Genomic DNA, 139553 nt, shown 5'->3' on the forward strand with positions numbered 1-139553 from the left:
CCTCCCTGCCGCCGTTAATCGCCGCCGTTAATCGCCCGTAAGGCGATTGCCGCCACTCATTCTTATGGCCCCCCTGCCGCCGTTAATCGCCCGTAAGGCGATTGCCGCCACTCATTCTTATGGCCCCCCTGCCGCCGTTTATCTTTTTCTCGCGATGATCCGAGAACTTGAGCTCGTTGTCAACAAGTACACCCAGGTTCTTTTCACATTTGGTCTCAGTTAACGATGCTTCTTCGTCCAGTTGGGACATGATAGTGATGGTGCGACCTACTGTAGGTGCATTCTCTTACATTTTGTGATGTTGAATCGTAACAGCCATTCCCTTTTGACCATTCCTAAAGCTAATAAAGATTATCCTGTAACGCTTCACAGTCTATTTGGGTTTTAATTTCCCTAAATAATTTACCTATCATTTATGGAACAAACGAACAGCAACGGACCCAGCGCATTGCCACTGGTTTCCCAAACTATCTCGTGCTACCGTTCACCAAGCCACACTCTTTATAAGGCTTCTTGAGTAAACCAAAGAGGCAGTGGAACTTAAAAGGGCATGTGATCTCTCTCCTTGACACTCAGCAACTATAGCTAACGAAGGTCTTCTCTCTTCCATCTCTTCTGTTCGTCCACATCTCTCTTCGTCAGCCGAGCTACAAAAGCCCATAAACTTGTTGCATACTGTAGGTGAGTAATCCGACCTACAGCTCTATATAGTCAACCCAGCGAGGAGTCTGGTGGAGGGATGTGGGAAGAGAATTGTAGAGCATTATAAGTGTAACGGGAGATAAACGGTGTTGGTGGTGGCCGTAATACAGGGTGGGGAGCGGAAGTTAATTTGAGCCTTTTTATTCAATGTCACGCAAACTCCATCCGTAATCATTTGTGCTCTGATTCTTCTCTCCGATACTCTTGTATTATATTAGCTTGAGTTATTGTATATAATATTAGGTCGAGCCCCTAACAACTGGTTGAGGATGTTGTTAATTAAAACATCCTGTGGACATCCCAAGTGTAATCACAGATGTCATTGTCTGATAAGAGTTTCTCACAGTTTATCAACTTACAATTGCCAGATATTAATTCCATAATTATTTTAATTTTAATTTGTATGTCGTATTAAATGGATTCTTTCTTTAGATTCATCTTTTCTATTTTCTTTTGTATTTCTCCATTTGTGTTACTGCTATTTCGAAAAGTTTTAATTAGTGTGTTTGTAGTTTATATCGATGGTTGTCTTAATAATTTTTATTTACCTCATCTCTTCCTTGAATTTAAATCATCCATATATAATAAACGCCAGTTGATAATTAACTAATAAAGTTTAAGAGCGTATTGTAGATAGTAGGCAGCTACCAAACAGGGAGGTACTACCGCCAGGGAAGATATTGGAGGCATAATGTGTTGTCTAATGGTAGACCCTGCTGCCATATGTGACCAAGTCCCAGGTTGATGATCTGACTTTCTGCCTCATTTACACACAATTGCAGGGTCTCAATTGTTTCTCTTACTATTCACAACCCGGGTGGGCTAATCCCCGTAAAAAACAAAATATTAATATCAAGGGCAAATTAATATTAGAATTATTATTACTAAACACAAAGACAAGGAAACATTTGTGGTGTTTATATTATATTTGTTATCTCCTGATATCTACCCACAAATATCGGTCTGTGAATGTCATTTTATCTGATATTTTGAAGGACAAAAAAGGTATAATTTTATATTATATATGAGGCTTTGTTGGGTAAATCAACTCACGCGGTATTGTGTTTGTGTACTGCACTGGGCCGGGAAGTGCTGACTTAACGCGTAGTATAACTAAAATAGGTCAAGTTATATTAGGTGAATTGTTCCGACTACTTTAAAGGTTCAAAGTAGCCGAGAAAAATATTAAAATTAACAACACCGAGTCGTGCATATTACTTTGATTTCAGTTTACAAAGGTACGTGGGCGCTAATGGCTACACTGGCACCAACAACCACCACCATACAGCTGTCAGTAATGGCCAGATACCGACCGGATGTTACAGTCTGTCGTCCAGGGGTGATTGAAGCTCTGGGTCACCATAGTTCACAACGTATTCATTTACAAGGGCCACAGTAACAGTAACCCGCGAAATACCTCTTGCAAAAAAAGTCTTACCAATCTGAAAAGATGAATCAGAATGGGAAACTATATATTACGTTGAAATGCATGACATAACAATCCAAGTTCTTTTATTTAAAAAATTTTCTGTCTTATTTTGCACTTGAAACTTATTATGATATAATTAGGTCATGTGACATCTTACGATCCAGCCTGCTATTGTAGATTTAAGGACATTTTTAAGCATATCACACACGTGTAAATACAAAGAGATGCCCAGGGAGGAAGTTGTTAGGTGTATCAGCGTTAAACTCAATATTTTTTCACGGTGACATAAATTTCAATAGTCACATCCCTCCCAGAGCGTGTTTCTGCTTCCGTACCGTATATGACCAGGGCAAGAATTACAGTAATGCAGCCATAACCGTCTGAAAGTAACAACACAAGTATTACAAGAAATCAGTTTATTGTGTACACCTAAAGAAATTGCAATGCAGATCTACACCAAACTGACGACGTTTAAGGATATACTTAATCTAAATACAATATAACCCAATATGCCGCTGCTGTATCTAAAGTTACCTAGTTTCATTTAATTTTATCAATAGTAGCATTATTAAATCTCCTTATCTCGTTGCCTCCCCTTTGTATTGTTTTCTGTATAATTGAATAAATAGTTTAGTGTCTGCGTTATGACCATCACAGATACGACTGGTAAAATCATCTGCCAGTGTTTACGAGTCATCTGGTCTCCCGTTTCACTCGTAGTTTAGCTCGTCTGTGATGTACCGTACGTTTTTTAGATATCTTTTCCATCCAACGCCCTCATTATCGGTTGACCCAAGGACTAAAAACTCTTGAGGCCATTAAAAAAATTACGTAACGCAGAGGGGGGGGTGTCATGCCAGGTGTTGCAGTGTGTTACAGGGGTGGGGGTGTCATGCGAGGTGTTACAGTGTGTTACAGGGGTGGGGGGTGTCATGCCAGGTGTTACAGTGTGTTACAGGGGTGGGGTGTCATGCCAGGTGTTACAGTGTGTTACAGGGGTGGGGGTGTCATGCCAGGTGTTACAGTGTGTTACAGGGGGGGGGGTGTCATGTCAGGTGTTACAGTGTGTTTACAGGGGTGGGTGTCATGCCAGGTGTTACAGTGTGTTACAGGGGGTGGGGGTGTCATGCCAGGTGTTACAGTGTGTTACAAGCCAGGTGTTACAGTGTGTTACAGGGGGTGGGGGTGTCATGTCAGGTGTTACAGTGTGTTACAGGGGGTGGGGGTGTCATGCCAGGTGCTACAGTGTGTTACAGGGGTGGGGTGTCATGTCAGGTGTTACAGTGTGTTACAGGGGTGGGGGGTGTCAAGCCAGGTGTTACAGTGTGTTACAGGGGTGGGGGTGTCATGCCAGGTGTGTCACCAGGTGTTACAGTGTGTTACAGGGGTGGGGGTGTCATGCCAGGTGTTACAGTGTGTTACAGGGGTGGGGTGTCATGCCAGGTGTTACAGTGTGTTACAGGGGTGGGGGTGTCATGCCAGGTGCTACAGTGTGTTACAGGGGGTGGGGGGTGTCATGCCAGGTGTTACAGTGTGTTACAGGGGGTGGGGGGTGTCAGGAGAAGTGTTATGTCACAGTTAAAAATAAAATAAACCTAAATAATACAGATGTAATCTTTGAAAGTCTTTAATGCTAAAAGTGGATTAAGAATTACAAAGAAAATATATTGTACTGAGGTCTTTCTATACCTTGTCAAATGCATGGATATTTTTCTTCAAATAATGAAAGCAAATATATTCCAGGTACTTTATTCCTGATATATTGTTTGCATGTCAAAAAAAAAACAATATATTTCTGAAAACTCAGTTGTGAGTGTAAATATTTAAATGTCCGTGGCCAGGAGTGGTTCGTGTGTGTTGACCCAGATCTAAAGCTTCCTGTCACACTGGTTCTCTACTTTGTACAGTCATGATTGGTGTTCCTTTGTTAGCCCTGATTTCAGTTGGCATTTCAAGTCCATCAGTATCTAATTCTTCCTCCATGTGCCTCTCACACTCCAGGTACTTGACAACACACATGAATTCCCTTTGTCTCTTGGCAGCTAGTCTTTAAGGTCGCAGCCTTTCTGTTGGAGCACTCACACAAGAGTGGCTACTGCGACTCGAGCACTGTTTCGTAATGTGCCAAATCATATAATAGGCCATTTGGAAAGTTTTTAACTGTCCGAGCTGGTAGCACAGATTTGTCCAGTGCTAGATTGACAAAGAGTGGTGGATATTTGGCACTCAAATCATCAAGACAACATAATAAGCCATCTGCTGTCTGTACAAGGGGAAGAATCTGTTGGTAATAACTGAAGAGTAAGAACTTCTTGGTACATTACAGCAAGCTGCATCTTGGTAATTGATGACCTGTAGAAAATACTGACTCTCTTGCACATGTTTTGCGGACCAGGAAGGAATCTTTTCAAGGATTTCTGATTCATTTCCTTCCTGTGGATCAACATATTCAGCAACTGTTGGGTAGCCATCAATAACAGTAGCTGACCAAATGTCTGCGAAAATTTTCCCTGCCTGGGCAAAATTTTGCTCTTCCAATTCTTCATCCACAGTTTCTCCAATAGAATTTAGATGGCTTCCAAAATGATCCTGAGGTAAGATGACTCCAGCTAGATCATGGCTACTGCGTACTCTGTTAAATGCACTTCGACCTGTTGCATTTGTTGTAATGAGAGCTTCTAGATCATACATGCAGAAGTAATCAGCAGCACACGTGATGGTTTTTTCATACCTAGGGTTTACATCAGGACCACCATCTACTGTTACAATCATGACTGACTGTGGCATACCATCAGGAGTAGACATCTGTTCATTAAACTGTGGTAAGGAACACATTCTCTTCATATCTCTCAGATGTCCCATTGCAGTTGAAGATGTGTGCTCTTCGTATGGCTATATGTGTTGGACCAAAATAGGTGACCCCTTGTTCTCCAATACAGTTCTCCTTTATTGAAATAGCAGCTATTACTGGTGGTATTAGTTTGAGTTTAGGGGCAGCAACAAAATCATGGTCACTAAGAATGACTATATTCCATATGCACAATCAGAGGAGCCCGTTTGTTTGCAGAGGTAATGCCCATTGGGACTCTTGCCTTGTCATCTTGTGAATGGAATGTGACTTCATGTGGTCCAAGTAGAGAAGTTATCTCTTCCAGATAAGAAATATATGTTCCAGTCAATAAGGTATCTGGAAATCTAGAATGTGCACTATTTTCAGACCTCAGTAGTTTAAGAGGAACTGTTTTCACGTCTCGTTTTCCCTTTCCAGTTGAGGAATTTCTAGGCAGTAGTCGCAAATAAACTGGGCTCCGTGATAATTGAAACCTCTTTGTATGTAAAGCAGCTGTAAGTCACCCAGAGTCTTGACAGTTCTGATTGGTGTGATCTGGAGCAGTGTTGGGGGGGAGGGGTGTTGAGGGTTGTGTTACGTAATATCTTAGGGGGGTTGGTTACAGGGGGGGGTATAAATTTGGGTGGAAAAAAGCGTTACGTAATTTTTGAATGGCCCCTTATCCCTGGGTTGACCTACTTTATGTTAGAGCATAATGATTAGTGTAACTATGTAAAAAAAAAATATTATTTGCAAAACGGTTTATTTTTTATATACATAAACACAGCGTATTTAGTAATGTACATTTTGTAATATACACAATTACACATATGTCCCCAACCCACAAGAATTTGTTTATTCATTTAATTTTACTTATCTTAATTATTATTATTATTATTATTATTATTATTATTATTATTATTATTATTATTATTATTATTACCCCCAGGCCCCGATGTGGGTCAGTGACCTGTGCCCGGGTGGGCTAATCCCCGGAAAAAAAAATAAAAAAATAATTGTGGCAGGGGTTACTCTCAGTTAACTAGAATTGTTTGGCGTTAACCAGAATATAAAGTAAGTCGGTTTAGCGGTTCGTTGATATTTGGGTCACACACACACACACACTTCAATATTGAGTCATGACCTCTATCAATAAGTTTCTTGAAACTTGATGGCTCGACTCAAAACGTAGTGGGACGTCGAAAAAAATTACTTAGTGTGTAGAGTTAATTTATCCCACTTTAATTTTAAAACAATGAGGTTTATGAATATTTATATGATGTAATGAGTTAACTAGGAGAAGGACAAATATTTGCCATACACGTCAAGGAGCAAATAATGATCACGTAATCTTACGTGCTCAAGACAAATTAAATGGTTCTAGCATAATGATGAAACTTAGAAGACACAAGGCTTCAAGCTTCCTTTATAAGGAGCAATCCAAGGTTAGTGAAGCGCAGAGTGATAACATATTAACACGTGTGGCTCCACGCTCTAGCTAGCGTCATAACGTGATAAGCATCCAGGATTTCCCGTGTTATGACTTCACCCCCACATCATTTGTCATAAGCACACACCATGATAGTTTGATTACTTCTCTAGAAAGATTCTTTATGGGAGAGAGTGGGAAAGCTCAACTAAGTTAAATATAGGGTAGACCTTACCATCAGTACTTTGGAGTTAGTTCTCCAGTAAGTTCATGTACTAAGCATTGAGGCTACGCAAGACCACTGTGAAGGCCAACAACTTGACTGCTGCACTATAAACATGAGTAATACTTCTTTAGTCACACACGTGGTCTGACCATCTGGAAATTTATGAGAAACATCGAGAAATAAGAATTTTTCTTTGAAAAACACGTGGCTTGGCAAGGTTTCAATCTGGCCAAGTATCCATGCTGACGATTACTTCCTTACAAAAATCATGTTCAGCCACACTGCTCGATGGATCCATTATAAAAAAAAAAGGCGATATAATGCGCATATCAGCCAAACTAATCATATATTTAAAACAACAACTGTTAAATAGTTTCGGGTATATCGATTTTATTCGAGTGTTACGTAAGACCTTTAAGTCTGGAGACAGAACACAACCATTATATCCATGTGAACTTTACAACAGCTAAGAATTTACCTTAACGCCTCACTGACGTTGTCCTCAAACATAAGCTTCATATTCTTCGCCAAATGGGAATACAATATTGTTCTTCTCATATTGGCCACCATCAGCCCGTATAGATGTAATTCACTTTGTATTTTCGTAATTTTACCTTTTCATACACTTAAAGATATTGTTATCCCGAGGCATAATTTGGTATTATAATGTTTGTAAACTAGGTGTTTTGAATTATTTTCTATCCCAAGTAGCAGTTATTTTGGCACGTTTAGGGAGATTTTCTTGTATATATTGATGTATTACATATGTAAGAACTTTTCTAGAATGTATTGCATCATTTTTGTTATGATTTACTTCTTATTGTAAGCTTCGATCAGAGTAGATCAGACTCGAGTAATGAGAATGATCACAAATTCAGTTTATAAATAAAGAGACTAAGGAAGAAGAGATGATTCCACCACTACACAAGTTTGACGCCAAAGCTACCTTAGGAGCATCACTGGGAAGCCTTTTCAGTGATAAGACCAGAGTTCTTAGGTGCTCACTGCTTCCCGGACCAATACCAGTTAACCATACGTAGCCAACCTAACTTAACCTAAACTAGCTATAACTCATGATTTACGGTTACCCTAATCTAGTCAATTCCTAATCTACACTTCACCTATACCTAACCTAATCGACCCTTAACCTACACATAAACAAGGGCGAATCCAGGGGGATCCTAGGGGTCCGGACCCCCTTTCACCAGAAAATGTCAATACTTTTTATTTAATGCAGTACTGTATTCAGGCATTTTTGTATAGTAAAAAGTATTTACTATTGATTTCAGAATATCCCCTAATAGCAAGTACGCATGGCTTCAAAATGGCCATGGTATTGGTCAGATTTAAAAAAATCGAGGGGTGGTCTACAGCACACGCCCCAGCTAAGTGGGCTCGCTGCGCTTGCCATATTCCACCACCCACAACTTCTTGGACTCCCCCCCACCCCACCCCTTTTGACATTCCAGGATCCACCCCTGATAAAACTCCTCATTGACTCTTGAGGTGAGGTCCATTCCTTGCATATATAGAGCAAACGCAACCAGCTACTAAAACAACTAAGTGTAAAATCCTAGATGCGTCGGGACTCGGGAAGGGAAGGCGGGTAGATGATGATAATTCCTGTAGTAAATAAATAATAATAGGATTAAACTAAGTACAAAATAGTGAAAACAAAGAATAATGAAATCAATAAAAAACATCTTGTTGAAATACTGTACTATAATGATAATACTTGTAAACATTGAACTAATGTACTTTAAATAAATCATGAGTTATTGTTCTTTCAATAAACAGTTGCTTATTATTTTTATTATTACCGTGGAGACGTTAGTGTGTGTGTGTGTGTGTGTGTGTGAGAGAGAGAGAGACTCGGTGGTCCCTGGGGAAAATCCTCTACGCAGGAAATTATAAGAATTGGGCTATTTGTTTAATATATTAATAAGATATTTTTGTTGGATGGGGCTGATGGACTTTTTTAATTACCGCTGTAGGCTATACTCTGTAGTACCTATCTGATTACTGTATCTTTTTTTGGTTTTAAGTTTACTTCTCGTTTCATTTTTTCTCTTCTTCACCTCATTTTTCTTCTCTTTGCCTCCTTACCCCGCATCTTTCTCCCGTCCCTCGTCTCCGGTGCATGCCCAGTACTTGCCAACAGTGCGTAAGAGACGTGACCTATCGCCCAAGCGGCTAACGATATGTACCCACACCCTCAGTCTACTTCACTTGTATGGATAAGCTTTCAGTGCACGTCATAACTATTGTTTCCGAGCTGCAGAGTACAGACGCTGTTCAGAATTGTAGGTATGAATTAGCAAATATTATCTACTGTACTTTAATATTTTCACTTAACTCGAGAAATCACCTGGAGATCCCCCCCCCCCCTCCCAGCTTATTTCACCTAAAGATTAACCACCCTAACTTAACCTAACCTCACATTTTTTGAGATGAGGTTATATCAGGTTAGGGTTAGGGTGGTTAATCTTTAGGTACAGTCCCCTTCACTAGTGCCCTTACAGGGGCTCGTCATATAAACATTCCACAAATCATTATTTTGAGATATTTGTTTTAATATTGTTTTAATCTGATTCCATAATGTTTACTATTGCGAGTTTCCTTCTGTCGAATGTAAACAAACAGAACTGCCACACTGCACAAAATTTGAGGGGCCCCTGTAAACACACTAGTGAAGGGGCCCCTGTAAACACACTAGTGAAGGGGCCCCTGTAAACACACTAGTGAAGGGGCCTGTACCTTTCAATACTGTAATTAATTAATATTAAGTCAACATTAAGAATGGGCTACATTAAACGACACTTCCACTTATGCTTTGGTTCCTACTTTTGAAGTGGCGATAATACGTATTTTATAATTTCTAAGTGGTTAAGTAGGAAAATGTGGCATTCTTGTTAAAAAAAAAAATCTAATACGAATGTCGTGCATCACAGACTCAAAGATAAATAATTGTAAACTGTCCACATCCTGACAAACTTACGATAACTTATCTTGTTGTTAGGGCAACTATCCTGGGATATCATTTTGCTTCGTCCTGCATGTCAGTGAACAGTGACGTCACCCACATGACTCTGACCTATATATACTGTTAATGAATGTGATGTATTTCTTTGTGTATGAACCTCTGTCCTGCGTGGCAGTGAACAGTGACATCACCCACATGACTCTGACCTATATATACTGTTAATGAATATGATGTATTTCTTTGTGTATGAACCTCAGTCCTGCGTGGCAGTGAACAGTGACATCACCCACATGAATCTGACCTGTAAATACTGTTAATGAATATGATGTATTTCTTTGTGTATGAACCTCTGTCCTGCGTGGCAGTGAGAAGTGATACCACCCTCAGTGTCAAGACCTGACTGAATTACTCAGAATAGGCAAACTGTACTCCAAGCTTTGTCAATCAATTTGTTAAACTAAAAAAAAACTGCTTTAGGACATAGCGCGCCCAAAAGTTATAAACTTCTGAAACATTTAGACATCCCTATTCTGAGCATTTTGAACCCCATTTATACCATTCGGAAATGGAAAATAGCGACACAGTTGAATTTAATTGATTTTACGCACTTTTCAGTCTTTGTCTGTGAGGAGGTGTTATCGGCGTGACACAGTTGGGCCCTGTATGTGTGGGTGTATACAGATATTATGTTTCCACGTCCACAAGAATCAGAATTATGATACAAGATCGTGGAAAAGTGAGTGTTCTGTACTGTACAGGGAGGGTGACATGAACGAGCCTGGCGTCTGAACTTAGTATGTACAGTGTACCGAGATGAAGCGCTGTGAATCAATGTGGTGTTAAGATTCACTTTATATGCAAGCTGAGAATAAACACATTTATGTATGAACTATGTTACCTGTTATCTTAAGTATTTCCTGTCGCTTTCTATGGCTACAAGAGTGAAGATAATATAACACATGAAGAGTATGCAAGAAATTAAGGGATTTTACTTTATTCTCTTTGTCAATGATAAAGCGGCTCGTTAGCCGCTTGGCCGGTCGGTCACGTCTCTGTTACGCACTGTTGGCAAGAACTGGGCATGCACTGACTTCAGTATGTTTCTGTACCTGCGCCAGTGTTGATCAAGTCTGGTCTTGAATGAGCTGACGCTCGGTGCCGTCACAACATTCTCTATGGCACAACTCCCACTCCACGAAAGTTTGTCCTGGCAATTTTCTGAACTTGTAGCTTCTTCAGCTGTGACCCCTAGTGGGGCGGGCATTCGCAAATTCCATGTTTGAACATTCGACTGAGTAGTGTCCTCTGAGGTGTTTATACACTTATATTAAGTCAACCCTTCAGTATAAGAACTGCAGGCGTTCTAATCACCTTGGGTAACTGAGGTGCCGTAGTTCGAGGGCCAGTCTGGACATTTTCAATCAACTGGCAGTCTCTAGCATATCTCAGGGACCAGAAGGTATAGCAGTACTCCAAACGGGGAAGTATTTCAGTTTTGAAGAACGTATGGACACCCTTACACAACTTATTGCTTGAGTTAACTACCTTTTCACAATGGTCCGAGAACTTCAGTTTTTTGTCAACATACACACCCAGGTCCTTTTCACATTTGAATTTCAGATAATAACGTTTCTTCGTCCCGATGGGACATTTGATACTCCTACTTACCTTTGGTACGACCCAGGGGAATCCCTTTGGGGAAATGTCCGAGTGTAGATAGAAGACTTTCTACATGACTGCAAGCAATGTGTGGTGATTAATGGCACGAAATCATCATCTGTACCTGTTACAATCGGGGTACCACAGGGCAGTGTATTGAGCCCGCTGTTGTTTGTTTGTTTCATAATTGACATGCCTGACGTTGTACACTCCTCCATACAAATATTTGCCAAAAACGCCAAGTTATTTCGGGAACCAAGAACCAAGCGGACTGTGAAGAGCTCCAGAAGGATCTCTGTGGGCTCCAAGGTCAAAGAAGTAAGTGGCTGCTGAGATTCAGTAAGGAGGCGTATCATATGTCCCAACGGGATGAAAAAACTGCTCTATTTGAGACTGAATGTGAGAAGGACCGAGGTGTGTATGTTGACAATGAGCTGAAGTTCTCGCGCCATTGCGAGAAGAAGGTAAATCAGGCAAATAAATTATTGGGTCTTATAAGAAGGTCGTTCAGATATCTACACGGTCCGTCCCTCGTAACAATGATCAAGAGTGAAGTGCTTCCCCGTCTGGAGTACTGTCACCCCGTCTGGTCCCCGAGATATGCTAGGGACTGTCAGTTGGTTGAAAATGTTCAAAGGAGGGCCACCAGACTGGTGCCTGCACTACGGCACCTCAGCTACCCTGAGAGATTGGAGAGCCTGAACTTGCCTAGCTTATACTACAGACGGGCAAGGGGCGACCTAATTGAGGTGTAGAAGCATCTCAAAGGGCACTACTCAGTCGAGTGTCCTTACCTGGAGCTGGCGGACGCTCGCCCCACACTGGGTCACAGCTCAAGATTGAAGAAGCCGCAAGTCCAGAAAACTGTGAGGGCAAACTTTTTCGGAGTGAAAGTTGTGAACTCTCGGAACAATCTGCCAGAAAGTGTTGTGTCGGCACCAAGTGTGCGCGCTTTCAAGACCAGATTTGACCAACACTGGAGCGGGTTCAGGTACATTCAGGAGCCGGTGCATGCCCAGTACTTGCCAACAGTGTGTAACAGAGACGTGATCGATCGCTCAAGCGGCTAACGTGCCGATCATTTGGTGAAGAGGATAAAAGAAAAGAAGTCTGGCCTTGAATGAGCTCACACTCGGTGCCGTCACCACTTTCTGGTAGATTGTTCCAAGAGTTCACAACTCTCTCTCCGAAAAAGTTACCCCTCACAGTTTTCTGGACTTGCGGCTTCTTCAACCTTGAGCTGTGACCCCTTGTGGGGCGAGCGTCCGCCAGCTCCAGGTAAGGACGCTCGACTGAGTAGTGCCCCCTGAGATGCTTATACACCACAATTAGGTCCCCCTTGCCCGTCTGTATTATAAGCTAGGCAAGTTCAGGCTCTCCAATCTCTCAGGGTAGCTGACGTGCCGTAGTGCAGGCACCAGTCTGGTAGCCCTCCTTTGGACATTTTCAATGAACTGACAGTCCCTAAATGTACACCGTCCACTCCTGGGGCTTTGAATTCTTCCAAGATAGCAATTTTCCTTTTGATAATATCTTCTGTAGTTGCTATCTCTCGTAATTCATGTTCCCTGAGGTATACATTCTTTTGAGGTACTGGCGTATTATTTCCTTTGTCTCTTGTGTGAATACTGGTGTTAAGTAGTTATTTAGGGCTTCATCTGTCTGCCTGTCTGTCATCCTCTACGGCCACGTTGTTTTCGCCCTTCAGAGAGTCAACAGTATCCTTGGTTTTCATTTTACTCTTGGCACACACATAAAAGGACTTGGGCTCTTTCTTAATATTCCCGGCTAGTTTCATCTACAAGCCTTTTTTTTTTCTCTAACAAAAGCATAAGGGTAAACTTCACCGATTTATGACTATTTAGTGCAGGTTTATATTTAGTTTCATCTTCTCTGCTTCATGTATTGGTGTTATTATATATATCTTCATTACATCAGGAACTTCCCCTTCATCAAGTGTCGAGTTTCACCTTATGCAGTTAACAGGATTGTTGGCATTCTTTCTGCCTAACAGAGACGTGAACGACCGCCCACGTGGCTAACGACCTTATCAATGATGAAATTAGACGATAAATTAAACTAAACATATAATTATCAATATTTTGGCCATTACACTCCAGAATCCAACTCCCATTGTGCTTCCGGCTGCCTCCTATACCAATACAGGATAATGAAGGCCGTAACTAAAAACAAACCAACTACCAAAACATTTAGGAAGTTAAAAAATAGTGAAATAATAAACCAAAATTAAACTAAAAGTTAATAGAAGCCCAAAACCGAAGTATCAGACAAGTGGAAGTATTGACTCAGGGATTGGGACTCAGTGTTTACATGTCTGTCTTGTACACTTGTAGGATTTTTACCCCAATTTCTCTCGTTCCTTTTAATTTATCTTCTTAATTCGAATGTATTTGTTCTTCGACACTTCTGCTGACTAAATGTGCTGATCAAGAATGGATATAGGGACCTTCTTGTTTGTGATTATCCTTATCCATGCATCATTTTACTTCACAGACCAGTTCTTGAAGGTAACACACACTTGTCTACTAATATTTCCTCTTTTAATTGAAATCTGTGATATGTTTGCATAACTACTACACTGAATGCAAAAGAGGAAAAATTAAATAAAACGAGAGTGAACTTTTAAGACACATGAAACCCCATAGGTGTAAGGATTGTAGTCTAATCAGCTACTGTGGTAATACTTGACTAACGTGGCTCGCCCTTAGCACCGACTTTAGGAAATATCTCAATAGAATATTAAAGTTTTCTTACCTCGTGAAACTGACAAAAAGTGGCCAAGGAACATGTTTTGCGTAATATCACTTAGGTTTGAAATCTGCAGGGGTGGTCTAAAAAATGGCAACTGAAATTCAACACCAGCAAGTGCAGCGTACTTAATATTGGAAGAACAAATACTGATAATGTATACAGCCTTAACAACATCAACCTAGAGAAGTCGACTTGTGAAAGAGACTTAGGGGTACTTGTAAGCCCGGACCTATGGCCTAGAAAACAGTGTGTTAATGTTCGAAATAATGCAAACAGAGTATTGGGTTTTATATCTAGAAGTGTAAGTAACAAGAGTGCAGAGGTCTTATTGCAACTATATCTTGCGCTAGTTAGGCCGCACCTCGATTATGCGGTTCAGTTCTGGTGCCCTTATTATAGAATGGATATAAATTCACTAGAGTCGGTGCAGCGAAGAATGACAAAAATGATTCCGGGACTTAGAAACCTTCCATATCAGGATAGGTTAAAGAAACTTAACTTGCATTCCCTAGAAAGACGAAGAGTGCGGGGAGATATGATAGAAGTATTTAAGTGGGTGAAAGGAATCAATAAAGGGGATATAGATAAAGTTCTTATAATATCCGAGCAGGATAGGACTCAGAGCAACGGATTTAAGTTGGATAAGTTTAGGTTTAGGAGGGAGATAGGAAGAAACTGGTTCACAAATAGGGTGGTGGACGAGTGGAACAAGCTTAGCAACTTTGTAGTAAGTGCGGGAACTGGAAAGTTTCAAAAGGAGGCTGGATAGATTCATGGATGATAGAGAGTGGTAGTAACTCTCGACAGGAGCTGCCATGCACAGGCCAACCTGCCTATTGCAGACTCCTTATTTTCTTATGTTCTTATGTTTAGACTGTAGGAATGGTTGTTTTTTATTTTGTAAGATTAAAATACAATATAATTGTTAGGTTAGCTGAAGTTAGTTTAGTAAATTTGGTTAATTTTATGATTGATAAATGATAGAATGTAGCAGTATGTGGTACTGTACTTGTGTTAGCAGTTGCCATATATTTCTGAGGTGGGCTGTCTGTCTGTCTGTCTCATAGCATTTTTTTATACAAACGATAAAAATGAATCAAACTGAACCTATTTAACTCACTCAAATACCCTAACCTAACTTAATATAATGTTTTCTTGTATTTTATCTAGTAGTACTCCAAACAACTTGTGCTCCTTAACATAAATGTTTCTTTCTTCGTGAACTGTCAAACAATTCACTAGCAATATGTTTTATGTAAATGACTCTTAAGTTTTTTTACATCTTTCATTTACATAGCTCTTCAAAATCCAGCTGCTGTGTTCATCAAATATCTTGGCGTTGGTTCTTTTCATAGAAAGTTTTGTTTATATTAAATACAATATAACTGTAGTGTTTTTGGTAAGGTTAGGTTAGGTTTCATGTGTAAAGTTTGGTAAGGTATTTTTGTTTGATTTATTTTATTAACGTTAAATTATCGATGCTCCCTCTACGACACTTGGCGATTCCTAACATTCGTGAAGTACAAGACCAAAACAAATTTATAGGAACAGAATTTTGTTTGTTTCATGTACCTTATGCACACGTGATCATCGAGAAGACAATGCATCAGGTGTCAGGTTACAGCACTGCTTGTATCTGTTAATGAAGCCAAAAGGCATCATAAAACTTATGTCACACAAAATGTATTGATCGTGTATTTTTTTTTTCAATATCATTAGGTTAGAAAGCATTTATGTTTTATAGTGAAATGCCCTCGCACTGTCTGGGTGACTCAGAGAAACTAAACATCGTAGAGGCAGCTCCTCCACACATGGAAAACATATAACATCGTAAGAATGATTTAGCACAAAACATATTCCTCGTTCATTTCGTGTCAGTTTCACGAGCTAAGAAAGCTTTATTGTTCCCTGGAGAAATTCCCTAAAACTGATGCTAAGGACTCAACCGTCGAGTACATATATTACCGAATAATATGGCAGCAGACAATATGCCCCAACTTAATCTAACGGTCATGAATTTGGTTTAGCCAGCACCAGTTGGTTTGAATCATTTACTGTTATATTGTGCAGCACCTTACTATCTCTTGCTCTCAATGTTAACAAGACTGCAACTCTTTCTTTGGCGATGTAAAATGAGTCATGTTTTATTTTTTATATTGTGGTGTTTTAGGTTTACCATATTAATTGTTTTCTTCAGGAATTTTTTTATTTATTTATTTTTGTAATCCATCTGGTTATCACATTACTGATCTTGTGCAACTGAACTAGATACAGTATTTCAAAATTTTTATATTGAGAAAAAGTTTTGATCCATACCTTAAGAATACCTTGTATCTGCTCTAGGAATTTAATTACCTACTTTGGTTATTCTGTCGGTTTTATCCTGAGAAATGTAAAGTTAACTCGAATATTGTGTGAGTTAATGTAATATTTATGGTAACGAAGAGGCTATTTGTTCGGTCAACAGACATATATTTACTTACTTTTCTATTTGTCCAGCATTGGTTCTGATTGGTCAAGGATGATCAAGATTTCATTATTCACTCACAAACGTGCTTGGCATGGATTAGGTTAGGTTAGGTTTGATTTGATTTGATTTGGTTTGGTTTGTAAGTGACTGAATTCTGTGATCCAGGAGTCTTCAGCCCCAGTCAGAATAAATATACTGGATAAGTAGCGGGTCTAAGTAGAGGCCCGCCACTGGACAAATAACCAATACCTTAAAGTACATTCAGGAAGATGATGTTGGAATTTTGAATCTTTTTAGTTACTTTTATAAATATTTCATAATTTTACGTGCATTTTTCTTTGTATAAACTCTTAAATGTTGATTATTTGTGAACTGCTTGATAATACTGTACCATGAACTTTACGAATATTATTATTTATACTTGGTATCTCTTTCAGTCATGCATGAATGTCCCATATTTGTGCTTCTTGGAGAACGTTGGGTTAACGGTGAAGCCACTCCAGCTACACTGGTTTACCACTGTTTTTAACCGATCAGTAACAAAGTGGGCGCTGTGGAGGCCCAAGTTCTTCAAAGTATGGTTCACGTGAGTTAATACAGTAGCTAATGTTGAAGAGAGAGAGAAGCATGATTAGTAGAAGTTTGTACAGTAATTCAACTAATACTGTATAGTACTCTAATAGAATCCATTTTAACATATAAGACAAATTATGAGAAACTTTCTTTACAGACTTGGTGTGGTAGTGGTTGGTATTCTCTTGATTCCTGCAGTATGCCTTTTGATAAGTGAGCTTGTAAACCATTTACGACCATTACAAGAGCAGACAGTACAAGCGCTGCAGCCCATGGTAAGATGATTCACCTGATGATTATGAGTACACTACTGAAGATATGTGATGATTGTGTGTACTTTATGCTATATAGTAAAGAGGAACAGGATTTTAATTTTTACCACGTTGTACAATATGATGGAAATTACTGTATGCTAATTTAATTTCTCTACTCCACTTACTGCATTACTGTGTTATTAATTTTAAGACTATTTTTGTTTTGATTGTCAGTTTTACTTAAAGTACGTGTATACTATATGTCACATAAAGCCACATCAGGTTTCTTGTGTATCCCTCAGAATATCAGTGTTGCATTTTCTTGGGAAATTATTCACCTACATCTGAAATATTTATTGCTCTCTATTTCTCTAAACTATTTCCTGCGGTCATGTTATTTTCCTCGTTAAATTCTTTCTCTGTTAATTTCTCATTACGTATCTTGGAAGTGTTCTTCATTTTCTCTTGCAGGTACCAGGTATTAATTTACCTGTAAAGGAGTTACCATACTACTTTTTCACACTGCTAATTGCATCTGTCATCCACGAGGCTGGGCATGCCATTGCAGCCGTGAAGTAAGTTTGTATTTACTGTACAAAAAAAGGGTATAGGAGGGGTACTTAAGCTCAGATCTAATGTTCTGTTCTGTGTTTACTTTTGGGTAACTCTAATGATGCTGCTTGAGTTTATATGTTTGTTTTTTCTACTACAAACAATAAACAAGGATGAAGGAAGATCTGTGGTGACTGCTTGAGAGGTCGCTGGTTTATATTGTATGAATATAAAGAAGTGGGAAAGATCAGGAAACATCAATCATTGGTCAGTGTTTTAGATTGGGATGGAAGAGAATTCAGCAGGTAAAAATGTAAGCAGACATAATGAGCATGAAAGAGGTTGCTAGATAATTGGGAGGGGGGGGGGAACTTGTATAACACAGCAGAAAATCAATTTGGATAGGTCTAATTCTCACAGAAACAAATTTTTTTCCCTCTCTAAGCTTAGTAAAAATGGTAAGGGAGTTTTTCCAGACAGGAGGACCAGAGTTTGGTGTGTTGAGGGAATAAGAAGTAAAAGATAAAAGAATGAAGGAAACATAGAGAATGATTGGTCTGATGAAAACTGGCAGAGTGATGGCAAAGTTCACATACTGTACAGGAAATAGTGCACTGATAAAGGATGCTAACCAATACAGTGAAGGCATTGAGAGGCCTTGGATGACAGGAGGAGCTTGATTGGGGGAATATATGGGTGAGAGGAATGTATGTTGGGTTGATTGTGCAGTTTTGTGAAGTGATTTGATTATGTAGAGGAAGTATTGCATGGAACATTCTCTGTATGAGTTGTAATTATAGCAAATTGTGTTACCTATGTTTAATTTACTTGAAAGTTAGCCAGTGTCTAGAACCTTCCTGTTATTGTATTTATATGTTGTGTTATTAAGTTTCTACTGTATTAGAAGACTGTGGCTCTTGAAAATTCCTCCTCAGGTCAAGGCATAATTTACTTCAATCCTTTTTCGTATATCTACCTCCCATACAGCCTGAAGCCTTAAGAATTATTACAGTACTGTACTATATACCCTACTGTATCTTATACTGTAATATCAGTTTTTAGTCCTTGCTGGAACCTTATGTCTTAACAATAATCAAAGAGCTTTAATCCTGCAGTACAGGTATTTGTATTTATAAAAGTCTTAATTTTCAGAGAAGATGTTCACGTGAACGGTTTTGGCTTCCTTCTAATGTTTGTATTGCCTGGAGCGTACGTGGATGTACCAACAGAAGAAATTCGAACCCTCACGCCATTCAGACAGTTAAAGGTAAGTTGCCTTTTTGATGACTACTTTATTGTTTTCTCACACCACAGGTTTTACTGGTTGCATTTTTTTTACATATCTTAGAATTTATTCAATTTCTATGTATAATTTTTATGGTCTGCAACATGGTAGTACTGTACCACCTTATCAGGCGCCCAACGTACAGTCATGATGCCGAGCTATAGCTGTCTTTCCGATCATACCTCAGTCAGGGTTTTCAGAGGGTAGAAAACAGCTCTCCAGGTATCACCAGCCTCCAGGACTCATAATGCCAGGTTGTCACTGTGGGAAGGTCATACATGTATTATCCTGTCTTTGACTCTCATTACCTCCAGAATTTAGATCAATTTCACCTTACATCATTCAGTTGTTTTCACAGGTTATATCAGTGGCAGCCATACAAGTATCTGAATATTACAAAGACATTATTAATGAAACAAAGCAGTTGATGACTTTGTTGTCTTCCACGGGAATTCTCTCTTAACTGCAGATTATGGAGTTGCTTTACTTCCAATGTACCTGAGTAATGTGTAAGGTTTCTGGCAGGATCTGAGACCTACAAGCAAGTTAAGGGTCAAACTTGGAACAGATGAGCCTTTGTGTAAGATTATCCTTAGGAGGGATTTGGTTACTCATTATACAGTATTTCAAAATACAAGATTCTGGAAATCTATTACGAGATGCCTGGTCATTAAGAAAATTGTCTCTTCAAATTGTCACAATGCCATCACAGTTCATCCTAAATATTTGCTGACAGGACAAGACTTTTTGCATTAGCTATCAATTTTAGACACATACTTTTAGAGGGAGTACATTATCGTATTAAGAAGGAATACGCAGCGGCTTATTTTGTACCAGAAAAAGATGAGCTTTTTTGTAAACCTGCTGAAGTTCTCGCTAACTCCAAGTCAAATACATTATTGGATTTTGTCTTGAGTGGTACTTGAGGGAAATAACGTTTAATCTACTCTGGTAGTGTGATAGAGGAGGACCATCGTGCTGAGTCACTATAACTGTCTATCGAGGGGCATCGTATGTATCCCCCCATCATGTATACTACAGTACCTCTCATGCATTATCTGTCATGTATTCAAATTTGTTATTTAATATTTTACTTAAAACAACTGTAGAGAATATTGTGGGTAGTGGTAAGAGGAGGGAGAGGAGTGAAGAATCATTTATGAGAACTTTGGTTGAGAATGTTTCTGAGACAGAGGCTCTTGGTGTCTCAAGTATTGGCCTAAAGAGGTTAGTGGAAAGAGTCAATTTGGGAGTTTTTTTTTTTTTCTTCTGTGACCATATTAAAGTGTAAAGAGAAATAGGAGAAAATGTCAAAATTTGAATCCTAAAATCTGGGTGATGAATTATTGAGACTTTCAGGAATGATGGCCACTGTGTATTTTTTTTAAATTTGTTTTCAGAAAACTGATCTCAAAGACCTGCTGAGCTGTTGGCTCTACATGTACAGTACAGTACTTGTTTTATTGTCATTATGTACATCAACAATATTTTGCTTGTCACAGTACTGTACATCTCTTAACATTTTTAACATAAAGCTCCGCTTGCTGATTGAATAGTTTTGATGGAAGATATTTATTAGTAATAAAAACACAATGTTGATGACTTAAATATTATTCCATATACAAGTACAGTCAATTATTTTATTGTACTGTACTAGTGAGCCATGAAGCAGTACAGTCAGTAGTAATTATTGTACTGTATTTAAAAGACTACTGATTTTATGAGTTTTTTCATGATATATTATTATACAAGAGAAATTTAATCGTATTTATTATTAATTTCAGATCTTATGTGCAGGAGTTTGGCACAATATTGTTCTGGTATTGCTGGCACTTGGCATAGGCCTGTCCACACCATTCATCCTCCAGCCACTCTACGTCCATGGTCGTGGCCTGACTGTCATGAAACTATCACAGGTTAAATTAAACTCATTATTGTACAGTATATTAATTTGTTGTGTTTATGCTGACATTTTTATTACAGTGATAGAATGGTAATATTTGCGATCAATATACTTCTTCTCTATTTAACTTAGGATCTAGCCGTCAATATTTATGTTTTTAATTTACTTAGGTGACTCTTATGTGCCTTTGATGTGTATGAAACATTTAGTGATGTAATAATTTGTGTCATATTCCTCTTGGTGGAGTTAGGAAAATTTAACTGAATAAATTGTTGGAACAAAAAGCACACAACATGCTTACTTTACCATCCAGTCATTTAAGTTGTTTTAAAGAACAATTGTGGCCATTATTTCCCCAAGTTACTTTAGGAAATACTGCTTTGTTGCACTAGTGGTTACATATTATACATAATTACTTTACATACTTGAATAATGATAAAGTTGTTGTTTGCTGTATTTGATTTATATTTTTTTGTACACTCTTACAAACCTTTTCTCACAATGATACAGACCAAAGACTATATAAGAAAGACGGGAAAGCGAGGCAAAAACCGCATAAGCCACATAGGATATATTTGGCCGCCGGATCAACAGATGGCGTTAGTGTGCAAGGCGCTGGTCATCTGTTTGTTTACCACAGACAAGCTCTTCCCTTTCTTCTGGGACTTTACACTACTGCTGTGTATTACTCTTTGATGGTTTAATGTATAAGTAATTGTTGACACTCATTTATTTTAATTATAGGACTCCCCTGCAAAAGGCCCCACAGGTCTAGAAGTTGGGGATGTGATCACTGCAGTCAACAGACAGACAGTTGTTAGTGTTCATGAGTGGCTACAGTGTCTTGTGTCCAGCGTCACCTCTGACCAGATGGGTTTTTGTGTCCCAGAATCTGTCGTACATACATATGATGAAACTATTCATCACGGTAAGTTCGAGTCTAATGGTGTGGTTCTTTGGAATGCCATTGAATTGAATTTATGTTCATTATTTTATTATGGATGAAATTAGTTGAGTTGGAAGATAAAGTAGAAATGCTTTGATGGGATACACACCATAAAATAGTAATAAGAAAATACTTAACTTTTAAACCCAAGTAAGATATGAGTTGGGACAAGTAACTGGGGGGGGGGGGGAGTGTTGGGTTACTGTACTGTATATTTACTGTGGTGTGTACAGTACAGTATAATGCTGCTCCCTATCATGTCAAGGCCAAGGACTAAGTTGACATAAAGGTGGCATAAATGTTAGCTTTTTATAATACAGTATATCTTGTTTATTTATCCTGGAAAAAATAAAGACGCTGCCATTTCTTTCTCTGATAATTATTTCTGAGACCACATTTACACTAAGTCCCTTGTTTATGGTTTGTTCGGCCTTTTCAAGAGACATTGTTGAGAATTATGATTAATTTTGTTATTTTTCCTGTAAGGTCATGATAAACAGTATACAGTACAGGATTCTAGAACACTGAGAGGTTTGTGTGTGTGATAGTTTATCTGGTCATTTGATTTTAATAACTAGTATAGGTTGGTGGTGTATTATCAGGTAAAACCCCACACAAACTTTCCTATGTGTTTGAGTCTTGGGTACTAAATCATGTTCTCCAATGAAAAAATCAACAACAGCTTCCCTTAAAGTATTATTTCCTCACTGATTTTTAATTTCCATTTTCTTTTTTGTTTTCCCTCTAATTATATATTTCTTGCCTTCTTAATTTGATTTTTTTTAATTGTTTCTCCTACTTACACTTTTTTTGCCATTAATTCCTTCCCTATGTTATATCACAATCCTATTCAATCCTAAACATAGAGTAAGCAAGTGGCATATACTTGACTTTTGTTATAGCCTCATAAGGATCTGAAACCCTTCAACAATGTATTTTTTTTTTTGTCACATTGAGTGAACAGTACCTCCGATGGCCTCTGATGGAGAGTTGTTGGGGGGAGGATAAGAGGGCAGCTGATGAATAACAGACATACAATAATATTTAAATACTGTAGATGTTTTTCTTTGGACTCTGTAATGCATACTGTACTGGACTGTAATCCCTTTTAAGTGTGTTAATAATTCATAAATATTCGATAAATTCATTTGGACCAAACTTCAAATAAATATGAGGGTATTAGAAAGGCTTGTGCAAATCTCACAAGCAAAACAGAAAGTTGGGTAGAATGTTCTGGCAGCCATTTTGGATGTGCTCACCCGCTGTCACCACACACTATAATTTTCTTGATGTGTCCTGTGCAGCCATCTTATGATGCTACTGCTAACTAGAAAACAAAAATAATTTTCTTGATGTGTCCTGTGCAGCCATCTTATGATGCTACTGCTAAAAAAACAAAAATATTATCTTCTTAAAATTAAGATAGAAATCTATCTGTCCATGATTAGCTGGTGGCCAGGAGGTAGGAGCAGTGTTAGTTGCCACATGTTTCACAATGCCAGGACTGTGTTACTGTGCTCTATACCATCTTTGAGTAGGCCAGTAATTCAGTGTGTATTATAGTGGCTCTCAAGTACACTGTCCTAGTCTCTGGTGATGCTGCAGCAGCTAGTAAGGAACTTATTACAGTGGTCCCTCGGTTAACGAACGCCTCGGTTAACGAAATTCTTACATGTCAACATGTTTTGGCTTGCCCACCAGCTGGAAGATTAGTCCGCCAATACAGTAATCGGTTCTAGGGCTTATATTCGTTTCCATTGGAGTAAATATCAAGAAGGTTGTGTTATTCAATATTTTTCCAAGTTTTATATTAAAATTATTAGTCATTTTAACACTTATTCAACATAATTGCAGTACAGGGAACTAGTTTTTGGTGCGCCCATCAGCCACTTCGCTCACCCACCAAGGCGTCAGTTTGTGTCTCTGTTCAGTGGAGGAAACATCTTGCTTGTGGGTCTCTTGAACATAAACTATTTTTACATTTTTACAGTACAATTATTGGTCATTCTGAAATTTACTTAACATATTGAAAATATATTGTGCAGTGCAGTGTTGATTTAAAGAAAATAATCTTGAATTACACCTAGTGAACTTAAAATTTTATTGGTGAAATGACGGCATCAAGCATGGGGTGATTTCTCCTCCATCCCCACTTCCTTCTCTTCTCCCTTCTCCTCCACTTCCACTTCTAATTCCCATCATCATCAACCAGGAGCCTTCTACATACACACCTCAAAGTAAGTGTACTTTACTGCATGTTTTTTTTACTTTGTGGGTATTTTTCTGTGAGCTGGAACCAATTACTTAAAATCCCATTGAAACGATGGATTCGGTTAACAAAATTTTCAGTTAACGAACGACCTTCTGGAACGCATTGTGTTCGTTAACCGAGGGACCACTGTATTGACTATTGTTCCAATCATTGAATGGTTCAGGCCAAACATGCGGCCAGTTGCTTTTAGTTATGCTTATGGTGGATTATAATGAAAATTATTTTAGGAATTGAAAAGGGAAAATCTTCAAAATGTAGAACACCGTATTGTTGAGGGTTTAGTTAACTGTTGTATTATGGTACTGTACTGTACCCCGTATACCACCACAAACATAACACATGAAACTATTTTTTTATATAATTGAAGATATAAAATTTAGCAGCCATAAAAAACATAAAAACTCTGTACTCATCATGGGTGGTGAGTCATGAGTCTGTAAAGTGAAGCAGAGAGTTATTGGTAACTGTTGAGTGCTGGTTGTTGTGGTGCAAGAAGTGGTTGTGATTGTGCAGCGGTGGTGTTTTTGTGATGCAAAGTGGGTGGTGAGGTTACATAGGTGGTGAGTCAGGCTGTGGTGTCATAGGTGAGGGGCCACTGAAGACAGGAGGAAGAGGGTGATGAGGTGTAAATAATTCAGAGATGATGACAGCAAGTTGATGTGAGGCTCCACCAGCCTTTGTGTCTCATCCTAGAGTGTCTACCAATCATCAGCTTTCCATTCTTAATATGAATATTGGTGCACAGCTTTAAAGTCATGGCACCAAATGTCAGTTGTCTTAAGATGGCGATGGTTTGATTTGGGTGAATCATACGGACGATGGTAGCAGTTAAAGGGTTATGTGAGGTGACTTGAGAGACTTCAGATACATTATAGTTTTTTTTTAAATAGCTGTACTTGTACAGTATACCATAAAGGGAGCTCAACTTAATGAAATCAAAAGAAATACAGAAGCTTATAATAACACTAGAAAAGGGACTATTAGAATTCAAACAGTTTCATGAAGTTCACAAAATGTTTAAAGTTAAAAATAAAGTTTACTTGGACAGATTATTGGTTGTTTAAATAAAAAGTAAGTATTCTAGATAACATATACTGTATGTATACCTGTGTATCATTAGTGGTCAGAATTGTCAGTTATATCAAGATTAATAATAATAACAAAACAATGGTGACAATAATACAAGAGTAAACAAGGGTGGAGGAGCAGGACTCACACAGGGAACACACAAGTGAGGTTTCTCCAACAAGACATTAATCAAGGTCCTGTTGTTCTCCACCATGCTGGGGGCTGCCTTGTATGTATTAGCCATGCATGTGTGCAGCTTCATCCATCCCTGCTTATGCCTTTCCATCTGGCCTTATATCTAGGAGTGATAATCTGTTGATTTTACAGAATACAGTACTGTAATTTGGTTGTAAATAAGCTCATACAAGTGTGTAGTTGTGTTTGTGAAATTATATCTTGGCCATAGATGAAGCTTGATTTGTTTTGCTCTGCTAGCAGGATCAAAGTTCTTCCAACTCTCCTTGGCACTACTGTACAGTACTTCCCTGTCTTAAGGAACACATTTAAAGGGGTTTGTTAAATGTACTGTATATAGTACAATACTTAATATCTTCTTGATTCAGTTTACCTATTTGTGCAACACTTAGAATGAATTGTTTAAGTTATGTTGCAGAATTAAGGTAAATATTTTATGTTAATAGAGTTCTTGGTCTTCATGATCTTAAAACTACCTGTACTGTCCACTCTTTTATAATTTTTATTTTTTAAGTTATGTTCACTTGTGTTTCTTCATTAAGATTAGTCTGTTGTTGCAGAGGCAGCTTCCGATTTCTTCTTTGGTCACTTAACCAAGTTGTATTCTAGAAGTAAAGGTAAGACAAGATGGAAAAATAACAAGATTCTCACTTGACTCAGACAATGCTAAATTAACATTTGGCCTTTGGTAACACAATGGTAAAATTGCAAGTGCGAGAACCAGGATGGGGTCGATGCAACTTCAGTTGACTGTACGTACATTAGAGTAGATACAGTTATAGAATGAGCCATATATATTAGTGACATGTTGTAAATTGAAAATATTTCAGTGTGGACTAGCAAATTTATGATAACTGTCGTGATATCTTCAAGGACTCCTGATTCAATGTACTGTAACCTAGCCCAACCCAACCCCTATAACTCAGCACATACGGGGCTGAGGCCTTGCCTAGTAATCAAATTTGCCGATTTTTTTTTTTTTTACGGGGATTAACCCACTCGGGCACAGGTCACTGACCCACATCGGAGCCTGGGGGGCGAAAATGTAATGATAATAATAAATAATAATAATAATAATAATAATAATAATAATAATAATAATAATAATAATTCATAGTAAATAAAATTTATAATAAAAAATAAAATAATAATAATAATAAAGAACCATATATACAAAAAAAAAAGATCAAAAGTGAGAAACAATATTTATGTTGTGTTGTCAATATTAGGAGAAATGATTGAGACCCTGCAATTGTGTGTAAATGAGGCACAAAGTCAGATCAGCAACCTGGGTCTTGGTCACAATTTTTGTGATGCCATATGGCAGCAGGGTCTACCATTAGACAACACATTATGCTTCCAATATCTTCCCAGGTGGTAGTACCTCCCTGTCTTAAGACAAACCTGAAAAAGTGCCAAATCAACCCCCTCACCTGGGAGACGATCATTCCACACCGTAATGCTTGGAGGAGCACCACACGAGAAGGTGTCAATACTTTAGAGTTAGCCCGACTGCAAACCGAGTCAGACAAACGCCAACGCCGGAATGACGCTGCCGCCGCCCCTCCCGCACTAGATGTAGCCCCCCACACGTGCAACATCTGTGAACAACTCTGCCGGTCTCTTATCGGCCTCTTTAGTCACCTCAGAACTCACCAATGAAGGTGACATCCCTATTCACTCATATCATTGTATCATAGCTGGGTGATCGTCATACTCGATCCCGAGTGACATCAAAGTAGTAGTAGTAGTGTGTGTGTGAGGGATGGGGGTAAGTGGAAAAGGAAAGTTGGTAATCTCTATTGCAGTAGTTTGTGATATTGAGACAAGTTTTTATAATATCTGCAACGTTTTTTTTATCTTGATATAATACGTTGATGAATAGACTTACAACTGCTGTATTAAATTATTGGGTAAATATTCAGTCTATTTTTATTTATTATTAAAGTTAACAGCATTTGTTAGTTGGAGGTAAGCTGGGAAGGATTTATCGGACCTAGCAAGCTCTCATTAGTTTAAGTTCCTATTATTAACATATAAAGAACCACAGCATCATAATATGAAGAAAAAGTAAGAAATTAAATTTGTTAATGTTGTTGTATGCTTATCTTAATGATGCAGTACTGTATCTTGTTGATAAATTTCAGCCTTTGAGGGTGCGGATGGATCAGTGCAGTGCTGTAGTGGAGACAGTGATGCTCACTTGTGTTTTGAGTTGCTTGAAGACAGAGAACTGGACAAGGGTGTGTCAGCGATGCAACCATTTTCATGTTTGCCAGCACGGATGGCTGTGTCTTTGAGGTCAGTCAACACATTACAGGGTTAGAATCTTTTTCTAAGCATATTAACACTTCATCATGCTTTATGCTGTATTGTAAAATTTTTATGGATATTGTGTACAGTACAGTCTAAGAAACTACTCTCATCCCAAGTTATGGCAAACCTATCTCGGAAAAGTTGAGCCACCTGACTGTTGCATCTGTGTACCTCATGAACAGTTGGCAGGCCTTTGGAACCTTGGACAGTGGTAGTTATTGATTTGCATAATTGCTTATGGAACTTTTTGTAGTGTATCCAGTGTACTGTATGTGTCTGACTGTTCATATTCCACAACCACAATAGTAAATCGACTATTCTTAACCATCATTTGTTGAATAAATCGAAGCTTGTACCTACTGACCAGAAGTAGTCATGCTAACACTTTCACTCTAATCCGTCAGATTCCATTATTCATCACCTGAAGTTGGGTAGATACTTCATTCGTAGACTGTACATGTGTGTGGTTTATGGTATTGATAAGAAGCTGTAATGAGAGACAAAAAATTCTAAAATATTAATTTTTATATACTCTTACAAACCACATCCTGCCTCAGTGTAGGGTGGCTGGAATCAAGAGCAGATTCTTACAGTTACTGAACATTTGTTGTTACAATAAATATAGCTCAGTAGTTTGACTTATATTATTTATTTTTTCAGTATGAAGACTTGCATTAATTCCGTCGCCTGCCCTACCGACACCCATTGCTTGGCACCGTCTCTGAGAAATGCTTCGAGACTCATGCAGCTCAGTAGGCGAGGAAGGAACGGCGAACGTAAGGAGGACGTACTCTACCTGGGGCCTCCTTCTTACCTTTACCACACAGTAACACTAACTAGTTACATCCCAAAGTTTTCCTTCCTCTCTCTCACATGGCCCAACACTATTGAAGTCTACTGTGATTATATGGTAAAGTTCTCTGGGGCCCTAGCAGTTCTCAACATGATTCCTGTAGTTTATCTAGATGGCTACTGGATTTTTGGGGCAGTTATTGACATGCTGTTATCATCGCGGTGTGATCAAGTGACCAGAAAGATTATTCACGCGGTTGTTACGATGATTGGAAGTTTATTGTTATTCTTGAATATCATAATTGGTGTTTGGAGTATCATTTGAAAAAAATTGAGTGGAATCTTTCATACATTTTGTAACACTATGACATAATGTTGTATATACTGTGTCCAGGTTTTATGGCAGATTTATGGTACTGTAGTTAAATCTCTAAGGAATTCTAGTCTTACAGTGCTTCTAATTTTGCTTTGTGAACTAATCTATTCCAAGGTAGGTAAGGTATAGATTTTGTTTAAATTTGTTATGTATTACAATGTACAAAACTACTTTTTGTGTGTGTTATACTTATTTAATATATACTGTACATTATTTCTGTAATTTTATACTGTGGTGGATACTTATTACACCATTTGATATATTTTTTAGAGAAGAACCAATAAGCACAAGAAAACTCACACTAACAACTAATCAAACTCAGAAAAGTTACTCATACTGCAGGTCGAACCCTTCCAATAAGTCACCCTGTTGCCCGTTAACTTCTGTGGTCTGGCTCGATTTGTGATTGGCTATTAGTTCCCCGCACTCCTGCAGAGTTTGTTTACATTCACCAGTCTAGACTCTCAGTAATTTGATTTAGTTCTGATTTACCCGTTAATATGGCTTCAGAGAGACCAGCAGATGGTGAAGGTGTTGGTAAGGCTACATAAGCTACCCCGGGTTTATGTTAGATACACACACTAATATTCTCTCTTTTTGTTCAACCTCAGAATGCGATGCTTAGCTTTTAACCTAGGTATGTTAATGCCTAGCAATAACTCGCCAGCCCAACATACAGGCAATTGAAACATCTAATAATTACTTAATAAGTAATACTGTATTAGGACACCTGGCATTTAATTGCAATTGTCGAAACCCCCTCCCTCACCCCCCATCGCATGCACTGCCACCATCATCTCTTGCCTGGCGATTCAGCTGTAAATACACACGAAGGAGAGCTCCGCAAATTTGTGTTGTAATTGCTGAAATACTAAGCTCCGTGAGGATTTTATATACGGTATTTGTACTTATTAGCACAGTGATGAAGTAGAGTGACTGTTATTTTGTTATGTCTCTCAATTATTGTATTTGGGACAATTTCTTATACAATCTCTGGTCAGCATCATGGTGACCACAACACGTCTTCTTTGTAAAGTCGTTTAGATCGTTGTGACTATCTCTTGCCTTTAAGTCACTTAGTGAATGTCGCTGCTCCCTCCCGGGCTCGTCTTCACTGAAAGAGAATACTGTATGTGAATATATCTATTTATATATACATATATATGTGTACTGTTTACGGTTTTCTTTGTCCCAATTATTCACGTGCTAGTATGAATGCCATGACTGTCTCTCTTCCTACTCTTACGTTCGTTCACAAAAAACCTTTGGGCTTCCGCCCTCGGTTTTCTAATTGCTCTCAGCATAAAGGCCAGAGTTGAGTTTTTCTCTTCATAACTTTATTTTATTGATGTCCTCAGTAGCGGGTTCAGCCTTTCCAGGCGTACTTTAGCGAGGCTGCTAGACTTGGCGTTCCTTCCGGAATGTTGACCTTCCGGTCTTCCTAGCAATCTAGAGTTATGTTGAAATGGACTTTACATCCTTATATGGGTTATATGAGTACAATTCTGGGTGGAATTCTCAACCCACTAAGTATTGCTAGAGTAATAGTGAACGCTGTTGCCAATAGAGCGCTATGTTAGCGACTCAGCACTGTCAACCCTGCCGGGTGATAGTGCGCACGTAGGAATTTTCGCTTAAGTTATTACTTGGGGGATAATGTCTGTGCCCCTGATTGGCAACAAATAGAGATCTTGATGATCCATTAAATAAAATGTTCTAATGAAATTATTTTATGTTAAAAAAAAAAATTTAATTGAGGTAAGGGATACTTGAGATAAGAGTCGGGAGAGAGATTCGACATAGTGAGTTAATTGTTTATAATTGTCAAATGAGTGACTTATATAACAATAAGAGATTTTAATGAATTAACTTACTAATAATATGACAATTTTGAGTCATATTGATTAAGTTTGGGAGAAAATGTTTTCTCCCTTATATTTTTATAATGATATAATGTGACTCATGGTGTCCTCCTAGTTCAGATGAGTGATGTGCAACTGGAGGATGAAGGTCAGGAGTCCGGGCCTATGGATGATGGAGGAGACTATGGAACTGTCTCTGAGGAGATACTATTGAGTGATGAGCTGCAAGGACTAGAAAGTTCAGCTCAGGCACTACATACAAGGAATTGTCTGTCAGTAGAGAAACTGAATTCAGTAGTAGTAGTTTCACCCAAGACCCAAGGGGGCCATACTACATGTAATTATAAAAATTGTAGAGCCACTTGGATTACTAAGATAGATCCTCATGTGGCTTGCATAGTTCATGGCAGCTGTGTCTCAAATAACCTATTTTCACCAATGGGTTGTGCAGTTTGTTATGATCAAATTTTTCAATTTCATCAAGCTACAGGTGATAAGAAAGATTTATTGCAGATCCAAATTAAAAATAGGTGGAATAAGGCCTTGAAGAGTAAATTTTTAAACGTAAAACAATGGAAAGATCCCAAGTTGGCAGAAAATTTAGGTTTATTGGTGTTAGGTAAGAGACTTAATCCCCACTTAGACAAGCCTGCTTCTGCTATAAAAAAAAATAAGTTATTGGACTTTCCAGACAATGGGGCAGTAGGAAGTCTACAAAAACCTCTATCTACTCAGTCTGATTTCAGTGGATTCCAGGATCAGGACGATGAGCCTGGTTCTAATCATAGCATTCAGTCTCTTGAGCAGGGAGAACCTGTTGAGACTGACTTCAACCTATCCACATTTTGGCAACCTCTTCCACCTGGGGCAAAAGTGTTGGTTACTATGAGTGGAAACAGGCTGCTGTCAACTGCCACGCAGCTGCTGGATAACATTGAGTGTAAGGATGATCCCAACAGGTCTTGGATAACATTGGTAAGGTCTAAGTCTTCTTTGTTTTCTACTACATCTGAATCTATGGATTTCTTATTCAAAATATTTTATGAAAATGTCTCTAAGCTTCCTGATATCTCATCAACTACAAAGAGACAGGAAGGACAAGCAACTTTGGGTCATCATTCTTTGTTTTTGGAAGGTGATACTACACTTTCTTGGCCTGATATTTGCCCAAAGATGATCTCTGAAATAGACGAAGTCTGGGCTAATTTATTGAAAGACTTAACATTCATTCCCTCAGACAGGAATGCTCACAAGTTTAGTTTTTTGAAGTTCCAATTTAATGACAAAAAGAGTTCCTTCTATGAACTTTCCCAGTATTAGTCGGCTCCAAAATATGTTGATATAAGTTATGAAAAAATTTGAAACCAGTTGCTCTTACACTGTTGCTTGAAGAATTTAGAATTAGGAAAGTGGCACCAGATGTTTGGTCTGCAATTATGATGTGTAAGTTATTAACTAAGTTTGTGCTGGACTATGAAGAAAATTCAGAAGTGGTCAAATGTTTCACTGCTGCTTTACAAGGGACCCCATATTCCCTGTACGACTCATTTTTTATATGTTGTTGAAAGCCCTAACACTAAAGCCCAGCTTAGGAAGCAAGCCACAAATAATGCTTCAAGTGGTAGTGCTTATTTATTGCTGTTCTTCCCCTCTTTCTCCTGCTTTGTTTGATGAACAATCATTGGTTAAATATAGATCAGCTGTTGAGCAAGCTATTAATATTACTGTTCCCAGGAGTCGTCAGACCTTTTGGAAATCTAAAAGAGGAAGGTTTTACAGGGGAACAGGACCAGCTGCTCTGTTCAGTTATCAACCTAGAGGAAACTTTAGAGGAGGAAATAATCACAGACGTAGTGGGGGTGGCCGTTTGTTCAGAAGCGGAAGGAGACATTACACCACCACATCAGCATCCACTCCCTCCCAATGATGCCAGACAGCTGGGTCGTCTAGGGGGTTGGGAAAACAGATGGACTTCTTCCATATAGGCTTACAAGAGAATCAAAGGGGGCCTCACATGGACTTGGTTGAGGCGCCCTCCCCTAATGTTTCCAAAAAAGGGTAAAAAAACCAATCCCCTTACTTACAGAATTTGTAATTCAACTATTAAACAGAGGTGTCACAGAACTGTTACAGTCAGAGAAATGTTTCATGTCTCGCCCATTCCCAGTCCCCAAGAAAGGCAGCGACAAATTAAGATGGATTTTGGATCTTTCAATCCTCATCAAATTTATTACCAAAAAAAAAAAAAAAAAAGTTTCAAGATGCTCACTTACGATCATCTGAGGCATCTGCTTCCGCCCAATGCTTGGATCTAAAAGTGGATCTCGAAGATGCCTATTATCACGATTATGTTGCCCCCAGGTACAGAAAGTTTCTGGTGTTCAAAGTGGGGGATGTATGTTATCAATTCACAGTGATGCCATTCGGCCTGACAATTGCGCCAAAAGTCTTTACAAAACTGGCGAACATCCCCAGAGAGATCCTTGCAAAGGAGGGCATAAAAACCTTTGCTTATCTAGACGATTGGCTGATAGTGGGAAACTCTTTCGAAGATTGTCAAAGGGCGACCCAACGTACACTAGTACTTCAAAACCTTGGTTTAAAGATAAACCAGGTCAAATCAAATTTAATACCATGTCAAAAGTTGGATTGGTTAGGTCCCCAGTGGGATACAAATCAGCAGTCAGGCAGTTTACCAGGAACAAAAGTAACAGATTGATAAACAAAGTAGAAGCCTTTTGTGTAAAGCACAAGGTTTCTTGGCACGATTGGGAAAACTTCTGGGCCTGTTGAATTTTGCCACAATAGTGGTTCCATTGGGAAAGTTAAGGAAAAAGCAACTATCTCATCTGGGCTCGAAGTTGCTTCACAGAAGCAGAAATATTCGCGGAGCTCTCCTTCGTGTGTATTTACGGCTGAATCGCCAGGCAAGAGATGACGGTGGCAGTGCGTGCGATGGGGGGTGAGGGGGGGTTTCGACAATTACAATTAAATGCCAGGTAGCGACGTGTCCTAATATTACTTATTAAGTAATTATTAGATGTTTTAATTGCCTGTATGTTGGCCTGGCGAGTTATTGCTAGGCATTAACATACCTAGGTTAAAAGCTAAGCGTCGCATTCTGGGTTATATTACAAAAACTGGTTTTTAGAAAAAAATGGCTTATTTTGTTTATTTATGCTAATTTTTCAGGAATATGGTAATATAATTTGTCACTAGGAATGCATCTTAATTTATAGCTAAACTACACCTGCTTTACTTTATTATAACCTGTACTTTATTTCATGTATCAGTAGAGTTGGGGAATTTTCTCATCAGACTTTAGGTGACCTTCTGTGTGTGGTTATGAGATTTTATGGTCCAGCATCAGTCAAGTGAGGGACCACAAGGATTCAACCTGTAGTAGGAGTAATTTCCATATTAATTCAGCAATGATATACATAGAAAGCAGTGTTCATAATATATGTAAACTTGATTTAAGAAAAGAAAAAGGTCAACATTGATCTGATAACTATTGAGTTGTATAAAGAAGACATAAATTGGTTTAAATGTTGCCACATGAAATAGAATGTCAATAAGGTAATGTGATAATGTTGCACCTGGAGCTGTAAAGAAGGTTGGCAGGATAGTATTTGCTGTGATATGTACAAAGTTGACTGCTCTTACTAATACTGTACTGTATTCTAGATTAGTCATTCTTGCAGTAGTCGCAAATATTATAAAACATAGCTTGAGCTTTGAATACTTCTGAGAAAAAATATGAACCCAGAAGTCCTCATTCTTATTGTTTGATTATGTAGGGGGGCATCTTATGTGTTGAATCTTCCTTCCCTGGTCAGTTTGAACCCCAGACCATCGCCACACCATGAGAGAGAGAGTCGAAACATTTATCATTTAACAGCGTCCTTTTATACTGTACTGGATATCCAAAACATGAATGGTGACAGGGGCCAATAGAAAGAACAATAAATGGGTGAAAGAAAGGTACAGTAATTAGTCAAATAGGTCCCACTCATCGTAGGTTCATTTAGGATTTAAGTCCAATTCCTCATAGGCCTCAGTCCTAATAATTACATTATTATGGTGGCCTATTAGAACTGGAAATAAAATTCTCCCATGCTTATGTTTCCATCCAACTAATCTACTATTTATTGAAGAAATCATGTTTGTATGAAAGGATATATCTTGGACATGAACCACAGGCACAGGACCACCCAAACACCTCAACCTTAGAAATATAGATGCCTGTACATATTTCTGAAGGTTTATGATAGTGATGATATTATTTTTCAAGGCACATTAAAATGTCAAACAGGTAGAACAGATTGAGAATGCTTAAAACTTAAGATCCTGTTTTGTAAATGCCTGGATGAACAAATGGTCCCCGGTGAATGGAAAGTGGCTTATGTGAGTCCTATCTTCAAGAAGGGCGATCGTCACTCCACGAACAACTATAGACCGGTGAGCCTGACCAGCATAATATGTAAAGTACTTGAGAGTGTTATCAGAGATGCCGCGATGGAACATCTAATACGAAACAACCTCGTAAAGGATTGCCAACACAGTTTTATGCCGGGGCGCTCCTACTTAACACAACTGCTCGAGGTATTGGATATTTGGACCCATATTCTGGAATGGGGTGTAATATCGACAATATTTACCTAGATTTTGCCAAGGCTTTCGACAGTATACCCCATGAAAGGCTGAAAATCAAACTGGATGGGTACGGAATTCGGGGAAATGTCCTGGCATGGATAGAAGACTTTCTACATGACCGCAAGCAGTGTGTGGTGATTAATGGCACGAAATCGTCATCCGTACCTGTCACAAGTGGGGTACCACAGGGCAATGTATTGGGCCCGCTGTTGTTTGTTTGTTTCATAAATGACATGCCTGACGTTGTACACTCCTCCATACAAATGTTTGCCGATGACCCCAAGTTATTTCGGGAAATTAAGAACCAAGCGGACTGTGAAGAGCTCCAAAAGGACCTCTGTGGGCTCCAGGAATGGTCGAAGAAATGGCTGCTGAGATACAATAGCACGAAGTGTAAGAGGATGCACTTGGGGCCTACCAACGGTAAGGAGGCGTATCATATGTCCCAACGGGATGAAGAAACTGCACTAGTTGAGACTGAATGTGAGAAGGACCTAGGTGTGTATGTTGACAATGAGCTGAAGTTCTCGGGCCATTGCGAGAAGAAGGTAAACCAGGCAAATAAATTTTTGTTTCTTATAAGAAGGTCATTCAGATATCTAGACGGTCCGTCCCTCGTATCGATCTTCAGGAGTGAAGTGCTTCCCCATCTAGAGTACTGTCACCCCGTCTGGTCCCCGAGATATGCTAGGGACTGTCAGTTGGTTGAACATGTTCAAAGGAGGGCCACCAGACTGGTGCCTGCACTTCGGCACCTCATCTACCCTGAGAGATTGGAGTGCCTGAACTTGCCTAGCTTATACTACAGACGGGCAAGGGGGGACCTAGTTGAGGTGTATAGTATACGGTAAGCATCTCAGGGGGCACTACTCAGTCAAGTGTCCTTACTTGGAGCTGGCGGAGACTCGCCTCAAGGGGTCACAGCTCAAGATTGAAGAAGCCGCAAGTCCAGAAAACTGTGAGGGCAAACTTTTTCGGAGTGAGAGTTGTAAACTCTTGGAACAATGTACCAGAGAGTGTTGTGACGGTACCGAGTGTGAGCTCTTTCAAGACAAGACTTGACCAACACTGGAGCGGGTTCAGGTACATTCAGGAGCCGGTGCACGCCCAGTATTTGCCATCAGTGCGTGACAGAGACGTGACCGATTGCCCAAGCGGCTAACGAGCCGATCAGTGGCGAAGAGGATAAAAGTATATATTGACATGTTTATTCTTCTGAATAGCTGGAGTGCCAAGCTAAAGCCATAAATATTATCAGTTATGGGAGTTTCTTTAGTACTGCATTGTATTGTATTTTAAGAAGAAATTTATAAACTGCAAATACTCTATGTTGAGTTATGATTGTAATTATGAATTATTTATTTGATGTGTAGTGTAGTTGTTCATTTTATAATCATCTGTGTGATACAGAATGTACTGTACTTGTTGTTTCTCTGTACAGTACAGTACTCTGTTTTAATGATGAGATGTTAGATCTATTCTCTATTTAGTACATGATAAATAATTGAAATTGTGGCAGTGGTCCCTCGGTTAACGAACACAATTCGTTCCAGAAGGTCGTTCGTTAACCAAAACTATTGTTTCAATGGGATTTTGGGTAATTGGTTCCAGCTCACAGAAAAGTATATACAAAGTAAAGCCAAAAATGCATAAAGTCAGAAACACTCATAAAATTCCAATAAATCGCCCTAAAATCACTATATATATCATACATATACGCTAGAGCTCTTAAATCACTACTGTAATGTGATACAGGTGATTAATTTTATCTCTTGTGCAAAATATATTATGGTTATATTCAAATTATTCGCTGTCTTGCAACGATTCCAGCAACACCAATTATATTCTCCTAACTTTAGTCTGAGATATTATATAAGATAAACACCTTAAAGCCTAATGAAAACAAAACTTTTGTCTGGGAAGGCAGGGGTAGGGAGGGAGGGAGGGAGAGAAGGAGCGGGAGGTGAGGTGTATTTTGATTGACAGATAGTGCGTCTGGTGAAGAATAATTTGTTTATTTACTGGAGTTTTTGTTTTTAGCTCATAAAATTCATAGAAATTACCTGGCCAGAATATAATTTACATTGCTGGAATCCTCACAAGACAGCGATTAATTTGCATTAGACATACAAATTTTAGATCTAATTTAAGAATTTTATTAGAGAGAGCAAAAATTTTATCTCTTGTGCAAAATATATGACGTTTATATTCAAATCATTCCATTGCAACACCAATTATATACTCCTAACTTTAGTCTGAGATATTATGTATGATTAAACCTGTAAGCCTAGTGCTTTTCCCCAAACGTTTCTCAGGAAGGTGGGGGGTAGGGAGGGAGGGGTGACAGTGACATGTTTGACAGTTGGCGCCTGTGGTGTGAAGTATTTAATTGTTAATTTATATCCTTTAGATTGAGTTTTTGTTTTTTGCTTATAAAACTTAATAGAAGTGACCGGGGTGAATTTAATTAGCATTGCTGGAATCCCTACAAGACAGCGATCAATTTGAATGTAAACATGAATAAAGTTACATATACTGTATGAGCCAAAAATAGTTGAAAAACTTTATGTAGACAGAGCTTGGATGGCTAAATTTTAGAGTGACCAATAATTTTAATACTGTATAAAAAAAAATTCACAAACATTAAAGAGCACAATTTTCTTGATATTTACTCCAATGGAAACGAATATAAACATAGAAGAGATTACTGAATTGGCTGAGTACCTCCTTAGCCCATCAGCTGATGTTCAAAACAAAATGTGATTTTCGTAAGGATTTCGTTAATCAAATTTTTTTTCGTTAACCGAATTGAAGATTCTTATGGAAGGTAATTCGTTAACCGAGGCGTTCGTTAACCGAGGGACCACTGTACTGTAAAAACGTAAAAATGTTCTGTGTTCAAGAGAGGGAAACATTTTATTGAATTATGTCTGAAATCTTTAGTTTCTGGAAGTTGGATGAAAAAGATGCTATGTACAGTCACTTGCAGTTATACCTGGTACAGTGGCTAATATCCCTGGTCTGGCTACTATTATGAGGTTCCTTAGGGCTGTTCTGGGAGTTTTAATACTGTACCATGTAAACAAACACAGATGCCACTTCCCACAAAACACGCCAGCCGCTGTAACAGGTGCAGGCAACTATATTTCATTATGTAGTGTTAACTCCCCTGGTTCCCCTCTAGTTTAGTAAAATGTATTGGATAATAATAAATGTATAATATTTAACAATATTTGCCATACTGTATTTGGGAAGCATAATTTTAATGCCAATGTGTTTTAGCTTTCTTCCACTTTTGCTCTTTGCTTCTCTACTTTTCCAATTTCCTCTTTTTCCTCACAGTTTGCTCTTTCCTTTTTCCAAATATTAATAATTAATTAGGTAGAAATAGGTACAGTATGATAAGGAATACTGTGTACTTTATTAATTTAAAGAAATTATAAATATGCTCTTTACCCAATATTTATTTAATGCAAAACAAAATTTAAATACAGTACATACTTGTTAACAAAGAGTATTAAAGGGATATACTACTAACTATATTCATAACTTGGATAAAATCACTTTTGAGACGAGCATCTTTCTGTGTTATACGGGTAGTAGAAATGCCTCCAGATGATACTATACTGTACACTGTATTTATAAATTTGTTTTCCGTTGCAAGTATTTACCCTTATGAGTGAAGGACAAGACAGACTCATTCATTCTCTCTAGCTGCTACATACAACACACATACATACCTACTTTGGTGTCCTCCATCCACAACAAACATGATCCAAGATGTCCATACTTACTGTATTTTCATTAAATATAATATAAACTGTACAGTAATTAGTACCAGTATCCGTATTAATTGTTTTTCAGTAACTTTTGTAATGAATAATGTAGTTAACATAATATTTTCAAGGCAGTTTACTTGATTGTCAGATGATTCAGTTGCCTTGTCTCAAGATGTGGTGTGAATGATCTTAAATGGTTGGTGGACACATTAATCTAAACTTAAGTCAATATTACAACTCTTCTTACTATGTATTGTGCAGTATACATATGTACAATATTTCTCATTTTAATGGTACAGTATTGACTATGCTGTACTGTAGTATCTAAATTAATACAAAATATGAAAGGGATCTCAAAAGCTTGATTCAATGATAGATTACAGAAACAAAAATTTCCTTGGTGGAGTCATTGCATAAAACTGTAACCATTACATTGGGTTATATTCCTGAAACATTTGTCAGAGCAGTTAAGAGAGAACAAATGATGGTGAATAAAGGAAAATGTGTTCATGTTGCCCCTGAGCTCAGCCATCTTGCCGTGATGGTTCAGATCCCCTGTGGTGTTGTCAGTGTGGTACTCAAGTGGGGAATGACTTGCAAGTATGGAGAAAGAAAAAAATATGTACCCCGTATCAAGAAAAAATCTGCTCAATACTGTACACTATAATTTGTATATTTAGAGAGATATTCAGGTGGAAGTATAGCAAAAACAACCACCTATAAGAGTTATAGAAGATAGCAGTAATAATAAGAACTTAAAATAGTGGATAAAGCTGTAGTTGATTTTGCATTCTATAATTTATATGAGAAGATTACAGCTATTGTTGGTGGAAGAACCTGCCTTGTGGTGAAACAGAGAATTATTTATGGAAGGGATGCCTAGAGGAATGTTAAATAAAACATGATCTATGGACAAGGATAGTGTCCATGTGAGTGATAGAAACAGTGGTTAAAAAACTTGAGTTATGGTTTACACTAGACAGGCAGTAAATCCAAACCCTGGTGACTGATCAGCCTCCATTGATTGTGTGTGAAGAATTGTAGAACTTTTAAATACATTCACAGTATGTAAAAATAACATGACACAATTTACTGTTTTATGCTATATAACAGCATTATATATAAGGCTTGTGATTAAATGTATGATTAATATTAATATATTACTCATTAACATTAAAGATTGAGATTAATATCTATCCTATAATGTAAATATATTTTGTCAGTCATCTTCATTGGGCAAAAGAGGCAGCTGCACAGATGCCCACTGTGGCTGTGTTGTGATCCGGTCATCATACAGACCAACACACATCACGCCAACCTCACTTGACAGTGTATTAAGTCAACCTGTCACTGGCACCATACACGAAGAAATGTTGGTCATCGCTTCCTACACAACTCTACTTGTTGATAATATCTGCAGGTAGACGGGCCCCTCCCTCCCTCCCTCGTCACCATCCCCCCACCCTCTATGCTGCCCTTCCAACACCATGTGATTTATACTTGATAAATGATGATTTAATGAGTTTATTAGTTTCCAACATCCTTTTAGGCTATTGGTTATACTTTGTCATAAACAATCAGTCATTACCTTCAGTAGTAATAAGATAGGATCACAGATACGGGCAGATAATTGTGCACTTACATTTATTTGGCAAGCTTTCATACAATGATTTACAATTGGCATGGATATATGAGTCACAATCATGCCGTAATAAAATTAATCATCTAAAGAGGGAATTTTCAACTTAGGGACACATATGATTACTCTACTATGGGTATGACTTAACAGAGCCTTAATTATTCAAGTGATACATTCACCGCCAGCCTGGGTCTCTCTTGTTGCAACCAGGCTTTCACACGTGATCATCTTTCCACGGGGAATAACAAAACCTTGGGTTACCACACGTAGTCTCGTGTCACTGTAGATGGTGCCACGCACAAAACTCTGTAAGGTGACTTGATTAGCCACTTAGGATCAATAGACCAGCCTGGATTGCTCTTTTCGCAACCAGGTTTCCACACATGATCTTTCCACGGGCAATAACAACCTTGGGTTGGCACACTTAGTCTCATGTCACTGACAGTCCACAGGACGGGGTTGTGGTAAAGGACTCTGTGTAGCGTCCCAATGCCTTCAGGAAGGGGAGGGTAAAGATGTCTAGGACATACTATCTTAAATATGGGTTTTGGGGCATGAGACACGATGAACAGTACAACAATGTCTCAATCACCACCCTGTATAGACTGGCTAACATATCACTAATGGAATAGGGTGTGTCATATGGAGGCGAATTTTTTTTTTTTGAGTTTGAAAAATCGGCCCATGGTATTAATGATGACGGGGTGACAGTACTCCAGACGGGGAAGCACTTCACTCTTGAAGATCGTTACGAGGGACGGACCGTGTAGATATCTGAACGACCTTCTTATAAGACCCAATAATTTATTTGCCTGATTTACCTTCTTCTCGCAATGGCGCGAGAACTTCAGCTCATTGTCAACATACACACCTCGGTCCTTCTCACATTCAGTCTCAAATAGAGCAGTTTTTTCATCCCGTTGGGACATGATACGCGTCCTTACCGTTGGTGCGCCCCAAGTGCATCCTATTACGCTTCGTGACACTGAATCTCAGCAGCCACTTACTTCTTTGACCTTGGAGCCTACAGAGATCCTTCTGGAGCTCTTCACAGTCCGCTTGGTTCTTGGTTCCCGAAATAACTTGGCGTCATCGGCAAATATTTGTATGGAGGAGTGTACAACATCAGGCATGTCAATTATGAAACAAACAAACAACAGCGGGCTCAATACACTGCCTTGTGGTACCCTACTTGTGACAGGTACAGATGATGATTTCGTGCCATTAATCACCACACATTGCTTGCAGTCATGTAGAAAGTCTTCTATCTACACTCGGACATTTCCCCAAGGGATTCCCCTGGGTCGTACCAAAGGTAAGTAGGAGTATCAAATGTACCATCGGGACGAAGAAACGTTATTAACTGAAATTCAAATGTGAAAAGGACCTGGGTGTGTATGTTGACAGCAAACTGAAGTTCTCGGACCATTGTGAAAAGGTAGTTAACTCAAGCAATAAGTCGTGTAAGGGTGTCCATACGTTCTTCAAAACTGAATTACTTCCCCGTTTGGAGTACTGCTATACCTTCTGGTCCCTGAGATATGCTAGAGACTGCCAGTTGATTGAAAATGTCCAGACTGGCCCTCGAACTACGGCACCTCAGTTACCCAAAGTGATTAGAACGCCTGCACCACCACCACCACCACTACCACCCACTACTACCACCACCACCACCACTACTACTACTACTACTACTACCACTACCACCACCACCACCCACTACTACCACCCACCTAACCTAACCTAACCTACTACCACCGATTCTTCTTGGTGGACGGATACAACCAAAACCATGACACTCATAATGTTACCACGGTTATCACTTCAATATTTATTTATTTTATTTATTTATTTATTGTTTTTTTTAGTTAATTTTAAGAAAAAAATCAGAAAAAAGTTACATTTGTCTAGATTTTTTTACGGGGGAGGGGGGACTGAACTGAACATAATATACAAAGGTGATCTATTAAGGAACCGATACCCTATCACACAAAATGTTTCCCTTGATATGTAAAGACCTTTAAACTCACTAAAATAACGAGAAAATAAAATACACTGAATCGCAATGTATTTTTTTTTGTTAATAAATGAAAAATAGTTGAGGAATTTATTTCTAGAGAATTATATGGGAATGATTTTTAAGTATTATACAGGGTGTTAGTTTAGTCTTTATGAGTTGAGTGCTATTTCGATTTTTCCAAGTCTTACTCATATTATCTTAACGTAATTAATTTCATCAAGGGGGCGAATTAACTACGAACTTAGATTGGTAATAATATGCTGGAATCCAGGAATGTGATGTGCAAATTTGCTAGCACAGTCACTAGCTTGTAAGCCTATTTTACTTACTTTCATTACAATGATTCATGCTAGGCATGAATACATACTTCACAAATTCTCTTCTCTTTAACAGTTTCTAAAACAATATCATTCTTTACTTGATATATAATCACAGATAAGCATGCACACAGGTTAGCCGTTTTTATTACCTACGGTGATCACAGGCAGTTACTAAAAAGAGTATGAATGAAGTAAAATCTTAAAAGAACACAAAATTTAATATCAAATACAGAATGTACTGTACAAATTGAAAAAAAAACCTTATCTTTTTCAAACTCTGTTTCATAGTAAGCACAGTACAAATACACAGAAATCCTTCTGTGATATATCAAATTCAATTAACTTCATTGGGACTCGAAACTGATACACAGAGAACAGGTATCCCAGGTGTTACCACTGACACTACAACACTTAAAATCTTGTTTGTTAGGTCTTAAAGGTGGCAGTGCAGTGAGCGGCTGGGATAACCTATTCCCTGTGTACCAGTTTTGAGGACATAACATTAATACTATTCAAGTTGCTATGTTATACTTATTCTAACATTAGGCTCAAAAGTCTAGATTTCTTTCAGGCAAAATTATCAAGAATCAAAGGATCATCATTTAGACTGAGCATATTTCTGTTTATAGCCATTAGGGCCAAACCTGACAATTCTCTTCCTTCATGGTAATACGCAGCCAGGGTTTTAGTCTCCGTAGATTTGAGACTGATCTTTCAGGGCTTGCAGTTAACTGGTTGGACAGCAATAACCTGCAAAAATCTGTTAATGACAGGAAAGCTGTTGTCACATTTTACTAGGGCTGATATATCATCTGTGTGCCTAGTATTGTGAGGTGCTAAGTCTCCACATTTCAACATCGGCGCACTGGTACTTCGGAACTAAATGGGTTAATTTGGCCAGTGTTTCGGATATTTTGATTTACAAATTAAGTATTTTTTAGATAATTTAATTAAAAAAATAAAGCTCGGGGGGCGATTGAAACTCTGCCCCCGCTCTTGGGTAAGCCCCTGGTTGTGTGGGTAAGCCTAGCGCAACCCATGACACCCTCCATGGTAAAATTTTACTTTCACACAACCATGAAATCTAAAGCATTTTAATCATTGCAATCAATAGTTTAGACAATTCTAAGATACTTTTCTTCTATGACGTTTCCCTCGCAAATTACCTAAAATGAGCTAACTTAACCTACCCTCATCTCACAACAAGGCCTCGGGGTGGTCATATCTCCATAACGTCTCATTATCGACAGAAATAAAGGTCAGATTAGCTTAAAACAATACCAAATACTCCAAGAAATCCTAATTTTTATTATTAGTGTCCATGGTGTACCTAAAATGAATCTTTACCAATGGAATTTGTACTGAAGTGGAGTTGAGGGTGAGGGAGTGAACGCGGCCACACTATTGTTGACACTGAGGAGGCCGTCTGTCACTACGGGGCAAGAAAACTCTACTCTTTAGTGTTTTTTAAGGTTAGTTTTATACAGATTGAGTTGTATATTGCAAGATTGTTATATAAGTTCATGTAAGTTAGGTATGTACATCATCATTGGGTAATAGAGGTATACTTACGGGATTATAAGGAAATTAAAGTTAGCCCGTAAACTGATGTGGCGAAAATTATAAGAAGAAAGTAGTTTAGTGATACTGTATTTCTTTTAGGGTCCTTGTCGTTACTTATAGAGCGTAAATATCTTGATAGGTTGTGCCACTGGTCAGTGTGTGTGAGTTGGTTCAAGACCAGAGTTGACCAACACAGATACATTCTGGAACCTGTACACTCCGCCAAGGAAGTACTAATGTCACTATTTTGGGTTAGGGTCACCTCGTACCTAAGATAACTCGTACCCAAATGAAGAGATAAGTCTTACCCAAGATTGCTTACACTCAATTCAAGAGATAATCCATACCTATTAATATATATACCATGCATTTTAGCTTTATCTATGATTACAAAAAAAAATTATGCAAATCATGTAGGAAAGTGGATATGAGTTCAACTTTAGTTTTTATTTCAGACCAGAAAAGGTTAAGAAGTACATAACAAATTAGAAGGGTCAATGTATGGTCTTGACTAAGGCAGCCCCACAAGTCTTTAAGTGATGGTTCTTGAGCCAGCTACCAGCAGTAAAGCTGGCACCATTCGTTCACTTTTGATCTGAGCTTGGAGAGAACGATGGTCAGATCTGCAATGGGGAATTCATATCAAAACTGTAAGCAACATCACATATATTTATTATTTGTTGTGTGTTATTACTGTAACTGAATTTATGAATTTCCTTTTGAAATGCAGATATTGTATGCAGTTAAGAATTAATGTGATAAATAATTTGTTCAAACTATATTTAGAACTGGTGTAAAATTCAGGATGACTCAAGACTGATTACTCATAAGGGTGACTGTTTCAGGTGTTACCAAGAGCTGTGAGTGGCGACATTTACCACCTGGCAGATTACATCCTTCAGCAGGCTCTTATGGGTCCACTGCCCAACAACCTCATGCTCTCTTACCTCAAACACTCACTCAGTTCTCAGGTTGGTTGACAGCTGTACTGTTTTGTGATTGGGGAAGTGTCCATCTTTCCGACATTTATGATTTTTTTTTTATATAGAATTGATAATTACGGTGTCTCGGTACAGTAGCAATAATGTTAAAGTGCATAATGTTACTCAAAAGTAATAAGGGATACGCTCTTTATCTTTTTGTTGCTTGTTACTCAATTATAATTACTTCACCATGGTGTGAGAGTATAGACAGAGGTGCATGAATATATCTTGGGTATTTACAATAGACCAGTTTCCAAAGATCTTGGCACTTCTTATCTCATCTGATTGAACTACTGCAAGGCCTCATCTTCAGAGGTCCAGTGTTACTCATCAGAGTTTTTCCTTTCAAAAACTATTTGTCAGATGGACTTAAAAGTCACCCATGTGTTCCTTGCAGTAGGCACCTTCCATTTGTCTATTGTAACTATTAATTTTTGTAAATATATTTCTTATACTAATTTGTGACCTCTTCTCAGGAGTTGTCAACTAATATCTCTGTAGGAAGTATTACATGGTTGTAGCTGTTTACTGTCTTGAAAATCTTTATAATACTTTCATTATTATTATTACAACTGTATTATTAGTCTTCCAAACCCTTTCCTCTTATGGTGCTGTGTAACAGGAATCAGTATTATACAAAAACTAATTCACTCAATACCATTCATCCAATCAGTAACTGCTCTCCTGGAGTTGTTTTGCTGTATTGGTCTTCTGTCACAGTAGTGCCTAAGATATCAATATGATTTATTCCTCACACCATGTAGCATCATCCATCAGTAGCTCGTCCGTCCCTCAAAAACCACACATTGCCACCATGATTTTGAGTCATTCACACACACACACACTGCTGCTTCCCTTACCTCCACCCTTCTTTATCTTTCTTTGCCTTTCCCTCTCTGTCTCATACTGTCTCTTTTGACTTATATACTTTCTTTATTCCCTAAATTCTCTTCCCTCCACACATTGTTCCCAAGGTTATTTCTTCTTCTTGCGTCTAGGAACTGAGTGTAACGTTTATACAATGGTGTCAGCATGGCTATTTCCCAGTTAATATTTGTCCATCTATGCCTCCTTTGACACAGTTCTCCCTCCATACATTTCTTGGTATTTCTCTCGTTCATGTACTCAGTGTGACAGTCATCGTTGCTGATATATCCACACACTGCACTTTTTCCGTTTTGTCATCATTAAAACATAACATTGACTGCTCCATCTCCCTTCTTTATTATTATTTATCATATCACTTTAGTACAAGTTTATCATTAACTTTCTCTCATTAGAAACTCATTTACCGTTTGCAACTTTATTCTTCACATAACAGTTTGGTAAGTTAATTACAGTGGGGTATGCTATAGATTCTATAATATTCCTATGAACGTTTACTGAATGCATACGAAACTCCTACAACATTATTTAATTTTTTTTTTCAATTTATTGTTTTTATTACAAATATTAGTATTCTTTATTTCAGGGTTTAGATGCATCTTTATACTTTTTACAATTTTACAATTTTATATTATATTTTCAGTGTATGTTGTATTTGCCTGGGCTTAATCCATACTTAACAACAGGTTCTAGACATGATAACATAATATTATGAATCCCTGGGAGCTATTTGTTGTCTTGTCTACGTGGTTCTTAATATTTGATTTTTTTTAAGCCCCGTAATGAACGTGTGTGTTATTTTTAGATTGTGTCATATGGTGGTGTGATAGAGAGCATCAGCAAGTATGATGGTCTTCATAAGCCACACTGTGTACACGCTCTGCTCACCCTGATGCAGTCCATGATGGTAAGAGACTTTATACAGTACAGTTGTCTTGAAATATGGTGAGTGTTGAGATAGTGCAGACAACACAGTACTTATGTTGGAGTATATGATTGATCAACACATTTAGGATTATTACTGTTTTAGAGAGGGAATACAGTATAGTACAGAGAAAATAAAAATATTTGGAGGTGACAACAGTTTTATATATTAGATTTTTTTTTTATTTGTGTAAAACAGAGCATATGGCAATTTCTGTCATAAACATTTTGATTTCCAAACCATAATTTTAGTTTGTATGTTCCAGTGAAGATAATATTGCTCAGATGCCTCATCTCTAGGGAGAGGAATACATGTATCCCTATTGTTTTGGGGGTCAGTGGGTAAAAGGTCATGGTTGTTTATGATGAAACTAAAACTTGAGCTTCCTTGCACAGATGAACATGATGTTGTGTATATACAGTAGTATGCACTTGAGAGGAGAAAGGTTTCTTGCTTATCTGAAGTTGTTGTGGGCATATTATGTTAGGCAGTTTGTGGTATTAGTGGTAAATCTTGTATAAAATATAATTATCCTTCTTTTCCTCTGCTAGAAGAGATGACAAAAGATTCTGTCGATATATGTGTGTGTTTCCATCTGGGGATTTTGTCAGTGCAACAATTCAAGTAGAAATGCCTGTACTGTATAGGAAACTTTGTATGTGGATGAAACCCAGTTGTAGAATCTTGGATAAATACAGTATAATATCTATTATTATTTCTCCATATTTTGGAGAGTTAAGTTTTCTTTTTTATAGTGAGGGGAACCTGGGCCCTGAACTGTCAATTTATTCTTTTGAATTTGATTAGTTACAGTAACTCTAAATGTTTTATTTTATTGTACAATATTGTGGTTATACTCGTATAATAACATTTTCCCTCCATATTATTTGGTTCAATTTTAAGAATTTTGCAATCATGAATGTAGCTTTCATTCTTTAAAAACCCTTTTGTGTCATAGAGTTTATTAGTCAATATTAATTTCTGCCGCATTTACAGAAAAGTGTATCATGCAGAGGGAAGCCTGAAGACTGTTTGATGTTGGCTACGTCTATTGTTGCTGGGGTTAAATGGCTGGTGCAGGTTTGTAATAAAGAATCTTGAAAACTGTTGCTTCACTACTTGTATCCTTTACTGAGCTGAATATTATAAAGTTTCATGAGATTATTTCATCATATTATAATAAATATATATTATAAAACATTGATGATGACTTTATCTGGTGTTTATGTAGAAACTTGACTCAAAACTTTACATTGACATAAACTTGTGAGTATAAAACAGGTGACTGGCTGGACTACACAACAGCTGCTGGACTTACGCAATGCACCAGAACTCTCCACTAACCTCAACCTGGCAGCCTCCATCCTGACGGACATCTTCAAATGCCCATTCCTCATTTGTATGCTGGAAATTGGCCGTCGAGAAGAGCCGGGTGAGGATGTCTTCCCTCTTGACTTTATCTTGTTGTGATCTTTCCTATTGGTTCAGGTCACCTTCTCTTCTATTCGTGTTAACTTAACCCTTTAAGGACGATTGTACTCGGGTTTAAGATACCACACTCAAGGGGTTAAGATATCGTACTCAAGAGGTTAAGACATTGTATTCATGAATTTAAGATATTGTACTCATGAGGTTAAGATATCGTACTCAAGAGGTTAAGACATTGTATTCATGAATTTAAGATATTGTACTCATGAGGTTAAAATATCGTACTCAAGAGGTTAAGATATCATACTCAAGAGGTTAAGATTATGTACAGTGAGTTCTGCTATAACGCGTGTTTTGATAACGCGAATTTGCTCTAACGCGATTTATGAATTAGGAACAATATTTGTATAACGCGAACGCTTGTTTGCTATAATGCGATTTTTGCTTACTATTTCTCCAATTTTGTGGTACAGTGGGGTATGCTATAGCGAATCTAATTGGTTCTAGAACCTTGTTCGTTATAGCATTCGTTCGTTATAGGATTAATCCGTTCCAGGCCCCCAAATACAACCACTTAACACTGAAAAATATAATATAAAATTGTAAAAATTGTAAAAAAGTGCATAAATATGCATCTAAACCCCTGAAATAAAGAATATCATTAATATTTGTAATAAAAAAACAATAAATTAGAAAAAATAAAAAAAAATAAAATAAATAATGTTCGTTGTAGGAGTTTCGTTCGTTATAGCATTCTCAATTTTATAGGTAAAACCGTTCGTTATAGGAATATTCGTAGTAGGATCCGTTCGTTATAGCATACCCCACTGTATTAACTGTGAATATAGTAAAGAAGAATATCAACAAGAAGCGTTCTGGTGATAGAATTCCCGGTGATGATCGTAAAAGAAAGGATAAAACACTTGAAGAGAAGCTCGATTTTATCAACCTCAAAATCACCCTTCTCCCCCATCAAGTAAAGTTTTACATTTACTGTATGATTTCATTATTAGATATGAATGTAACATTTATTTAGACTGTGCTATCCTTTGTGTTAGGCAAACTACTAAATTTTTTCGATTTCGAGTAATCTGCACCTAACCCTATTTTCTCCATAAGCCCTGTTATTTCTATTACGCGATTTTCTAAACACGATATTTTACAAGAACACAATTATCGCGTTATAGCAGAACTACCTGTACTCAGGATAACCATATCTTCTAGTTTTCAGTCCTTGTGTTCTCTTTAATGTCACAAAACAGTAATCCTTCACTCAGGTTTTCTCAGTGGCTCCATCATTAAGCTGGCAGGTTGTGTCGTGTTGTATACAATGACACTAAACTTTAGGTGAATTTAAATAAACACGTGATCAGAGAAGAGAGTGAGAGTGGTTAAAAGGGACGTGGTCTTGAGCTTGGTTCATGAAATGTTTGTTACCAAGTGAGAAAAAAACATTAGGCATCAGCATTTCTTGATGTTTATGATATATCCAATACAGTACAGGTTGTAGTTGAATTAATTTCTCCCTAATACCGAGATAAAGAGTTTAATTTACCTATGCTTTTGGATGTTACTGTGATTGACTCCGTGTATCAAGGTGAAAAACAATCCAGAGTTGGGAAAGAAAAAACTGTATATTCCCTCATTAAAACACAGCACTGTCAGCCTTAGTCAGTATGTCAGTTATGCATTATCTTCACATATTTAACAGATGTAGCCAAGAGGACATTTATGGAATTGTATGTGAACATCTTTACTGGTTATGGGACAGAGTGTTGTATTGTAGGTAGTAGGGGACTAAGGGGAAGTGGATATTTGTGTCAGTGTATTACCAGGACAGCTTGTTTTAATAAGCCCCACGACTCTTTCCTCTGTAACATTAGATTTGGTCTTTTTTTTTTTTTTAGGTACTTGGAGTAATTGTGTGAAAAAGATGGTAGAAGTTGAGACTCTCTTGGCTGGTGCTGGTGCCATAGTGGAGAACAAAGACCTCCTTATTATAACAACATGGTGAGTCAACCTTCCCTCTGGTATAAGTGTTTTCCTACCATACAATAATGTGGTTGTATCTTGTATGTATTAACACTTTTCCCCACTCCTACCAGTCCTTCTCTACTCTGATGTACTGTACTTAAAATGTATCAATATTTTATTATTGCAGTCAGTTGCGGGATTATCAGCCCCTGGATAGTATTGGCATCAAGCACATCTTTGACAGCAGGAGTGTTCCTCTATGTTACGCTATGCATAGTCTTGTGATGCTGGAAGTCATGACTCACACCACACGTGATGCTTCTACATTTGCCCACCAACTGCTGCTCCTTCAGCAACTCCAGGTATTATTATTTTGTTATAGTATTTCATAGCTACCTTGATGATACATGCTCCAATGTGTGTTAATAATACTGTACCTTATGCTGTGTACTTTATTGTTGTAGACCACCAGGGGGAGGAAATGATCCCCTTCCCTAGTGTTCTCTAGTTATGGTAGTCCACCACTGGTAACAACAGATAAGGATGTCATGTTTATAACTCATCCATTTATCTGTGTGTTTGGCCATCTCCTTTTAAATACAGACAAACTTCGCTAATCCAGAACTCGATTATTTGGATAATGTCACTTAATCCGGACACCAAATGTCAATCCTGACTGAATTCCTTCTTTTCAGATGAACATGAATACAAACCAAATCTAACCTAACCTAAAACTGTATACAACTTTATCTTGAGCTTGTGAGACCCCACTTGGATCATGCAAATCAGTTCTGGTTACCGTACTACAGAATAGTTATCGAATCCCTAAAAGCATGCAGAGGAGGATGACATGATTAATCCTGGGTATTAGGAACCTTGAGTACAGAGACAGGTTAAAGCATCTTAATTCACACTCCCTCGAGAGACGTAGAGTGAGGGGCTATATGATAGAGGTGTATAAATGGAAGTCAGGGCTAAACAAAGGTGATATAACAAAGGTACTCAAACTATCCAACCAGGAGCAAACTCTTAACAATGGTTTTAAATTAGACAAATTTAGACTTAAGCGTGAGATAGGTAAACATTGGTTTGGAAATAGAGTATTGGATGAATGGAACAAGTTACCAAACATCATCATTAACTCTAATACGCTGGACAGCTTCAAACACAGGTTGGGTGGATATATGAGTGATAGGGGTTGGGTGTAAACGGAACTGCCCAGTCTGTGCCAATAGGCCCGCTGCAGTTTCCTTCATTCTGTATGTTATATCGGTAACTCGTCAACAAAGGCAGTGATGTATTTAACCACAGGAAACAGTTTTGCTTCTCAAAATTATGAGATTTTATTTCAAGAATGTGTCTTATCTGTTTGCTTGTCTGTCTCAACTCTCAAGACAAATTTTGCTTAGATGATGATGTTCTCCTCTGAATTTTGATTAAATTTACTGGGCTGTTCTTGTAGGTAAGATATTGGATGGGATTGTGCATAAATAACTTGTAAAGATATACAGTATTACGTCATATTAAGGCGGGAAAACATAGTGTTAGCACAGTATATAAGATGACTGGCAGCCATCCAGTAGGAGACATATTGCTTGACTTTTGTACTGTATCTTGTTGTTTAAAACTCTTAGGTTCCAGCCCATTATGAGGAATATTTTGCCTTTGTTTCAGGGACTGAGTACCATGGAGCTGTATCTAGAACTACTGAGAAATAGTTTCATAGGTCTAAGTTGTCCAGAACACCGTGCATATCAAGAGCTTAAATGGGTGGGCTTCACGTTCATAAAGGTCCCATCTATACTCTACACCATTCATGTCATTTTCAGTGGTAGGTAACTATTAGCAGTACTTCTGGATTATTTATTACTATTATTGTGTGACTCATTTATTTTTTTTTTAAAGCTACGTTAGTATGATGATTGACCAGCATGAGATTCTTGGTAAGTTTTTATACACCTGTACTGCAGTGTATCCATAATAATACAGTACAGTACAGTGTTAACATGTGTTTGACCTGTTAATATATCACTCACTCGCCTGGCATCATCCTCATTGTTATTGGGTTAGATTTTTGCCATTAAATCAGTGACTTTATATATAAATGCTTGTGGTGCTTCTGTTGTATTGTAATTAATATTCAGTCGTGAGGTTTAAAATTCTTGATTTGCTTTGATTGTAGACTCTGTATCCCCTACAATGGTTAAGGCTTTGAAAATAGGGTAAAACTCCTTAATTCAAATAAAATTCCCCTGTGAACCCACCTGTCTCCTGTGTACCAATCAGTGGAAATACTGGTACTGATAAACCACAGGTAAGCAATTGGGCTGTTGCTGGTTATCTTGTGAATGACTGACTCACTGTTATGAGCCATGGGATTCTTCTCGGGTCACTGCCTGAGGTCACTGCTTGGGAACAATTATTTTAAGATGTTTGTAATCTATGCGGCATCACAGTGTCTTATATGAGTGGTTTGGGCCTTGTATCAGGGCCTGACAACCTCTGTGAGATTAAATGGGGAGGAAAATGAGGAACTTGAGATGATATTAGGGTCAGTCAAGAGTCTGTCTTGAGCCCCCTGCTGCTTACCACTATGTTAGAGGAACTGTCACAAGATTCTAGGACTGGTCTGCCCGGGGAGTTGACGTATGCTGATGACTTTGCTGATAACGAATATTATTGAAGAGTTAGTGGAGAAATTTGAAATGGAAGGAGGGAATGGAGTCAAAGTAAATATAATAAGTACTGACATGTCTTAAAACCTCTCTCCAGCCACATATCCTCTCCTTCCTAATCTTCCCAACTGTATGTCCTCCCCTTTCTCCCCACACTCTTGTTAGTTTGTCTCTCCCCTCCTTTTATGGTTAGAGAGATCTTGCTGTTGCTCATCTGGGGTGCATTCTCTCTCTCTCTCTCTCCTTCACTGACCTCCCTCAATATATGCCTTTGTCTCTCCAACAATTACTCCATCACTGAGTCACTGATTTATTGTTTTATATTTTGTTTATGATGATATTTTGGATTATTATTTTTTGTTATTTCTCTGGTGTGATGTGAGAAACAAGAAAGTGGCTGGTTGAAGAAGATAGTTAAAAGGTATAAAATCTCCCGTTGTTATGTTGTGGTAAGTGAAGCAGTGATCCCCTGCTGGCTCTGAAGAAGAAGAATCAGTTTGAGAATATTGAAAGGTTTCAGTGAGGTAGTTAGTGTATAAAAGGAAGAATTAGGAAAATAATGCTGATGTAGAAACTAATACTGGTGGTGTGAAACTCTTCTCCTTATACCTGTTTTATTATACTCTCAGGGGAATCTACGAGTGGAGAATCTGAGGATTTGCTAACAGCTGTGCAGCGTCTGTCCCAGTTAACAATACTCTTGGACCAAGTGGACTCCCGTATCAACTGTAACTGCTTAGAGTATTTACTGAATGAACTTGTCAACAAGACCAGCCTTATTTCAGAAACAGATGCTCAAGCCATCATTGCAGTAAGGTTAGTAACCAAAGCTAATGTACAGTATATTAATTTATAATTCATTTTTTGTCTTCACTATTACAAGTACTGTATGTGGGAACTGTGGTCAGTTGTACCTAACCTGCGAATTATCACAACTCCGCCGTATACAGTATCTCGCCTCACTAGCCACTCACTATTTATGGATCTCTGGGACATAGTGCTGTTGTTCTGTCTGTAGTCTTTGTCTATCTCCATCAAGAGGTAAATGGAGAAAACTGACTAATATAGTAATGAGTATTTGATAATAAATTAATATTAGTTTTCAGCCAGTGTTAAATTTAAAAATATAAATGAGATAATGAAATTTAATGACTTTGTGGGTATGAACTGCTTGAGACGTGAGGCAAAAATGGATAAATAGTCCTTAATTATTTAGCCATGTTAGTGCTGCTATGAGACATAAAGGCCTTCATTTATACTTTTTTTCAAGTTGCTGGACTCAAGAGCAAGTGCACATAATTTATTTTTGTATTAATATTTACAACTGTATTGTGGGAATGCAGCAGCTAAGTGAATACAGCACTGGGGTCCTGTCCTTTGAGTCTCTGGTTTAATTGTGGTGCACTCCCAGTCCACCCAGCTATTAATTGGTGCCTAACTTATCAAGATAGTGCACTGCAAGCTATGGTGCCACCTTGTGTACTGAAGGCTTAGTATACTGTGTCTTATATCTTTTGTTTCTAATGGATGGCCAGTCATATCTATGGGCCACACACTCACAGCTTTAATAGATTGGCTCTGTTATTTTATTCCCTTTTCACCTCAAAACCAAAAGTCTGGTTTATCTTTGAAAACTTTTTGTGTTGCATTTCTTACAGAGTTCAGGAATCCAATGTGCTTGCTAATATCCAGAATAATGATGCTCAGATGTCACATCCAGGAAGCCCAAACCTCATCCTTCGTGCTCAGCCCACTGTCACTAGTATCTTGAAGACCCTCAGTAATAAGAACCAGGTAATACTTGATCTTTATAAACCTATATACTGTATGCATACTGTAGTTGGCTGGATGTTACTATATATTGTACGGTTAAAGTGGATCCAGGGCAGCAATACTACCTACTTGGGGAACAATGTTGAAGGTTTATACTTTACATCATGTTACTGTACAATTGTCTGATAGTAGTTTGTCAAGGCTCATCTTATATCTTGTATTACCAAAGATCCTTAATTGCACACATGACTCGGTGGACTGTTTTTATTACCCAGCTCTATATTAGTGACCGTACACCAGGATGACCAATGTAGGGTCTTCAGTTATTCCAAGTCTCCTCTTAACCATTTTGTTCTTATCCTTTTTACATCACCATAACTGAAGCTGCTACTCCTAATATTACTGTGTTATATTCTCGCCTTGGAAGCATAACAGAAATTCATAATATATCGTTAAAGAGTTTATTACTTATTATCCTGATTCATTTAGTCACTTTAATATTTAGGGCAATAATAGACATTTGTATATACTCTATTGTGTTATTAAATTGCAGTGTAAAAGGAGGTAGATTCTTATTAATTAATGATTGTTATTATAATACAGGACATACAAAACTTTGATGTATATACTGTATGTGGATTTAGTCTTGACAGTATTAAATTTAAGAAAAACTTGAAAGGCTTCTTGTGTATATTTCAGGAATCTGTCTTACCTGTCATGAATCTTCTGATCAGCGGTAAGAGCCGGGACCTGCTGCTGGCAGCTGCGGCAGCCTCAGGCAGCCTTCATATATTTGCACAGAAATTTGTTAAGTTTAATGAGCTTAGTATGGTGAGTTATTATTGGGTTTACTCTATATCTGTTTGGTAAGCATAAAGAGTTATATCAGTAAGTTTTAAGGTCATTGGGAGCTCATTTCCATAAGTTGCTGTACAGTATGCTATCTGTACCTTACTAAATATATGAGATAGTTTCCACCAAAGTACCGTAGGCATAATTACTGTACGAAAGAATCCCAGAAGTGATCATTCTATTTCAAAATATAGATCAAGTTCTGTTTATGGTGTACCAGTATCTTTGACAGGAAAGAGTTCAAAAAGAAGGGAATTAAAATGACAGAGGATGTTTTACATATATTATTCTTCAGTCATTTGGATTTTGAAGGACAGTGCTGTACATTGTGTGTAGATATATGTGTTCCTCACCCCCCACAGGATCCCCAGCCTGGAGAGACGACAAAAATGGCCATCAATCGAGCGTTGATGTTTGATATTTCCTTTCTTTTGCTCTGCCACATTGTGCAGCAGTATGGTATTGATGTAAGTTACATATATTTTGTGCATGTGTGCGTGTGTGAGATAGATAGATAGATTGGATGAAATATGCGAAGAAATAAGGATACTACAATCATAACTCAGTCATAAACACTGTGGACTCCTCAGAGGCGTGGGTTCAGGCCAGTGTCGAGGCTGGGGGGGTGGTGTGGTATATACTGAGGTGGCCTTAGTCAAGTAGCATTAGAAGTTAAGAAGTGTGAGGGAAATGCTGTATTGTGAGGTAGATGATGTTTGATATTTAAAAGATGAGAGTACAGGACCATGAATTATGTATTGGTAAGTACTTGTAGGGTGTGTTAGAGGTGTATGGGAACAGTTATAAAGCAATTTCAAAATGATGTGGTAGAACAGTGTGTAATGGAATAGGTTAGGGAGAGGAGTTCCTATGAATGAAAATTAACTCTTATGTATGGGGAAGAAATACATTGGTGGAAAAGGAGTTTGGTGGGAGAGGAATGCCTTGAGTGTGTGTGTTAAAGTATAATGATTAGAAATATGTTGTTGAGAGGTTATGGTGTAGGCTGGAGGCTCTGCTTGTGTTGTTTAGAATATTACTTTCCTTACAAGATTAACTTAATAAATAATGTACATTGTTTCTGATTAAATAATAAATAGTTATGCAGTGAACAATGAACTTTGTAAATATACCGTACACTTATTAAAAACGCCATTACACTCTAGGTTGTGGTGTCAGAAAAATGCGAGACCTTTGTGGAACAGTGGATGAAAGAAAACATGCCTGAGTTGGGTCGCGTCAAGGCTCCACTGATGTCTGTCCGTACTGATCAGAATGCTGTGGAAGAGTTCATCAGAGAAGTTAATGTTTCTGAGCTGGATAAAAAATACAAGTAAGTTTTTTAACTGCTTATTGGGACTGTAATACCTATCTGCCTAGTGAATACAGTATCTTTTACACTCTTGTATTTACTGAAATATATTCACAAATTACCTTTCAATTGTTTTCAAGAAATGTTTCAGTGTGTGCATTTTAATTGTACAAAATTAAGTACAAATGTGGAGGTAAATGATAACTCATTAGTCTTGGGTTATTAATGTGGGATATTGTTTGAATAATTTAAGCAAGGATAAGTCACTTGTATGTACAGTATACATATTGTATATACAATAAATGAATAATTCTGGTGGTTTTATTGTAATAGGTGGGTGATTCTTATATTAATTATATCTATAGTTTGGGTTCATTGTAATCATTTCTCCATAGTATGGTGAGGTGGAGTGATGTTTGCCAAGTAGCAGCAGTAGCGCTCAGAGAAGTAGTGAGCGCTTCACAACAGGGAGCACTTCCAGTTCAGCATGTTAAGGAACTTCTGGACCGACTGAGTTATCATCTGTGTTGCCTCCCTATTTGTGTGGGTACATGGCTCTGTTCCCATGTTCAGGTGAGTTAACCAGACCAGGAATAATTTATCTTCTTATTGTTATTTTTACAGTTTGTTCACAGCAAATTTCTCATTCCTCCAGTTTTTCCTCGTGACAAACTATGGCTGTACTGCATTGATTATATGTACTGTATATATTTTGTTTAAGTCTAAACCATTATTAATTGTTGTGAGATACAAAATTTTATTTTCAATTATTCTTGACCAGGTTTGAGTGTGTTAGACAAACTTCTAGAATGGGAATGGATGTCATTCATATAGCAAATATTAAAGCTTTTTTTTTATAGACAGATGATGGCAATATAGTGGTAACTTGTCCCTGCCTTTATTCCTTGCTTATTTCTTCTGTATTTTTTATATAATTTCCTGGGGTTTGTATGATAAAACTCTTGAGTGGTATCATCTGTGGTATATGACAGTATTGTCTTTTTTTGAAACCAGAAATATTAGGTAACTTATCTTGTAATATCTTCATCATCCTATTAGCCATACAACTGTTAGGATGTTAGCAACTACATTTTTTTAATATAATAAACAAGAAATTTCTTTAAATAGATTATAAAAGAGCACCAATTCCCTTTAGGTTGTGGATGCAGACCAGGCAGCTGAGCCCCTGAATTTCCTACATTACCTGCAGACTTCTCTCGGTGATCATGACCCATCTGTAGCCACCCTTGATAACTTTAAAGACAGGTAATGCAGAGTCAATGAGTAACAGTACCGTGCTTATATCTGAAGGTTGACGACCACTGTCCTCCGCTGTAAACGTTTTTAGGGCTGTTTTTACCAATCCTCCAAGATTTTGTATCTCCCTGGGGACCCAGTTTTAAATTTAATTCATTCGTTAATATTTCTAATATTATTTCCTCATCCTCAATTGTATGACCAAACAATTATGGGGTATATGTCAAGGATAAAACCTTTAAGAGTAGTTTTAAAAAATGTCACGTTTTTCTTGATGGTGGATTATAATTCAGTTTATCAGTCATAAGTTTATGGTGAAATTTGGTTTCATTTAACACATGATTATAGAGCATTAATTGTGTGCTGATATTAACCCATAAATATTATTGTTTGGTCAGGTCAACACTGATGGTTGAAATAGCTGAGAACATGGTGCAGGTGATGAAGGGAGGAGTCCAAGCTGCCTCAAACACTAGCAGCAGTAGCAACAGGTAAATTGGTGTTGTAGTATTAAATATATTCTACCCTGGCAGCACTTAAGTCTTTTCATATGATTAACACTTGTTTAAAATGTTAAGTTTTATTACACACTGGACAAAGACACCAGGAACAATTTTATAGTGAACTTTGGTTGATTGTTCCCTGTTAATTCCTTATCTTGAAAAATTTGATAGCATCTTTATATGACTCCTTTCAAATTACGTATCCTACAAGCTATCCTGCATATACTGTACAGTCTCTCCTCGACTTACGACAACCGGGACACGACGGCCATGGTCTGTATAAAATATTTTTCACATTACGTATTTTCGAGTCCCGACGTTAGTGATCGCGCTGTGTACTGACAAAATTTTTGTTTGTAATTCCCTTTAAAATGGCTGGCAAGCGTAAAAGTGAGAGTTCTTGTGGTGCTGAGAAGAAAAAGTCACCCATTTTAGAATTTCTATGTAGTGTATTATTTTTGCCTTTTCGACTTACGACCTGGTCGTCGGGACAGAACCCCGTCGTAAGTCGAGGAGATACTGTAATTACTGTTTATAAAATTATTAATACACCATATGACAGTTTTGTAGCAAAGTATTTGTTTTCTTATGGAGGGAAGAGTAAGGGTTCACTACATGTCCACAGTAACAACAGAAATGGGAGCAACAATCCAGGAGACTCGAGTATTCTGTCTTATTTGTTCTCCCAAGAGCCACTGTCTCACCTGCTGAGGGAGACCTGGAACCAAGTATTCCCCGGTGGCATCATCACTCATCATGCCTTGGCCACCTTCAAAGATTTGTTACGACTTGGTGGAACGAGATGGTTTGTCTGTGACCTAATTAAAGTTAGTATGTTATAGGTTTTGTATCTCTCTCTCTCTCTCTCTCTCTCTCTCTCTCTCTCTTGTGGATTTCTTAATTTTCATGCAAATATATACTGTATATATTTTTGGGGATCATTTGAGTTATGTGAAGAGAATTTTTTTATTGGTAGAGCAAGGTTATCAAGCCAGAAATCAAATAAAATCCATATCATAACTGGGAGCTGTTGTGTGCTGTTGACTTAGTGCAAGCAGAGAGTATTGGAGAGGCAGTGGAGAAATATAGGAAATAGAAGGATGGTATGGTATAGTCAAAGGGCCTGTGATATTGTGTGTTGAATCTGAACATCTGATTTTGACATCTTGTGGGTGATATTCTTTGAAATTAATGTGAATACCTGCACTGCATCTGATGGCCAGCACATGGTAAATATTTCTTTTATGTTTGTGTCTTCACTTGTTAAGCAGCATGACAAGGACAGAAGAAGCCTTACTTCTCTTGTAAAGTCTTATGCAGTCTCACAGTCTCATCAGGTTCAAGATGGCTGCTATCATAATGTTGGGCAAGGATTTGTTTTGGGGGGGGGGGGGCATATTTTTTGTATTTCAGAACAGAATATAAGATAAATTCTTACAGATTAAAAAACAAAAAATCGGATTGGCCATAAAAGCATTGGATCAGTTGTAAAGCCAGAAACAAGGGTATAATTTATTTTAGCCTAATAAGGCGGCTGGATATTGAGAAAATTGGCAAATTTTTGCATAGATGTAGGCTGAGGTGGCCAGGCATGTGGAGAGAATGGAGAAGATCAACTGGGTCAAGAGATGAGTCTAAATGTGGAGAGAAAGAGAACCACAAGTAGGCTAAGAATGGCATGAAGAAAATGGTAAGAAATTACATTGAGTTAAGAACCTGCCAAGAGAGACTGTTAAAGTCTGCACAGTATGTAGAGCTGGCATCGGATAATCACAGCTAATCCTCACAAGTGGGTAAAATGGCCATAAATGATGCTGATGAATGACGTACATTATCGTTGGTCTAGACTAAGTTTCACCAATTTTGTTGAGTCATTCTGCACACCTTGGTAAAACACATCAGCAACAACACACAGAAACTTGTAACAGATTTAAGGTGTGATGTAGACTTGAGTAGGACAGTGTGGTACAGGAAGACACTTTCTTTCAAGGTTGGACAAACTTTTTACATATTAACTCTTTAGTTCACTGAATGGTTACTTTTGCACTTACATATGTACTTGTACTTACATACTTGTCTTAGGATTTAAAGCTGAAGACCATATTGTAGTTTAGCATTTTCAGAGGTGTAATTTAATTTTTCATAAGAACAAATTACTACTGTACCTAGCATTATGAGGTCCTCACCTACATCAGGCACACATTATGATAAGTCAGAAAATAGAAACAGGAGTTTGGTTTTCACACAAATCAACCTTTGATATGAGCATCATGCTGGGATGATTGCAGTACACACTTGTTAATATTATTGCCTGCAAGGAGTATACACTTTTCTGATGATTAATTCAATTTTTGTTGACTTGTTTCTTTTGTATACAGAGTAAACTCCAGAATAATGTGTGTGTGTCCTTTTAAATTGTTTCTACACTTGTAAATGTTGGTTTTATTGTATTTAACAGGTAGGGATGCAGAGTGTCTTCCACTCTGATCTGACTCGTGGCATGGACTTGATTTATGGTCTACTGCATCAGAATGTAGTTGGTTGTACATTAAGCTTACTGGTACATGCATTACCCATGCATATATCTGGATCTTGTTCAGGTGAGATGTCAGTGCTTGTATACACAGAAGTCAGTTGCCCCTTTCTGGCCCATGTGAATATTGTCAATAGAGTATTAGAGATGTTAAAGTAACCTTCCTACCATTGCTTTATTCATTTATATTTTGGCAGCACTGTTTCTGGTCCTTTAATAGACTAATTTGCTGTACCGTACTTGCCTATTTTTTAATGTTATATGAAATAGTATTATGTATTTTGTTTGTATAGTATGACTCAGCTGTGAACGTATCATGTAGTACAGTACTGTAATTAGTTTTAATTTTTCAGGTAAAATTTCTTTTGCTTATGATTAACTGAATCATGTTTATTCCAAAGGGGAGTTAATAAGCAAGCAAAGAACAGAAGCGTTGGCTCGCCTTGCAGTCATGATGATTATATCAGCTTGGCTGGCCGTCCAACAACCCCCTGTTAAAGCCGAGGTTGGTAGCTGTTGTTTTGTTTATGACCACTGTTCAGGGTAATAGAGTATATGTAGTGTTTTTTCTTTACACTGTTAATTTTCTGGGATGTTCTCTGTTGGTCACTTAATTATTGTTTTTAATGTAAAATAAGTAATAATAGATGACGTGGAGTAAATACAGAAGAGCACATGAGGTATGGAGGGAATATAGTGTATACCTAATAAACATAATACACTACTGTACTTTAATAGTTAGTGTACAACAAATTCAGTAATTTCTTTTAAGTTAATGGACTTGTATTTTAATTTAATGAAACCTTTAAGTATGGTAACTCATAACCTACATATTGTATATTGTTGTATGTTATTTTCCCTCAGCTGGGGTGGGTGGGGGGGGGGGAGAAATATAGTGCCACTTGCCTCTGATCTTAAAGGACCAGTTTGACTGAAGTGGGATTAATTTAGAGTTACTGTAATTGGAACATAAAATTCTGGTACTCTTTTTTTTTATAGCATTACCTGATGGAAAGTCCTTATAAACTGATACAGCTGGCTCTTTGCCACATTATTGGAGTTTCTGTACGAGACACATACTTACATGCTGAACACATCATGTCAGTACTGTTAGTGACCACATGTTACGGTCCAGGATACCTTGCCCTTTAGAAATGTGAGTCTCATATGTTAGGTCAAGTTATGTGAGATTAGGATGTATCTAGACCAGAGAGGTGAAGCCAGGAAGTGATGTCATTGTTAGTCTCTGTGCTGTACAATATAACATAACTATTGTACAACCTCACCATCTTCTTGTGTCCCTCTAGATAACTGTTTTGTCTCCAGAGGAACTAATTATTCTTTGACCTTAGAAGTTATGGCCTGATTTATATTTTGTTAGATACAATTAGCTTGTTGTGTTTGTAGTGTTTCTAAAGCTACAATTGCATTTATAACCTTTTATTTTGTCATCTTAATGTTCTTTGACTATCTTATTTAATTATCACAATTTTTATTTACAAACCATTAAAGATATGTAGTCTAAGATCTGTATTGCAGTTATTATGAAGTGATATTTTTATTTTAATATTTAAAAGATAAGTATTTATATGCACAATATAAATGTTATTTTATTTTATTTTTTTAGGTTAACCCCCAAAATTATTTATATACTCAAGATATACTGCACAGTAAGTGAGACAAGATAGTAAGTTAAAGTACTAAATGATGAGAATATTATATAGGTTTTAAAGCCACATTTACAGTTAATGTTTTTACTACACCATATAAATTTTTTTTAAATATTAACCCGTCAGCATAGTTATTGTTTCATTGACGTGTCTCAACTATGTCATTTCCTCCTTTGTAAGTAGAGTGAACTCACATTTTGTCATTAAACATCTTTTAGTCTGCAACATCAATAAACTTGGTGATGGGAGGTGGTGGAAATGTGAGCTTGAAGAGGACCTACCATGACCGGGAGCTGGAGGACCTGGAGGCTAACCTGCAGCAGCATTCTGTGGATCTGGCAATTCCTCGGGGCACCCCGGGACTAACTAAAGATGGGACATCTCTCTTGGCTGCCGTCCAGTCACTACTGAAGCTTATGACGCAGGCAAGTGATAAGGGATGTATCGTAGGTCGCTCTGTAAATGAACCTTAAAAGGATTTAATGTAAACTGAAGCTATGTTTATTTATTGGTTTTAATTTATTTTGTACATAATTCCTCATCCTTCTTGGAAAGTTTTCAGCAACCAACAAAGTATATAATAATGATATTGTGGGCTGAACAGTATTTCTTTATGGTGTTATTGCTTCTCATTTGGTAAACTATACAGTACAGTATATCTTTTTCTGGTTAATATCTTTTAAGTGTCTTGGCTGATATTCTGTACGAGGCTGTGTGTGCATACTGGGATCCTCCACGTTTCAGAAACTCAGGTTGCGGAAAGTCGCCCTTTCGGAAGGACCTGTTGGTCTTTATGTTATTAATGCAAAAGTTGCAAATTCACAAACCCTCTGCGTATATTCTTATGCACTGTAGGAACATTGTCTGAAAATTGGTGTTCAATTTTTTTTTTTTTTTTTTTTTTTTTTTTTTTTTTTTTTTTTTTTTTTTTTTTTTTTTTTTTTTTTTTTTTTTGCAGGTAAGCCAGGCTGGAGTTGTGAGCCCTGTATCTCAACTGGTAGTGGACATTCTGCATGAACTCATTGCTGCGCCATACAACCACACCCTTCTTACGCTAACTCCACCAGCACTTCTCCCCAACTTGGTGCCACTACTGTCCTCACCAGATGCATTTACTTATGCGGAACTCTTAGCCATCACCGCCCCCAAGCCCGCCTCACAGCCTGATACAGCAAGAGAATTTGTAGGCAACTTCATAGGAGCTCAAACACCAGCTCAGGCAGCTGGAGCAAGAAGAGCAGCAGCAAAACTCTTATGTGTACAGCGCAATTTATGCTTATCCAATGAATCTTCTTTAGAGCCTGTGTTTTAAATTGTTGTCTATGTACAGATTCTGTATTTATGGTGTATAACCATAATACTGGACTGCTGCATATGTACAACCTCACATGATATGAAAGGAATGTAAATTGTTTCACTATGTAGAAATAATCAAGGTACATAAATGAAAATTCACAAAAGGAAGAACCAATTAAAAAAGACAAATATAGACAATACTACAGCCTTGTGTTTGATACATCTCTCGTTGGGGCTGCACTCTCAACAGATATATTTATTATGGAAATAAACTTTTTAGAATTATTGTAATGATGTTTCTCTTTCAAAAACAAATAAAATTATCTATAGCTCAGGAAACAGAAGAATTTGGGGGACAGTGGTGTCATGATACTTTCCAAAATACAAATTCATGTTCATAAATTTGCTGTTATCTCTATTAAAGTACTGTACTAACTGGTTTTTTAAATATTGTGGTCAAATACAGTATTCATAATTCATGGCCGAGCGGTGAGCCATGGCAGCGGTTGAATCACCTCATTTGGTGAACAAATTCCTGCTCCTGTCTAGAGAAGGTTCTCACAGCAGCAGTAATAGTAGTAACAAAAGGTGGAGGAGGAGCATAATAGAAGAAGTACTAGTATTTGTAGTTGGAGAACTGACACACAAATCATTCTACAAGGACAGCGGCCAGATCAAACATCACTGATTCCAACACCTATTATCATCCTTTATCAGCCGAACAGAGGACACTTAAACAGATAAAAATGGTCATTATTGTCAGAGGGAGACAAGTTATCACCTCCCAATAATATTATCAGTTCACACCAGTCAGACATACCGCCACCAGCCAGACTCATTAACTCATGTGTTCGGCTACTATAGCACCTGTGGTGATTGAGGGTCGATGGAAATATGTTCCCAGACTGTGTGAACCAGCCATCCTACTTGACCCTAAGGCTGATATATCTATTCCACTGGTTAAAGACAGGTCAGTGCTTTCAATAATGTAATTAACGAAATTTTATAATGGAGTGATACTTAAGGAATATAGAAATTAATATTAAATGTATGTTATTATTTAATTTACCAGTGCTAAGATAATTGTGTTAACAAGCATGTCAGTCGTTATCCTTCGTTCATTTTAATCTGTTGGCTGCTCACAATTACACATTATTAGTTGAATATAGCGAAGACATCAATTTTATTTGGGTGGAGAAACTGTACAGCTATGTGCAGAGTGACATTAACCAGCTGCCGTTACTGAATGGTCATTAACCCTTCACACCAGCACAATAGGAAATGTTAAAATATCACCACGAATAAAACCTTAACATTTCCTTTTAAGACATCAGGAATGACCAAACCTAACCCAAACTACCATATGTTTTTTTTATTAGATTATTTTCCATTCGTGTCATTTGTTTAAATATAAATGGTTTAGCGGCTCAGTTTGGGTCATTTTTTAACATTGACAGACGTCTAGTAACCTCCCCTGGCAAGTTTGTTTATATGAAAGTTCCTCCGACATCCGCTAGATGGCTGCGAGTGTGTGAGGGCTACCTGTATTGACCAATAGAAACATAGCTTCAACAGCTTTTCTATAAAATCAAGTTTTCATTGGTCAGTAATACATAGTCGCACATGAAATCTCACATTTACTACGTAACAGGTGTTGACCAATAGAAGTAGAGCTTCTATAATTCTCATAAAAGTCGTAATTTCATTGGTCAAACCAGTTAGTGAAGATGACAGGTGGTAGTTAACGAACGTCTGGTGTGTTGGCCGCCTGGGTCAGATGATCGACGTCTTATAACCTTCACTAACTATAAAGATGTCTACTGGTGGCTCCTACAGTAACGAGCGGCCGCCTACAGTGGACGTGGACTATGCCGCAGATCCCGCCTCGGGCAGCTTCTTCAGTACAGAGTTCAAGAAGTATGTGCTGTCCCTCAACATCAACTATATCACCATTTAACTGATTATATCTCTCTATATTGCCTTTACCTTGTAATTGTTATCCTTCGTTTAAAGGGACCAGTCATACTCTATCTGGTTCTGAACAAAAGCAGTAACACTTGGGGTCAAATGATCGTTAAGGTCATCCAGTTATTTATTAGGATTTTATGTTATGGAATTGGTAGTTTAGACAATTAAGACACTTCTACTATGGCATTTCTTCCTCTCATGATTACTTTAAAAGAAAATTGCAAAAAAAAAAGAAAATCATTGTATTTTTTTACTTCAAGTTGTTGGAAGTTGACATTATGTTTTTTGGTGTTTTTAATGAATTTGGTAATTAATCGTTTTAACAGCCTTTTTCACTAGATCTTTGGTTCCTGATGTATTTTGATTTATTTCATTCAGATCCGACTCTCGTTAATGTGGGAAGGCCGTCGTTAAAAAAAAAAGATGTAAGTTATCCTTGATCTAAAACGGTTATTTTCCATCTAAAATGAAGGTCAGAACTGAAGAAAATATCTAGACCCATAACTTACGGTCCCACTAATTACCCAAATGTAGCCGCAATGAAGTCAAATGATGGTCGTACAAGCGTAATTTGGGCTGTTAATCACTTCTCGATTATTATTTGGTGTCGTAAAGTAAAAAAAAAATTGGTAAACTTAATTTAATCTGATTTGTGTTGTGTTAGGTTAGGTTAGGTTAGATTAGATTAGGTTAGGTACATGCACTTGATCTATTAACTCAGATTAAATTAAGTTTACCAATTTTTTGTGACTTTGTGACACCAAATACTAGTCGAGAAGTGATTGGCAGTCCGATTTATTCATCTAGGACCATTATTTGACTTCATTCCGGCTATATTTGGGTAATTAGTCGGACCCCATAGCTTAAACTAAATTAACTTACCTTAACCTAACTTAACCTCACCCGACACCTGCGGGGGCAGTCTGACCCGCCTCACGGCTCCAGACAGCTCGCGGTGGGACATGAAATTGCGGGTGGAGATTTATTGATGTAACAATTTTTCCGAAAGAAACGCGTTTGCAAGAGGCTTCAAGGGTTGAGGAATGTATACATAAGGTAGAAATTGGCTAAAGCTAGTGCTTTTATGAGATTCAAGATGTGCTAAATCGAATAATAATCACGAATTTATCCTTCATTTCAGCCGCTAATCACTATTTTTGGGGATAATCTTCCTTATCCAATTTTTATGGTGGAACCCCAGTGGGAACCAGGGGTGTTAGGAGAGGGAAAATCACAAAAAGTAGTAATTTGCAATAGAATTGAAGGTCAGATTAATCCAAAACCTAACCCAACCTCACCTATCGACCTGTGTGCTTACCTTAATTCGACTCAAAAGACTCTTGAGTTGGGGTCATCAGGGTCGTCCCCCACAGGTCACAGCAGTTCTCCTACAGTACCAAAGGTGTTTCTTAGCTTTATAGGTACAGGGCTGGCTACAGTTCATTCAAGTAACCTCAGTTGGCAAAACACTGTGTTCGTGGAAAAATTTCAACGCCTCGCCGTCCATACCGTAATATTCTACGTGAGATCCTGCCACGGCTTGGAAATAATCAACATCACAGCCATTGCATAATGAAGCCATCTTGGAACTGAAATAAAATTCAAGCAGGTAGCGGCAGGGGGCCTATCCGAGTTGTGATTGGTTGATCCCAAATCATACCCAGTAATTAATGCCCAAGAAACAACTGCGCATGTGTCAGACTCTAGTACAGGCGCTCACTGGGTTGGTGGTAACATCAACAAGAACTAAGAAAAAATACGACAATTTCCCCAAAACATATTGTGATTTTCTCTGAAAGTAATCATGAGCGGAAGAAATGCCATAGAAGAAAAGTGTCTAAGAATTGTCTAAATTACCGATTCCAAAACTTAAAATCGTAAAAATCGCTGGATGACCGAAATAATGATAATGCAATACCAAAGTTAGGCAGTGGATGTTTTGCCGTGACCAGTAAGTTCCCACTAACACTATCTTACCGTGTGTGCGCACTGATTGGCTACTCGTCCATTACCGGTCCTGACTCTGGTGGCAATTGGCATTTATTTCACCGTGTGCATGTTGTGCATGGGAACTTACCATTATAAAAGAGGCGACATTTACTAGAACGTAATACAACCTGACCTAACCAACCAAAGCCTACCAATCTTCCTATTAAACAAGACGTACACGGCACTTAGCCAATCAGAGCGCACTCAGGATAAAATAGCGTTAGTAGGAACTTAGCTGGTCAAGGTAAAATATCCACTGTATATAAAAGTTAAGGATGGGAATCAGGGTAAACGGCTACATAATGCACAATGTTGGAGCAGATGGTGAGCACCGGGAGGAGTTTTTCCATTAAATTTATTTTTATTTTTTCCACAGATGTTCTTTGGATGATAATAAGTAATAAAAATAGTTTTACAATATTTTAGTTTCGGTCATTCTGGAAATTGGTTAGGTTACTTAGGTTAGGTTAGGGGTAAATATTTAGAAATTGCGTCTTATACTGTATTGGGCAAAAGAGAAAAAATAAGGTAATTATTCGGATAATGACCGTCCGCTGTTTTTCATTGAAGATGGGGTTAGGTTAGGTTAGGTTAGGGGTAAATATTTAGAAATTGCGTCTTATACTGTATTGGGCAAAAGAGAAAAAATAAGGTAATTATTCGGATAATGACCGTCCGCTGTTTTTCATTGAAGATGGGGTTAAAATACCCAGTTTTCACTGATTTTGTTGGGGATACTGTATTATGTTGGGGAAACTGTATTATGTTGGGGAAATTGTATTATGTTGGGGAAACTGTATTATGTTGGGGAAACTGTATTATGTTGGGGAAAAATATAAAAATGGCTGAAATCATTTGACAACCTAACCTAAGAAAACCAAACCTAACCTATATCTCAACTCGCCTATACAGTATCTAGAAAACATAGCATTTACACAAGAAAATGAATAGAAGTGAAAGTATTGTGTACAAAACTTTCAAAAAATACTGTACCCTCCATAATTACCGAACCACTGACGGTTACCAGTCATTTATTAGCCAAAAATAAAAATACTTTTTCTACAGCGTTTCCATCGGAATTTTTATTTTTCGAGTGTTTTAACCGATAAAATTACCAACGATATTACATGTTCAAAGTGGGCAGATCTTTGAAGTAGAGAGAGGGCAAATGTGGGGTAAAGTACGACAAAAACACTAAATAATCTTCTGGCCAACCTAAACATCTAACCTACTTAATATTAGAATTTATTTAACCTGTGCTAGGATAGTTAGGTTGGGTTGATTCATTTTATCTATGATAAGTTATATAATGGAGTAGTATGCTCAGTATTAGGTAGGCTTTTGGAAGCATTCCTGTGGAAGAAACATAAACCAGTTTCTTGTATCATTATGTTAAAAATTATTTACATACTGTTTTTGTTTTTTCTTCAGACATGAAGATCTTAAACAGATGCTGGACAGTAATAAGGACGGCCTCAAACTCGAGGCTATGAAAAGAATTATTGGGGTCAGTATCTGTCATTCCTGCCAGTTAAATAACATTATATAAGTAGTGATTATGTAATACAGTACAGTACAGTAGTTTCATGATCACCATTTTTTTTCTTTTTGTTAAGGTTGGTGAGGTAAACATGCTACTGTGACAATATGTTTGAGTAAGACTGCTTGTTGCACTGTGGAACATTTGTGAGTCAGCCCTGCCACAGTGACCTGGCATTACAGTATATATCACATACAAGTCATAATAGAAAATGTTTATCTCTACTTTATTCTCACTGTGTTTGGAAATTGAAGGAATAGAATGTAAAGGAATTATTTTATGGTGAGCTGAGAAGATGGGAATGGGTCAGGAATATTGTGAGGTGTGGTGTAGCAAGATGTTGGGTCACACTAAAGGATGGCCTGTTGACTATGGCTGAAGGATGGGTCCAGTCATTCATGCAGTAACAGTGATGGAATGATGAAGTGAACAGAGTAATAAAGAAGAAAAGGGAATTTACAAGACCTGGAAGATAGGTAGTGATGAGGAAGAGAACTTGGAGCTCAGAGGAGAGTTTAGATGGCTAAGAAGCAGGAACAGGATGCATTTGTAAATAAGGTTCATGATATGGATGCTAGAGGTAAAGTAACAGAATAATGGGTGGAAATAAAGATGTAGTTGGTGAGAAGTGTATGAGATATGACTGAAAATGTGGTTGTTGACTGAGTAGATGTTTGAACCTTGCCTGAGGATTCAAAGAGAATGGACAAAGAATAAAAAGGCCACTGATACTGTAGCTCTGGAATAGTTGAGATGTAGAAGGCATCAGACAATACTGTACAATACTGGTGTGACGATGGTAACCAAATTGTCTTATGTAGTTATGGTAGAAAGTATTGCTCCACCTGATTGGTTGAAGAGTGTGATCACAGTCTCTCCTCGACTTACAACAACCCGGACATACGGCAGCCCTGTCTCCTCCTCTGCTTCATCCAATTAATGTAGTCTCTATGCTTAATTAAAAAATTATTGAGGCCCTGTATGCATTCAGCTGACTACATTAAAGGTAAGTGCACAGTAACACTTTATTCATTTTTCATTATTGATTACTTTTACTGTACTGTATTTCATTTTAGAATTTCTATGTATTATTTTTGCCTTTTCAACTTACGACCTTACAAAGAAAAAGATGATGCACTTAATAGAATGAAGATACTACAGGAGCCTGAAGTTGATGTTAAGTGAGTTATGGGAAGAGAAAAGAAATTGACCATTAATGAAATAAAGTTTGGGTTCATGCCAGGTACTGAGGCAATGTTTATGGCCAGCAACTGTGAGAGAAATGTCTTGTGAAGGAGAGAAAACTGTTTTTACCTGTGTATATAGTACCTGTACAGTGAGTGTAGTGGGTAACGAGTGGCTGGAAAAAGTTGAGGGAGCTGTTACCTTATTTGATGGTGAGAGGACCTTCTCTACACCTGAAAGGAAAGATGTATACAACCAGCTGGAGAAACATGTTGTTGTATGGTAGTTAAAGGAAATGATGTATGTCGGCTTGAGCTTGAAATGAGAATAGTGAAAGGGATGTGTTATTGTTCAGGTTTTGTTCAGGTATGTAGAGAATGGAGGAGACCAGCTGGGTCAAGATCAGCATGATTTGGGATGTGTAGGGAAGGAGAGCCAAGAATAACATAGGAGAGATTGTGAGAAATTTGCTCAGGAGTTGAGAGGCTGCAAGAGGTCATGCAGTTTGGAGAGCTGCATTCTGGGTAATCACAGCTAATCCATGTAAGCACAGAAATGGCTGTAAGATAGTGATTGGGTGTTTTCAACAAGCCAGTGGGGATAATGCCATACAGTGCTTATAGTATTGACACACTGGATATAAATTTACCTCCACACTGGAGATCCAAACCTGGACTCAATGGACAGGCAGCTCAGCTCACTAGTGAAATAATGCCTTGGTTTACAGTATAGCTGTGTACAGTAGTACCTGATACATGAATACTGCATACGAGTACTTCTTCATGAGAGTTCTTATGATGGAAGGGGTTATACAGCATTAGGTATACAGTACAGTACTGAGTAGTACCTGTATATGCATTCAAGAAGTTAGAAAAGTAGAATTTGAAATGGGGTATTGTATTAACTAAAGCATTTCTTATCATTCTATCCATGAATCCTGTCAGATGGTAGCAAAAGGAAGAGATGCTTCAGAACTGTTTCCAGCTGTTGTGAAGAATGTTGTCAGTGCCAACCTGGAAGTGAAAAAATTAGTGTATGTTTATCTAGTGCGTTATGCTGAAGAGCAGCAGGATCTGGCCCTGTTATCCATCTCCACTTTTCAACGAGCTCTCAAGGTGGGTGTCATGAGGAATTAAGTTTGGACCCATTATCCTGGCAGTTAGTTTTCTGAAGTAATTTAATTTGTTTAAGTAATTTATTCACTCCTAACCATTTAAGGATATGTCATTTAGTTACAGTACAGGGGGTCCCCGGGCTATGAATGGATTCTGTTCCTGAGGAAGTTCTTAAGTAAAAAATGTACGGAAGTTGGAGCACATGCGATGTGCATACTGTACTTACAGAGCAATATTTAAAATCCTACTACAGGTATATCATACCTTAAGTCTTTATATATATCTAAAATCACTTAATTTAAGAAAAAAGAAGAAATAGAATGAGAAAATACAGTAAATTAAAGTAAAAAACAGGTCATCAGGTAAATAAAATACCGGTACTGTAAATTTAAAGTTTAACTCCGTTCATATCAGCAGGCCTTCACAAACCAGATATTCGTAAGTCAGGGACCTCCTGTATTTTATTCAGGCCAACACCAGATGGTTTTATTCAGCTGAGAAAAAACCCTGCCCTTCAGTGGGCTAAATGTAAAATGCTGACTAAAAGGTTTTTAATTTTATGTATTTATTAATTTGTTATTATTATTAATATTTTCTTTAGTGAAATACTGTACTATAACTAATTTTGCCAATATTAAGTCTCATAACTTTTGTATAAAGGATAAGTCCTGGAATTTCATTTGCAAGTTTAACAATCCTCAAAAGAATTACAGTTGTCATATATTATCTATTAAAAATAAGGACATTAACCTTAATTTGTATGTTTACCGTATATTATGGTTTAAAAGTGTGTAATGTTGCAAATACCTTCATTACCTTACAGCTTTTATCTTCAAATGGTAAATAAAATCTGCATCTTGCTCTGGCTGTCCTTCAACAAATGAGAGAGCAACATTAGAGGACGTCATAGAGTAAGCAGGAGGATGAAGATATGTTTTATATAATGAGCTCATGGTCTTGTTGTCTTTCAGGATCCCAACCAGCTGATTCGAGCATGTGCCTTGAGGGTGTTGTCAAGTATCAGAGTTCCTGTTATTGTACCAATTATGATGCTGGCTATTAAGGATGCTATGACGGATATGTCTCCTTATGTGCGCAAGACAGCCGCTCATGCCATACCAAAACTGTACAAGTATGTATGTTTGGGTGTATTGTGTATTAAATGATTTTTTAACACATGAAGTACAGTACTGTATTTCACTTTTAACTTACAGTACAGTATACACTTCAAGATAGAGAGGTGAAGAATGTGGAAGAATATTTACACACTTGGGAGAGATTGTTTTGTAAATTTAGTTGAGAAATGTCCTGTAAACTATAGTAATAATATACCTCTGAGGTATAGGTGTGACCTAGTGACAAGGCAGGAATTCAAGTGGACTGTATTATCAAAATGTGAATCTACTGAGCCATTCTCCTTCAAGTTGTGTTCGTCTCATGGAGGGTGGAATAATAGGTTGAGGTTAAGGACTTAGTCTTTAGGATCAGTGTTAAGGAGATGTGGTTTAGTGACATTAAGGGAGGAGGGTGATAGAGAGCTCTCACCAGGTAAAGGAATGTACCGTAAGCTTTCTTTTTTTACACAAATTCTTCTCAGCATCTACTTGTGTGTGTTTATGTGACAAACACGCACAAGCACACACATTCATGGATCATAATAATACATGTAATTGATTTCAGTCAATTTTGACCAAGGACAGCTGACAAAGCCATGAGATGCTTGTTTTCAGTAGAGTCCTTTTGCCAACAGCATCTGGTGTCCTTAGGGCCATTGGTCACCCATCTAAGTACTAACCAGACTCAATGTTGCTTAACTTTACTGATCGGACAAGAAGCAGTGTTTCCAATGTATTACTACGACGGTCATTCAATGAGTAACGAGACAAATGAATAGAACTTGTTCCATATTTCTTTGAGTTTTGTTATTCCTGTTGTGAAAAAATCTTCCAGCTGACTTTGTAAGCAATTTCGGATTTCTCTCTTCACCTTTTCATTATTCAAAAAATGCATTCCACTTAAATCTGTTTTGATCCGACCAAACATGTTGTAGTCTGATGGTACGAGATCTGGACTGTATGCGGGGTGCAGCAAAATCTCCAGCCCAGTTCTCTAAGAATTTTCTGTGTATTCTGTTCACTGTGGGTGTTGAAACCTTGACTGGTCGTCCGGCACAATGTCCATAATGCTTGTTTGACCATTCTTGAATTGTTCAACCAACTTGCAAATGTTTGTTCGACTGATGCAATTGTTTCTATATTGAAGTGATATTCTGTGATATTCTGCGATGAATTTCGCTTGGTTTTATCCCTTCTGAATTTATAAAACAAATAACAGATCGTTGCTCTTCCAAAGTACAAACTTCAAGTGGAGAACTCATCGTTAAAGGAACACTTACTCGAGACTAATAGAATGAGCTGACTAAACAAACGGATTAAGATGTAACTTCTGCATGTCTAAAATTTCATAACGTGATCACTGTGCTTGCCCCTCCTCTTTGCTGTCTCCATCAAAAAGTCTCGTTACTTAATAAATGACCCTCATACTTTTTTGTCATACATACTTCCCAGGAAAAATTTATATACTGTACTAGAATCATTTAAAAAGAATGACAATTATAAGAAAGTAATAACAGAAATACGTATACTTGCATGAGATGAATTTTAGAAGGTCAAGGGGAAGGTTGAGAGGCAAGGTGGCAGGTTTTAGAGGTAGAGTGTTAGTAAAGTCCTACAGTATTGTGGTGAGACTGGCAGCAGGGCAAGAACAACATGTACAGTATATTGATAGAGGACTTAAATGTTCTATAACAATGTATCATATTATTACTTATATTTATGAACTTTTCAGTCTTGATCCTGAGCAGAAAGAGGAATTAATACAAGTAATTGAAAAGCTGCTGTCAGACAAGACCACACTAGTAGTTGGCTCAGCAGTGATGGCATTTGAGGAGGTTTGTGATAATTTATCCAGTTTGAAAGACAGAAATTATGAGTTCAGATTTTATTCATGGTGAGGAGGCATAACCCCATCCAGGTCCCAGTGTTAAACTTAAGTTCCTACTAAACACAACCAATATTGATTATTTTTCAATTCTCATGTCATACTGAAACGTGATCTGTACGTATGAAACAATTAGTTATACTGTATTACCTTTCTCTTACCTTGTGTTAATTTAGAGAATTGTATTGAGTAATTGTTACTTAGTTGTAAGATCAGAAATATTTGTTCATTGTTTCCATCTGCAGTTTATTATCTTATTGTACTGTACACATACCGGTACCTTCATTGACAGGTCTGCCCAGAGCGAATTGATTTGATCCACAAAAATTACCGAAAATTATGCAACCTGCTCGTGGATGTGGAGGAATGGGGTCAGGTCATCATCATAAACATGCTGACCCGATATGCTCGTACCCAGTTTGTTGACCCCAATGCTGGTGTGAGTACCATTGTGCTTTATAAGAAGAAAGTAAATAGCTTAAACGACAAAAAGTGACCATAATAAGAGTGAAACAATGCATTAAAATAAGGTCTCACAATTTCAAATTTTGGAGAAGGTGAAAATTTAATGAAGTTTCAAATTTTAAGCATACACAAAGTAATCCCATCCAGTTTGAATTAGACCATGTAGCTCAGTACTACTTGTGTGAGAACTGTGTGTGTATGTCTTCCACTCACTCATGTGGAGCCTGGAGTGTGGACATCCCAGCCACAGTATAGGACAGTGATATACATGAAACCTTGGCTATAGTTTGATCTTTAAGTGACTTGTTCTGCTGAAATAGATAATATTACACCAGAAGACTTTGCTGTTTCTTACTCACCCTCCCTACTCCATGCTCTACACAACACCCATTATTGTCCACTGCTCTTCATTGCCAACTTCCCCACCCCTAACACTCATTCCCTTATGTGAAACAAGGATATAGTTATGATTCCAGAGCTTTCATGTGACTGATTTTCTTTTTAAAGCCTTTTCCTGCCACAAAGGAGGATGGTCAAAATCAAGAGCACAAACACTCCACTCCCTCTCATTCCCTTTCCTCTCCTCTTTTATCCCCTGAGTGGGTGATGGCATGAAGGGTGATTGTTTCATCATCATCATAGTTTGACAGCCATATTCTATGCTTGTTTGGTTAATATTAATTGCTCAACATCACAGAGTGAGGATGATGACAGGGAAAGACCTTTTTATGAAGATGATGAAGAAATTGAAGATGACGAGACTCTTGCAAAAAGGCCCAAACCAATGGATCCCGACCACAGACTCCTCCTTAGGAATGCGAAGCCGCTGCTACAGAGCCGCAATGCTGCAGTAAGTGAACACAGTACTCTGTTTCCTCACACACCATCACGATTCTTTATTTTTATAATGTCAGTTCAGGTTTTATTCAGTAAAATTGTTATACAAGTTTACATAGATTCATCATGTGTGTGCATATAGACAATGCACTTATACAATATACAAACTGTGCAGGTATACAAAAATGTACCTAGACAGTGCAGGTCAGGTATTGCTATTGGGTTTAATTCTTGCAAATTTTATGGGTAGGTGGTACTAGGAGTGGCTCAGCTGTACCAGCACATCGCCCCACGCACTGAAGTGTCACTCGTGGCAAGGGCTCTGGTGCGACTTCTTCGTTCTCACCGAGAGATTCAGGCCGTTGTTCTCACCAACATTGCTTCCATGTCCACACGGCGGAAGGTAAGCATTCTTATTCTGATCGGGATATTTAGTTCAGATTGCTAGTCTGTTCACCTTACTGTACTGGAATGCAACAAATTATTACTGTACACTGTGCTGTCTGTTTCATGTACATATAGGAACACTTGGCATGTACTTTTCTTCACAACACATCAGATGTGTCATTCATTAAATTTTGGAGTGGCAGGTATGAGTTTTATAATATTGTTTATTCTTTGTTAGAGAGAGAAGAGAGGTTAATACATTTTTATTGTAGTGAGAGTAATGACTGGATATGAAGATACTGTACTGTGTATGAATTTGTGTATCACTTGGAACTAAACGGAGTCAAATCAGTCTTGGCTTACAGTAAAGGCAGGTGTACTAAGAAGATGACAGTTCAAGATTCTTTCCTTCTGGTACTACAGCACCCAGTCAAGTTTATTAAGAATGTTTATACAGTACATTTTCATTAGCATCTCTCCTTTGTAAAATTAAGATATTATCCTTTCTTCCAATTTTTTCCTCATTCACTCTACAGCCTCCACTTTCCTACAGAATGATTAATGTTTATAACTACTGTACAAAGACTAAGAGCCTAAAACCATATAATTTTCTGGCTACATAAACAACATAACCCACCCTGATAAGATTACCATTGGATCATTAGGTTAGGTTTAGTTTGGGTCCTCTACTTTCCTGAGAAAATGGATGGATCAAATACTGAAATATTTTATTTTATTTGTCTTAACAGTGACCATCCAGCCTCCCTCCCTTAATGCTGTATCACTCACTCACTTTTATCTCAACACAACTTGGTGTCCCTTTTCCATCAAATAAATTAATGATCTTGAGTAGTGAGAGGTACCTTAAAATATGTTAGAATACCTGTCAGCTTGTGTTATGAAAGGTTATTTGTAACTGTACGCACCCTATCAGGAAGTATCTGTGCACTCACATCTACTACATACCCAGTACATTTTCTCTCAATGTAAAGGGTGCCATTGATTCTCACGTGAATTAGTTGTTTAAGATAGTCAGCTGTGTGAACATGAATGAATCTCAAACACATTTATGTGAATTAACATTTGATTTGCACAAGAGAAAATGTTATATGATATGACTGACTTCTCTCTGTGTTGTTTCCTCGTTATTGGCTTTCTTTCTTTTTCTTTTAATGACAGATCCATGAGTTTCCTTATCGACTTTCCATTTCTTCTGTTGTATATAATTTACGGTCTTTCCTCCTGATCCCTTTTGATTTGAAGATAATTATGTAATGTTTGTTTCCCAATTGTGATATTTTTCCCAGTATGTTATTTTTTGTATTAATTATTTTTTATTCTTCAGAGATTAAAATGTAACACATGCAGTGTGTGAAGAACTATGCCTAATATCTTGTAACACTTATGCTTGAATGTTGTGCAGTTGATAAGTTCAGAATTTTAAGAATCATTTGAGTTACAGCCGCCGAGTAGCTAATGTACGCATCACCGTCTTAGAGCTGAGGAACACAAGATGTGATATATTGTACCTTGTAACTCAGAAGATTAGAGTACAGTGGTCCCTCGGTTAACGAACGGTTCGATTAACGAAATTTCAGTTAATGAATTAGCTCCCATAAGGATTTTCAGTTTGATTAATGAAATCCTTACAACAAACACGTTTTGTTGTGCGCATCAGCTGATCGACTAGTCCGCCAATACAGTAATTGGTTCTATGTTTACATTCGTTTCCAGTGAGGCAAATATCAAGAAAGTTGGTTTCTTGAATATTTCTGCATTTTTTATATTAAAATTATTGGTCATTCTGAAATTTGGTTAACCTATTGATAATATAGACAGTACAGGGAACAGTATTTGTGCACCCATTAGCTGATTGAATCACCCAGTTTAACCTTGTTTACAGTGGAGTGAACATCGATTTTGTTGGTCTCTTGAATATTTTTGCATTTTTACATTAAAATTATTGGTCATTCTGAAATTTAGTTAACATATTGATAATATACAGTGCAGAAATTATGAAACATGAAGAAGGCGTTAGAACCAATGCACTCTGTAAAGAATATGGCATGTCATCATCGACTGCCTCTACAATATGCTGTTTGATATGTAAACAAAGCTGCCGGTAATACGACATACATACCTCAAAGTAAGTTAAAAAACAGTATTCTATCGTTCTTTATTTATTATTGTACAATATACTGTACAGTACTGTATTTAGTTTATATTTAATGTATTGTTAATTCTATTCCTGGTATACAGTACTTTGTATGTAGTACTTTTTCTGTGAGTTGGAACCAATTACCCAATATCCCATTGAGATAATAGATTCGGTTAATGAACGACTGGAACGAATTGTGTTCGTTAACCGAGGGACCACTGTACAGTATTAGGTTTATGTGAAGTTATACCATTTATTTTAAGTGTTTATTAATGGTTTTATTTTGTTCTCACCTTCCTTTTACAGGCCAGTGGATGTAAAGGGGAAAAAGAAAGTATTTTTGTAACATTTTCGTATCTGCACAGAAGTAAGATTATGTCTACTGATAATTTGGGAGAGGAGTGTCACACCACTATTTGTTAGCAGTGCAGCTAGACTTTCTAACACATATATAATTATAGTTAGCTTTGCATTATATCTTTAGTCACATGCACATCTGTACTGAATATACCATGCTCTTAGCCACACCACCAGACATGATTTCAATCACAAATATGTCCATTAAACTGCAGCATGAAAGTTGAATATATGTCTGTGTCTCTTTGTGTAAGACATGTCCAGTGTAATGCCTTTTAACAACCTTTTTCTCAGTATTTTGATGAGCTGGCAAATATTATTTCTTCCTATTGCTTCACATTACCCACCCAGAGGTTGAGACTTGTACGAATAGGGCAAGTTACTTAGTGAAAGACATAATCTTGTGTAACTATTATTTATCAAGACTGTACTCTACTGTATTGTACTCACTTGAATTTTCCTGCCTGGCCTCATTTCACTGTTAGCCAAGGATCAAGTCTATAGTTGACCTCTACCTGGCCTCATACACTGTTTGCCAAGGGTCAAGTCTATAGTTGACCTCTGCCTGGCCTCGCACACTGTTAGCCAAGGATCAAGTCTATAATTGACCTCTACCTGGCCTCATACACTTCCCTCTTCACACTCACTGTACCAAGTCCCTTTGTTTTTTGGTCACCATCAACTTTCAGGCCTCAAGTACCTTTCAAATTAGCTGTTTTCAATGCTGCTTTAAATATGGGTTTAGCATTGTATGTGCCTCTTTGGGTACATTAAGAACATCCCCAATCTTCCCCATGCTCTGTCTATTGTAGGAATTGTCTGTGAAGATTTAAATGATGATCAAGTCTCTAATTGTGAATATAATTGATGCATGCATATACTTGCACACTAGTGGCAGATATGAAAGAATTTGCATGGTTGGCAACCATTTACTTTTGATATTCACAAAAAATGGACATTGAAATGCACTTGGACACACATTGATAAATGCATTCATACACATTTGATAGACCTTTGTACACATAGGTAAACACATTTTTGTATAGATATATTTGCATATTTATTGTTTGCATACAGGTTTGTACATTCATATGCAAGTATATACAGTTACCCAAAACCTTGATATGTACACTTTTTTACTAATATCCTTACATGTACTGAACTGTACTGTACTGTACTTACATAAAATGTGCCCATCAGCTCCTTATAACACAATCAAGTGTACACATACTTACCTGTTTATGTCCAAGATTACATTTGTATTCTCATAGATGAGTTTCTTACTGTAATGCATTTGTAGTGACACCTTTTCATCAAGTACAGTGAACCCTCACTTTACGCGGTCAATTGAACCCACGGCGGCCCGCGTAAAGTGAACAACATAACATATGGGATTAATTGAAATAGAGACCGGGCCGACCCCCAAACTCCACTTTTTCAGAAACGATACCTACGTTGTAGTAAAAATAACTTCTTAATTTTATGATGGTATGCACACACAATTAATAATTAAGAGAAATATCAATAATATTAGGTTTTTTAACACGTACATTAGTAGAAAAGATGGCTGGGCACATGGGGATGGGGGGTTGGTTCCGAGGCAGAGGGCAGATTATTGGGCCTCACCTGTATCACTTGTATCAATTGTATCACTATCCACCACAGAGGCTTGCAGGGCCTCTTTGTCAAACCCCTCAAAGTCCATATAAGTCCATATCCTCACTATCATTATCACTGACTTGGGCCGGCTGTGGTGGGTGGCGGGTGAAGAACTCGGTAATGTTTTGATGACTGGGCGACCTTGTGCGCACCCTGCTCGCGTCGCTTTCCGCGTAAAAGGGTACACACGCCGCGGAAAGTGAGCATTCCGTGTTCGGCAGGGTACCGCGTAAACGTGGAAACGCGTAAAGTGGGACCGCGTAAAGCGAGGGTTGACTGTACAACTGTTTGCATGTAGTAACACAGACATAAACAAACACACACAACATTCATGTACATAATGTGGAGTAGTCACACTAATGCTTACATTTCATATATACTATACTGTCCTTAATTATTTCTAAGACATTCATTGATATAGAGGTGAATTCATTCATTTGTTCACCTATTTATACATTTATACTTAAACAAGGATACACATGTGTGTGGGAATACTGTTTATGTGTGTACCCGTATATGGTCATGGACAAAAATAAACACACACACACACCTGCATTTGTGCATGTTGACTTTGAGTGCTTCTCTGTTGCTGGCTTAGTTTCTGCAACTACAGATGCTTCAGGTATGCTTGCTTACCCACCTTCCTTGTGCAGTTATTAGTTAGGTAAGGTTGGCTGGCTGTTTTCTATGCCTTTTTGATGCAAAATGCTTATTTTCTTTTAACATCACAAGGGTTTTATATAAAAACAGTCATTTATGTTTCAGTTGGCAGTTTTTTGAGAGTTAGAGAACTGCATGATTTCCAGGGTAAAGTGAAATGGAAAGGATTATAGACAATTTATCTTTTATGGAGTGGGGACTTGAGTGCCTTTAAGGGAAAGGATTTTTGGCCATGAAGAAATATTTGTGTGAAATTGTATGACATTATTATTATGAGGGTTTGAAGTTTATGTGGGAGATCAATTGGACAGTATAATATAAAGTCAGCCTCACCTTGGTTATTACTGACACCAACTGGATCACAGGGGGTCAGTTGTGTTTGTATTTAGGTATATGTCTTTGACTGTATGTTGGCAGCATAACTCAAAACCACAAGCTTCTGTACAGTGTTTATAGATATGTTCACCCTGATCTTCCTTAGTGCTGCAACATTTTTAGGGGTCAAGGTTAAAGATAGTAGCTTTGAGAGAGCCATCCCTTGGTCTGAGTTGTCACCTCACTTAATGTTTGTTACGTGAGATGTATATAAATGGTCGTCTCTTTTGCTGTACATATATTGTGGTGTTCTGTCAGTAGCTGGAGCCATACATCAAACTTATGTGAATGATTAGTATATTTGTAGAGAGGAGGATGTAGTGGTATATCTCTTAGAACAATGATTCATTATAATCCTTACTGCTCTAGTGGAAATTCGTACGGGAAAAAAGAGCAAGAAATTATTAGGCTGTACAAAGGTTCAACAGTACCGCACAACACAACACATTTGGCTTTTCCCTTAGTTGCTTGTTGAGCCAATTTATAAAATGTCATGGGTAAGTATCATCCACATTAAGTACACAGATCATATATTTTGGCTATATTCACCGATTTATACCACAGCCTTTCACACCATTCATACAGAACTCATTCAGTGTCTCATTTGACCCAACTTTGCCCAGGTTATATATATTTAACTTTTTATATAGGAGGATGGAAATGGTGAGAACGTGTATGTGTGTTGCCCTGTTTAGACGTTGAAGGGTTTAAGGAACACAAAGAAGATAGTGATGTTGTTTAGGGATTTTGTATCAGATTGTCTCATTCACATTGGGTTTGGAAAGGTCAAGAGTGTTTGTCTCTTCGTCATTTGACACCTTGTCGTCTCATCGGCCACAGTATACCGAAGCTGTTAACATTGTGTAGCTGTATTACACGTCGCGTTCCATTGATTACCGTACAATTGTTACATAAATTTTCCGAGAGTTTGGAAAATCATTTGAAAGATTGTTCTGATCCTCATCATCATCCTTTGTGTCTTCCCCATCAACCACATTAGCAGCATCATCTTACTCATCTCATCAACCACATCATCATCATTGCTCATCAATCGTGCAGCTTCTGTGTGTGTTGCAGCTTCGTCACCCCACTGCTGTACCTCACCTTTGTTCAGATCCTGACCTACACAGACCTTTAAAAAATCTAATAATAATTGTGCTGTATTCTCAGTTGTCTCTTCCAAACCCCTAAGTCTTGATCACAGATGCCAGGTCACAGTTTTCATTGTCCCTTATGTTGTGTTTCCTGTTTAGCCCTGACCCATGCCAATGGTCTCACAACAGTACATCATTAAATGTTTAACTTGTAAAGAAGTCTGTCATCATAATTTCATCCTGACTGAGAGGATGCAACAGGATTATTTTTGTACATTCTTAAATAATGGATGAGAACCTGACACACCAGCTGATACAAAGATCAGTTATTAGCTGGCTAAAGCATTGCCGTCAGCAGATAGGGGCCACTTGCAAATGTGAACAGGATCATTATGCTTGACTATGATAGCCTTTTCTATGAGTTTTTACTAATAAGATGATTTTAATGGATGACATAGTGCTTTAGTGTGGGCTTCAGTGAACTAAAACTGCCAACACAGAGTACAGTGTCACTCTCACCCACAAACATGTTCATAGGGACACCATGACATGGGTTAGCAAATGTTTATTTGCTTGACACATGTTAATTGTGTTTCTTTTTCATAAATACAGTATTATTTTTACCAGTGCTTGGATTTTTTTTTATTCATATTTAGTTATCAGAAAATTTAATATCTCCGTTAGCCAGAATCACTCTTAACCGGAACTCTTCAGTAGCAGGAATTGAAATTTTCTCGTAAAATTGTTGCCAAAGCCGGAATTTTCCGTAAATTTCTGACTTTGGGAACGATTTTCTGAGAGACTCATTGAAAGGAAAATTCTGGGAAGATTTTCCCAGTGCCTGAGGAAGGGGATTTTTTTTTCCTGGTTTCAAAGATGAAAATCAGGCGCATTTTCTGAAAATTCCAAGAAAATTTTTCCGGTAACTGGAAAATTCTAGGGTTGGGGGATATATTTCCGGCTTTGAGAGATGAAATAATAAATCATTCTGGAAAAATCCGATACCTGGTAAAATTCTGGGGACGAACCATTTCTTTTCAGGTTCATGAGATGATGTAATGCGCAATTTCTGGAACTTCCGAGGAAGTTTTTCCGTTACCCAAAAAATTCCGGGGATGAGGGATTTTGTTATTTTCCGGCTTTGAGAGAGTCGTCTCGTTACTGGAAATCTCTCATTCCTTGAAGTGCCGTGCACCAATTGTTCCGGCTAATGGAGATATCATTGTATTGCATTTTTGGGTTGCTAGTTTATTTGGCGTCCTCCTTACATTCTGTGTAAGGCGAAGCTCAGCAGGGATGGGGCAGAGTTCATGCTTGCCTTCTTCGACATAGATGATGGCCTGAGGGGCCATTAGTTTTGTTAGCAAGTTACATGTGATGAAGGAAGAATACCTAGATGTATATGGGGAAGATGTCCTGTACAGTTCATCTGTTTATGACAGTGTGGTAGTTCCCTTATAATGTCAGGTGTCAGGTCGGCCACTAGGAGGAGGGATATTTGGTCAGGAAGGTATCTGGTATGGCAGGATGGTCACAGTGGGGGTGGAGTGAGGCACATAAACTTTGATACTAGTGAAGGTCAGACCTTTTAGTGTATTTGTGAGGTATAGGAGTGTCTGTGGAGGCTCAGTGGAGCAGGGTGTGGGGTGACATCCCTGAGTTCATTAGGAGGGAGTGCATGTGGGACCAGGTCTAAGGGAGGAGCAGACATGTTGGCAACGACTGGTCAAGCCAGGCACGTGGCCCACACATGTGAAAGATCCAAATACAGACCCTGATGGAGCTGCAGTGTTGGACAGCAGTAGTGGGAGGCATGGCTCATAGGGGAGTAACCAGCTTGAGGTGAACTACAAGAGGGGAGTGAGTGAGTGGCAGAGGTAAAGGCCGCCACATTCTGAAGTACAGTAGTTCGTTGGTGATGGTAAGGAGGCCCCATGAGTGAGATTGACATGAACAACATTATTTTATAAACTAACAATTGGCTGATGTTCTATTGTAATTAAGAATACTGTATACAGTACTGTATTGTGCATTATTAATTTGCTTAGAAGTAGAGATTTTTTTATTGCAGAAATAAAGGCAAGACATAATAATTGTACGGTCAGGTATATAAACCTGTACTGTACAGAGCACCAGTGGCCATAAAGAGTTTTCTCACTTTGAGAGTTAATTTAGGAAATTAAAATAAAATAGTTTCAGCTTTATAAGTAGAACATTCCTGAATCAGAAAATATTGGGAATGACAGAAGGAATGTCAGCTTGGCATTTTCTTGTTTGCATCACTCACAGACATGAGTCAGGGAATTTTAACGTCAAATCTTCAGAGATTCTGTAGTAGCTACCACACAAGAATTTAGTACTGTAATGTGGAGTTTTTGATGCTGTGTTTTTGAAATGGTCTTCACTGTGTATGGATTATCCCCTGATAAAGTAAAGGGTAGAATTCATTGGTCTACATATGTGTATGAATCAAGTGTATTGTAGAATACTCACTTGATTTACACCCTAGATGTTCTTGTGTAAAAGATAAACATTCATTTTATAGAAACGGTTATAATATTGGTAATTGGCTGTATGAACCCATATCCTGATGTCTAGGTTAGTGTAGAAGCCATTAGGACAGGGGACCACATGACCTGCAGTTATAAGGATCACAGAAATGTTCTTTTACATCAGTGGCTACTTTTATTTAGGTAAATTCACATCAGTGCCGTAAAATCCATTTGATTTGTATAATTTTGGTAACGGCATTATTGAAGTTTATTAGTTAGTGGTAAATATTTACTATCCAGCAAATGAAAAAAGTACGGCTACTGTATTTATAGATTTTTTGCCATGTCTGTAATGTAGGATACTGTAAGGTGTAACATATTTTGATTTATACAGTATGTCTTGTTCATTATATTGTGTAGGCTATTGTAGACTATTATATTGTAGGCTATTGTAGACTATTATATTGTAGGCTATTGTAGACTATTATATTGTAGGCTATCATATTGTCTCTTGCAGTCAGTGATTTATATCCACAGGAAATAATTACAAACGGTGTTATTATCACAGTCAGGATTTTTCACTTTGGTTGAGTATATAAGACTTAGGTTCCCTTCCTTGTTGTCATAAAGATATATATTTTTAATTTATGCAACACAAGGTAAAAATATTGAAGTCATTTGTGTAATATTTCTCTGCACTTCTGTATGTTCTTTTGTACTGTACTGTACTGTACTGGTGTCCCACCCAAGATTGGTACTGTAGTTAGTTTAGTACACAAGGTAGAAAAGTTAAGACATTGTAAGGGTTTTTATTTTTTTTATACATGCAGCCTCTAAGTATTTGATTAGTTTTTTTAGCTTTTCTTTTGTTTTTGTACTTTGTCGTCATTCACATGAATATATTACAACAGCAGCTCTGCTTTATTTATTTATTTTTTTACGTGTTTCTCTGCTTTTCACTCTTTCAATGCTCTTCCCATTTTAATGCAGGGTGTTTGGAGTAAATATCATATACACATGCACATTCTCTTTATTCACTCTTACTCCAACATAGTATTCTGCTATGTTACTTCCTATCCACAACCAAGCTTTATATGTCAGTTGCAAGAGCCAGAAGTGGCTGGAGGAATTTATGGAGTTGCCGCCTTTATTGATGGCTAGAGGACTTTCCCTCTGTGTCAAAGGAAAGATGGATGCAACTGGCGTGAGAAGTGTGATGTTATATGGCTGTGAAACATGGGACAGTTTACAGAGGATGACATACACAGGCTTGAGCGAGCTGAATGGTGAGACATATTTGTAATGTGACGCTGAAAGATAGGAAACGTGTTCAGAGCTAAGAGCGTGGCTGGGTATTGAGAGATTTGGTGAGGTCTTGTGCAGAGGTAGACTGAGATGATCTGTGCATGTGGAAAGAATGGATGAAACTAACTGGTTCAAGTGATATATAAGTCTGAATGTGAAGGGAAGGATAACCAGGTGTAGGCCAAGAATGACATGGGGAGAGGTTGTGAGAAATGACCTCAAGAGTAAAGAACCAGATGAGTGAGGCTGCAAGAAACCACACGGCGTATAGAGCTGCCATCAGGTCATCACGGCTAACCCACTAAAGCTTGGAAAATGGCCATGAAACAATGATGATGATGATGATGATGTTAACCCCTGTTGCTTCACACAGGTCAAACATCACCTGTCAGCAGCACAACATTCCCCTGATGCTACGCTGTCCCCACATTCATATACACTGCTATTTTCTGAACATCCATCTCCTTACTTCTGTTGTATCGTTCATCTTGGCCCCTCCTTTCCTTTCTGTATTTTTACTTTTGTAGCTTAAAAAAAAAGAAGAACAAATTTAGAGTAATTTGTGTCTATATGAATATCCCTCATAATGATTCAATTCAGGTATTTTATTTGTTTGTTAGTGCAAGGAACATTTTATTGGTGTATGGTTGAATGAGAAACTATAAAAGCCTTGAAGTATAAAGTAAACTTGAAACAGTCAAATTATGTAGGATATTCTTCTCTTTAAATTCTAGTCAATAATTGTGTTGCTTTTTTTTTTTTTGTCTACTTTTACACAGGATATGTTTGAGCCCTATCTGAAGAGCTTCTTTGTACGTTCTAGTGACCCAACGCACATCAAAGCACTCAAGTTGGAGGTTGGTATAAATTGTTACTTATCCGTGTGTGTGTGTGCGCTTTTTCTTCATTTTCATTTACCGGTAAGCTTTATCGTGTGTTTGGTCCATATTTTACCCCATAGGAATGTATCTTTAGTTATATACAGTAATGTTGTTTATCAGTAAATAGGTTCCTGTATCTATAAAATAAAGAGGGGTGAACCTGTAAATTTTTGGGAACTAATTTAATGTTTTATCAGCCAAGCTCTAACAAAAGTTGCCCCCAGGGATGTGCAAAGCTTGTTAGGTTTACATAGAAGTGTTGAGGAGGTGTGATGTTTGGGGGGGAATACAGTATTGTTTATCACTTTATAGGTACTGACCAACTTAGCCACGGACACCAATATTTCTGTCATCCTGCGGGAGTTCCAGACATACATAGGGTCTTCAGATAAGGAATTTGTGGCTGCAACCATCCAGGCTATTGGGAGGTAAGTTTGTGTTATTCCTTCAGTTTACAGCCAGGGTCTAAAGTTCGCTCCCTCCCTCCCACACTGAAGCGGCATTGACCTGAAACGAGATAAAACAGCACACCAGATGACAGTCAGGGTTCAGAGACTCATTCCCGTGACTCGGTTTCATCGTGGGGGGTGAACTTTTGTCCATCTCCGTACAGTAATACAGTATATCACATGACAAATATTTTACAGCATCTCACACATGTCTTAAGTAATTTGCTTTGAATGTAATGTAAATGTTTAAGGGAATGTCACAAGAGGTAAAGTGAAAGGATGTCAATAAATGAAAGGAGAGTTTGCATTTGCTCTTGGTTCTGGTGACCCTGCAGTATGTTGTAGTAGTGAAGTGCATTGTATAATTATGATAAAGTTACTGGCTCTGTGTATGTTACAGGTGAGTGACCGTGTAGTTCATAGTGAAGTCTCCCGATAGAGCCCGCCCAACCCTTGACTCTATCATGGATATCATTACAGAAACGCCTAGAATATATATGCTCCTTGTTTCTCTGTTGTTAATAGTAATGATTAGGATAGTTCTTGTCGTAGCATTTAAGGAGACGAAATGATGCTAAGCTCAAGATAAGGCGTAAATAATACTTTCTTTAAACCCTTGTCTGTTCTAGAAGTATTGCTTGAATTATATATATAAAGTCAGACTTCATACTGTATACAGAAATAAAAAGCTTCCTTGTTATGGAGCTGCTTAGTTTATATCTCATCAGGGATAAAAAAATGCAGAAAACAAGACACAATAGGAATGATGGTGGCAGTGTCAGCTTTGGGTCTGCTTAATAGTATTGGTCTGTATCTCAAGAAACCATAGACGAGACACTTTCAAGGAGTCACAGTTCAATTTTTCTGTTTATTGGAAATACTTCAATAAATAAATTGGTATTACTTTGGGGAAATTCTTTGTGTTCCCAGCTGCTTTTGGTGTTATTAAACTTCTTACTACAAGATTAATGAAAAGAGAAGAAAATAAGAAACTGCTGCTCAAGTCTCTTTGTACAGTCCATTGCATTTGGTGTGTGTGAACTTGCTTATGTGTCTGAGATAAACCTGTATACACATGTTTCCCTGTGCAGTATGAAGAAATAAAATATACACTGTACATAACATTTAGCAGAGGTTGCCGTACAAGTCAAAATATAGTTCAGTTTCATCACGTATGTAAATATAAAAGTTAATACTGTACTGTAGAACAAATAATTTTCTTTTGAATCAGACCATCAGGAGGTTTTAATGGTAAGTTGTTGACCATAGTGGAAGTTAAGACAGACTCTGCCATCAAGAGTTGACATTTGTATTCTAGATGGAGTAACATGTATACGTTAAATGTTTATACTTTCATCTTCAGGTGTGCCTCCAACATCAGAGAGGTGACTGATACATGTCTCAGTGGTCTGGTCTCCCTCTTATCAAACCGCGATGGTAAGTCACTACAGTACTACCACAATACTTAAAACAGTTTACCTCTTCTATTTGTAAGATCATGGAAAAGATTTGACTTAGATCTTGCCCTATTACTGTACCAGCGGAGGATCCTCGCCTGTGGGTACTCCAGAGCAGGATGTATTTGTTTAGGCTTGTTAGAAGGATTTATTTTTTATTTATTTTATTTTATTTATATACATATAATGAACTGAACTGTTCCACTCATTATTACATGTGTATATAGGAACAGTACTGTACTGTTAATCATTTACAGTGTTTTATATAAACTTTACATATGTACACTACAATCTTATGTACTACACCTGTATGAATATATGTTACACATTCTGCATTCGATGATGGAGCAGCCTCTCAGGGCCTGTATAATAATAAAAGAACAAAGTGTACAGTATATTAAATTAAAATATATCTGGTAACTAATGTGTACCTTCCTTGGTGGGGCTCCATACAGACACATTGGTAGTTTCTCATTCAGGAAGATTGAAGAGAATTTCACTTATTGGATTTTCATACTCTAAAACACTGAGGTCATTACACCCAAGTCCTGTCAACTGGTTACTCATTAAGTACGGCATTATGGTGTGTGTGTGGTACGAGTTCAAACTGTTCCTGCTATCATTTAGTGCAACCATTTGTTCTCTTCATTATAATGTGAATATCGATTTCTTTACATTTGTTGTGGCAGGCTGTACTGTATATGGTTATTACTCTACTCACAGAATCTGTTGTGGGCGAGAGCGTCGTTGTCATCCGTAAGCTTCTGCAGAGTGAGACGGTGGGGCACAAGGATATAATCAGCCACATGGCCCGCTTGATGGACAATATAAAGATCCCCATGGCTAGGGCCAGTATTCTGTGGCTGCTTGGGGAATATTGTGACAAAGTTCCTAAGATTGCTCCAGATGTACTTCGTAAAATGGCCAAAACTTTTATATCCGAGGTGACTTGGGAGTGATGTATTACTGTACTGTTATACATGTGGCATAACCTTTGCTTCACCCAGTTATATAACAGAAGATAATTACTATTTTCTTTACTACTATTCAAGTTCTTTGTGATTTGCTTTAAGTGACAGACATAATAAGTCTTTAATATCTCTGTAAAATGAAAAGACAAAGGGTAAGATGATGATGGGAAACTCATAATTGCTATGTATAATCCTTAATTTAGCTCCATTCAGACTAACATTGACACTGTAGGAACTTGTTATAAAGTTGTCCTTCAAAACATTTAGGAATTTCAAGAACTTAGTAATACATTAACTACTGTGTCTTTACAGGATGACATTGTGAAGCTGCAGATCTTGACTTTAGCAACAAAACTCTACTTAACCAACCCCAAGCAAACTCGCCTTCTCTGCCAGTACGTGTATAATCTGGCGAAGTACGACACAAACTACGACATACGAGATCGTGCACGTCTCACACGAGCTTTGGTTTTCCCATCTCAAGGTCACGAGGATAATAAGCTTGCAAAACATGCTAAGAAAATATTCCTAGCCACCAAGCCACCACCAGTCCAACAGTCTAGTTTCAAAGGTATTTACAATATCAGTATTCATTTTATTCCCTGAATTTTAAGTTTGTGTCAGTATTACAGTTTTGTTGCTCTCCGTTCATCACTTCATGTCAAATGTGTTTTCTCTTTGATATCTGCTGTACATTGACTGAATGATGTAATTTCTGTTTGGGTTAATTAAAAATATTATAATAGATTCTTGCCTTGGATTCTTGGAGCATGTTGTTGACCCATAGAGTTACACTACACCTGTTTATATCTCTTGAGGATATATTCCCAGTGACTTGTTTACACAGTCATATTGACATTATATAAAATTAGTTTCTTTGGGTTAAATTTAGGGACTACTGAGAATAAATGCTCCATAGATATTGGGTATTCTCTATGGCGACCATGAGGGCAAAAAGATGCTGAAATTGACCTGTCCAGCACCATTAATTTGGAAATGGAGCAATAATAATGGCAACATAAGTATGATCCAATATGGCAAGCCTTTGAATAATTTTGATATCTTTTCCACTGGACCAGGGAAAGACTGCGCCATATTTTAACTTCCATTCAGTTCCATTTAAATTTGGTAGTTACTTATATTGTTTTATTCGCTTCATTGTTCAGTTCTTCTTTACGCAGCATAATTCTTACTTTCAGATCGCGACCAGTTCCAGCTCAGCACTCTATCCCATCTCATCAATGCACGAGCCACTGGTTATCAAGACTTACCTCCTTTCCCCGAAGAGGCACCTGACCCTACTGTACGTTACGTGGAGCTTCCTGCATCATTCACCCCCGAGAACCACCATAAACCTTCACACCCGAAGAAGAGCAAACCACAGAAGATGAAGTCATTTTATTCTGATGAAAGTTCCCCTGAGGATGAGAGTGAAGATGATGCAAGTGACAGTAGCAGTGATAGTGACAGTGATAGTGATAGCAGTGACAGTGACAGTTCAGAGAGCAGCAGTGATGAAGATAATGAATCAGACAGTGAGGAGGAGGAAGAAGAGGAGCCGAGGTTCAAGAGGAAAGTGAGCGGTGGCAGTAGTAAGAAACGTCCCGAAAAACACGGCGTTTCACAGTCATCGGGCAGTGAAGATACGGACTCTTCCTCCTCCTCATCATCATCGGGGAGCGAGTCGTCGAGCGATGAGGAAGCAGAAAACTCCGAAGATTCTGACGAAGACGTAAAGAAAAAGAAGAAAAGTGACAGGGAGCAAAGAAATTCAGTGCCACAAGGAAGAGGTAATCGTAGTAATTTAGACCTCCTCCTGGATCTGGACGACACACCTCCTGCCATGGACACCCCACTGCTCACTCCTTCCCTCGGTGGTCTGTTGACACCCTCACCATCATCCCAACCATCTCAGCCACTTCCTCCTGGAGCTTCAATTCAACCTGCTTCTGCCAAGTTTGTACCCACAGTTACTCAGGAGTTGCTGAATAGAATTAGTGGCGGAGGTCTGGCCGTGGCCTGCCGGTTTACGCGCTCTCCGCATCTCTATTCCCCCCGTATGACGTCGGTTGAACTCTCATTCACAAATAACGGAAGTGAAGAAATTCGTGATATTAGTGTTGGAAGTAAGAAGCTTGCGCCAGGAATGGCTCTCCATGAATTTGCTGGTATTGCTGTCTTAAGCCCTGACACCACCCTGAATGGAACCATTGGTGTAGACTTCAATGACACCACTCAACCAGCAATGTTTGACCTGGTAGTAGGCGGCCGAACATTCAGCATTAATATCACAGCGCCAATTGGAGAACTGCTGATGCCTTTAGCAATGAATGAAGGTGATTTCAATTTAAATCAGGTAAGTGTTGTTTTATTTAATCTTATAATTTAAACTCATATCTTGGATGTATAAAAACAGAATCATCCATCTGTCCTATCTAGAGGTACAGTAGTCTTTTGTAGATGAAAGGGATGTGTTCTGAGGAAGTCATGTGTAATGCAAAAATTTAGCTACATTATGAAAGCTATGGAAGATACAGCCTTGGGACTGACACTCAATGACACAGCATAAACTAATACAAATAACATATCAATAATCAGTACAGGAAATAACTAAATAGTTGATTTAATGAATACTCACCATAAATACATTAAAACAATAAAAAATAAAGTAGTGATCATAGTGGGGGGGGTTTACTGTGTCAGAGGCAGGACTCTTTGCATCTTTGTTTGAAGTTGGTGAACGAGTTTCATGCTTGCCTATGATTGGTTACTGAGCTTCTGAAGTTTGTTTACTAGTTGAAGGAGGTCCCTGGGAGGAAGTAAATGAAGTACAAGACTTGAAGGAGGCATGAAGAGAAGTTCAGGCAGCTCTCTTCTTCCTCCTCTCATATAATTCTCTGTAGCAACACACTCTATCTTCCAGTACACTACCAGAATTCATGTCTTCCTTCATTATTACTTCTGCTTCTCTTCAAATTTTTGCTAATCTTTTGGCCATAAATTGCTTTGAGGTTGGTGTGGAATTTTCAGCCTCTTCTTGTCACTCTATCCTTGTTATGCAGACTTTCCCTTTTGATACTCCAGCAGCTCCACCACATTATCAAGGTCCTCTTGTTTGAGCCCAGCCTTCCCTGCCAGTCTGCTGCTGAACATTAGATACATTGGTAAAGCCACCAAAATCATGTACACTAAGGCCACAGCTTCCTCCATGTGGCAAAAGACATTGTTCACAACCTTTTTAGTTGTGTAACCCTTCCAAAACTCCCTTATTGTTGGCTTATCCTCCCTGTCTCTCTTGCATATCAGCTGCACCATTGTCACAGGTAGAAAATCTTGAATGTTGCAAATACTCCTTTGGTTGCATCAATGATGTTGTGTTTGCATATAAGGCATACAAGGATTTTCTCTTTATTTAAGAATTAAAACAAACATTCAGTTTGGTTTGTGTGAGTTTGTGGAAGCAAATATTGAAGTAGTTTCCTGGTAGGTCTGGGATAACAGGGATGACCTTCAGGAAACCGGAAAAATCCCCCAAACTTCGATTTTGGTCCCAAAGGTTTCCAAGGTTGTGAAAAATGCACAAAACATGTTACATCCTTTATTAAATGTAGAAATACAGGTGCTCACAGGTACATAGTGGTCCAACATGGTGTATGAGATGCCTTGGTAGTGAGGAAGTAGAATGAAGTTATAATTTCATGGCTGAGGACTGAGTTAAATAAACCATATCTGTGGTTTTTCCTATTTTTTCCTTTGGTTCATTGGCTTTTTGAAGTACAGGTGTATCAAGGCTTCCTTCATAAACCTAGACTCAGTTAGAGTGAATGGCTGTTTATGCAGCAAGTTACACTGGTCTGATGACAGTATAATGCCTCTTTTTCACAGTGTACTGTTAGCTTCGTGGACACAGTAGGATGTGCCAGAAGATAGACTGATAGAGTTATATTTTAGCTCACTTTTCTCTTCCCTTCAGCCATAAAATGTATTTCAGGTCTCTCTCTCTCCCTCCCTCCCTCCACTAATGATCTCAATGTTGTAGATTAAACTGCGAGGGATGAATGAACAGTGCGGTGTGGTGAGTCTCTCCAGCGGCAACAAGGATATCAAGAGCCTCGTCAACCGGGTTTATGAAACTGCTAATCTTCTCCAAGTTCAGTGTTCCAGTAATGACATTGTAAAGTAAGTGTTGTTTTTTTTTCTTTCTATTAATTATTTACTTTTGTTTTTAAGGATTTTCTTTTAAAGGCAGCAAGTGACTGATCATTCTAATTAACTTTTTTATTTATATAACTTTGATTGACAGGTTTGGTGGCCAGACTGCATCAGGGAAGGCGCTGGTACTGGTGTCCCTCTCCCTCCCACAAGATGAACAAGAATCTACCATTTCTGTCAACTGTGAAAAAATGGTTATATCTTCAATGCTTCTCAAAGAAATTAAGTCTGCCTTAAAGAGAGATTGATTGATTTCAACAACTATAAAGAGTTATTAATATTTGACAACAGAGTGATTAATTATAATTTTAGGAGATGGCCCTATACAAATTGGCTGTATTAATGAAATGAATGGTTCATTTTTACCAATGTTGATAGTATAAACTCAACTTCTGATGTATTATGATTTAGCACCCTATGATAAAAGACTAGATGATTCCCGGTAGTTCTGTAATTTCACCTCGGGTGCTGTAGCATGCATTCAGAAAATATATAAAAGTCTGTTGTGGCTTATATACAGGTTGGCTTGACCATCAGTGGTGCTATATCAAGTATTGTAAGGTTCCCCAGGGAGTTGTATATACAGTACTGTACTGTATAGTGAAAGATTGAAGATAGTATGAGGATAGTAATCTACACAGCTGAATTTTTATTGTTTTAAATGTTAAAGCTTTATGTTGTTCCAGTTTGTATCTTTTATTTCAACATCAGTATATTAGATCCCATCATTTATGACAATTTTGTGTCTGCAACCTGTCAATGTATTCCAGCTCTTGGGTGTTTAAATGTCACTTATTTACAGCTTAAATACAACAGTAGTGTACAGTTGGGTGACACAGTACTATACTTAAAATGTTGGGTCAACTATTTCTGATGGCAGTGTTTGGCTGCTGAAGTTATATATGTTTATGTATACAGTATGTATATATTGTCAAGAATGTATATTTAAAATTTGTTGAAAATCAGTAACATTTCATTTTCGAGTCTGCTCACACAGTACATATATATAAAACCTGTATATAGAACATTTATTTTTCAAACATATACTGTACATCACTACAGTATGTTGGCTTCTGTCATATTACATAAATATTACCAGAGGTGTTTGCTAAGGTCCAAAAATTTAATTGTTCTAATTGTATCAGTGGTTTCTTCATCATCAGTCATAGGATGTAGCCAAATTTTGGAGTTTTTAACCCTTATGCCCCTGGTGACGTATCAAGACGCCCCGGGTGATGTTCCAGAATGAGCACCTTTTCCCACCACTGTTTAAATGCCCAGCGCGGGTTATGAGGTTTCAGTGTGACTATTTAACCTGTCACGTCACACACTCGGCCGGAGGGAAGCTTCCTGAACGTAATTACCTACTTTTGTTCGTTTCTTTTCATTGTTTGTCCATTTATCATGTTATACCAAAGTAATATTGCTAAAAGTAGTGTAGTTGTATTGTAGTGTAGTATTACTGGAAAATAATGCTATGATTATGTTATAAATGTACTTATTTGTGGAATTATTATTATTTTGTGCGTAGGTGACCACTAGGCTCGCCCTCATAACAAGCTGTCCCCTCATCTCCCTCCCTCCCCCCTTGCTGCCAGGAAAGTTGCTACAGGGTCAATATATAGTTGTTCTTGCTTCTTTTTTATGTTTTATCATTTAAAAGGGTTAGAAATTATTTTGGGAAAAGTTGATATTTCTCGATTTACCCCCGGGTGGGGGGGCACCCTAACCTGGGGCTTAAGGGTTAATATATTCTCTGTTTTATAGTTTTAACTCTAGCTCTATAACTATACCTGAAAATTTGTGAAGTGGGCACATCTGAGTAAATGGAGGAGGGTTACAACACTGGCCATGAGGCATTTTTTAAAAGGGGGCGTCAGTTACAGTCATTGATCGATGAAGGCCCTGGCCTCTGTGTAACATATATAAGAAAGAAATAAGGCTGCCTCAGGAATTACAATAAGAAAAGCTTGATATTTCAAAAGATAGGAAACAGAAGCTTAAATATGTTGATTACCAAGATTGAAACATAACAGAAGAAGAAGAAGAAGAAGAAGAAAGAATTGAGACATGTTTAAGTATAGGCCCAGTGTGTGGCTGAAGAGAGAACCTCTATTAATGGGAGGGGGAGAGTTCCTGTATGTCACTTATATTGTTAATTTAGACAACCAAGACAGATTAATGTACTACTTTTAATTATCTTCCTTAATTTCTTTTTATGCTGTCAATCTCTATATTACATTAAAGTATTTACAAAGAAAAATAGTAAACTGCTATTTTCTGATCTTTGGAATAGCAATCTCACTTAATGTGTGTGTGATGTTTTTCTTACATATTTCTGTTATTAAGCCTCTATAGTTGGGAACTAATCAATGGCATGATAATTTAGAATTGTATATTTTTGGTGTGTTGGAATACTGTTTGAAAGAATATAGTTTTACACGGCAGTAGGTCAGTAGCTCTCTTGGTAAATTACTGTACAGCAGTGAGAGAGAATGTGTGCCTTCAAATGAAGAGTCTTAAGTTGTTCTGGATTCTAGTCCCATTGTCTCTGTTATGTTCACCTTATCCAAATCAGAGTGTCTAAGTCTATGTTCAGGTTCTTAAAAACAGACAAGATCCTCATCTAAGTACTGAATTGTACTCAAGGCTCAGAATGCAAATCTTTTTATTGCAAGTTACAAAATGTAGTGCAAGAATTTGCCATCGGTGTATAACAAAACATGAATGTACAGGCACACCTCTTAAAAAACTTTTTCGTTATAACATTTATTGTTCTGTATATATCTATATAAACACCAAGCAACAAGTTTGTCATTTCTCAGAGCTGTGTGCTCATTGGATGAATGTGGCATACACTGATTACTGTTCAGCCAATCATCATCCAGTTTTGTCTTGTTTTGAACTTCTCCAACAGCTGTGTGTTAACTTCACTGTGGTACTGTAGTAACTTATCTTATTTTTTACCCATAATGTTTAGGAAAAGGCCAGCAAGTGCTATTGCTGGTTATGTGGCGAAGCAACCAGGGAAAATAATTAGTATGGATGTAAAAGTACAGGTCATAACATAACACTTGTTGAGGTGGCTGAGTGAGCACCAGGTTGGTAGTGGTAGTACTGTACTGTAGTTTGGGTTTGGATGTGTCAACCATGAGAACCATTCTCAAGAATCCACCGCTTCATCGAGCAACAACCAAGAACATTGTGCTGGAGAAGATGGAGAGCCAGTTGTAGGAGCTATAGCAGATAGTCTTACATAAGCTCTGACTGAATGAACTGGTGAGTTTGTAACTTATTGTATTTGTGTCCATTATCATTAGAAATTATCATCTTTAATTATGAAATATTTTGATAAATTTATTGTGTACAATATCATTGTTAGCGCTAGTACCAGACTCAATGAAGCCCTCACATAAGAATTAGCTGTCACAAACACATCTCTATTGGAGCTATGTTATGCTTATGTCTTATTGAACTCTTCCTTATAGCACTCTGTCTTCCAGGAATGCATCTAGTGCTATAAGAGATAAGCATGCATAAAATAAGACTAGTGAGGTATTATAAAGCATCATAACTGGTCATTGTTGTAGTTACAGTAATTTATTGAACATCTTTTTCATTTTTAAATCTGTGCTTGATACCTGTGGTAACTTAACCATCAGATGGGTTGATGCAGCACTTTTACTGTACATCAGAGGAGCTAGAACCTTTGATTAATTATTTGTCAAACAACTGTTGGATTTTAAAACATAACATTTAGGTAGTGATTTTATTTATAGTAGCTGCTTATGGAATTCATTTGCATACAGTCACCATTCTTATAAGAAGTACTGGTAATAATTTATATATACAGTACATATTATTGTCAGGGTAGAAGGTAGAAACTGTCTTTATAGATGAGTAAATGATGGCAGGAGAGAGTGAAGAGTTAAGGTACCAGGCACAGGAGGTGACAGCTTCCCATACATTAGAAGGATGGTAGCTTCCTCTACACCATATACAAGGATCTCTGCTTGTGTATACCAGTTAATATGCCCAGGATTACTCCTCATACGTTCAAGATGCAAGACATACAGTAAAGGGAGCCTGTAATATTAAGAAGTAATGATGATAACTTTCACTATACAGTAGACTCCAGATCTAGAAAGATTTCAAACTACACTCGTGGAGCAAGGACTCCCAAGTGAGTGTTATATCCCTCCTCAACAATTCAGTAACTACACACACTACTTTTGAAGATGCTCCGTGTCATCCCCAACAACTTTTACTTCTCTTAAATTTGGCCGATTCCAAGGAAGCTTTTCAGACGTATACATAATCAAAAAGTATCTGTGCACACTTCGACAAAAATAATCTGACACCATAGACGTTGGATGCTGCAAAATGCCATATACAGTATATCGCTGTCGCCACATTTCCTGTTTCGCACAGCTACGATAAAAAAATAGATTAATCTTGCAAACATTGTGTAGCTTGGCTCATATTGGTGGTTACATTGCATCATAGGTGTATTGATCATGTAGGAAATCACTGGACCCAATATGCTAGATACTCTATTATTGTGTGTAGATCATACCATCAAAGTAGAGTACTGTGTAAAGAATTCACCTTCAACCTGAGCAGAGTGCACCAGGACACACAATGGATGTGTCACAGTACCTCTCATGGATCATCGACCCTGATGAAGGCTCATCTTTCAGAGTTAACTTGCCTCTGAAGGATCCTTGATATCCTTAACAATCCAGCATTTATGAGGATGAGAAAATGACTAGCAAGCTCAAGCGGAAGAAGAAACAGTCACAAGCATTCTTCAACTGACAAACTACACGCAGTTTGCTTCCATTTATGAAGGTTTGTATGACATTGTAGTTTCCAACAGCAATGCACAGCAAACTGCCAGTCACCTGAAACCTAATGTTTCTAGTGGATGAAAATTTAAAGACTCAAAGTTAACTTGTAATCTGTCAGTCTGATTCCATGATGGCTGACCCACAAGATTATTTCTTTTGCAAAACTGAAACCGTCTTCAACCAAGACTCCTGTATGGATTTCATGTTTACAATAGAAAGTGAGGCATAATTTAAAGATGCACTGAACACCATGTTACCTGTGAATGTTGTGTCTTGACAGAAAATTCCTTTTTGGCAGGTTAAAGGACATTATATTTTGAGTCTGGCTTTGCTAATGATGACCAATTCCTCCTGTAATGTTGTTCAAGAGCCCTTACTGCAAGCTAATGTCAGCCTTTAGGCCTGCCATGATTGGGTCTCATTCGCTGCAGTCACACTAATGAAGCCTTTCTTATATGCTCAGCATATTGTAGTGTAGTTTGAGACTCTGGCCAACTTGACAATATGGCAGAAAGTCACAAATCTCTAAGGCCATAAAATGTAAAGAATCTGGGAAGAATTTACCTTACATGGAGTTCATAAGGGAGGAAGAGCTGGTTCTGTTTACATACAGGTTCTGAAGTTTTCAGCTGAGTAGGATTTCAAAGAAATTGATTTGGAGTATTGCAACACTGTCTCTTACTGGAAAAGGGCTTGCAAGAGTATTAAAAACACAGAGGTCGGAAAAAGAGTAACATAAGTGCCTAAGTGCTTTTTATGTATCAATTAAATTATTGCTCATGATCAGAAGCAGTGGTAAATAATACAGTATTTAACTCCAACACGTCCTGTTCACTCGCTCTTACTGCTATACCAGATGTATTCTGCTATGGTGTTCACCCTCCACAACAAGGCCCCAAGATGTCTACCAATATCTGGCTTATCCGTGTTGTTTCATGCAATGTAGCATCACCCATTGGCTGCTCTTAAGTACTGTACAATATAAAAGAATTTAACTCAGTACTGTAATATGAAGTCGCTCCAAATAGTAATAGTACTGTACCTTATCATATTACAGGTTGACAATCCCTTATCAAAAATCCATGGGGTCAGATGCATTTCGGATTTTGGAATTTTTTTGGATTTAAGAATGGTTAGGTTTTTAATGGAACAGCCCACCCGGGCACAGCTCACTGAACCATATTAGATATAATAATAATTATAATAATAGTAATAATAATAATTCATAGGTCTAGGCTGTTTCTCACTTTTGATCTTTTTTTTCATTCTTGTATTTCTTTATTATTATTATTATTTTATTATTAAGATTATTGTTATTATTATTAATTTTATTATTATTATTTTATTATTATTATTATTATTATTATTATTATTTAATTTTTGTGTATTTTTAATTATAAATTTTATTTACTGTGAATAATTATTATTATTATAATTATTATTACATTTTAGACCCCCAGGCCCCAATGTGGGTCAGTGACCTGTGCCCGGGTGGGCTAATCTCTGTTTTTAAAAAAAAAAAAGTTTTGTTCCACAAAAAACTTTAGGTTTTCAGAGGTTTCCGGTTAAGGGGTTGCCAACCTGTCCCATTAAATATTGACTTTTTTCACTGTCGCTAATTAATGTTAAAGCTGCATAAAGCCACTTCAGTACTTTTTATCAGAACTCCTGAAGAAGGTTAAGTAGCACACACCTCCCAGAATGGTGAGTCTGGAAGTATATTGGTTTATTTCATTGTCTTCATCAAGATTTCCTTAAGATCATTTGTTGCACTAATACATGGCTTCAGTTTTATTTATGTGAAATTATGTGTGCACAAAAGTTCAATTTATATGTTATTATTCCATTATGAATAAAATTCTCTATAAACTGTCTTAATGTCTTACCTTAACCCTTTCTGTCCTGGCCTCAGTTGTAGGGTACACTCAAAGGCAGACTCTTGATCAATTATTTCAGTGTTGGATTCTTTTTTATTCTATGAGACTACTGTACCGTCCTCTGAAACTTAAATTGACAGCTTATTTGTTTTACCGCCAGAGTGAATGAACTGATCCATTAACTACAAAAATCCAAACCTATTTTCTTTTCAATATTCATAATACTACAGGTAAACATCGATTTATGATCTCTCTATTTCCGATATTTCGCTTTAACGATGGTGATGTTTTAAGATAGCCTCCCCATATACAATAAAAAAAAAATCGCATTTACGATGGCCAACCTTGCTGACACACGGAATATGGAATGCATCTCTCGCTGCACTTGTCAGCCGCAGCATCATTTACCCGTAAGGCCGTCTCCTCGCAGACACCCAGTGCACTACAGTCCCGGTTTTGTTCCATGGTGATGCATCTGCCCACGATCATGTGACTCAACGATTATGAGTCCAGATTGTAACTTGATTTTTTTACTTTTGGTGACTGTGATTGTGAAGTGATTTTTTTGTACAGTATTTTGTGGTTTTAATTATTATTTTTCCTTACAGTGAGAGGACATCACTAACATTCAGATTGTGCAGTACTTCTCATTTTTTGTGATTCTGAACTGTTTTTGCCCTGTTTTTGTGACTGAAGTGAGCAGTGTAACTTTGAAAATGTCTAGCAAACATGTTGCTGAGGCTCCTGCAAATGGAAAGGCCAAGATGCCCAGGAAAACCGTGATTCTCTGGAGGTGAAGCTTAACATTGTGAAGTGACCAGGCTTATTCTTAATGATGTGGTGAGTGTTTATTTTTTATTTCTTTATTTGTGTAGAAATTTTTTTCGGTGATTCGTGTACCGGTATGTGTCAGACTGGCTGGGAAAGTATCCCATTGAACCCCATGTTATAATGAGCTCGATTTACGATATTTTTATTTGTGATGGGGTTTCTAGGGATGTAACCCCATCATAAATGAAGGTTTACCTGTACTTACACAGTACTTACTGCTTGCATGAAGCGGGATGAAGTAAAATTACCTTGCACAGTATTTCAAAATAATGTATTACTAAAAATGGAAAAAAAATTATTGTAGTATAAAGGTAGTAAAATGGGACACAATACTGTACTGTAGAATAGAACAGTATTGGGCAACCTGTGGCCCATCAGGCTTCTGAGTGTAGCCCATGAGACATAATGTTTGATCATCGTTAACATGCATGAAATAATCAGACTTCAAGAAGTGCACTGATTTGACCACTATCAAATTTTGGGCAATTATAAAGTACTTTTGTAATTTGGTGGGATTTATAACATCATCATTTAATATTAATACATCACTGAAAAGTTTAAATGATTTAACTGAATCCCATAAATTTTTTAGATTCACAAATAAAGTGGGCGTATTTTATTTTGTTATATGGCAACACTTCATAACAACTCAAGTGTTCTATTGCTGATGGTTGTATTTACTTATGATACATTGTAAGGTAATCGTAAATACTATACTACAGTACATGTTGAACACCGCCCCCTCCTGCCCAACTCATCTTCAGGTGTTATAATATGGAAGGCGGTGAATTGAAAGTAACTTTACTTGTTTCTTTTGCTCTTATTATTTAAAATTTCTTACACTTCTATTAATAAAATTTTTCTATAACTCATGAAACATTCAGCTTGTGTAAATGTACAGTATTTATGGTTATTTATTTGTGGGTCATGGTTAATGCACATGTCAATCTTGTGACTCACTGAGTTGATGGAGGGCCACCTATTGCCCCTCACTGCTGTTCTGTACTGGGTGTAAGAATACAGGTATTTCACAAATAACCAAGTGGACTTGTCTAAGACAAAATTAGTGAATAGAATCACTAAAGGGAAAAAGGAATGAGTATGGAAACTTGAACTATTTAATTTTCATGCTATAAATATGTTACATAAGTTGTACCTTCAAAATAAAGGTAGAAAAGTGGAACTTAATCCCAAACAACAATATTTTAAAGGTGAAATATTTCCTTAACTTAAAAACTAAAGGTAATATTAATACAGCAGACAAACCTTGTAATAATAGCCTAAACTAGAACATAAGAGCAACATAAGAAATAAGCAAGAGAACTTTAAATCAATGAAACAATATGGATTAAAACCGTAAGATTTAAGCACCCAGTCAAAGGCCTCATTAGCACCTACAGTCTCTTCACAATAAGGTATACAATATCTTTTAGGGTAATTTAGAAACCTTAAAAGTAGTCACAACCATCATTAATTACCTCCTTGCTGCATTTCTTTTATCTAAAGATTTGCAATTGCAACTTAACACAAAACACCTCCAAGCAGTTGTGGTTGACTAATCCTTTATGGCCAACTGTACTCCTAAGCAAATAAATGTAATATTAGCATTGGGATTCTTCCTATGTGTAACAGATGCACTTGGTACCATTTGTATGTGTGAACCTGTTGCTCTGCCATCCTGTCTCAGACTAGATAACTTTCTTAATCACAATGATGCCAGAGCTGTTACAAAGTACATATACATTCCTGAAGCAAATTCAATATATAATCTCTCATGACTATACATATCCTTAACACACACACATAACTGATGGCTGTTTCACACCAAGAGCAGCCTTATAATCATATAAGCTACATGTCTTTGTTGAGGTGGTTTTAAATTAGGTAACTCACACTGGCAGTGATGCTACATATGCCAAGCACCAGTGTGAGTTGCCTAATTTAAAACCACTGCAGCAATTCCAAGACATAGCACAGCTAATATAGCTTTTGGTCTGAGACAGCCTTGAGGACTCTCTAAACTGAGGTATTCACCCACAGTCTATTCAGTACCTCAGGTTTCTCTCCAGTTCTTAATATTTCCTGTCCAACAAACACTCCATGTCAAGACTATTAGTATTTACTGCCTCAATCCAATGTCATCAAATTAGATTTTTTTTTTTGTAAATTTTACAAGAGTCACATAAACTACTATGATACCCTGAACAGGTTTAATTCCAAATATTTTACCATTTTTACTTTATGTAGTTACACAAAATTTTCTTCAGTAACACACTTGAAATATGGTGGAATTCCCTAGTCTCACCTTTTTAAATATTTCTAATTTTCCAATTCCTTCTTTTTTCTATTTTGACCCAGTTGGTGAATACATGCACAATGTTTAATATTAGTTGAGACAGACTTAAATTTCATTGTAAAGTTAACATACTCATTTTCTTGTCAATCTAATTTTTTGACAATGATCATCTCAGATTCATCCTACATTCAAAGCGTGGATAGTGAATAAATCTTACCGTTTCTTTTTTAAATACTAAAGACTGCAACAACACTTGGAATAATTACTTAAGAATTCTACATGATGGCCTGTCTGTTACACTGTGTGAAGCAGTCTCCACTGCTGACACTTCAAAATAACAATGTGTGGCATAAGTGGGAGTTGCTTTACTAAATATTAACATCCAGGAAATAAGATGAAGTAGTTAAAAGTATATTAGAAAAGAAAACAACACAAAAATGGGGAAAATAATAAACACTCTAAAAGATAAATGTAGAGAAAAGTGGCAGACCACCAAGCCCTGGTGGAGAGTGAGTGGCCAACCAAGTGGAGGAATGGGTAGACTTACTCCTATCCTCCCATGGTAGACATTTTTGGGTGAATGAATGAGGCCAGCCAATCTACCTAAATATTTTGTTCTTATCTCTATAACCGACTTTTACAATATGGTTTGGTGGAGAGATAAAATATCTAACCAGCTACATAACATTAAAACTTTAACTCGGCATCCAAGTTACTCCATCGTAATGGAGTATCTTATGCATTCGTTCAATGTGGTGAATTACAGTTGGTATCTTTTTCAGTATCTGACATAGATATTGCTTCATAAATATCATTTTTGTCAAGATTCATACAACTGATAGTAAATGAGCAGATCCAGGATCATTTTGGGGTGGAAGGCACCAGGTACAGTACAGTACCATACAGTAAATTATAATTTATGAAGGTAGACAGTAAAATCGGTTTTATAAATGGATATAATTATGCTCCCAGTTAATTATATATAGTAGTGCTGCTGTAAGTCTTCATGCTGCAGAAAAGCAATTTAAACTGGTACCAAAATGTAATTTCTAAGTAAGCCAGGGAGAGGGGGTTATCTGCACCAGTGAACTCCTGGATCCACCCAGATAGACAATACCACAAAGTGGTAAGCATACTCTTCTAAAGGTCTTTGTCTGATACCTGGTCTTACACGTAAGCATGCACAACATTCATCAACACTTTAAAAGCCAGAACAGTTTCAGTTCCATTGTTTAACTTGGTACATTTCACAAGTGCAACTCATTAATGCACAATAGTGGAAGAATGAACTGCTTCATTTTTCTCCTGAATGGGACATATAAATTGATGCTGAAATACCTGGACATATGCAAAAAACAAAAAACAATACAGTATAGTACAGTATATGATCTGATCTTTGAACTACAACTAACCTTACAGATATGGTACAGTATTTCATGCTTTCCCTGATTTCACAGGATTTAATTTGTCAAGAAATCTGTTTTTTATTTTTATTCTCAGATTTCAAAAGAATAACTTTCCCATTTTTCACGTCAACCACACACACGCCTCTCTCTCTCTCTCTCTCTCTCTGAGCTGCAGTAGCTTCAGGAATTGACTCCTGTTCCATTTATAATGAAAATGCATACAAATTTATATTTTTTGTTCATATAAATAATTTTAAAATTCAAATGAATACAATTATAATTTATATAACTTATTTATAAAAATTTCTAAATGAAGTTTTAAAAAACAACATACAGTATAAAGTTTAATAAATAGATTGAGTGCCTGTTACAGCTCCTCTGGCCTTTGTCCTTAAGATGTATCACAAGGTTCTGACTCCTGCTGTTGTTGAGACCCTTGCTTTTGTGTCCTGCTGCAGACTTGTTTGTTCCATGGGCTGATCTGTCTGTTCCATAGGTTGTTGTGCTTCTTCCATGGGCTGGTGAGATTGTGAGGAATTAGGGGTGCCAGCTCCATGAAGGGCTCCACGCATCATCAGAGAACCAAGCATTAGGGTTACAGTCCCAGAAACTTCACCATCCTCATCCAATGTCCAAAGGGCATCTCGTAGCTTCAGATAAACTTGAATAAACTTCAGTAAAACTGCAAGGGGAAAAAAAAAAATACACTAGACATCTTTCAGGTGAACTAACCTTGTAATACTCATTGTGTCACTCAAACTCCTGGTTCCATGTGAGTTCCCCTTTTTTAATTCAAAGTTTCTCATCAATGGTGGAGGCAGATCACTTTTACTTAGTCTTTGAAGTAGATGCATTAAGGTAGGAAGGATTCTTATTTTGGTTTGAAATTGCAGTGTCAATAGTCGAGTGTAATACCGTACACACAAGACATCATAATACACTGTCAATGCAACATAAGTTGTTCATATACACAAGCTTAACAGATTTTCTGGCCAATACTGTATTGCAGTTTCTCATTTTTGGAAGGGGCTATATTTCTTGTAGTAATTTACACAGAGCACAGTAGATCTCATTTATCCAAAACTGTAATCCCCCAAACCACCTAATACAGTAGTGTATTAAAAAAAACTATGGACTCTCACCTTTCTTCTATTATCCAATAATATAATTAATTCATCATCCAAAAGTCCAATTGCAACTTATCTAAAGTCAACTTACAGTAGATCTCATTGATAATAATCTATAAATTATATGATTGTTTTGTTGAAGTAAGGATTCTGATTAGAGTTCATATATACGTATCGTCTATCTTACAGTTATGGTATTCACAAATGTATGGTGGGAAAACAAGAGAAAATATGATGATTACCTAAAATATTTGTTATTACTGGATGGCTACCAAATATTTGCATGTTTACTGGTTTTGCTCACAGATGGCAGCTGGTATCAGTACTTGGTGGCAACTTCAAATTTAGAAGAATAATGCAGTACTGGATTTTAATGTATATTTTCTCTTACGGCCACAAAAATAAATCGATCGCACACGCCCTGAATCCTGGATATACGTATACCTTTCTTCACACACCTATGAAATCATGGATCACCAATGTCCATTGCCCCTTCCAAAATACAAAATTACTCCAAAAATATAATTACCCACAGCTGGGAACCACTGACTTCCAGTGTACAACTTAAAAAGCAAAAGGAGTCTTGATTTTTATGAATAAAATTGTCTTCAATTATTATGGTTGGTTAGTGAAAAATAGAAGGTTGCCTAAAAAGTACAGTATTGTATAAAGGTTTTTCATATTTTAAAATACGTAAGATAAAACTTGAAGTCGCGAGTTCAATTAGAACCTTGCAGATGCAGACAGTTGGAGCAAGATAATTTTGTTTTCATATATATACAATTATTTCTTTTAGATTTTGCCCCAAATTGTGCTTAAGTACAAAAATTACCTCCCGGTGTTTCACCAAGAAAAACTGAAAGTGTGTAATTTTAGACGTAAAACGAGACATTATTAAGGAACATGAGCAGTTAAGGGGCAGTTGACCATCAGCCTTAAGAAACAGAATATGATGAACAAGCTTCTCAATGAATCATTCATTACCACAACTTATATAATTCTTTTATGCATTCTTACAATTATTAAATTCTTATTGTTTTAATACAGTATCATTGAGTGGTAATAATGGGTGTACTGTAAGGATGAGCTGGGTAAGATGGGCTTTATCATGGTGGTGGGTGGTCAGTTGATGATCAGCCATAAGATGGAGATTATACAAACACCTTCCCTTTGTACAGAATTAAATTTTCCAGGTAATTTTTATCGGTGTGTTTTTTCATATGAAAACTTTTTGTGTGTGGGTGTGGGGGAGAGGGGCTGGCTGCGAGAATAAGATAAAACTGTTTCAGGACCCCAGATCATGCGAGTTATAATCACAAGTGTTCGACTATGACTGACCGTGACCTGAGTTGTGTGAAATCTACATCATTTTCATTTATTTAATATTATAAAGTACATTTATTAAATTATTTACTAGGTGTGTATCAGTTTTGTATACATACAAATAAATCCACAATGTTATGTGACATTAGGCTGGTTGAAGCACAGCCTATGTACCCTTAGTTATCAACCTTATCTTTAACATGAAATTTTATCATTTGTGCGGCAAGACTCTGGATGGGTCAACGTGCGGTACCATAAATCACACTACGTATAACTGTGGCTACTTCATTCAATATTTCTTTTAATTATAAAAGTATGCCATACATATTTTGCAACAGGGGCCCAATTTAAATTTCCCTTGGATGGACCATGGCCAAGTCAAGACATACAGTACCACATCCACTTGTGTGGCATAGTGACTAGTGAAAGTTAGGGCAATTAGAGCTACAAAGATGAGGAATCTGTTGGTGGTGATGAGGCAGCTTCCACAAGCCATGTGTCCACTCTTGAGGCTCCCACAGGGGATTGTTGTAGTGCTGCTTTGTATATTCCTGTGTTCCCTGAACTTTGATGGTGTAAATCAGGAGTTTATGGTAAGATTAAAATGTTTTAATGGTTTTCTATATTCCCCTCATTCAGTGGGAAAAGACTGCAGGTTCCCATCTCCATACTGTAAACATTTTAATTTTTACTCTTACACGAGTGACTTAAGTGTCTATTGTCAGAGACACTTAGATGTTAGAAGTATGAGCAGAAACCTGTATGTTCTAGAAAATTTAATGAATGGCTTATGTTTTCTGGACAGCCAAGGTAGGGGAAAGGAAGGTAGTGCAGTAATCATGGTACCAGTGAAGCAATCACCCTAGCATTTCTTAATGTAAAGTTGATTACCAGTTGTACCTGCTTACCTTTGCACATGCTGAGAGACACTGGATGAGACAAGCCAAGATGGTCACCTGGAGGAACCTCTGATGCCAGAGTTCTTAACAGAGCCAGAGAATGTCCCTGCCGTCGAGCCACACGGCACATACATGGTGTCCAGGGTATCACAGGCATATACATCCTCACCACCCCATATACTAGTACCTGTTTAGTGAAAGTCAACTGGATGACTCCAAAATATTCTATTCTGGAATAATAGTATATTAGTGAGATGCTTAAGGTTAATTCAATTCTGTTACAGTAATTAATAAATAGGTCTACAAAAATAACATACTGTACATGTATAGGGCCTCAATAATCCATACCCCAACAATATGAAAGACTTGACCATCCATCCAAGTGTTTTAGCAGCTAGCCAGTGAGCATATTTAAGTCAGATGACATCTACCATTACCTAAACCTAGTACCTCAGTGCTTGTTCTATTTCTCTTCAAATATTGTGAGCATATTCATCCATGCAACTACATGTATCCATCATGGCTAGACAGGGGTGATGAAGCAGGCAGACATTAGGGACTTAGTCCAGAAAAAAGTGTCTTCGACTCCGTCTACCGTACCTCATCCACGTCTGGTCTTGATAACAGCCGGTGGTCATTAATGGTCCTACTGTTGCAGGATCCCAACAAGGAACCACTCAAACATTTAGAACAATTTTAAGTTTTATATTAAGGGTCAAACAAGACTTGGTGTTAAGTTGTACAGTACATACGGAAGTCACTAAACTATTTATAAACCTACATAACCTTGACCTACTGGATCTCAAGAGGAATGGACAGACACTGGACTGAGGGAGAGTGTTGTTTCTGTATCTATATATCAGTACAGTACATTACATTATTGTAATATGTACTGTAGCTGCTCCCCAAATCCAGGTAGTAAGTCGAAATGGTCATAAGTCGAAAATGCTTAAATAATACATAGAAAATCCAAAATGGGTGTCTTTTTTTCTTCTCAGCACCACAAAACTCTCACTTTTAAGCTTGCCAGCCATTTTAAAGTGAATTACAAACGAAAATTTTGCCAGTACACAGCACAATCACTGACGTTGGGACTCGAAAATACGTAATTTGACAAAATTTTGGTACGACTGAGGCGGTCGAATGTCCGGGTGGTCGTAAGTCGGGCGAGCTGTATTTGTTTATACATACTGTATTTATCAACATAAATGTATATTCTACATTATTTTCTTAATTACTGTAATTTAATCATTTATCCTCAGGACCTCCGTTAACACAGTATGCTACAGAATCTTTCTGTCTTGACGATTGAGAAATATGATCCTGTGCTGTAATCTATAACACCGTTACTCCCAATCAATTTGGATTATAGTAAAAAAACAAAACATAATTCAAAATCACTCATAATATGAGAGATATTTTTTAATATGCTGTACATAACACATATCACTATGGGATGCAACTGCCAATCGTCCACCTCAGTATAAACACATACTAAAGTAATATCTCCGTTAGCCGGAATCCCTCTTAACCGGAACTCTCCAATAGCTGGAATTTTAATTTTCTTGGAAAATCATTCTCAAAGTAAAAATTTAAACAAAAAATTGGCTTTGGGAACGATTTTCCGAGAGGCACATTTTCTGGAAAATTCTGGGGATGGGGGAGTTTTTTCCCGGGTTTGAGAGATGAAAATCGGGCGCATTTTCCTGAAATTTCAAGAAAAATTTTCCGGTATCCGGAAAATTCCCAGATGGGGATACCTTTGCGGGTTCGAGAGATGATGAAATATGCAATTTCTGGAACTTCTGAGAACATTTTACCGTTACCCGGAAAATTATGTGGATTTTTTCCGGCTTTGAGAGAGTCATCTCATTCCCGGAAGTGCTGTGCACCAATTGTTATGGCTAACGAAGATATCACTTATAAACGTCACACTTGTTGGTCAGCCGTGGAGTGTACATCGACTGCTCCACGCAAGCTTTTTCCCACTTGTTTTTCCATCATTGCCCAATGTTTGAGTCATTATGTCTGATAACCCTGAACTAAACACCTAAATCCAGTATTAATACGTACTTAAAAATGTTTAAATTATGATTGGGGCAGATAACGTAAAAGTTCCACCCCCCCCCGGTTATGTCTCATAATTTGTAAGGGCTAGAGCCCCAACTATTTCAATTATGGGGCTTTTACAGTATACGTACGTATATAAAAACACACAAGTGCACGAACACAAACAAATGTACGATACAGAAAGTTTTCATAAACATAACCATGAGAGACTATGCAAGAACAGTCCATGCAGATCACAGATCTCAATGACAATAATCTTGAAACTGCAGAATAGAGAGAGGAATAAGATGTAAGCATAGCACTGACCCTTGCGTTTGAGTGAGCACATGCCAGCTGGGCGGTGCAGATGCCAGAGGAGGTAGGTGGGGTCAGTCAGGGGACAGCAGCCATAGGGCACTTCAGCCTCAGCCTCCCGAGCAGCATAGTCCAGCTGTGTCAGCACGCACCAGCAGCCGCTCACCCAGGCACGAAGTCTGACATAACAGGCACTTTGCCACTAACACTCAATACCCAGGGTTCTATTTAGTTTTTCTTGAGTTTTACAGTCCAAGACTTAAATTAATTCAAATGAAGATATCTTTAATATCATGCAATCCTCCTCTTAAATATCAACATAAAAAAGCTCTGAAACTTGGTCATAAATATAACGGTGATAATAACTGTTTACTCACTTGGGCCCATCCATTGTTTGGTGAGGTAATGCTCAATACCTTCCAAGGGATGCCAATCTCCCTTCAACCAGATGTATTTGTCTGTAAAGAAAACCATTACACTTTTTAACGAACATCTACAATGCACAGAGCACACAAAATAAGCTTGATGTGCTTCATACAGTACTGCACTGTATTCCATAACTTAAATCATAAGTAAAATGTGAAAACATTAAATGTATGGAAATGTCTAACAGAACTTAAATTAATTCTGGCATTTTATTTCAATTTTCAACAAATAGAAACAGGAATAATTTGACAGAAAATGAGTGACAATCCATATTAAGAATTACTGAAATAAAGGCAAGATTTGGTAGGAAACCCCTATGTCCCAAAACTATTCTGTATATAATGTATTTACACTGGTGAGTGTGTGTGTGTGCCTGTAACCACAAATGGCAAGTCTTTCTGCAATGGATCTACCAAGATGACATGAGAGAGATGACAGAGGGAGAGGGAGGTTATATTTTGCAAGAATCAACCACAACCTGTACCTACCTTCATTACTGTCTGTGTAAACAAGGACGCCTTTCTCTTCTTCATGGGATGCTTCTTCATTTTCAGCACAGAGCTCGGGGAAGAGACACTCACCCGGCACAGCTACAGCTAAATCTTCTGCTGTGATCTCTTCCGGAGTTTGTCTGTACACACGTGAGAAAATCCTAAATAATGAGCCTAACAATCAAACACATTTAACACGAGCACAGACCAAAACAGTAAATAAAGCAGCATAGATTATTTTAACCTCATTTTCAACAGCTTAGATGAGGACGAAGCTGTTAGATTGATTCTTTAGAGCGGAGATACTGTACTGTACATTACTGGAAACATGGTAAATATAAATAGGTAGCATACTTACTGAGGTCCAGCATGACTGTGAGTTTCAAGCCAGATGGCAATATTAGTGATACTCTCATGAACGTCGATGTCTGTTGGCAGGGTTAAAGTGTCGGAACTCATCTTGAAATACCTGTCCAAAATTAACTCTATAAATAAATTTCAAAAATCAACTGGTGATGAAAAAGACATTAATAAATCAAAACTATTAACATGATTAATTGTATTCAGCTTTTATGAGTTACACAAATACATGTTGGTTATGGCACAGGATTCCTATGCTAATACCAGACCATTTTATTGCCTCAAGATAAATTGCAAGTTTCTTCAAGTAACACCTGAAAAGATTGAATGACAACCTCCGTAAAACAGTTTTGAATCATCTTATGAGCAAAAATTGATACTAGGAATCTACCTTTACTCTGTTTCTTCTCCACACTGATTTTGATGCAACGGACACACAATGTAAACAATTCCAATTATTTTTTAACTTGAGAATCCTAAAGAGATCCTAGGCCATACATCAGCTACTTAAGTTATATCAGTAGTAGTGAGAAATGATTTAGAAATAAGCTATAAGTTTGTGATATCAAAATATAATGTATATACTTTAATATGTATAGTATAGTAGTACTGTACATACATTATATCATTTCCTACACTTTAGGCAGATGAATCACAGTTGAATCTGAATCAAAAGCTTGGGTTTGTTTGTATAACTCCACACCATAGTTTCAGAAGCTTAACAATGGCCCATATATGCAAGGAGACAGAACAAACAAATATACAAGATGGTCTGGCCTAGAAATGTATATTACATGTTCAACTTGATACACTATAATTTAAATTCAGAAAAAAGTACAAGGCAATTGAGTATATAATATGTAATGAATACAATATAACAGAATCCAGAAACAGTTCACCTTTAAGTAAAAATTAAAGAAGATGAACTAGAAAGTGAACCAGGAAGGAAGGTTAACATAGTCGATCGCACACCTTATGTCAGTGTCAGAATTAAAGATGATGAACCACAAAAGGCAACCCAGAGCTCTATGCATCAATTCATTCCTTGTTTGGTTTGGTTTTTCAGTTTAAAAGTCAACGTCAAGAGCCGGCTAATGGCACACGGGAGTCAATAATTCCTCTTGGTTAACTCTCCCAACTTGAAATGCTTGTATGGGTGCTGAAGTACCTGTGATAAATTAAGTTGGAAAACACTGATTAATGGACTCGGCCAAATTCATTTTGATCCATGGAGTCTCTCAATCTCTGACTTGGTACAGGGTTCTAACCTTACCACCAGCCCTTTGTAAAAATCCTACAGTACTGTTGTAATTATATTTGAGCTTCCGTAATCTTCTATTTATCAATAAGGAAACATAGGGTACAGAACATACCTATGGCTAAGAATTTACTTACAAAGGCCAGATGTGATGACAACTAACCAAACCTAGAACTTTCAGTTAGGTTTGGCTAGTTTGTTAACATTCATGAACGGTTTGGTCAGACCTGGTCAAGAAACCAATTGGTATATCATAGCTATACTTAACACCTGACTTTTATAATTTATTACAAATGCAGATCAAACTTTCAAGACAAAAATTAATTTATTACACTACAAGAAGTCACTCCTGCAGCACTGGAAATGTTCAACTGATATTAAAATGTGAAATAATCACCAATTTCAAATAATATTGATACTCTTATGACAGTTTCTATAATGGTATTAGAATTATAACTAGACTGTTGGCACATTTATAAAAAATACAACTTGTGAACTACCATACATCCATCCTATCCTTTTTTAGCTTAAAAGTAACTTAAAACTTACAGTAAGATGTTTAAATTGCAAAACATAAGTGACATTCATTTTTTTAATGGCTTTCATTTTTAAACTTTACTATAATTATGAAAAACAAAATAAAAATAGAATACCACGACTTCAATATCATGTAACATAATTTACCCACTAAACTATAAGACATTTAAGTAAAGCAATAATCTTAGTGATATTCTCCAATTTTTACTTTTGTTTTTAAGATTCACTTTCAGTTTTACAATATTATGTACCATTACAACATACAGTATACTATACAGGTATGTCTTACTTCAAAGTCATTTCTGGCCAAAGAAATAGAGAGTTTGTACAGCCAGACACACTATACCTGAAGTGGTTGTTAACAGGGGGAAGAAAACTGCCGGCAATAGCCTTGACTAAGTGCACCCAACTATGACTTCCTGAGTACACCTAATCCCTACAAGATGTCTATACAATTGTTAATGACCACTTGAAGATACAGAGAACTAAAACCAAGTAGATCACATTATAGAGTAAAATCACAACTTTGGTAATAACTAGTGTTGTAAGTCTGATGAAATAATGTTTAAAGAACACTGTGAGTGAGACAAGACACAGGACTAACAGCCTGGGAGTCAGCAGACCTTCAAGATGGACACGCTGGACATGCTCACTGCCTACACGTAAATTCTAGAACAGACTGACCACGATAATACTAAATATTCCTCCTTCCCCTGCCGCCTCACCCTGCCCACCCCACCAAAGTTAAACCTTTTCCCCACCCACACGTTTAGGCAACAGCTGAAAACCGATTGTCAGTAAATCGTCCGTACCTTGGAGTTTGTAGTGGTAGGTATAAATGTGACTACGTCTTGGAGAGGAAGGAGTGTAAGCCACACCAAGAGTTCTGCTCCAGTGCACCCGAGGATCGCCGTCGCTGCTTCATGCTGCCCGATTATGACCCCCCGGTTACGCTTCATGGCTTCGTGTCATCATATAACTTACACCTAGGGACATCCTCATCAGTGTTTCAATTAATATAATAATATAGAGGACACCATTTCATAAGGCTACATCAAAGAAATTAGCAATTCTTTGATTCTAAATTCGAGAACAACAGTCCTTGTTGACAGCTGATAGTTCCAATAACATCTCGATATAAGGAAATAATAAAACACCAAATATGAGCTTTAATAAAATTATATTTTATTTATAATAATATTATAAACATTAATTTGTTTTATAAATCAAATATTATAAAGGATACCTCGATATAGCCCTAACCTATAGTTAAAGTTTTTACTCTTCCTCGGTGAACTTTAGTATTGAGTCAAATGAAACCCTTAACTGTAGACTAATTGATTATAACTAAACTTGGCATTATATATAAATAGAATACTATACAAAATATTTAGATTTAATCACAAAGACAACATTTGTTTATATATTTTCTAATATTAGTGAGTTTGTGGGTAATAGTGTTAGTATGTGTTAGGTGGAGAGTGAAGGGAGTCAGTGTTTACCATGGTGTAGGGTGAGTGGGATACACACACTCTCCTCCCTCAGTAAAGTCATCACTTGAATTTAGTGGGCCAACTTCCAATGAAAATTGTGCGTTTGTATATATATAACGGGACACATTTTTTGAAACCATACACTTTATCACATAAAGCCAAACTGTTGTAATACATCAAAGCAGATGTAGAAAGTTACGACTTTGGTGTTGAATCACTGAATGGGGAAACGTGAATGTTTGTGACTGGAGGAAGTGTTAGGATAACAAGGTGAAACTCTTGACGAAGGGCGTTACTAGAACCTGGAGTGTGTCTGCTGCATACTTTAAATACCTAGAAGTCAAATCACCATAGTGAAACCAAGGTAAGGTTAACTCTAAGCCGGGGATTCCAACATCTAGCAACGGAACACGTAAGTCACTGTAACTTAGGATAACTAAAGTTAATTTTCATTCTCGAATTTGCCCTCAATTGGTAGTCACATCACTGCAGTGGATATACAGAGATGTATTCATCATGTTCACTTGTAATCAGGAGAGGTTCTAAGATTCCGGTAGTGACAGGATAAACCAAATTGAAGTGAGGAGATAACACGGACTGGTTGGTGAGTCGCTGGTAACATGTAACTACCATCAACATTATAGTTACCAGAAATTCCTTTTGAAGAGAATGGTTTTTCGCACCTTTTTGCCAATACTGTATACTTGTTCTTGCCAGTTGTAGATATGCAAAACACAGGTGCTGTTTCATCCTTGGATAATGCTATTACGCGAATAAGAATTGTGTGCTCAAAATAAGGTAACTGTGACAAGAACGAATGATGTGGTAGTCGGGCAGTTACCAAACAGACCAATATTAATTCGTCTTTAGATCTTATCCTTTAATTGGGTCGAGATTATGATTAACAACAGATAGGCTTGCTAGTGAGTAATCAGGGAAGGCCTTGGGGATAAAGATGATGAACGGAATACCCCAACTTTAATTATAGGGCTGTAACCTATTTAAAGATCGGATTTTGTGGGGTGAGGGGGTCTTATTGCCTAAATTTCCGACCTAGCTAGTAATATTTATCTTATTTTATTATCAAGTGGGGGCCATCTTTCGTAGCCAACCCAAACAAATTTATTCAGAATATTATTTGTTTCTTCGTTGCATTGTTCACTTACGTGGGAGGTTCAGTTGACTAGGTCACGCGAGACATTGCAGAGGGAAGCGGTCACTCCCACCGTAGTTTCGTTCAGAACATGATAGTCTACCGAGTCTCATTAATATATTTAATGGACTTTGTGAATAAAATGCTTCACTTATAATCAGCCCCCAGTAGTCAACCACACACCGGGTCATTCCTATTTTCACTTAGCTACGACCATTAAAATTCAGAACAGCACGTTGATGACTTGAGAGAAAAAAAAATGGTAAACTGATACAAAAAAAATTATAAAATGCATTCCTCGCGATCACGTTTCTACGTTTGCTTACATCCGTGTTCCTAGGTCCAGGACTCCGGTAGTTGTCCAGGATGAGTTGCTCCATGAAACTTCACCCCAGACCGAATTTAGACTTTGTATGTATTGATAAACTGTATTGTACTCGTAAAGATTCACACATTCAACAGCTCACTTGGTGGTGGTGTGTTTACGTCACTTAGATTAGCAGCCCCCTTACATTTTCTCTATCGGTATCAGTTTTATACCGTTTTTGTGTTCTATTTATTTTTCTTCGAGAAGTCACCTGGAGAGTTTGCAAGCTGTGGATGAGAAGAACCCCGAATGTACGTCATGTTTGTTTTAGCTAATATTCGGACTTAGGTGCAGTCCTCCCGCTAGTTTAGTATAGTGTACAGTAATTATGTTTCCCCACCTGTCGTAACTCACTCAGGGTTCTTCGCGCTTGCATAATTCCGGAAATATGTAACTGCGCAGATCTGTGCGAGTTATCACACGGGTATAATATTACTATCATTGTCACACGGTATGCGGTCGATGTTTGTGTACAGCGCGTGTTTCTCTTTTTTTTTATGGGCTGCCCGTGTCTGATGGTTATATTTATTTGGTGAAGGATTGGTCACTTTGTGTTTAAAGCATTATGGTGGATGGTAGTTTGTAGTATAAACTGGTTGCATCATATCGGGTACATTAATATGTAATGTAAAGCTATGAATTTTAGACAGCATGTACAGTATAATTATATATACCTGTATTATACTACCGTATATAACCTTCTGTGTTATTGGTGTATATATGTGATTATTTCTTAGAATTTCATTAAAATTAAACCATTTGATAGGGAAATTTAAAATGGTCCTGAAAATAGAAATGAAAAATAAATTTAATGGCAACAATATATTAGTCATGTAGAATTAAAGAGAATGTATAAACCTAAATTGTTGTGTTGTCATTTCTATGGAATTGGATTTGAGACTTCAAGATTACCGGGATGTTCAACGGAAATACACAAATAAATATATAGATAAATAAACATATTCTCTGGGATTATTGTTAACATCGATTTCCTCAGTTAAAATATAATGACTGAGGGTCTCAAAGAATCGGCACACCCAGCTTAGCCCACCCACCTGAAGTTTAAGCACCCGGCTATACCCAGGGCACCTAATCTTCATGAGGGGTCGATGTAGTTCGTGGTTTTGTCAGCAGTTTCTAAGCGGTTAAGTTGACCACAGGTATTGGTATGCATACATCATTTTGTACCACGTGGATCAAATTATCTGGTAACTTTCATGCAGGGAACTGCCAGAATTTCAAAACTACCAATAATTTCAGTTTCAAGTTCCTGCTTCTGTTTTTATAACTATCTTGCGTCAGGCATAATGGGCTTGACTATAGGCGGCGCTTCACCTTGACAAGATCCGTATGTTACTTTACATACTGTAGTCCAGTTATTCTCTACCACGAGTGTTTACTGTGTTCATAGTCAGGTTAGTATGGCTTTGCCTACGGTACTATTTGTAGATTAAGTTCTGCATATATTATTTGAATTTATCCCGAAAATAGTGAAATATATTTAATTGTCCTTAATATTTGGTTGAACAGTTTAATAAGCCTCTTTAATCATTATAATAGCTATGAAAAGTTAATTGCTTCCCGTGAATTGTGTAGGCCTAAGGTTCCGATACTCTTTCACCCCTACATACCTCGCTACTTTCTCTCTCCAAATAATAAAAAGTGAAAAACTTATTTAAGAATTGTAATAACCCTCTTCAGGACAAATGTTTATATTTATTGAGAAAATTTTAGTAATTTCCGAATGGTTACCCTAATGTGACGTGTACAGTACATTGCGAGTCGTATTATGAAGGCTTGGTTGATTTTAGCTGTGTCAGCCATTACATTACCGGTTTGTTACTAAAAATGTAGTAGTTAAATAAATGTGTAATAATTGAAACGGATTGATCGTCTTGAGTTTCCAATAAGGAGTTTGTTCACGTGAAGGCAGTTGTATGAGATACGAGAGTTGTCGGAAAAGTACCACGAACAGGGCAGGGAAGTCATATATTTTGAGGCAACTTGAGTCAACCAAACATTATGACCTGAAATTTTCAAGTTACTTTTGTCTTCATTCACATATTATATATATTGATCGTGGCACTATACTAACATATCCATTTTGTCTAAGAAGTTGTTACTGTGAATCTTTACATGAAAATTGTCTTTGTTTTTTTTGTTTTATACATTTTATTCAGTTTTAGCCAGTCAGAGCGCCACGAAACTAGACTTAGGTTAAGTAGCCTCCGTGAAGAAACAAATAAATAAGGTATTGTATTAATTAATTTTGCTTCACCTGCTTGCTTAACCCTGCTTTCAGGTTAAGTGATGTTCGTGATAAAAAAATATAAAATTTAGGTTACTGTATAACTTGATACAATATAGGTCTGCCTTGAATGTAATACTGTATGGAATTGCAAATTTATGTTGTAGATACTGTCTGTAATCAGTACATGAACCTCATTTATTCTCAACAGTATTGTATATATTGGTATGTGGAGGCTTTATTTCTATACAAGATGTACGTGTTAAATTATTATTATTACATATACAGTATATATTAGTTGCAGGCAGGTACAAGACGACCATTTTCGTGGGAAACTTAACTACTCCCGAAAAATTTTGAGTCGAACATCGGGAGCGGTGAGTTTCATGGCTCATTGTTATTATTATTATTATTATTATTATTATTATTATTATTATTATTATTATTATTATTTCCGATACGGTAGGTTTATAGTTATTAACGTTATTAGTATTATTTATTAATTTTTTGTCGTTTTGTAAGTTATGGACCTTTAGATTTTGCTGAAGATTTGACTAAATTAACCTTTATGATATGGTTAGCCAGAGGTTAGATTTGTAGGTATGGATAGAGCAGGAATAAGATTGAATTTTAATTGAATCCATTTATTGTGAAACAAGAGTGATAGGTTGGGACGAAGTAAAATTCAAATAGGTTCCTGTATCAAAGTTTATTTTGACTAATACTGCAAAATAATGAATGGACCCAGTGTTGCGTTGGGATGATTGAGTTTGTTGTATGGGAAACATAATCCCGCGTTTCACTGTGTTAGTTCTCTCCTGACTTCTCTGATACACCGTTTATTGTAAATTTGTTTCTATACAATTTTGTGATATAATAATAATACCTGTATATATGTTTTTTCCCCTTTTGTAGAGTATTTGTTAAAGGATTGTTCAATTGTTATAGTATTTACAAGAAGGGAAAGTCATTGTTGAGCTAGGATTTTTATGCAGGGGTTCGGGGTATTTTTATGACAGCACGAGACAACCAGAGGTTTTATCGCCCTCCCTCCTCATTGTTTTCCAGAAGGTGTGGATGCGTTTAGAACTTTAGAACAATGCTAGCACACAAAGTGATTTTTTTACTCACTAATATTCACAGGGGTTTGAAATGAGTTTAGAACATCTGTTGAATTTTCCTTCTGGGGACATTAAAATACAGCTAACTACCTTGTATTGTAAGCCACGTCACAAAAACGGTGGCCAAAATACTGTACCACCGAAAGTGCAGTTAGCGAAGTTGCCTCTAGAAGCCCTTGTCGTAACTTAAGGGCGGGATGTCCGAAGTCCTTGGAATACTTTACCTAACTTATTGAACTGAGCCCACCGGGTTAGTCAATCACCAGACGAGTTCGTGGATATGGAATCGCAAGTTCTTGTTTACCCTTTACACATTGATATAATAGAAAATGGTGGAGTACTGTACATACCAAGTTTCGATAAAGTTACTTCTCTGAAAGACTCTGTACTCACTTTCAAGCAACATTGATAAAGTTCTGAGAGAAAGAGAATTGTCCATGTTATTAGATGTTGTCAGTCTAGCGTGGTGAGGTGGTTTACCAGGCGGTTACTCTGCTTAGATTTAATTATTAACAGGTTCAGTTCACAGTTCACCCAGTAATTCAGTGTAGCATTTGGTGATTTGTATCTAGCTAATGAAAGTCTCATTACGAGTTAATCTTACATATATAACAGCTAAGTGTAGCAGCTAGTAACTACTATTTAATTATGAAAATCGTATACCCGTACATTACTAATTTATGTTGGTTCACGTGTATAATTAAATTGGTGACTTAGAGAATAACGTTGCTGGAATTTTGTAGTTTATCGTCCACGAGGCGAAGTTTTCCATTTAGATATCCACAAAAAACACATCGACTACTGTAGGCTTTTGTCGTCCAGGAAAGACCGCTCTTTTGTCAGGCTGTAAATAGTGTTATACATGCCTCGTGAAATTAGCACCCCCCCCCCTTTCCTCTCTCCCTGGTTTTGCTTGGGGTCGGGTTCTCAGACCAACATCGACAGGGTATGGTGGTTAGGTGACACAGAGCTCTAGGAAGGTGAGTACTGTGACATAAAGCGCCCATCAACAGGTGACTTAGGTCCTCCTGAGGGTAAGTTTGAGTACCGTACTGGGTATTGGCACTAACCTAAAGTACTGGTAAATTTAAAATACCGGCATGTAATCGAAAGTACTGGTATATAACCTAAAGTACCGGTAGCTATCAAATTTAAATCACCGGCATAGAATTACACTCCATGTAAAGTACTTTCGGGTTACTTAAGGCACTTACAAGTTATTTAAAGCACCCCTACAGGTTACGTAAAGCACCTACAAGTTACTTAAGGCCCCCACAGGCTGGACGTGTGGTCGGTGGTTCTAACCCAGCTTAAGCTAACCAAGCGATTCTCAAGCTGGTCCAACTTGATAGCTTGGCAACAGACGTTTCTCTCGCCAGCGTTTTCTGTATACTGTATATGATGGTGTACAGTATTAGCGATCGAATTTTATTATTGTTGTGATTTTTATTTATTTTTGTTTTTGTCGTTTATTATTATTATTATTATTATTATTATTATTATTATTATTATTATTATTATTTTTGTTGTTAGTATTTTTGTTATCGGTTAATTTACATGTTATTATAAAACATTTATTATGTTGTATGTTATCGTAATTATTCTTTGCTATTATCATCATTATTATCGTTAATGTTAATCTTTGTTTTTTTATAGTTTTTACTTCTCTGTTTATTGTAATATGACGTTGTTGTCATTTTGCTGTTGTTAATTTAAGCTGCAGAGTAAACACGACAATCGTACAGCGTGTTCGGTGTTCATCGCAATATACAAACAGCTCTTGAGGTAACCAATTAGGGCGCCAGCCGCAGACTAAACTACCAATCACCGTTGCAGACAAGACCACAGGAACCAGCCAGTAACGGACACTACTGTAGTTTGTTTTGGCCCTAACATGATACACTAACCTAAAATAACGGACCATAATTAAACATTTTCTTAAGAGCTTGACAGTAACTTGATGATTTGCCTAAAATAACGGAGTGTAATAAGTACACCCCAATGATATAAATACTGTACATTAATAAACATACCAGTCGGCTAAACAGAAAAGAACATTGACAAATAGTTAAGTAAACTAAAAAGACGAATGAACACGGATGGTGGACCGAGTTTAATAAGTGGGAATATATTAGGTAACGTAACTAATCATTTTAGAAAAAAATATATGAAGGTAAGCTGCCGTAGTTAGGTTAGGTGCTCTTCAACAACTAAGTTCTTTAATCGCATAGCAAGGTTAGTAATTGTACTTTTACATCAACAGTTAAAAAGTACGTGAGATAAAACTTGTGTGCACGAAAAAAAAAAAAAAAAAAAGCCCGTGCATGAAAAATCTCCATCAGTTTGGTCAGGAGAAACGTACGTGCATACATTAGGTTGACTTAGGGGAGTTTAGAAACATTAAAAGTTGTTCGTGTATGTTTACGGAAAATTAATAGCATTTGTAGACAGAAATAAATAAATAAATAGCTAATTATGTGATATACGGACGCCTACAGTAATCTAGTGCGTGATGATACCGGGAAAATTAACGCTGCTTTTATACCGACATGTTACCCTGACAATTACAGTTTAAGCAACCTTTTGACAACGCAGCTTACTCGGTGCACCTTAACACCACTGCCAGCATAAGGTGGGAGATGGGCCTCGTCTTGTCATGTTAGTTGAATGTGGGTGGAAGTTCGGGTTAGGGAAGAGACTACTGGTGTTATGGTACAGGTATGGTAGTTAGGAGAGGCTGGGACTATTTTTCGTTATGGTAGTTAAGGTGGGGGAGGGGAGGGCGATTCTTATGGTAGTTGGCAGAGAGGTTATTATCATGATAGATCTGCCTTGTCATGGTACTGAGGGAGGTAGTGGGAGGAGTCACCTACCTACCTACCTGCCTGTCTGACCGCCAGGTGGGACTGGACCATCATTGATCTCATTAACATATGATGAATTGATTACGTGAGAAGGTCAGGCTCGCCGGATTTGTTTGCCTGCCACGTGGGTGACTAGTTAAAAATGGGCCCCAGTCCTGACAGGCCCCAAGGTAACCTAACCTAACTAACCTGCCCTTACCTGCCCTAACCTAACCTAACCTAACTAACCTGCCCTTAGTTAAATAGGAAATTCTAATTCTGATTAATCTCAATTAAATACAGGAATTCCTGGAAATGTTAACGTGAATCCATTAGGAAAACAGGAATTGTATACAGTATATGGTATTTAAACCTTAATGATATGTATACAGTTGAGTGTATAGCCGATTAATTAGAGTGAAATGTGGACATGGTAGCTTATTATTAACCCGAGTGAAATGTGTAAGTCATAGTGTATATTAAATCCCAACGGAAATGTGAGTATTGTTGCGTATAATACCGTGTGTGAAATCCGCTCGGGTCACTCGGCAAGTCCCGGAGGCAACAGAGGGCGTCAATTATGGAGGAACGATTAGGTTTACTCGATTCGATAAAGTATTTACACGGAGAGCCAGTGAGTGAGGGGGTCAGTGTGTGTGCCTCGCCGAATTTTTTTTTTTTATTGACAAATTCGTTTACTCTGAAATACTATAATGGAACGGTGTTTTAAATGCAGCGTTTTTACTCGATACACGCGATAAAGTATCCATTCAACACGTAGAGTTAGTGAGTGTCTGAGGTGGGGAGGGGGGGGTCCTATGTGTCACATTGAAATTTATCCTCGGAACCAGATCATTTATTCAGAGAGATTATTCTGTTGTACTGTACCTGCTTCGTTAAGTGGTATTAATCATTTTTGAAGTGTGTGTGTTCACTTTGTGTCATATACAAGATAGATTGAGAGGACAAGTGAATTTTGTTTTTCGATATTCCGTTTGTTTGAGTTTGGTATAAAGTTGATTTATATGTAGATAGGCAAATGTACGTTGATAAACAGTTGGATGTACTGTAGTTTGTTGGTCAGAGAGAGAGAGAGAGAATAAGGTCTTTTAGTATTTATATATGAGATGTTTATTAATTAAATTTTCGTAGTAACATCTAATTCCCTCCGACGCAATAATATCAATATAATATATATTTAACGCATATTGTAAAAAAAAAGATGAAAAAAATACTGTGAAGAAACACTATACTGAACAAATTCTTCAGTATTCAAAATGACTCTCTCTCTCTCTCTCTGTCGACGTGTGAGTATTTATATTATTCATTTGCCTTCGTGTTGACAAGTATGAGGTTCCATTTTTAACTTTGGTACAAGATTTTTTTTTATTGCTGACGGCGCAGGACAGGTAACATAGTAATATAAATAATGGTGAATGGTAGTTATGAAGGCAATGGTACATGGCAGGTAGTTATGAAGCTAATGGTAGTTATGGAGGTAATGGTACATGGCAGGTAGTTATGAAGCTAATGGTAGTTATGAAGGCAATGGTACATGGCAGGTAGTTATGAAGCTAATGGTAGTTATGGAGGTAATGGTACATGGCAGGTAGTTATGAAGCTAATGGTAGTTATGAAGGCAATGGTACATGGCAGGTAGTTATGAAGCTAATGGTAGTTATGGAGGTAATGGTACATGACAGGTAGTTATGAAACTAATGGTGAATGACTATGAAGCTAATGGCGCATGACAGGTAGTTATGAAGCTAATGGTAGTTATGGAGGTAATGGTACATGGCAGGTAGTTATGAAGCTAATGGTGCATGGCAGGTAGTTATGAAGCCCTCTTAAGCTTAATAACAAATTTAGCTAATTATAGTGATTAATCTTTATATACTACTATTGCCAGATGGAAAAATATCATAGCTATGGTGAGGTAGTCGGAGTACAGCAGTAATGTAGCGTGAATGAGGGTTTGGTGATACAACTCGTGAAGGAATTTGTCACGTACTGTGTAAGGTGTCGACTGAGTTGCCAGATTCTCTCGAGCCATTCTTGTTTACTTAGAAGCCTTAATCTACACGTGTTTGTTAACGTTTGATAATATGATTGGCGGATTGTTACATGGAGGAAGAACATGGGTAGTATGATTTATTATTATTATTTTGGTATTACAAGTATTTATATTTGTTTATACGATGCCACCATTAGAATGCGCGTTTCCCGCCTAAAATATGACCTTTAAACTGGAGTGAAGAGAGCACATCCTGTTTTGATAATTTCAACACCACATAAGAGAAAAATATATAATGTACGAACTTACTAGAATCGCGACCTTAAATTTTGGGTGTATATCGGCAATGCAATATTGACTACAGGCAAGTAGATGTTTTTATTCCGGATTATTTATTTACGTTTATGTGAAGAATAACATTTTTGGTAACGATGAAACTCGAATGCGCACTTCTTTTGCACTTGCGTAGTTCAATAATTCAAAATCAGTCACCAAAGTAATATCTCGCAGGATTCTGTTATTAAAATGATAACTCACTTTCTAATCTGTAACATCCTGCCGAGGGTAGCGAGCTGTATATGACTGATCCGGGTGCTGTACTGTGCTCCGCTGCGCAGTCAGTTTCTGGGCTAACGTCAGGAGTGGCGCCGCCAGCGAAGAGTTACCAAACCCACCCACCCGGTACCGGTCGCTGAGAGTGGATCAAGGCAAGTTTGCCTAATTCTGTGTATCCGTCGGTGTTATTTGTGTTTGAATCAGATCTAAAGTAACATAGGTGAGTAGTGATGTTATAGTTCTGCTATGGTAGAGGATTATACATAGGTTTGTTAAAAGAAGGACCTCTGTAACAATAATGTATACCAAGTTGGTTGACTTGGCGAAATCATAAATCCGAAAAGAAAAAAAATTGAGCGTATATCATAGTACTTTGTACCAGTTAGGGGACAGTGTTGAAGGTGATTGTTAACAATGATTTTGTTGACGAATAATATATATATATATATATATATATATATATATATATATATATATATATATATATATATATATATATATGTGTGTGTGTGTTTTCATTGAGTTGTATAGAGTACTGAAAGTAATTATATATATTTTTTTTTTAATTAGCAGTGGATACCGCACGCACTAAAGTCATTAGATACTATGGATAAAGGTCATGCATATTGTCAGTTCTACTGGGAAGAAAACCATGAAAAAAATTGTGTACAGCCAACTACTAAAGTCCATTCGCCTCTCCTTGAACTATGAACCCTGAGGTTCTGTGTATAAATGATTCGGATTCGTGAGTCTTGAATCTCTCGGAGGTTGTTAGTTCAGGGGGAGAGACGAACGGATTTTAGTAGTTGACTGTATATAAAAATTCCTGGGGAGGATATCGGCTATTTATTGTCAGGGTAAGGAACAAGTTTTTCTGTCACTATAACCAGCTTGTATAGGTAGGTGTCCAACAACCTCAAGCAATAACCATTTTTTTTATGATCAGGCAGTAAACGAAGTCCTAATTGAGGTGATTTTTTATTTATTTATTGAAAACAAAGTGCAAAGTAACAATGTGTCTATTTGTTTAACATGTTAGAGCCGATGTAGGTTAGTTGCTTTTATTTAACATTAGTAAAGCGTTCATTTGTAAACTCTATAGTTCAGACGTATCATCATTCGTTATTGGTGAATTTTCTTGTCTAGGTCAGCAGCTGAATCCGGGGTATATTTGTTTTTCACTTATATCAAATTAATCTACTTATCGTACTCTAATAACCTTAATGAACCTTGAACGGTAAAACAAGAGATTAGGGAAATATCTTCCATACAAGTTTCTTAAAAATAAAATCCTCGTAATAAAACTAAAAAAAATTCTTTCTTTAAACCGGAGAATAAAGTAAACTCATCATCACTAAATAAAGTTTCAAATAAAAAACTAACAGTGGTAGAGCAAAGATGCCGCTCTCGTAATGTAATCTACTCGGTGAACTTTGTATATAAATTTCAAGGTCAAGATGGCCGTGAGCTTCTCGGCAACTTTATATGAAAAAAGAAGAAAGATGGGTGGGAGGCACAGTGAACCAAGTCGATGGTTATGTACCTAAGTGTCGTGCGGGGGTAATAAAAGTCGTTGGAATGTCTGTTTATGTGGGATGTGAGTCGAGGATCATCTTGACGTTATGATGTTAGAGCATCACGGAGATCCGAAGCTTCCTCTTTCGTTTATACTGTAATTGATCTGGAATTAGTGCCGATGACGAGAAAGTAATTGTAGAAAATTAAAATTGTGTTGTACTGTGTAATGGAAATGTAATTGAGTAGGGATAACTGTATTTTGAATGATAGTTGACGAAATAACCATGAGAATAAGCTTGGATAAAATTATTGTTTGATGAAATAAGGTAAAAGATCAAACGTCTTATTTATTACTGCTTATTTTAGGTATGGCCTCATTATATATTCTACCTTAGGGTATAATTTATCGTACAAAACCTGTATATTTTTTTTTTCCATTGAAGAGTAACTGGACATTTACAAGTGCCTGTTTAGCCTAGTTGGAAATGTATGTATGTTAGCTGTTTAATAATATGATCTACCTTAGATAAAAAATAAATACATTGAAATTAAACTCATAATTTGAAAGCATACTTGGAAATGAAAAATACAGTTGAAATAGACTTCACAAGATACGTGGAAAAGAAACGCATATACAAGAGAGTGAGAAGGCGAAATTTGATTGCCTCATTAGCGAGTATAAACGCGTGTTGGTGGGAGGGTGGGGGTAAAGATGGTGGGTGGTTTGAGTGGCTGGGGTGGTGGTGGTGGTGCCCGCCTCTGGCCTGGGTGGGTCCTGACGTGTTCGGAAATTAGACTTCCTTACGTCCTAGATGAGATGAAATGTTCCTCAGCCTCTCTCTCTCTCTCTCTCTCTCTCTCTCTCTCTCTCAAAAGTTAGGGTGTCGCTCTCGTAATAACATCACTGACTGTCCTACCTGTGTCGTAATTTATCCTACCTGTGTCGTAATTTATCCTACCTGTGTCGTAATTTATCCTACCTGTGTCATAATTTATCCTACCTGTGTCACAATTTATCCTACCTGTGTCGTAATTTATCCTACCTGTGTCGTAATTTATCCTACCTGTGTCATGATTTATCCTGCCTGTCATAATTTATCCTGCCTGTGTCATAATTTATCCTGCCTGTCATAATTTATCCTACCTGTGTCATAATTTATCCTGCCTGTCATAATTTATCCTACCTGTGTCACAATTTATCCTACCTGTGTCATAATTTATCGTGGTAGGGGAGGAGGGTGGGGGGTCGTCTTGAACACCTTACTTTGAAAACCAATTAATGGCATCTCTACCAGTCCCGTGTCTGTTGGGTCATAATTAAGTTGTAAATCACCCTTCGCCTCTTAATTAATTTGAGTGTTTCGTTTGTTGTGTTCGTAATTCAGTGCCGACTCCGTATGTCTCTGAATATTGACTTACTCTTTGCAATGTGTTGTAGGATTCGGAGTAATGAATAATTATTTTGTCTTGGCGCGCCCATTGTTCCCATCACTGCAGTTCCTTCCCTTCTGTTTACTCGCGTCCTTACTGCGCCACTTCCGTCAGTACACGCAGGCTCTCAGAATTTCTCCCCCCACACTGGACACTCATTGCTGTCGTGTCATTTATTTGCCACAGCGGTGTACACAACCATTTGGACATTTTTTTTATTGTGTTGTGTTTGGTGCGTCTCATTTTCTCCTCTTGCTCCAAATGTTTTTTCACTCTTCTGCTGGTCTGACCATCGCTCCAAGATTCGAGGGATTTTTCTTGTCACTTACGATTCCCAGTGCTTCGAGTCTCCTTCCCAGCGTCCAGTATATATCTCTCTCTCTTACACGCAAACGGCGGGCCGGATGTTGGGTAATATGTTACCGGCTTCGTTGTTGCTGTGTTGTCGGCGAAAGGTCATATGGCTCCCAGACTATCCCACTTATAAGGTTAGGTCAGATCAGGTTAGGTTAGGTTAGTCACATAGGCTCGTTAGGTACAGTGCAGATACAACAGACTGTACTAAGCCTTCGGTACACAGAGGCAGGGTCGCTGGGCACGCCTCTTAACCACCTTCAATTCCCAACATGTAAGGTTTGGTGGTGCTTAATTACAGCTGGCTAGAGTCGGAGTGCCCCGGGATCGAACCAGTGGGGCCAGGAGGTGAACCCTGTAACCACTTAGTAGTCACATTCAGTAGTTCTTCATGATTAAGACTGTTGAAGACGAGGTGGTTTATTGCCTTGGATGGGGGATTTATCGGCCATTTAGGTATATTATTGAGGATTATGAGAGGGAATTTGTGGTCGGAAATTACACGTGTGACGGTGCAGGTGTGTCTATTGGTCTCTCATAATCATCTCATAACTCCTTTACCCATGCTATTTCTACGTCACTCCAGTGTTTGTTTACAGTCCTCTCACCAATAGAACAGGATATAGGTAGGAATTATAATACCACCTGTTGATTTTTGGTGTTCAAGAATTTCACTTTTCTTTTTAGTTTGGCAGAGCTGGTATCCCTCCTGTGTGTTGACGATCGTTAAAAGTCTTCCAAGGTAGTTAGAAAATAGTGGGTCAGTTTAGAAATATTTGGAGGGTTTTTAGACATTCATTCCTGCGGCGCTTCTAGGATTATTGTGTTTGTTTTGGTGGAATGTATTTGGCGTCTATCGTACTCTTGTTGTGATCATTTAAAAGACTGTTTGGATATGTGTATATTTTTAGATGAAGTTATTGGGTTGTTTTAATTTGTTTTCATTGCTTGTTATTCCAGTATTGTTGTTATTCGTTCTTTTGTGGAATAGTGAAATCTGTTTATATACACACACACACACTCACACTCACACACACACTCACTCACACACACACACATTCATCACCACACACACACACACACATAACTCTCTCTCTCTCTCTCTCTCTCTCTCTCTCTCTCTCTCTCTCTCTCTCTCTCTCTCCAAACACAGACAACGCTTACTGGCTTGGCGAAGAGCAACCACTATCGTAGCTGTGGTGACTATGTTGTTAGTAACGGCTGTGCGGTGTAGTGGTAGAGTCAGAAGTAGGAACAATAATGGAAGTAGTAGTATGAGTAGTAATAGTAAATTGTAGTAGTAATATTATTTGTAACACGTAATAGTAGTGATGATGGTAGTACCGTAGTAGTACTATTTGTATTAACTAGTAATATCGGTAGTAATGATTGTCGTAACATCTAGTAGTAATAGTAGTAGTATTGTTTGTAACCGTATAGTAGTGATGGTAGTAGTGGTATTCCGTTGTAGTAGAAATAGTAGTAGTAGTAGTAGTAGTAGTATAATTATCAGTAATAGTAATAATTTTATTCCACCAGAAGCTGAAATATCCCCAAATAGAGTGTGTGTGTGTGTGTGTGTGGGTGGTGAGGAAGCGTGGGCTATTGTCATATTATTGATTCACAAGGCCAGGTGACCCAAGCTTGGCCACACATACTATCACTTATACTCCATTTATTTATTATTATTATTATTATTATTATTATTTTTAGTTTTGAGATTTTACGCGTTCTATCAGCAGTTAAATGACGTATTACTTTTATTTATTTTTTTTATTACTGGAAAAAAAATATCTTCTTTTTACCGGGTCGTGACGTCAGTTGCTTTTGTTTAGTTTATATCTGTTGAAGTTTTTTGTTTGATATCATTTTAAACACAAAAGAAAGTTTTTTTTTTCTTTTCGTGTTGTCGACCAAGGGGAAATAATATCTCGTCTTCGTATCAGGCAAAAAGTATTTCTTTCCCGATTTTTTTTTTTCCGGAGAGAATTTGTGATTTCATATGTTTGGACACGATATTTTTAAATTTTTTTTTTTTATATATACTAGGGGAAATTATTCTCTGTTCTTATGCGAGTTTTATGTATATTGTTGTCCTGGTCTGGCGAGGGGAAGGGAGAGAGAGAGAGAGAGAGAGAGTATCCTTTGTTCATACCAGTGACATTCAACAGTCTCTCTCTCTCTCTCTCTCCCCATTCGTTAAATCTCCTCCACTATTTTGGCGGGCAATTTCATTTCCACCTGGGTTTAAATTCTATACAAAACTGTGTCATGTTTCTTCTGTTTATGTTAGGTGCGGGGGGCTATCCCTATTTCTCCAGCGGTTTTCTCTTCCTGTGGCGTGTTTTTCTCTTCCTGTGGCGTGTTTTTCTCTTCCTGTGGCGTGTTTTTCTCTTCATGTGGCGTGTTTTACTCTTCCTGTGGCGTTTTTTTCTCTTCCTGTGGCGTGTTTTTCTCTACCTCTGGCGGGTTGTTCTTGCTCGTTGTCCTCCCACGAGTTATATTTAGTGTAGTTGACACTTAATTTTGAGGGTCCAAATAGAGTGTCAAGTTGTATTTTGTATTTATTTATTATCATTATTATTATCATCATTATTATAGTAATTTAATATCTTTTGGCTACATTGTGATTATTATTATTGTTGTTGTTAGTAGTGATCAAATAAGTAACTAAGAAAATACTAAGTTTCCAGTTGAAGTTATATGTTAATAATATATCCTTTTACCTGTTGCTTTCTCTATTATTATATATTGTTTTAGTTTAGTTTTTATTATTTTATTATTATTTATCATGAATGGTGGTTGTTGTGTGGGTAATACGGGTGAAGCTGCCACACCGTGATGTAGAGGAGAGGCGGTGGGTAGTGCTCTCAGGGCGCCGCGGCTTGTCTAAGTAGTTTTTAATCCGATTTATTGTCAAAGAGGATAACGTTTGAGAGGGAGAGAGAGAGAGAGAGAGAGAGTGAGTGTACGTTGAGCTTCATTCCTCAAAGAAATATAATCCATCAGTCAGGTCGGTAGAGGCGGGACGGGCAGACCTAGCCTCAACAACGCCAGGCGGTGGACCTTTCCTCATCTTACTTCCGCCAGACGTTCAATCTCCAATTTTGTTTTTTACATTAATACTTTCTTTTATTTAGTCTTTCATTAATTGTTTTCTTATATAACTATATTTATTTGGCTTTTTTTATTAATTTTATTCATATTTTTTTAATAACTTTAAATCATTATGGAGTGAAAACTGAGTCATAAATAATTGATAGTTAGTGCACGCATTTGTGTGTGTGTGTGTGTGTGTGTGTGTGTGTGTGTGTGTGTGTTATTGTGTTTGGTGGTGTGGTTGGTGGTGGTGTTGTTGTTGTTGATGCTTGGTAATAGTCTATTTTTTTAATACCTGATAGAAGATAGATGGGAAGTCTAGTTGGGGGTCAAGGCAGTTGGAGGTCAAGTCAGTTGGAGGTCAAGGCAGTTGGAGGTCAAGTCTGTGGGTTGACTTGGTCATTTAGGAACCTGTGTTGATGACCGTGAACCTCGGTAATGGGGGGGGGGGTAACCTTTTAAATATTTAGATGTATTTAAATGACCTTCGTCCTTCTTCCTTACTTTTCCCTTCTTCCTTCCTTCTTTCCTTCCTTCCTTCCCACCACCCTTTCCTTCCTTCCTTCCTTCCTTCCTTCCTTCCCCTTCCTTCCTTCCTTCCTTTTCCCTTCTTCCTTCCTTCCTTTTCCCTTCCTTCCTTCCTTCCTTTTCCCTTCCTTCCTTCCTTCCCACCCTTTCCCTTCCTTCCTTCCTTTTTTCCTTCCTTCTTTCTCCTCTTCTCCCCCTACCCTTTCTCTCTCTTCCCACTTCCTCTTCCCTCCCCTACCACTTCCTTTTCTTCCCTCTCCCCCTCCCTTAACCCCTCTTTCCCCTTTCCTCCCACTCCTCTCCCCCTTTTCCTCTTCCACTTCATTCCCCTTCTTTCCTTCTCTCTTCCCCTCCTCCTCTCCCGGTGAGTTTGTTGACAGGATTAAGTAAAGAAGTATAACCCTAACCTAACCTAACGTAACTGCCTAACCTTACCTTGCCTGGATACCTTCACTTAACACCAGGTAGTACGTATCTTTATAGGTAACTCAGCAAATGTGTACACAGAATTCTTGACGGGGGGAGAGGGGGGTAGTAGGGGGGTTGACGGAGGAGGTGGGGGTAGGGGGGGAGTAGGAGGGTTGACGGGGGGGAGGTGGGGGTGGGGGTGACCGAGTCTTAGTACAGTTCCAGGTATTATTAATAGACTTTCTCAGACAAAGGACAGGTGTGGTGGGTGTTGACAGGTGTGGTGGGTGTTGACAGGTGTGTTGTCATTACTATTTGTTGTGCTGTTCCCAGGTGTGTGTGTGTGTGTGTGTGTGTGTGTGTGTGTGTGTGTGTCAAACCTTTACCCTGCATTGTAACTTCTAACCTAACCTAACTGATAAACATTTTCCAGCCTCATCCTGTAGTACCACGCCCTCCCTCCACCCCACCCCTCCCCACCCCACCCCTCCCTCACCTCCCCCACAGAAAGACACCCCCCCCCCCCCTCCACCCCACAGAAAGCCACCCCCCCCCCCCACCCCCCCCCCCCCCAAAGACACCTACTTCAACACCCCCCCCCCTCATCTCCCCTCCCTCTCACTAGGCAGATGCTTCAAATTCACACTTCTGAGTTCATGAGTTCGCACTTCAGGAGAGAGAGAAGAGAGAGAGAGAGAGAGAGAGAGGCAACGTTAAGTGGTAAACGCAGGAGTGGAGCCATCTGTGCCTATTGTGGAGTTAGGTTAGGTTAGGTTAGGTTTGGCTATATTAGGTTAGGTTAGATTTGGTTATATTAGGTTAGCCTAGGTTTATAAATCTTGTATGTTAAGTTTGATGTTTACTATGAAGTTATTATTATTTATTTTATTTTATTTTTTTTATTATTATTGTTGTTTACTATAAATAGATTATCAATACGAAGTTATGTTGTTACTGTTATATGTTTACTATAGATGTTTACCGTAACCTGATGTTTGGTAATTTAGAGGATAACACACACACACACACACACTCACACACACACACACACACACACACACACACACACACACACACACACACACACACACACACACACACACACACACACGCACACACACGCACACACACACACACACACACACCTGCGAAAACATCCAAAACATCCAGAATTTTGTTTGTTTTATTTCCTTATATATATATTCGTATGTGTTATTTACGGGTTGATAGGCGGGTACAGCGTGGTTCAATATCCCAGGTTATGTTTAGTAGGGGCGTCGTTATTTACAGGGTTGTATTGTGTGTTTCGCGTTGTTTTACTCTAGTTATGGTCGGCCGGTGGGCACTATCCTGTCATGGTAAATCCTGTCCCCCCCTCCCCCCTCCCTCCCCCTCCTCCCTCCCCCTCCCCTCCCTCCCCTCCCTCCCCCCTCATAGGTACAGTATATACAGGTGCAGACAGGTGTAGGCAGGTGTATATACCGTAAAATCAGAGTATATTATCTTTTACGCAGCGTTACTCATCCCCCCCTCCCCACCCCCCACGCCTAGTACGACCCCAACGTGTTTTTAGTGTTTGTTTGCCTGTCTGTGTTTGTGTGCGTTTGTTTTATTTTTTTTAGTGTGTGTAAATGTGTTATGTTTTGTGTATGTGTGTGTGTTTTATATACATGTGTGTGTGTGTGTGTGTGTGTGTGTGTGTGTGTGTGTGTGTGTGTGTGTGTGTGTGTGTGTGGTAATCTCAGTTGAGGACAGGAAAGATTTGTTGGTGAGGCCGTAGACGTGAGGCCAGACCTGCTGGGTAATACAATACACCTGATGAACCATACTGTTCAGAGACACACACACACACACACACACACACACACACACACACACACACACACACACAAGTCACTTGTTTTGTTTACATACATACATACGTGTGTGAGTCTGGCTAGCAAACTATCAGACTGTTTACATGTCAAGGTGTACGCCTCCCTCCCCCTACAGTAAACAGTGCCGTAGCTTGTTCAGTAAACTAGATTCAGTTTGTTTATTGGCTTGTATACAGTAGCAGTGTTGGGGGTTAGGCAGCCTCGTAGTGGCGCTCCTTGCCCTGTGTAGTGCCACCCCCTCTTGAAGTGCCTTTGGGTATACATAGTGCCACCCCTCGTAGTGCCTTTGGGTATACATAGTGCCACCCCTTTTAAGTGCCTTTGGGTATACATAGTGCCACCCCTCGTAGTGCCTTTGGTATACATAGTGCCACCCCATCGTAGTGCCTTTGGGTATTCATAGTGCCACCCCTCGTAGTGCCTTTGGGTATACATAGTGCCACCCCCTCGTCGTGCCTTTGGGTATACATAGTGCCACCCCTCGTAGTGCCTTGGGTATACATAGTGCCACCTCGTCGTGCCTTTGGTATACATAGTGCCACCCCTCGTCGTGCCTTTGGGTATACATAGTGCCACCCCCATCGTAGTGCCTTTGGGTATACATAGTGCCACCCCTCGTCGTGCCTTTGGGTATACATAGTGCCACCCCATCGTAGTGCCTTTGGGTATACATAGTGCCACCCCCCTCGTAGTGCCTTTGGGTATACATAGTGCCACCCCCTCGTAGTGCCTTTGGGTATACATAGTGCCACCCCCTCGTAGTGCCTTTGGGTATACATAGTGCCACCCCATCGTAGTGCCTTTGGGTATTCATAGTGCCACCCTCATAGTGCCTTTGGGTATATGTGCCACCCCCTCGTCGTGCCTTTGGGTATACATAGTGCCACCCCCCTCGTAGTGCCTTTGGGTATACATAGTGCCACCCTCGTCGTGCCTTTGGGTCATACATAGTGCCACCCCTCGTCGTGCCTTTGGGTATACATAGTGCCACCCATCGTAGTGCCTTTGGGTATACATAGTGCCACCCCTCGTAGTGCCTTTGGGTATACATAGTGCCACCCCCTCGTAGTGCCTTTGGGTATACATAGTGCCACCCCCTCGTCGTGCCTTTGGGTATACATAGTGCCACCCCTCGTCGTGCCTTTGGGTATACATAGTGCCACCCCTCGTAGTGCCTTTGGGTATACATAGTGCCACCCCATCGTAGTGCCTTTGGGTATTCAAGTGCCACCCCTCGTAGTGTCTTTGGGTATCATAGTGCCACCCCTCGTCGTGCCTTTGGGTATACATAGTGCACCCCCCTCATTTTTGGGTATACATAGTGCCACCCTCGTCGTGCCTTTGGGTATACATAGTGCCACCCCTCGTAGTGCCTTTGGGTATTCAGTGCCACCCCTCTATGCCTTTTCCCATCGTAGTGCCTTTGGGTATTCATAGTGCCACCCCTCGTAGTGCCTTTGGGTATACATAGTGCCACCCCTCGTAGTGCCTTTGGGTATACATAGTGCCACCCCCTCTTGAAGTGCCTTGGGTATACAGTGCCACCCCTCGTAGTGCCTTTGGGTATTCATAGTGCCACCCCTCGTAGTGCCTTTGGGTATACATAGTGCCACCCCTCGTAGTGCCTTTGGGATCCCAGACCCCCTCGTAGTGCCTTTGGGTATTCATAGTGCCACCCCTCGTAGTGCCTTTGGGTATACATAGTGCCACCCCATCGTAGTGCCTTTGGTATACATAGTGCCACCCCCTCATGGTGCCTTTGGGTATTCATAGTGCCACCCCCTCGTAGTGCCTTTGGGTATACATAGTGCCACCCCCCTCGTAGTGCCTTTGGGTATCCATAGTGCCACCCCTCGTAGTGCCTTTGTATTCATAGTGCCACCCCCTCGTAGTGCCTTTGGGTATACATAGTGCCACCCCTCGTAGTGCCTTTGGGTATACATAGTGCCACCCCATCGTAGTGCCTTTGGGTATCCATAATTGCCACCCCCTCATAGTGCCTTTGGGTATACATAGTGCCACCCCTCATTAGTGCCTTTGGGTATACATAGTGCCACCCCCTCTGAAGTGCCTTTGGGTATCCATAGTGCCACCCCTCGTAGTGCCTTTGGTATACATAGTGCCACCCCTCGTAGTGCCTTTGGGTATCCATAGTGCCACCCCCCTCGTAGTGCTGGTATAATTGCCACCCTCATGCAGTGCTTTATACATAGTGCCACCCCCTTAGTGCCTTTGGTATTCATAGTGCCACCCCTCGTAGTGCCTTTGGGTATACATAGTGCCACCCCCTCGTAGTGCCTTTGGGTATACATAGTGCCACCCCATCGTAGTGCCTTTGGGTATACATAGTGCCACCCCATCGTAGTGCCTTTGGGTATCATAGTGCCACCCCCCTCGTAGTGCCTTTGGGTATACATAGTGCCACCCCCTCTGTAGTGCCTTTGGGTATACATAGTGCCACCCCCTCTTGAAGTGCCTTTGGGTATCCATAGTGCCCGATCTCTTGGGTATACATAGTGCCACCCCCTCGTAGTGCCTTTGGGTATCCATAGTGCCCCCCCCTCGTAGTGCCTTTGGGTATACATAGTGCCACCCCTCGTAGTGCCTTTGGGTATACATAGTGCCACCGTAGTGCCTTTTGGGTATTCATAGTGCCACCCCTCGTAGTGCCTTTGGTATACATAGTGCCACCCCTCGTAGTGCCTTGGGTATACATAGTGCCACCCCATCGTAGTGCCTTTGGTATCCATAGTGCCACCCCTCGTAGTGCCTTTGGTATACATAGTGCCACCGTAGTGCCTTTGGGTATACATAGTGCCACCCTCTGAAGTGCCTTTGGTATACATAGTGCCACCCTCGTAGTGCCTGGTATCCATAGTGCCACCCCTCGTAGTACCTTTGGGTATCCATAGCCACCCCTCGTAGTGCCTTTGGTATGCATAGTGCCACCCCCTCGTAGTGCCTTTTGGGTATACATAGTGCCCCCCCTCGTAGTGCCTTTGGGTA

At 38.0% G+C, this 139553-nt stretch overlaps 5 protein-coding genes across 13 annotated transcripts in view; 4 read left to right on the forward strand and 1 right to left on the reverse strand.

The window, feature by feature from the left end:
• Nucleotides 1–13163: 13163 nt before the first annotated feature.
• LOC121869180 (membrane-bound transcription factor site-2 protease-like) lies at nucleotides 13164–30204 on the forward strand. 2 transcript variants are annotated; one of them, XM_042370401.1, is made up of 10 exons: nucleotides 13164–13786; nucleotides 16938–17086; nucleotides 17231–17348; nucleotides 17799–17902; nucleotides 19032–19146; nucleotides 20949–21080; nucleotides 21812–21995; nucleotides 26109–26165; nucleotides 27696–27849; nucleotides 28525–30204. In XM_042370401.1, exons 1-10 carry the CDS (start codon nucleotides 13712–13714, stop codon nucleotides 28979–28981), a joined length of 1545 nt encoding a protein of 514 aa, XP_042226335.1. In that variant the 5' UTR covers nucleotides 13164–13711; the 3' UTR covers nucleotides 28982–30204. The 2 variants fall into 2 exon arrangements, with proteins under 2 accessions (XP_042226335.1, XP_042226336.1); XM_042370402.1 differs by lacking the exon at nucleotides 26109–26165 and having other exon boundaries at nucleotides 13178–13786.
• Nucleotides 30205–44640: 14436 nt separating this feature from the next.
• Nucleotides 44641–65223, forward strand: LOC121869181 (mediator of RNA polymerase II transcription subunit 24-like). The gene is made up of 22 exons (XM_042370403.1): nucleotides 44641–44780; nucleotides 45327–45521; nucleotides 45717–45842; nucleotides 47545–47646; nucleotides 48661–48744; nucleotides 48946–49096; nucleotides 51000–51102; nucleotides 51254–51428; nucleotides 52741–52897; nucleotides 54371–54557; nucleotides 55400–55535; nucleotides 56214–56345; nucleotides 56729–56833; nucleotides 57533–57699; nucleotides 58074–58251; nucleotides 58835–58944; nucleotides 59334–59426; nucleotides 60064–60265; nucleotides 61897–62038; nucleotides 62373–62476; nucleotides 63860–64066; nucleotides 64600–65223. The coding sequence occupies exons 3-22, from the start codon at nucleotides 45783–45785 to the stop codon at nucleotides 64951–64953; spliced, it is 2949 nt and encodes a 982-aa protein (XP_042226337.1). The 5' UTR covers nucleotides 44641–44780; nucleotides 45327–45521; nucleotides 45717–45782; the 3' UTR covers nucleotides 64954–65223.
• Nucleotides 65224–65767: 544 nt separating this feature from the next.
• On the forward strand, nucleotides 65768–97763 carry LOC121869182 (AP-3 complex subunit beta-2-like). Of its 5 annotated transcripts, XM_042370404.1 has the most exons (18): nucleotides 66642–66854; nucleotides 69271–69291; nucleotides 70326–70401; nucleotides 72564–72734; nucleotides 73706–73866; nucleotides 75582–75684; nucleotides 76027–76173; nucleotides 76897–77049; nucleotides 77287–77439; nucleotides 79888–79911; nucleotides 88303–88380; nucleotides 88717–88832; nucleotides 90217–90290; nucleotides 91034–91254; nucleotides 91594–91852; nucleotides 92481–93637; nucleotides 95321–95460; nucleotides 95585–97763. In XM_042370404.1, the coding sequence occupies exons 1-18, from the start codon at nucleotides 66751–66753 to the stop codon at nucleotides 95739–95741; spliced, it is 3315 nt and encodes a 1104-aa protein (XP_042226338.1). In that variant the 5' UTR covers nucleotides 66642–66750; the 3' UTR covers nucleotides 95742–97763. The 5 variants fall into 5 exon arrangements, with proteins under 5 accessions (XP_042226339.1, XP_042226338.1, XP_042226341.1 ...); XM_042370405.1 differs by lacking the exons at nucleotides 66642–66854; nucleotides 69271–69291 and adding an exon at nucleotides 65768–65907; XM_042370407.1 differs by lacking the exon at nucleotides 79888–79911 and having other exon boundaries at nucleotides 66643–66854.
• Nucleotides 97764–105177: 7414 nt separating this feature from the next.
• Nucleotides 105178–116654, reverse strand: LOC121869183. Of its 4 annotated transcripts, none has more exons than XM_042370410.1 (7): nucleotides 116351–116654; nucleotides 114716–114911; nucleotides 113742–113852; nucleotides 113381–113523; nucleotides 112844–112924; nucleotides 110112–110289; nucleotides 105178–107435 (listed from the first exon to the last, which is right to left on the reverse strand). In XM_042370410.1, the coding sequence occupies exons 2-6, from the start codon at nucleotides 114775–114777 to the stop codon at nucleotides 110156–110158; spliced, it is 531 nt and encodes a 176-aa protein (XP_042226344.1). In that variant the 5' UTR covers nucleotides 114778–114911; nucleotides 116351–116654; the 3' UTR covers nucleotides 105178–107435; nucleotides 110112–110155. The 4 variants fall into 4 exon arrangements, 3 of the variants coding, with proteins under 3 accessions (XP_042226344.1, XP_042226345.1, XP_042226346.1); XR_006089511.1 differs by lacking the exon at nucleotides 105178–107435 and adding an exon at nucleotides 112479–112645 and having other exon boundaries at nucleotides 110155–110289; XM_042370411.1 differs by lacking the exon at nucleotides 114716–114911.
• A 363-nt stretch (nucleotides 116655–117017) lies between these two features.
• Nucleotides 117018–139553, forward strand: part of LOC121869184 (tyrosine-protein kinase CSK-like) — a gene marked incomplete in the record, with an annotated part of 117661 nt that continues 95125 nt past the window's right edge. Inside the window, 1 exon segment of the mRNA XM_042370413.1 lies at nucleotides 117018–117395.

Source organism: Homarus americanus, unplaced genomic scaffold, assembly GCF_018991925.1.
Source record: "Homarus americanus isolate GMGI-L3 unplaced genomic scaffold, GMGI_Hamer_2.0 scaffold25467, whole genome shotgun sequence".
Taxonomy (NCBI): Eukaryota; Metazoa; Arthropoda; class Malacostraca; order Decapoda; family Nephropidae; genus Homarus; species Homarus americanus.

Excerpts from the sequence above, each read along its gene's own strand:
- LOC121869180 (XM_042370401.1), top strand. The coding sequence starts at position 13,712 with ATGGATATAGGGACCTTCTTGTTTGTGATTATCCTTATCCATGCATCA. Across the intron at positions 17,087-17,230 it reads TTCTTCAAAGTATGGTTCAC|ACTTGGTGTGGTAGTGGTTG; the intron begins GTGAGTTAATAC and ends CTTTCTTTACAG. Across the intron at positions 21,996-26,108 it reads TGATGAAACTATTCATCACG|AGGCAGCTTCCGATTTCTTC; the intron begins GTAAGTTCGAGT and ends CTGTTGTTGCAG.
- LOC121869181 (XM_042370403.1), top strand. The coding sequence starts at position 45,783 with ATGGGTCCACTGCCCAACAACCTCATGCTCTCTTACCTCAAACACTCA. Across the intron at positions 51,429-52,740 it reads TGCTCCTTCAGCAACTCCAG|GGACTGAGTACCATGGAGCT; the intron begins GTATTATTATTT and ends CCTTTGTTTCAG. Across the intron at positions 56,834-57,532 it reads TGCAGCAGTATGGTATTGAT|GTTGTGGTGTCAGAAAAATG; the intron begins GTAAGTTACATA and ends ATTACACTCTAG.
- LOC121869182 (XM_042370405.1), top strand. The coding sequence starts at position 65,783 with ATGTGTTCGGCTACTATAGCACCTGTGGTGATTGAGGGTCGATGGAAA. Across the intron at positions 79,912-88,302 it reads GTGGATGTAAAGGGGAAAAA|GATATGTTTGAGCCCTATCT; the intron begins GAAAGTATTTTT and ends ACTTTTACACAG. Across the intron at positions 88,381-88,716 it reads TCAAAGCACTCAAGTTGGAG|GTACTGACCAACTTAGCCAC; the intron begins GTTGGTATAAAT and ends ATCACTTTATAG.
- LOC121869183 (XM_042370410.1), bottom strand. The coding sequence starts at position 114,777 with ATGCATAGAGCTCTGGGTTGCCTTTTGTGGTTCATCATCTTTAATTCT. Across the intron at positions 113,853-114,715 it reads AATTCTGACACTGACATAAG|GTATTTCAAGATGAGTTCCG; the intron begins GTGTGCGATCGA and ends AATTTTGGACAG. Across the intron at positions 112,925-113,380 it reads TTACACAGACAGTAATGAAG|ACAAATACATCTGGTTGAAG; the intron begins GTAGGTACAGGT and ends TTTTCTTTACAG.